This window comes from Spea bombifrons, chromosome 5 (assembly GCF_027358695.1).
Source record: "Spea bombifrons isolate aSpeBom1 chromosome 5, aSpeBom1.2.pri, whole genome shotgun sequence".
Taxonomy (NCBI): domain Eukaryota; kingdom Metazoa; phylum Chordata; class Amphibia; order Anura; family Pelobatidae; genus Spea; species Spea bombifrons.
Genome location: NC_071091.1, coordinates 57,529,968 through 57,649,649, shown reverse-complemented (window position 1 = coordinate 57,649,649; position 119,682 = coordinate 57,529,968). Strand labels below are relative to the sequence as shown.

General features: G+C 39.9%; 2 protein-coding genes across 2 annotated transcripts; one reads left to right on the top strand and one right to left on the bottom strand.

Moving 5' to 3' along the window:
- Window positions 1-46,146: 46,146 nt before the first annotated feature.
- Window positions 46,147-59,089, top strand: OTULIN (OTU deubiquitinase with linear linkage specificity). Its single transcript, XM_053466991.1, has 10 exons — window positions 46,147-46,359; window positions 48,352-48,531; window positions 50,580-50,777; window positions 52,154-52,429; window positions 52,948-53,033; window positions 53,863-53,957; window positions 54,062-54,205; window positions 56,416-56,535; window positions 57,643-57,912; window positions 58,754-59,089. The coding sequence occupies exons 1-10, from the start codon at window positions 46,169-46,171 to the stop codon at window positions 58,943-58,945; spliced, it is 1,752 nt and encodes a 583-aa protein (XP_053322966.1). The 5' UTR covers window positions 46,147-46,168; the 3' UTR covers window positions 58,946-59,089.
- A 5,412-nt stretch (window positions 59,090-64,501) lies between these two features.
- ANKH (ANKH inorganic pyrophosphate transport regulator) lies at window positions 64,502-119,464 on the bottom strand. The gene is made up of 12 exons (XM_053466251.1): window positions 118,909-119,464; window positions 83,665-83,881; window positions 82,570-82,688; window positions 81,824-81,907; window positions 78,457-78,627; window positions 76,722-76,856; window positions 75,440-75,532; window positions 74,472-74,567; window positions 69,986-70,115; window positions 66,371-66,494; window positions 65,799-65,898; window positions 64,502-65,161 (listed from the first exon to the last, which is right to left on the bottom strand). The coding sequence occupies exons 1-12, from the start codon at window positions 119,002-119,004 to the stop codon at window positions 65,045-65,047; spliced, it is 1,482 nt and encodes a 493-aa protein (XP_053322226.1). The 5' UTR covers window positions 119,005-119,464; the 3' UTR covers window positions 64,502-65,044.
- Window positions 119,465-119,682: the final 218 nt, after the last annotated feature.

Here is a 119,682-nt window from a genome sequence, read left to right as displayed (position 1 = left end):
AGAATTTGTTTTGTCATTTATTTTATCGAAATGGTATGTAGATTTGTTCATTTGAAGATAGGGTTCGCAGAATTATACTGAATAAATAAATGTAAGGGGAGCAGCCAGTTGAGCAGCTGTCAGACCACAGCAGCGGATTAATTAATTTGGGATTATAATTTGAGATTTGTAAAACATGTAACTATAACAAAAAATAAAACTTTAGCACAGTTCTAAAATTGCTGAAATAATCAATGTATCAGAAGCGGGGCGCAAGAACATGTGGGAAAATAATAAAAACAATAATAGTGTAATAAGATATGACAAAAAGTGATAAGTAAGTGTGTAAGGTGCACTCACAAAAGTGACTTCAAAAGAGGCTCATCAAAAGAATTCTGATTCTTTTTAGGATCTGAAATATAGGTGAAAAAAACTCAAATGGTGCAGTATCGTCTTATAAATCTTTAATATGGAAAGTCCAAAAAACTTACAGACAAGTTGGCATAACTGATGTGTTATGCATACAAACAATAGGAGTAAAAGTCCCTGCCGAATCCGGCAGTCCGTTGTGTGAATCCGCTTTAAAGTCTCAACACGTTTTGATGAAAAAAATCGGCTTCTTCAGGAGAAAATGAATTTATAAAAGTGAAAAAAGATAAAAGTGCTGCAGTCTGAAGGTCTCCGTGTCGTTGCTCCGTTTAAATGAGTTCCTGGTGGCGTCCTCACGTAGTTCCTTCATCACGTTAATGCCGTCCCTCCATGCTTGTGTGCCGCATCTGTGTCTCTGTTTGTATTTTCTATATGTCTTTTATTAATATATATTTTTTATATATCATATAGTATATATTTTTATATGTTACATACTTTTTTAATATTTATCATATATTTTTATAGTATATTATTATATATATATATATATATATATATATATATATATCATGATTAAATATTACCTACTAGATTATATTTTGGAATCAATTATTAATTATTAAAATAAATTATTAATTATTAATAGAAATTTATTCTGATATATATTCTCTATAAATTATATATTTATTACATACATATATTTTAATATATTTATTATATTTTTATAATGGATTGTTATATTAGTATTATGTACCCCCAGTGGCTGAAAAATATCCCTAAAGGCCAGATGGCGAGAATACGTAGGAGCTGTACTTGATAAAGATTTTTACTCTCAAAGTCAACATTTGATACAGAAATTTGAATAGAGAAATTATCCCAAAGATTTATTAGAAGATAGCTTTACAGCAATTAAAAATAAAAAAGAGAAGATCTCATATAGAATGATAAAAAACAGATAAAGAATGAGGATTTTAATTTTGCCTTCCTGACACATTTTAATGATAGAGCATTTCAAATTAAAAGAGCCATCAATAAATGTTGTCCAATACTACAGGGTGATATTATATTACAAAACCGCCTTCCTCAAAAACCAAAAGTAATATATAAAAAAATAAGGAACTTAAAAACTATTGTAGCTCCAAGCGCTCTTCTGAGGGTAAAAAACGGAGAGGACCATTTTTTATCATACAGGCCTCCTGGTTTCTATCGCTGCAGAAATTGTAAATTCTGTAAACCATGTTATTCACAAAACAAGAAAATTACTACTTTCAAGTGTACTATCACGAAAAAAGAATATGAAAATCGTCACTTTATACACTGTAAATCTAAGAACGTTGTTTGCCTCTTAGAGTGTAAATGTGGGATACAGTACATCGGACGAACATCAAGAGAGCTGAAAGTACGAGGTTTAGAACACTTAGGAGAAATACGGAATAATAATTTAAAGCACAGTGTCCCGAGACACTGTATTAAAATGTTCTTTCTCCCAGAGTTTAAAATGACAGGAATTGATCTAGTATCCCCACATTGGCATGGAGGAGACATAAAAGAGGTTTTATCAAAAAAAGAAACGGAATGGACTTATAAGTTTCAAACTTTTAAAAGAGAAGTTTGAATGTAGAATTGAACAATACTAACATTTATTAATTAATAAATTTTCTATATAATGTCTTTTATTAATATATACTTTTTAGATATCATATAAAATTTAATTTTATATATTATATACTTTTTTAATATTTATCATATATTTTTATAGTATATTATTATTATATATATCATATATATATCATATATATCATGATTAAATATTACCTACTAGATTATATTTTGGAATCAATTATTAATTATTAAAATACATTATTAATTATTAATAGAAATTGATTCTGATATATATTCTCTATAAATTATATATTTATTACATACATATATTTTAATATATTTATTATATTTTTAAAATGGATTGTTATATTAGTATTACGTACATTATTATTAGATATTACTCATTATTGTTACGTACCTGACTGCGAGTTCCTCCGGGTCGGTAGTCTCAGCCGCCGCGGAGAAGGGGGAGACCCCCCGCCTCGGCACAGCAGCCTCAGCCCCGTGGAGAAGGGGGAGACACCCCGCCTCGGCACAGCAGCCTCAGCCGCCTCGGAGAAGGGGGAGACCCCCACCTCGGCAAGCAGCCTCAGCCGCCTTGAGGAAGAGGAAGACCCCGCACCTCTATGCAGCAGCCAGTGGCGGAACTACCGGGGTCGCAGGGGTCGCGACTGCGACCGGGCCCCGGTGGCAGGGGGGCCCAAGCCAAGGGGCCGCCCGAAATCGGGCCCCGGCGGCAAGGGGCCCCAAGGTCTATGAGTTATAGACGGCCGTAGAGGCCGCATAGGCCCAGTCAGGACCGGACTGACTGGGCCTATGCGGCCTCTACGGCCGTCTATAACTCAGGGCAAAAGGGGCACTTGCCCCTTAACCCTGCAGCAGCTGCTACCGGGCCCGCCACTCTAGGGGGCCCGGGCAACCCCCACGATTAATTCCGCGGGGGGCCGCTACTTACTGGCAGACGAGGATGCCGGGGGACGCAGGAATCCAACAGTCACGTGACGTACGTGGCGTACGTCACATGACCCTGCTGCGCATCTGCTTCCCCCTATGCACTGAACAAGTTGGTCTGCGAACGCCGAGCGGCACATACTTTTTACATCTTCGGTTGTTCAGGTAAGGGGAGGCTGCATGAAGGAGTATTTGAGATTGAGTGAGAGAATTAATGAATATCTGTGAAGGAGTGAGTGAATGAATGTTTGTGAATGAGTATATGTAAATGAGTATCTGAATGAGGGAATTAATGAGTATCAATGTATGAATATCTGAATGATTGAATGGATTATCTGTGAATTAGTGAGTAAATATTTGTGAATTAATATATGAGTGTGTGTGTGTGAGAGATAGCATGGATGTGTAAGGGGGGGGCAAAGATACCACAGTCAGGCTGTTTTGGTGGAAAGATGCCACAGGAGGGCTGTTTTGGGGCCAAAAATGCCACAGGAGGGCTGTTATGGTGGCAAAGATGCCACAGGCGGGCTGTTATGGGGCCAAAGATGCCACAGGAGGGCTGTTATGGTGGCAAAGATGCCACAGGAGGGCTGTTATGGTGGCAAAGATGCCACAGGCGGGCTGTTATGGGGCCAAAGATGCCACAGGCGGGCTGTTATGGGGCCAAAAATGCCACAGGCGGGCTGTTATGGGGCCAAAGATGCCACAGGCGGGCTGTTATGGGGCCGAAGATGCCACAGGCGGGCTGTTTTGGTGGCAAAGATGCCACAGACGGGCTGTTTTGGTGGCAAAGATGCCACAGGAGGGCTGTTATGGGGCCAAAGATGCCAAAGGCGGGCTGTTATGGGGCCAAAGATGCCACAGGAGGGCTGTTACGGTGGCAAAGATGCCACAGGAGGGCTGTTATGGTGACAAAGATGCCACAGGTGGGCTGTTATGGGGCCAAAGATGCCACAGGCGGGCTGTTATGGGGCCAAAGATGCCACAGGCGGGCTGTTTTGGTGGCAAAGATGCCACAGGCGGGCTGTTTTGGTGGCAAAGATGCCACAGGCGGGCTGTTTTGGTGGCAAAGATGCCACAGGCGGGCTGTTTTGGTGGCAAAGATGCCACAGTCAGGCTGTTTTGGTGGAAAGATGCCACAGGAGGGCTGTTTTGGGGCCAAAAATGCCACAGGAGGGCTGTTATGGTGGCAAAGATGCCACAGGCGGGCTGTTATGGGGCCAAAGATCACACAGGCGGGCTGTTATGGGGCCAAAGATGCCACAGGCGGGCTGTTTTGGTGGCAAAGATGCCACATGCGGGCTGTTTTGGTGGCAAAGATGCCACAGGCGGGCTGTTTTGGGGCCAAAGATGCCACAGGAGTGCTGTTTTGGGGCCAAAGATGCCACAGGAGGGCTGTTTTGGGGCCAAAGATGCCACAGGAGGGCTGTTATGGTGGCAAAGATGCCACAGGCGGGCTGTTATGGGGCCAAAGATGCCACAGGCGGGCTGTTATGGTGGCAAAGATGCCACAGGAGGGCTGTTATGGTGGCAAAGATGCCACAGGAGGGCTGTTATGGTGGCAAAGATGCCACAGGCGGGCTGTTATGGGGCCAAAGATGCCACAGGAGGGCTGTTATGGTGGCAAAGATGCCACAGGAGGGCTGTTATGGGGCCAAAGATGCCACAGGCGGGCTGTTATGGGGCCAAAGATGCCACAGGCGGGGTGTTTTGGTGGCAAAGATGCCACAGGTGGGCTGTTTTGGTGGCAAAAATGCCACAGTCAGGCTGTTTTGGTGGAAAGATTATTTATGTATTCAAAGAAAAAGGGGCGCATGTACAAAAAGGGCCCTATGTACATGCGCCCCTTTTTCTTTGATTATGCCCTTTGAACATGCGCCCCTTTTTCTTTGATTTATTTACAGAAATGATTCAATATGTAAATTGAATTTGTTGAAAAAAAATTGTTGGGTAAAAATCATGTTTTTTTGGGGGGGTGGGGGGCCCTTAACAGATTCTCGCACCCGGGCCCTGAGGGGTCTAGTTACGCCCCTGGCAGCAGCCTCAACCCCCGCAGACTGACAACAGGTCCGGTTCCTCCGTCTGTACGTGATCCTCTTCACGCCACCAAGTGGCACCAGCGGAAACAACCTCTCCTTTTACTGGGAGGTTACGATCACGCCAATCACAAGATGGCCGCGGACCGGAAGTGACGTAACAGACTTCTAACAGAAACTCTATTTTGGCGCCAAATCTCATTCCCTATTTAAAGGACTCATTGCCTTCTGATGGTCGCGCCTATCCTGTTCTACCTGACAAAGGTGTCTACCTATACGCTGAGCATGACAGAATCAGAAGGCCAACATGAGATCCGCATCGGTAGGACAACAATGGTCCTGTGAGGCTTGTCTGGAAAGGATTGGGCCACCGCTTGGATCAGTTCGCTCAGGCTCTCCAAACGCACCGATCCTGCGCTACAGAATCCTCTATGGCGGTTCATACACCTCCACCAGTGCCTGTAACTTCTGTGCGAGCACATCTTTCACCTCCTTAACGATACGGCAGTGACCCTGCAGCATGCTGAGGTTTTCTTAACCAATGTGAAATCCACTTTGAACTTTCTCCATACGCTTTTCCCACTGAACGGGCTAAAGTGGGATATGTGATTTCTCTTCTCACAGACAAGGCATTGGCTTGGGCCTCTCCACTCTGGGAGAGAAACACTCCACGGTCCGGTCTTGTTCTGAGTTTATTTCAAGTCTGCGGTCCGTTTTTGACGTTCCTGGGAGGAGGACTGGACACAAAAGCGCTCCATGACCCGGGTAAACTTCACACGAACATATGAGCCAGCTAGCCTGGTCCTGTCACACTGGTCCAATACAGGAATACACTATTGAATGCCGTACCCTGATGGCAGAGGTCAATTGGACCAACGAGGCACTAGTCGCCACCTTCCTTAATGGACTCTCTGCAACTCTCAAGGTTGAGATCGCGGCCAGAGATTTGCCTACAGAACTGGACTCTGTGATTAAGTACGTATCTCATGATGACCTACGCCTTTGCGAGAGGCAAGTGCAGCGAGAGAACCAGAGAAGGCGAGAGAGAGGAGTGAGGGACACTTTTCTTCATATTCCACAAGTCTCTTTTTCATCTACATTGCTTGACTCAATTGAATAACCTATGCAGTTGGGAGTAAAAGCAGGAGGAGAAGAGAGGGATTGTGCTTGTACTGTGGTCTTCCTGGGCATCTCCTCAGAACCTGTTCCAAGAGGACGGGAAACGCTTGCACCTAGGTAGGCTGGGGGGGAACTACCATAGGTGTAATTAGACCTTCATAGAAGGTATATAAAGTGTTGTGCAAAGAACCAATATTAAAATTATATAACAACCATGTGAATAATTTTCACCAAAAGATATATATATGATCCACCAAAAAATGTCAATAGGTATATACCTATATTTCCAATTGTATATATCTGACGTCCATCCATTTTACCGTGACACTACTGAGGAAGACTGATTGGACGAAACGCGTCTACGTGTCAACGTCAATACGTTATACCCAGAAGTCGCTTCTCTTCGGCTGGAGAAACAAGAGAGACTCTGATACTCCTACGAACTTTTTTGTAACGTGAGCACATTGCACTTTGCCATACAATAAATCTTCTGCATCATACACCCTGCCTCTCCACCAGTATTTTGTTTCTCAACATACCGACATACGGATCGGAAACCAGTTGAAATCTGCAAACGGAGGAGAGATATTCCAGAGGAGAGATCCATCTATGCCTGATTTAGTCTGAGCAAGCTGATTTGCTCAACTCCACGAGAGTGATATTATCCTGGGGGGGGACTTTAAACACATATTCATTACAAAACAGAAAACACTATGATGTTTGTTTTTGAATTTTATTTTCACATGTCAATACGCTCACATTGTAAAACGGATGGACGTCAGATATAAACAGTTGGAAATATAAGTATATACCTTAATTTTTTGTGGATTATACACTGTTTCTTTGGTATAGGGGGTTATACCTTTAGTGTTTGCAGCATTTTTTCTGGAACACTTTTTATGATATAATTTTTTGTTTGCACTAGCCAAAATATATTTTAACGCCTGACCACTACCTAGACAATTACTAGTAATTAGACCATCCCCTGAGACCACAATTACTCGGATGACGGTTCCGGTTTGACTAGTCTGGTCTAGAGGTTCCATCGACACTGAAGCCTTTTTGGATTCCGGCAGCGCCGGTAACTTAATTGACTCTGAATTTTGTACTCGGCACCTGATTCCCACCCTTCCCTTACCCAATCCGTTGTCTGTGGAGGCTATTAACAGGAGGCCCCTTCTTCCGGAGCAGATAACCCTCTTCATGTCTCCACTCACCCTCTCCGTGGGAATAGTTCACAGCGAATCGCTACAGTTGTTCGTCATCTGCTCACCCTCAGTTCCTCTTATATTGGATTCCCATGGTTCATAGTCACAATCCTACTATTGACTGGCGAACCGATCAGATTACTGCGTAGAGCGGCTCCTGTACGGCTCATTGTTTCACACCCTTGAGTACTGCTTCCGTAATGCTGAACCCTACTGTGACTTCGCTTCTGCCGGAGCCGTACCAATGTTTCTCGTATGTGTTCGACAAGAAGGAGGCGGAGAAACTACCTCCTCACAGACTGTATGACTGTCCCACAGGTCGGGTTTACCCGCTCTCTGTCCCAGAGACTAAGGCCATGGAATCTTACATCGAAGTGAATTTTTCTTTGTCAAGAAGACGGATGGTGAACTTTGCCCGTGCATTGATTACAGGGGTCTTAACAAGATCACCAGACACAACACTTATCCCATTCCGCTGATTTCCAAACTCTTCGACGGATTGCGCGGAGCCACCATTTACACTAAGTTGGATCTTTGGGGGGCTTATAACCTTGTCAGAATCCGCGCTAATGATGAATAGAAGACTGCTTTTAATACACGATCTGGACATTATGAATATACAGTAATGCCGTTCGGTTTATGTAATGCTCCAGCCGTCTTCCAGGAATTCATCAACGATTGCCTCAGAGACTTCTTCCAACAATTTGTCATGGTGTACCTGGACGACATCTTGATCTACTCCTCAGACCACCCGACTCATTGCACACAGATAGCTCAGGTGCTACACCGATTACGGCAACATGGAATCAATGCCAAGCTGGAGAAATGTGCTTTTGAAGTCCGCAAGGTCATGTTCCTGGGTTACGTCATCACCCCGGAGGGGTTTGAGATGGACCCTTCCAAAGTGCGGGCTATCAAGGACTGGCCGCAGCCCGGGGGTCTAAAACCTTTGCAGCGTTTTCTGGGGTTTGCCAACTATTACAGACGTTTTATCAGGGACTATTCCAAGATTGCTGCCCCATTTGACGGCCCTAACTAGGAAAGGGGCCAATACCACTGAATGGCCACCTGAAGCCGTCTCCGCTTTCACCCGGCTGAAAGATAAGTTTATCACGGCTCCTGTGCTGAGGCATCTTGACCCCCTACTGTCATTTGTCTTGGAGGTGGAGGCATTCAAAACCGGGGTTGGGGCCGTTCTCTCCCAAAGGGCCTCCTACAGTGGACCGCTACATCCTTGTGGGTATTTTTCCAGGAGATTCTCACCTGCATAAAAGAATTATGACATCGGAAACAAGGAACTCTTGGCTGTTATACTTGCCCTGGAGGAGTGGCGACATCTCCTGGAGGGCGTACAGGTTCCAACCTTGATCATGACAGACCATAAGAACTTGCAATATATTGAAACCACCAAATGTCTCAATCCTCGACAAGCCAGGTGGTCCCTGTTCCTATCCCAGTTTCCTTTTGTTTTGACCTACCGTCCGGGTCCAAGAACGTCAAAGCCGACGCTCTCTCACGTATGCATACCTTTCCAGACGAAGAGAGTCGCGAACCTGAGACTATTGTACCGGCTACCAAGGTCCTAGCTGCAATTCACCTTACTTGTCATACTCCTCTTCTTGATCGTATTGCCAGTCTGCAGTCTCAAGCTCCATTGTCCCTACCTGCTGGCAAGTTGTTTTATCCCGGCACGTTTCAGATCTCGAGTTCTATGCATGTCTCATGGATCCAGGACGGCAGGACACCCAGGGGTTACGCGTACTAAGAATCTCATATCCAGAACTTTTTGGTGGCAGATTGGGCCAAGGACGTTGTCTTATTCGTCCGTTCCTGTACGAAGTGTGCCAACAAGTCTTCCAGGAGACCTCCTGCTGGGTTGCTCCGTTCTCTGCCTCTTCCCTCTACTCTGTGGATGCGCATAGCGATGGACTTTATTGTGGACTTACCTAACTCCAGAGGCCATACTGTCATACTCATGATCGTTGATCGTCTTCTGCCTCCACGTTAGCCGACATTTTCATACGCGAGGTTGTTCATCTCCACGGATTGCCGACTGAGGCTCACAATTCATAGCATGCTTCTGGTGTGAATTCAGCCGCCGTGGAAAAGGGGGGAGACCCCCTGCCTCGGCACAGCAGCCTCAGCCGCCGCGAGGAAGAGGGAGACCACCTGCCTCGGCACAGCAGCCTCAGCCGCCGCAAGGAAGAGGGAGAACACCCGCCTCGGCAAAGCAGCCTCCGCTGCTGCGACGACGTGGAAGACCTTGCACCTATACGCAGCAGCCTCAACCGCCGCAGACTGACAACAGGTCCGGTTCCTCCGTCTGTACGCAATCCTCTTCACGCCACCTAGTGGCGCCAGCGGAAACTACCTCTCCTTTTATTGGGAGGTTATGATCACGCCAATCACAAGATGGCCGCGGACCGGAAGTGATGTAACAGATTTTCAAAAATCGGCGCGAAACTCTATTTTGGTGACATGGAGACCTTCAGACTGCAGCACTTTTATCCTTTCGCGTTTATAAATTTATTTTCTTCTGACGAAGACGATTTTTTTCAGCGAAACGCGTTGAGACTTTAAAGCGGATTCACACAACAGAATTTTATCACCATCCGGATTCGGCTGGGACTTTTACTCCTATTGTTTGTATGCATAACACATCGGTTATGCCAACTTGTCTGTAAGTTTTTTGGACTTTCCATATTAAAGATTTATAAGAAGATACTGCACCATTTGTGTTTTTTTCACCTCAGATCCTATGAAGAATCAGAGTTCTTTTGATGAGTCACTTTTGTGAGTGCACCTTACACACTTATCACTTTTTGTCATAACTTATTACACTATTATTGTTTTTATTATTTTTCCACATGTTCTTGCGCCCCACTTCTGATATATTGATTCGTTGAACATTTGTGAGGAGTGTTTTCTGGGAGCTGCAGAACGTGTAGAGTATATTTTTATTTATATTTTTCACGTGATTGGTGGTTCCTTTTGCTTTTTTGCTTTTGCTGAAAACCAGATTATAGAGGGCTCTATCATAAAACCAAAACCTACCACAATGCAGATGTTACCCCAATAAAAAAATGGAGGACATTTTCTAGAGCTCCTTTTATCACATTTTATCAGATCCTTTATTGTTTTTATAGTGTATTTGGGCTTGTAGCCCTAAATAAATAGAATCTATCTTTTATCACCATCTCTTGGAATCTGTTTAATTCTACCTACTGGATACATTTCCACACCGGCTGAGAGCTGGGTAATACCCTGGACATCCGGAGGCAAGCAGAGGAGAAAGATCTGATCTGCATGGGCAATACATTCCTACACTAAGTGTAAGTGTACATCTACTCTGGCGTGTTCCAGAATTCCTTGATACTACACCATTGTGTTCCTATGTGTGTTTCTGCTTCCTTTATATATAACCCATACCGTCATCCGGAGGATTTGATGTGCATGAGGCTTGAATATATACACACACATTGTGAGTGCATACAATAGCTATATAATTTGATCGTCCATATATACTATTACCAGGGCCGGCCCAAGACTTAATGCCGCCTGGGGCGAAGTTTAAAATGACGCCCACCCCCCCCGACGCCGGGAGGGCGGCATTTTAAACTTCGCCGACGCCATTATCTACCCTAAACCCGCCCCCCCCCCTTCAAACAGTCCTGCGGCGAGCCTCCTTGCTCTGCCACGGTGCCGGCTTGTAATGCTGAGCGCCGTAAATTGACGTCACTTCCGGCGCTCCTCATTACAAGCCGGCACCGTGGCAGAGCACGGAGAGTCGCCGCAGAGGAGAGAGAGAGGGGCGCCGAGCGGGTAAGCGAAAACCACTCGGTGCCCCTCTCTCTCCTCCGCTTAAAAAAAAAGCGCTTCAAAATTGCCCCAGTCGGCTCCATTGTAGGGCCGGCCCTGACTATTACACTATTAGTGTTTTCTTGTTTTATTTTTATTTTTCTACCAGTACACTCGAGCGCCCCCTAGTGGTCTTTCTTGCAATTTTCAAACACCTGGAGAGTGTTTTTTACGGGTATCCGGTCAACGTAAGAAGGGAAGTATTTCCATTAATTCCTTTTTTTCCTGAATATCCCTTTCTCCTACTGGTTTTCATCACTTTACTGTATCTGTGCCAGCAACAGCATTGCATCTCTATATAAAAAATTGTCCTTAAGGGGTTAATCTAGAATGTGAATACATCCAGTGCATCTCACACACACACACACACACACACATTAAATGTTCTCTATGGTTTAGAAGCATACAGGATTTCTTTCTCCTGAACATTTCTGATTAATGGTCAGAGCATCATATAAAACAGCTATGTATGATCCTCTTACAATAAATAAGGGGTAACCTTGCTTGAGTTGTTATCTGAAGATGTTTTTTTGTTGGATCTGACAGAACAAATAGAACATCTTTGGATTCAATTCTAAATGATTATCCGATTTAATAAAAGGTTGTGTGCCTGTGCAAACAATGTTATGATAACACAAGCAATCTTTTGTGTCTGGGAGCATGAGGCCTGGGTGTATGTATGATTCACAATTCTATAATCAATTGAAGTAACTACAGAGCTGTGGGAATACTCTAATTCACAATTAGAAAGTATTGGCCAGCTCATATACTTGTATGAAACTCAAAGTAATTGCAAAGTGAAACATCTGATAACTTGCCATTTGTAATATCTTTTTGAGAATTCAACATTGCTCAGTTTAGAATAAACATAGCAAATTGTCTAAGTTCTAAAACTTAGATCTTAAAAAAAGTATCAACACAGACCAATTCAAATGGAGCACTTGTGGTAATGCAGCCCATAGGTGCCGTCTGAGGTATATTGGGGCACTCTTGCTTAATGCAGGTAACACTACTTAATTCATTTTCTATTTCTTGCTGCATGTAAGGCCAATATTGATCACATTTTGCCTCTATATCCACTTTATACATGGAACCCTTGAAAGTAATTGCCCGCTGTACAAGACAGCCTTTAGACAAAACTCAGGTAAGAGGCGCAGTAGCCAGACCACCACTCATGGACAGCTGTTTCATCCTTAATGGGACTCATCAGCATGAGGTTGTGATACCGGCTTAATACTTGAGGCTTGGGGAAGCACGAGAAATATCAATAACAAAAGTTATGGTGGGTAAAGGTGATGTTAGACGGAAAGATGGCACTGACAAGCAGTTTAGACGGAAAGATGGCACTGACAAGCTGCTTGGGGATACAGATGGCACTGATCAACTGTTTAGGGCAGAGCTGGCACTGTGGGAAGTGAGTGAAATGTTACATGGTGAAGTCGGGGGTGTCATGAAGAGCCTGTGTTGGGCTATGCAGGGGTTTGGGATTGGAAGGGTTAACCTAGCCAGATGTATTTTACAGCCTACAGCTTGCCCTCTGAAGCCACACAGACTGATCGACACCTTGTATGTAGCAGAGTATAATCTCGTCAAATTAAACTACATATCAATCCTGGTGTGGTTTTTGTGGTGTGCTTAAAGTTTAAGTGAGTGACCAAAGGGCTGATATCATTTACCGTTGCACACCCTTGTGTCTGGTTATCCGATATCTAGTCATGACGGGGGGCCCAAAGAGGTGGAGTGGTTGTGGTTAGAAAATGGGTGTGGTTAGAAGGGTTATATTTGTTGAGGGGAGGGTGCCAAAAATGTTTTTGCACCCAGGCGTCAGTGACCCTAGGCTCAGTCCTGATTCCTAGTAGCACTGTCTCTGTGTATTCACCTATTTGGTCCTGTAACTTTAATGGATATTTTAGTAGTGTGGCTGCATTCAGATGGGGTCAACCTTATTGGCCCTTATCCAATAAAACGCAATGTGTTACCTTTATGTTGATAAAGCACGGCCCCTAAGCCTTCATTTAATGCATCAGTATGTAACACAAATGAGAGTTCAAAGTAAGGGTAGTCAAGTATTGGTGAATTTGTTAGCACAAACCTGAAGGCAACCTCTTGATGCTCTGCAGTCCTGGAATGAAGCAGTGCTGTCTTTTTTAAAATGGTTTCCTACCTTTCTTGTACTGTGATGCGGTTTCTTTTAAAGTTAATTTTGGTGGCTTTTGGAGCAGTTAAAACATGGGCTAAGCAAGTCCTGAAAGTCTTAAATTACCTATAATAACTCAGGAATCCAAAGAGAGTTCTGACTTCTTCCCAGATACCATACGCACTTCTGACTTGTCTTTTAAAGAGTCCAAATTTACGTGGACTGAGCTTAATTCCATGCTCCCTTATCCAAGACAGGACCTGAGGTAAATCACATGTTTGCCAAATGTTTTGAAATACCCGAACATATCTTCTAAATAAGGAGCACAGCATTCATCCCTAATTCCTTTTAAAGCACACTCCATGCACCTTTGAAAATCTACCAGAGCGTTTGGGAGCCCAACAGGAATGCAAATCGATTCATAGAATCCCCAAGGGGTGCTACAACCAGTCAGATGTTGAGACTCTTTAGTCACAAAACCTTGATGATATGCACTGCCTTGGTCCAAGACGAAAAAACCATCGAGTGACCACCAAGACTTTCTAATAGATCTTGCATTCTAGGCAGTCGATGTCTCTGGTTAAACTCTCTAAAATCCACACACAGTCTTAAGGGACAGGTTAACAGATGAGAGGATCGTTGTCTTTTTCCTGCTGGAAAGAAAAATAAAACCCACAAAAATGTAAATATTACCAACAAAAATAGTTAGGGGTGGACTCATATTCAAGGGGGGTATTGCCTTGGGACAAAAATTAAATAATACAAAATGGGGGTGGCTGGGTTGTGGCATTAAAAAATTAACATAAACAGGGGGTGGTGGCTGGGGTTAATACACATGGCAGTGGGGGCATCAATAGACAAGAGGGTGATTGGGTATCACATTAGCCAATATAAAAAGGGTGGGGGCATCACATAAATCAATATACAAGGGTGTGGGGGCATAAATGTACAAAAGGGGGCCATACACAAGGTTGTGGGGGGACATTAATCAATACTAAAGGGGGCCTGACTGGGGCATCAATACACAAGGGGGAACAAATACAAAAGGGGCAGTCTAGAAAATATTTTTTTATGCTTCAGTGTGGCAGAGCCTGCCCTGGTGTGTGTCTGGGTGTCGATGTAACAGAGCCTCTCCTGGTGTGTGTGTTTGGATGTCGGTGTGGCAGAGCCTGTCCTGATGTGTGTGTGTGTGTTCGGGTGTAGGTGTGGCAGAGCCTGTCCTGGTGTGTGTGTGTTTGGGTGTCGGTGTGGCAGAGGCCACATCGAAAACGGTGAGTACCACTTTCTTTTCCTTGTACTTCCCTTTAGTGTTTTCTTTTAAAGCTGCTTTGGACTTGGGGTGGCGACACTTTGTTCTGGGACTATCGGCATACATTCTAGAGGTGTGGTCACCTTTTCCATGTGTTAGTTAAAGGAGAGACCTGGCATGTTAGCTTCTGAGTGGCTATATGATTGGCTTGAACTTCATCTTGAGTTTGAAGGCTACTCTGTCCTTCAATATTTCCCTATTGCTTTACACAGACAGTAGCTACTTTGGGTTTGTGAATTTGGCCTAAATGTCTCTGCCTCTCAACTTCCTCTCTGACTGATCTGGTTATTAATTCCAGAATAAAATCAGTAATACCTTTATTTGAGATGTGTGGCCAGATGTCCCTTCTTCCATGTGAACCTTTTTCATTTATACCTTGATAGAGTGAATGAGTTTTTATACTGGAACTCTGCCCTACTAGATGCACAGCTTTACCCCCCATCTATATAAATACTGTTGAGGAGTCTCTATCATTTTGTTTAGCGTTACTGAGTTCCTGAAAGAGTCCATGACCTCTTTTATCTTTTAGGTGTGCACTAAGAAAACATTTGAATTCTACTACTGTGACCAGTTCTAATTGCCTCTGCCTCGGTAGATTTTTCTGCTAATACTTAATCAATTTGCTTAGAAACATTAATGTAGTTCAAATCGAATTAGAATCTAAAATGTGCCCACCGTGTATCATAAGATCTCTATGTGGTAACAATGCAGCAATATCTTAGTTTTAAGAACCAATCTATTTGACTAGCTACAGCTGTTGTTGAGTCAACAATTGTAAGTAGGGTTTTACCAGCTTCCCTGGGAGTCGTCACAACAGGCACCTCCGGTGGCTCCCAATTGTCAACTCTACAAGGTATTGAGTCTGTTAATGATTGAAGCTCATTGATGATGTTGCGTAAGACAAGCATGAAATCCCTTGGACCTCCAGCTCTCTTAGCTTGTGGCTCTAGATGAAAGAGTTCCATTTCTGTTGCTTCCATACTTGACAAGTCCTCTTCCACCCCCTCCTGACATGACTCTGTAAGCTTGTACAGCACTCTGGTATTAGAAGATCTGACCAACTGAAAACGATCTTTGTAAATGTCTTTACAAAATGCTTGTGGTATAAACATGACTTGATGTTATACAGGTAGCAAAATCAGGAAGTTTAACTTCAGGACCCTACTGTTTCTATGATTATTGGTGTCCTTTCACAAATGTAGATCATTAACAAGCCCACAAATTGTTACCACCCCAAGCCTAGGGGAAACTAGGATCAGGTACAAGAAATCTCTAACTAAAATAACAAGAGACAGTACACAGTTAGAGGTCCATTTTATATTTGCAGTTTCCTGTACCCTACTGAAAGTACCTGTGCCATCCACTGTCCTTAGGTTAAAATTGTGTTTTTATGCACATATATTGTGTAAAATATATATATATATATATATATATGGGTCCCTAGGTGGAGCATTTAGAGAGCAGAATTAGTCAATGCTCCAACTCCAGTATTGCAGCAGACTGGCTAGACAAAATGGGTTTGTACTATAAAGTCCAGGGCTGGACCTTAAAACCCCTGGAGCCTGACAATCAGAGATACTGTGGGGGGGAGAGGTTGGGAAGTTACCAGGACAAGGAGAGACCCTGAAGGCAACCCTTGAGCGAGGTGTGGCATTACCTGTGTGGATTTATGTGTGCTCTCTAGGGGGGTTTCCAGGGCCTGGCTAAGCTGGGTCTGGCAGAGGTATATAGTTTGTGGGTGTTTAGGTTGATCAGTCTAGACCAGCAAAGTATAGCAAGAGAGGGCTATACTTGGGAGCTAGGACTTTCTTTTATGATTTTGTTTTGGAATTTGGAGTTGTGCACTTGCAAATGAACAACACAGTTTGCTGAAAATTGGTGTTCCTTAACCCTATTGCTCTAGAGAAGTGTGCTTAGGATCCCGTAAAGTGACATTTATGGGTTTGTCACAATAAGCATAATCTTCTAATTTTACATTCCACATATACAGGGTAAGGAAGGAAGTCCTTGGTAAACCAAGTTTGCTTGACTTTGGTTCTGGATTATGGGGCAGGAAGTAACATCAAATCCACTTCCTGCACGCTAGATCAGTCTTTGCACAGCATGGCTGAAGACACTCCACTCCAGCTGGTAAGCTTTTTGGGGGCGCTGACAAGCTGTTTGAGGATAAATATGGCACAGACCAGCTATTTGGGGGAACTGGCAAGCTCGTTGGTGGCAAAGATGGCACAGTCAGGCAGTTTGGGGGCACTGACAAGCTGAATGTGCACAAATATGGCACAATCAAGCTGTTTGGGGGCACTGACAAGTTGTTCGGGGAACAAAGATAGCATACAAAAAAGTGGTTGAGGAGTACAGATGACACAGGCAAGCTGGGGGCATAAACAAGCTGGTGATGTAAAAATGGCACAGACAAGCAGTTTGGGACTTGTTGCTTGGTAAAGTCAAAGACTGGGGCCCCAGGGCAATTTTTCAGACCAGGGCCCTGTTATGCCCTGCTTCATGATTCCAGGCTTCACCACCATTTCAGGGACTTCCCTGTTCAATCTGGGGCTTTACATTGGTGTTCATTCATAATATTCAAGCATATTAAATAATAGAAATATAAATCAATGATACATAACAACACTGTTTACTAGGCTACAAGAGTAATATCTACACAACAATGTTAGTGTTTATCCTTCAGAGTTACAAAAGGTTCCACTAGGTTTTAATATTATTATTTATTGTTTTATATATAGCGCCATCAAATTCCAGAGCGCTGTACAATGGGTATAAATGTATTAGAGAAAAACCTTCTATTTGATTCCACTATAGCACTAAAAGAGTTCAACTAGTGAACATAGACTTGTAATTATAGCCCTTGCAATCTGATAATACCTTTTCATTAAATATCCTTACATATACACTTGTAGTAGGATGATAATATTTAATAAACCATTCTAACAGGAAATTTATTTCTTTAACCAGTTGGCATATGTTGTGGTTTATTGGAATATATGTTTTATTATTGAAGCACACTGGCATTTGCTATGTTATAGAAAGTACTTATGAAATATATAAAGCAAGCATGAGGCAGGTGGCCACATAACTGTTAGTTGATAATTTTAAATGTTTCATTATTGTGTCTATTAAACACTCCCTAGGAGATTAGAATTTATTGTTTGGAGCGACATTTCAAATGTTAAGTTATTATTTATCCTACAGAATGAAATCCATACTGTCTGTCTATTTGCTGATGTTGCTTTCAGGGACATCTTGGAATTCTTTAGCGAGTGAAGTTAGAGAGGATACGCAATCCATGCTTAAGCTCTTGGTAGCCCCACTCTGTGAGTGTGCATGGTTTACTGTTTCTTGGCTAAAATGTTACTCCTAGATGCTTCAACTTTACAAAGTTACCACTTAGAGTGGACAAGAGCAGATCTAGCTGGGCACAAATTTCACAAACTAAGGCGGCATCCATGTTACTGACTTCTTCAGTACAACCTTTTCTACTGCCATTGTTTGTCTTTTGAGATGCCATGTTTAGGTGCTTGGGTTTATTCAACTGCATACAAGCCGAAGAAAATTATGCCCAATGCCAATTCTGCCAAATCTAGAGCAGTGTAAACATGATCTCTAGAGTGATGAGTCACACTTCACTAGATGTAAGGACTTACCTGCCTCTCCGGTCCCGCTCTGTGGCTGCTCCCGCGACGCGTCTCAGGCGGCTTCCCGGGCAGGCCCATCCGGAATCTTCACTGGTATCACAGCGCCACGTGTGGTCAAGACCGGATATTGCGCGTTCCACCTGTAACACACTCTCATAACCTGGGACTTCCACTTGGTTGGTGTATTCTCCTAGTTTGCCTGTGCGTGTTTACTGTGACTGATTTCTTCTTTTTGACCCGGCTTCTTGACTTTGCTCCTATTTTGCTGATTTGGCTCCTGTTATCTGAACGTCTGGTATTGACTCGGTTAGTTGACTACGCTCCTGGATTCTGATTCGGCTTGTCCTGCTGTTCTGGTTTGACCCAGCTTGTTGCCTGACCTGCTTCTCGGGACCCTGTTGTCCTGGCACGCTCCGCTCTCCAGGGTCCAACCTCACTAAATCCTTTACAGTACCAAGGGTCACCATGGACCCTGCGAAGACTGGCCAGATGTCTGCTTGTGAAGCCCGAATTGAAAGCCTGGATCATCGCATGAATCAGTCTGCTCAGGCCTTGCAAACACTCCTGGCAAGGACCGATCCAATATGGCCTACATAGGCCATATTGACCTGCACCCCCGGGAACGCCAGGTACAGAAAGATTGTCAAATGAGGCCTCCAGTACACTTTGCGCCACATCTAGCTCCTTCTGAACCTGCTTCCTCTCCCGGTGCTTCCTGGCACCGTATCCCACGAGGTACAGTATATTCGTTATCCCCAACTGAAACCGAAGCAATGGAAACCTATGTCCGTGAAAACCTGCAAAGAGGCTTTATCCGCCAATCCGCGTCTCCTGCTGGCGCAGGATTCTTCTTTGTCTTGGGGTCTCAATCGCATCACCATTATAAACACCTACCCTATGCTCCTTATTTCCGAACTGTTTGACCACCTTAAAGGCTCAAAGATTTTTACAAAAATTGGATCTATGGGGTGCTCACAATCTCACAAAACGACGAATGAAAAACTGCTTTTAATAAATGTGCAGAAAGCAAGGTGCCTAAAGAAATGGTTTGACAAGTTTGGTGCAGAGGAACTTGAACAGCCTCCCAGAGCCCTGACTTTAACCATATTGAACATCTTTGGGATGAATAGGAACCTGATTTGCGAGCAGAGTTTTGTCCGCCATCAGTGCCTGACCTCAAATATGCTCTTTTGGCTGAATGGGCGCAAATTTCCACAGACACACTCCAAAATCTCTTTGAAAGACTTCATAGAAGAGTGAAGGCTGTTATAGCCTGGGTGTGCCTATCTGCTAGTGTCTTCCTAGTGACCTACTACTGCTGCTGCTTGCTTATCACATTCTTTACTATGAGGGATCAATTTAATCAAAATGGTCAAAACTGAGTCCCATAGCATTCTCTTGGATGTGAGTATCCATTGGTGTAGTGCTGGTGTTGGTCCTGCAATGCAAAACCAAATCAAGTCAGAATCTCTTCCTAAACTCTGAGCTTTAAGTAAAAGGTGAGTACAGAAGGTGTCAGACACATCCCCTTTTCCGAGCACTCCCGAATCAGAATCCAAAAAGGTCTCAGAATTTCATTAAAAATGGTTGGAAACGAAATTTGGTGTCTAAAAACGAACACGGCAAAAATGAAACAAAAAATTTGTCTGAAACAATTTTGCGCAAGGCTAATAATTCAATTAGCCTATAGTTCAATTGGCTATAGTTTCACCATAATCTTTCATAAAACTTGGTTTGAAGATTATCCCAGTGAGTAAAATCATAAAGACCAAATAAAGCAGTCTTTTAAAATACCTTGAAGAATAGATGGAACTTTGTCCAGTTTAGCCATTAGAAAATATACCCCTTGATCTTCATATTCTTTAAACGGTTATTTTTTCACAACCAAATGTCCTGTTGGCTTTAACTATTGCTTCACAATCTTGTGTGTTTGGAGAAGAGAACTGGACAAGAATGACAGACAATTTAAATTATGTGTTATTGTGCAGATAAATGGGTATAACACATAATAAAAACTATTTTTTTATTTAAAATCATTTTATGCTTTTTGAAATTTGTAATTAAATTTCATTAAGATATTTAAAACCAGAGCAACCCTGATAAAATAGCAATATCACAAAACAATTTTAATTATAAAAAGTATATGAGACATTTGACAAACATGAATGACATAAACAACAAGATTATTTTCTAGGATGTTTTGACATGAAGTCATAAAATTCAGCAAGTTATATCAAAATAGCTGTTTACTTGGAGAAGAAAAAAATCAATTTAGTTTGCCCTGTATTATCATGCTTTGCTATTGCTGTCGATTCTTTTAGTTGTTTTTTTGTTTTGGGGCTGAAATTGCCTATAATTGCCTCGGTTTACACAGTGCAGTAATAACTGCTCTTGGCTCCTCAAATTATTTGGTGTTAAGTGCTGGATAATTTGACCTTCCTGTCAGCTCAGCTGTGAACCAAACACACATGGACACAAAGATGTAAACGGTCCCCTTTCACCCAAGAGGTTATATATGTGTGTGTATATATATGTACATATATATATATATATATATATATATATATATATATGTATATATATATAAATATATATGTACATGCAAATGTGAAATGAAAAAATAAAATATAAATATGTTATTGTTATCAGTTTACATTGTGTGCATATAGAAGATTTTACATTCGATTCAGTGTGTTACATAAAAAATACCGATACATTTTTCACTGCATGACACCTTGTTTTTCTTCTTCCCCCGGCCACTAAACGTCTGGAACATTTCACCCATAATTGCCTAACTCACCATTTTCTTCTCCCTGCATGACCCTTTACAATCCAGATTCCATAACAGTCTATTAAGACAGCCTTCATCGAAATCACTAATGATCTCCTTGCTGCTAAAACATAAAACACATTTCTCTCTGCTTATATGCTTGATGGCCATGGGGGCTAGCATGGGCAAGAGGGGGCCCTGACTCGGATCCCGAGTAGGGCTAGGCCTGGTGCCAATTTTGTTAGGCTAGTAGTGGGGTTAAGTTGGGTGGTTATTTAAGCGGTTGTGTCACGAGGCTGGGGGTCATTTTATTGCCACCTTACCCTATGTCGTTTGTCCCTCCCTGTTCATTGTGTTAGGGTGGTAAGCTGTCACAGGTAGGGTGGTAGCTTACCAGGCATCTAGGGGGTGTAAATGCTCTGGGGGAGAGCATTTAGTGGGAGGTTCCTCTTAGGTGGAGCTTGGGAGCCTCAGGTTTGGGCATATTGGAATGTCCTTCCCTGTGTGATGGTACCTAGATGGCCCGGTGGGTTTAATTGTTTTTTGTTAATTTATGTTCATTGATGTTAATTATGATATTTATGGTGTTCAGTGTTGGTAGTCTTTGCCCTGTTAACGCAACAAGATGTTGGGTCTATTTTGGGTCCCATTTTCTGGTGTGTGTCATTATTGAGTAGTGGTAAACTGGGTAGGGGTCTGGCCCGGATATCAAGGGTACTTCAGTCATGGACCTCTCTGGAGCCTTTGACGTTGTTGACTACCCACTTCATTCACAAGCTCAAATCATACATATATTATCTCCCTCTACGGAACTTGCTCCTTGCTGTTTCCTAGGGCTCAAATCTGGGGACTCCATCTATACTTCCTTCCGGCAGCTAGTATCTTCCTTGGTTTTCCAAGGTAGTTCTGGTACGGATTTACAGCTCCTGGTATATGTAATTGCAAAATACCCAATTATGTGTTCAGCAATATATCCTGAGTACAGTGATAACACCCATGCATAGGTTTGTCAGGTTGTTTGGATGCTAAAAGGCCACATTTGGGAGGTGTGCATATTTTGGGAATTTGTGACTTTTGGTAAGCCTGTGTCCATGTGTTATTCGGGACAGCTTTGAACCCAGCCAATTCAATTTACCCAATTTACTGGCGCAAAAACACTGAAGCCGCACCCACCGCCTTCCGCGCCCACCGCACCAGAAGGAGACTTAATGAGAAGAGCCTGGATGGAGAACGGAGAGAAGCTTCAGCAGGAAAAGTGAGAGTGACAGAGGAAAAGTAGAGATACATTTAGGGAGAAAGAGTGATGAGAGTTGTGCTGTACCATTGTCAATGTCTTGTTCAATCTATTTTGATGGGAGTCATGCTGTACCACCATCAGTGCCTGACTCAGTATACTGTATAGTGATTGGTGTTATGCTAAAGTAGGTCATAACTCCCATTACTATATATTGAGCGAGACATTACATTATATGAATGTATATAGTGCCAGCAGATCCAGAAGCGCTGTTACAATAATGATAGCAGTTATGCTGTACCATCATCAATATCTGGCTTGGTGTATAGTGGTAGTAGTTATTCTGCTCAATGTCTGGCATGTTACGTAAGGGAGTCATGCTGTACCACAGTCAGTGTCTGGCTCACTGTATATATATAAAATCATGAATAGCAATGCCACTATATATATATATATATATGTAAATGCTGAAATGAAAAGTAGTTAAGTAGTCTATAGCTGCTTAGCCAGTACTTAATTTGTAATTTTTGTCACTAACTTGGACCACAACGCAGCTCATCACCAGAGTACCCGCGTCTAGTACTTACCTGTGCCGCTGCTCCATCACGGTCCTACGTCACTGGCTCGAGGCGGGGGCTTGGGAGCGTGGCAGATTCAGTGCTTGGTTATTGCACTGGCTGAGCTGCTACTCTTGCAGTAGATATCCCACATTACTGGTTGCAGATTTGTGCTTTGTTCCCGACTACATTGATTTCTCCATTCCTGACCTGGCTTGCCTGACCATTCTATATTCTCGGTTGCTGATATTTGCCTGTTCCTTACAACACTGATTTCTCCATTCCTAACCCTGCTTGTTTGACCACTCTATTTTTGGGACTGTGTTAATTACCGGTGCCTATAGTTGCATTCCCTGAATACTGGGTTCCTCACTTGAAAAAAACATAGGACATGGAAGAAACATAGGAGATATGCCCTTGCATGATCCTACAACAGTAATATATTTTTCAGAAAACACTGGTATGAAGCAAGTGGGTTTCAGCAAAAAAAAAATGAAGGCAAGAAAGACATGAGCTGAGGCAATGTCTGCATCAATTTTAAAATATGCGGTACCCTCAAGATCTACCGAAGTAGGAGAAAGTACTGAAGACATTTAATCTGGTGAATCCAAGGGAGAAATACCAGAATTATCTTCTCAAGGTTCATATGTAAAAGCACAAGAACTGGAGGACATCGATTTATTTACAAGCATTGAAAGTGGTGTAGCGGAAGGAGATGCCAGCACAGTCCAGCACCAGCAAGACTTTGTTGAAGAAGAAGAGACTGGTAGACTATCAGTTTATTCTGATGTTGCTGCTTGGCCAGTCCCAGATTACTTAAAAGGACCTCATTAAGAGGCGAAGTGAACCTTTCCAAAATAGGAAAGGGCCTTTCAGTGTAATTCAAAGGCAAGGAGAGAAATCAAAAGGGAAGAGTTGACAGCTGACCACAGCATGGTTCTATAAGGTTCTGCCAAATGGTGAGAAAGTTTGTTTTTGCTGCAGACCTTTTGCTCTCAATGAAGACGTAACCGAAACTTTGGAATTTTCAGATGAAGATATCTATGTGGAAATTGAACGCCGAGATCAAGTTTGAAGAGGCAAAGAAATGGACAGCACTGCAACCAAATGTGTTACTGTGTTTAATAATCTTTTTGACTCTCTGTGTCCATTGCTTCAAGAAGTTTTTCAAAATTAAAACTGCTAAAAAATTGATTTCGCTCCACCATGAGCTAGACAACGTTGACAAATTTTGCTATGCTTTCAATTGAACACGAATATACAATGAAGATTAGCTTTGATGACATAATTGATCAGTTTGCAGAAACGAAAGCTCGAAGGAACAGGATTTAAATCCATTTCCCTTTGCAAAATAGACTGGTCACTTTGGAGCTGTGTTTTATTTTTTGGGGCTACAATACATGCAGTCAGTTATCAATGTTTTTAACAGAAAGTCATAACTTAGTTTATAAAATTGAGAGAAATTCACTGGAAAGTTGATCCATATGTATTAAATAAGACAAGGTTGAATTTTCAAGTCAACATGAAGCTTAATTAATGTAATATTGCATCGGGAGAGGTGGACTGCCACAGCCTTAAACTTTGTGAGCTTCACTTTAAACCCAGACACTCCTGGTTCTAGAAGCGTTTAAGGGGAAAGCCAGTACTGTGTGGCAAGGTATGGATTGTATGGAGCAGCAGTTCAAGGGATATAACAAACACAAGGGTATTGAGAGGGACTACCAGGATGAGGATCACAGGTTTTGGTGTACAGTAAATAGCAGCAATGTTATAATATATATATAAATATATATACGTATATATAATTTTATTTAAGAATGCATTATTCACATTATATTTATACTAATTAATGAGTTAGAAAAGAGGCCCTGTTTGCGCTTTAAATGAGACATGGATTGAGATGATTACTTTAGTTCTATTTTTTAGAATTGGTCATATAAACATAAGTACAGGCACTGATGTTTTTTGTTTACTTTAGTTACATTGATTCTTGTTTATATCCCCCCCGAAAAAATTCATTAATCCAGATTCACTAACATGGGCTGTGTCTCAAGTTGCATTGATTCTTGCTGTCGTTTTCCTTATTACTCATTTGTCAATCCTTAGCACGTAACATAAATTAAATTAATATATTCAGGATCATGACTTCAATTTAGCCTGAGTTGGGGCTCTTTTCACTTATATTTATCCAGTTTTACAAGAACGACATTGAACACGCTTCAATGATTTACTTTTAAGTGATTAATAAGCTTTTATATTATAATAATAGCATATTCTATAATCATTGCAATATTTTATTCATCAAGGAAATTTAGAGAAATATACAAAAATATAATATACTTGCAAGTGTGTATAGTGGTAGCTTTCTGAAAACTATCATTGTGAACTCATATTGTATGAGGTGAGATGATAAATGAAAACAGAAGGTATAAGAGGACCTAATTGTGGTGGTAGTTTATTTTACATAAATGCTGGATGCAAAATTTTCAGCCTATAGGACAGGAAAGCTGAGTGCCCCTCCAGCTCCTTGAACCCCAGTATCATATACACCATACAGGCTAGCCATACACATTTACTCACTCACTCTCAAAACATATATACACAAACTCTTGACAATGATGCTAACACAAACACACACCTATACACACTAACACACACTTAAACATACTAAAACACTTACACATTCACAACATTCATAAACATCTGCTTACAACACTTACATACTTATGTTAACAACACACTCACAGATACACATTCAGGCTAACACAAACACACCGATGCTAACATGCTCACTCTAATACATACATGGTAATACACACGCTCTGTAGACCTCTGGCAGAGACAGAAGTAGATCCTCTGTGCAAGAATGGAGAAGGACGCCCTCCAGGTGCCAAACAAAAACAAGAACAGGTGCCAGTGGGCATGGCAAGGATAAATGGGTACACAGGCACAAATCAGAGTTGACAGCGATAAATGGTATTCAGAAGGCAGGTGGAACTTATCAAAATATCAACAAATAACAAGAGGTTTAGGCAAAAGAATAATCAAGGTCACAAGCAAAATTCAGGGCTCACAGCAGTCTATAGTGGTCAGGATGCAATCAATGATTAGCAATAACATGTAATGTTAAACCACCGACTGAAGCCCTAAATATCCCTCCTTTGCCAGGCACTCCTACTGATTGGGGGGGGGCAAGGTAAAATCTACCATATTTGCTTGATTGTAAGATGAGGTTGTTTTCAGGGCAAATGCTCTGAAAAATATCCCTCATCTTATATTCAAGGTCTGACTACAAGACTAAGATCCAGGGAACCTGGATACTCCTCTCTGGCAGCCAGTGGACGTCTGTGCGATGCACGCAGACAACCTCTGCTGCTGCCGGCAATTTCTTTGGGGCTTCTATGACAGAGTGGTTAAGGGGGTTAAATGGCATATCAGGGAGGCAGGGTGGCATATAGGGGGTGTATAAGGCACATCTGGGGGGGCAGAATGGCAAATAGTGAGTTAAAAGGCATACCTGGGGCAGAGTGGCTTATTAAGGAGGCAGAGTGGCATATAGGGGGTATAAGGCATTTCTGGGGAGCAGAGTGGCATATAATTGGGTATAAGGCATAACTGGGGCAGAGTGGCAAATAAAAGGAAATAAAAACAAAATGTTTTTCTCAATCATAGTTTATTAAATATGAAAAAATAGTTTACTAGTAAACTTTTTTTCCTATAGGGTAGTCTTATATTCAGGCTTTTTCTTTTGTTCCTAAATTAATATTCAAATTTAAGGGGGTCGTCTTATAAACCTTTTAAAGCTTACAGAGTAACTAGCTATCCAAACTAGTAGTCAAAAGAGAAGCATTTATTGTGGGCAGAAAGCAGGAGGTAGATAAACACTCATACTACATCACAACTACAAAACATGCATATGCATGAATGCAGTACATACAGATGAACATCTGCAAATGTTGTAGAATATAAGGATGAACCTACAAAGACAATCCATCAACAGACATAACAAAAATAACATAACTGCACCCTGGTTGTCCACCACTTCACCCAGGCGAACCACTTCGTTGAGAAGCTCAAAGTAAAAGTACTAAAGGGAGACTTCAAAAACACCAGCCAGAAAAGAGAGGGGTAAGTGGGGGGGGTATGAATCCATATATATGTATGTGTGTGTGTGAGCATGGATGCGTATGGGTTATTATGTTAGCATGGATGTGGATGTGTATGTATGTGTGTGTGAGCATGGATCTGTATGTGTAAGGGTGTATGAGCATGTATATGTCAATATTGGTTTGTAAGTATGGATGTTTATGGGAAAATGTGCCAGCATGGATGTGTAAGTATGCATGAACATGTATGTGCAAATGTTGGTGTGTGAGCATGGATGTATATGGGTGTGGCCATGAATGTGTGTGAGCATGGATGTTTATTTCTGTGTGTCAGCATGGATATGTGTGTTTAAGCATCAATGTGTTAGTGATTGTATGTGAGCATAAATGTGTGTGTGTGCATGAATGTGTACTTCTACATGTGTGTGTGGGGTGTAAGTATGTGTAGAGAGTAATGGAGTATGTGTGCCAGTGTGTTTGCAAGTTACTGGGGGGGGGGGGACAAGGTGGGGCCAAAATATAGGATCCGGAAGGCCAGATTAAGAAGACATGGGAAAAAAAATAAGAGAAAAGAAGACACAACAAGAAGAGGCAAGAGAAGAAGCAGATCTGCTGGAGAGTAGACAGGCACACAGAAGCAGTCGGCAGAAAAGGTAGGAAGACATTGAGAGCATGAGTGAAAGTGTGCAAAGATCACTAGAGTGAATGTATTAATTATTATATAATGGATCTGGAGTGGTTTTGGTGATCATGGTCATAGGTGGGGGCAACAATTCTTCCTGGGGCCCAGGCAGCACAATGTCTTGGGTTGACCCTCGCTCTACAGTATGTGGAAGTATATCATTTGAAACCTAAATTAATGGGATAAATAGAATGGAGCCTCATACTTTGGGGTGTATTTGCACCTTCCATAGTTAAACCTTGAAAGTACAAAAATGTCAAATATTTATTTTTATACTTTCCAGCTGACTAAACGGAGATTTATCTAAGATTAACCATGGTATTTTTAATATTTTTATTGTGATATGGCGAGTGTATGTAGTAAAGTGTTAACTGAAATTGGACTTACAAATAACCATACCCCTTCTGCACTTTAGGAGGCGAAACATTGCTCTAAAAATGTAAATAGCAGATAAGATCCCAAGGGAAGAAGAGTACATATATTGTCTCATAAGTTTGAAGGTCAACATGATGTTCTGCCTTATGGTTTTGAAATGCAAACTGCTATGTGAGCACAAGGTTCCATTCTGACTTACATATGTGTAAACATTGTTCCCTTTCACGATAAAATGGGAATTGCATTTGAGATACATACAATAATATTACAGATGACAGAAACTAATATGGTTCAGAATGAACTGGATATTGAACATTGTCCTCAAATGGTCATATATATATATTCCATCTACAGAAGTAGGATTCCACTAACTGTTTGAGTGCCAGAATCAATTTCATTAAGATTCCAATTTATTATAAGGGAATAGCAAGAGAATGCTTCATTTGTGGAGTCGCCAGAACTGAATTGACAGCATTGCATTCTGGTGGTTGTGATGGCAATTCAATTTTTAATGGGTTTCCCAATCGTTTTTTTTTTGTTTTCCTTGTAACATTCAACAGTAAGCGAAGCAAATCCCAGGCTCTATTATAGCTTCATAAAAGGATCTATTCTTTCCTTACCATCTCCAACTGGCACCTATAGCATTTCAGTGACCTAAAGAATCCACATAGCACTATATATGACATTATTTGATACTGGTATTTCCATCCTGTGCTGCAAATAGAGTAGACGACATAGGAAGTACGGTAAATGCAGTAAAGGCTGGACTAGCAACCACTTCCCCAAAGAGCTTACAGTCTAATTTACTGACAAAATCAACATAAAGCAAGTGCAGATCTGCCTTGTGCGTGTGGTTTTTCCTATTAATTCCACTGTGTTTTACATTTTAATTAAGTCAGAAACACAATGTAAAAGCACCTAATTTAGCTTATCTCATGAGGCACAGGAAAACTGAAGAAAACCTAAATGAGCGCCTGCAACTGAAAATTATATAACAGCATGATTTTGTTAAACCAGATGAAACAGGTATAATGTGATTAATGGAAACTAGGGTTTTATTTGTTCCAGCATCCCATTAGGCACAGGAGGCTAAGTATGTACATTTAACAGAAACAAGAGCAAGATGCAAATTTTTGGCTGTTAAATACTACCTGGATTATTTATCTTTCATTTGGTCCCCTCAATGCACTCTTCATCCACACTAATCTATCTAGAATTTTTCCACTTCTGTCTCCAGATTATACAGATCTTTGAAACATTTAGTTGAAAGCAACAGCTCTAATGGTCTATAATCTAGAAGGATTTATATTTGTATTTTTTTTAACATTTTTTGGATGAAATATTTCTTCAGCAATTTAGGCCATTAAAATTAGCATCTTTATTATGGCACACATAATTAATGTTTGTTTTAAAGTACCATCAAGGTTGTATTTGAGTTTATTCTTACCTTTTCTCCAAGTTTATAAAATTGAATACATTGTTTTGCAATGCTTTAAGTAAGTTTGCATTGTTCTTAATAAAAACAACTTTTTCGGGAGCACCGTCATTTTACATGCTGTGATTTTGCTAGGTGAGCCTAGGGTTAGTGGTGCCTGGGTACAGTGTTGCCTCTGAACCCGCCGTCTAAATAACACACAAAGATTAACATACAAACTTGCTATAACAGTGTACACTAGCACTCCCTCACTATCGTACCATGTATTTATACATACACACACTCTGTTTCTCTTACCACCTGTCAAAGGGCCCAAAAATGTCTAGGTTCATTCCTGACATCATATGTTGACACACACTCATGCATACACTATATACTAACAAACACACTAATACCATACACTGACACACACCCTGACATCATACACTCACATACGCATTTACACCTAACTTCATAGACTCACACACTAACACCATAAACTCAGAAACACTTATACTAACACACATTCTAATATTATACACTTACACATACATATATATATATATATATATATATATATATATATATATATATATATATACATATTCTTTGACTCTCACCCTCTTCTACTCCTTATATCCCTCTCTCTCATTCTCTCCTTCAATCTGACCTCTCCTTTTCTTCCCCCTCTCTCACTTCACATTGTCTAGAACCCTATACTCTAGGTGAGGTTTGACCAGAGTCCTGTAGAGTGTCATAACTACTTTCCTCTTTTTACTACTAATGCCTCTAACTACATACTAAAACACACATACATATACACACCCACACTAAACCATCTTCACTATATAACTATATAACTTACACCTCCACTCCCACGCACCTGCACATCATCACCATCACACCTCTCCAGCCTTTACTTGTTTGGGGCCTTTTATTATAGCACACAGTGCAAGCAACTGCTCTAGTACTGCGGGGTCAAACAACATCATGTTAGATGACCCTACCAGTTTCCCACCTACATATGTCGACCAGTCCAACTTGGACCAGTCAAGTTTAAAGAATGTTGGACTGGTTCAGAGAGCCCCCCCCCCCTTTCTTCTTAACCAGCCCTCCCCTGAAACTAGATAAACTGGACCAGCTCTACAAGGGTAAAATTTTCCCCTGACCTTCAGCACTCAAAGGGTCAGGGCATAGCACCATCCCAAAAATGTGTTCTAAACCCAAGTAAACATAACCAGTCTGTAGAGCAGCATGATTAAGCCTGCCTAGTCAGAACATTTACCTAAACTCTCTCCGGTACATTAGGCAGAAAAGCTGGCAATAAAATGCAGTATGGTTGAGAGTTGCATACAGAAACACATTCTCAGGATATACACAAACATCCTTCTAGTTGATTCAAGTAAGCTAACAAACATACTCTTTTGATACAAAGGTGAGATACCCATGTTCACTGTTTTAAATTAATTAACTAGGTTAATAACTATTTTTACATAAATGGAGATGGTTAACTAAGGCAGTTTACATAAAATGTTGAACTCTGGCCATTTAAAGTGTGGGAAGACATTTAATTCAGTGTCGCGCTAAGCATTAGAGCCATACCTAAACCATTTTCAATCATTTTTCTCCTAAAGACATATGTGACTTTAGGATTTTACTGTTGTTCTTAGTTGATATACATGCATGAGGATTTTTCCAGGTAGCATATTTAGTAAGATGGCAAAGGAGGTAGAGTACCAAGAGTAATCAGAATCCTCTTTATGCATCCCCTAGAACATATCCATCTGTCCAGCACTCAGCAGTTAGAATTTTAGAAAAAGTAAACTAAAAGTGCACTTACAAAGCAAAAAAGCATCTGTCTTCCAGAATATGTGCACATGTGGTGAATAATGAGGGTTATACTGGGTAGATTTTGTGCTAGGGCAATGGGATGTAAGGTTTTTTTAAATTTTTTTTATTAATATTATCTTTTTTATATATTTATTTAATTTTTTCTATTTTGTACATATTTAAAAAAAATGGTTAGAGGTCTTCTTAGGGACCTCTTGAACATGTTATTAATGCCAGTGATGTCACAATGACAAATTAAATTAAATTATTTATTGTATTGTTTTAATGATTTTTTTTTAAATGACTAACCATTTTTTTTTTCTCCGTTTCTTTTTTCAGCATGGAAAAAGGGTGAGAAACACGACCGCGACCCCCCTGCACCGGTACGTCCATAGGGGATTCTTGGGATGCGTTTTTTGGATGTACCGGTACATCCATAGGGGACTGAAGGAGTTAAGCAAAACCGTGCTTAACATCCAGAAAACCGTGAAATTTATTTCCGTGTGAGAAAAACACTAAACAATTGGCTCCCAATTGGAGTCCTCACAGGCTACTCTTTGCTGGTCCAGGCCAAACAGCCAAAATACCAACAAACTTATACCTTACTACCAGACCAAGTTGAGCTAGACACTGGAAAACCTTCCCCAGAAAACACATATAGACATGCACTCTTTTATCTTCTGTTTCCTCTTTTTACATTGATCATTCTTTTGTTTTTTAACAAGATATTTGACCAAAACATTGATGTAATTTTGTATCAATAAAGTAGATTGTTGACTGCTGAAAAAGTCCTGTGAGTGTGTGTGAATATTTATTATAGCAAAAAGAAAGAAGAGAAGGACAAAGACCACAAGAGGCAAAAAACAGAGGGGGAAAAAACTTACTAAAAGCAGGAAAATCCAGAGAAGGGGTTCTATTACTCAAGGACCCAAAAATGTTTAATCTAGTCTTGTCAGTCAGGCGTGCCTGGCTCAAGACCTCCTCACACATGGTAGGACGAGCGATAAAAGCTCCCATGCTGAGCATCTGCCTTCCAGAATATGTGCACATGGTGAATAATAATGAAAAAGCTGGGACTAGGTTAGCGCACCAACATTTCCTTTTCTCTGCTTGCACATATGTGAGGTTATTGGCTCCTCGTTTGTCTGGTTGCAGATTGCTGTCCAGAGGTTAATTGGGAGGATGTTTAATTGCACCCCCCCCCAACACATCAATAAGGTTTTGGTAGCAGTATAAACTGCTTTGTGTGTGCACTATGTAGGAGCTGAGAGTAGGTTCTCACCCTATTGAGAGTGTGCCTTGAAGCGGCGGGTGAGTTTAATTATACTTTGGCCAATTCATATAACCAAAACCTCTCATTTATATTATGTTTATATATTTGTTGCCAACTTTATTAGCGTGAGAAGCGCAGAAAGTTTTTGTTTTTTGTATACAATGTACAGCCAATACACTGTATTTGCAGCATGCTCACACTGTTGGGTAGGCCTCAATTTACACATTTGTATTTAAGCCTGGGACTAGCTTAGCGCACCGACAATTTTCTTTTCTCTGCTTGCACAGGGTGTAAATATTGCCCAGCACCCAGGTTTAGGCACTTCATGCAGCTCCATGGGGCGTCTTGTACTAAAACCAGCCCCGTTAATGAAATTATATTTTATTACATTTATTGGGCTAGATTCTATGACCTGACATAAATTGTCAGTTTTTATATTAGTTTGCAGATAATGTTTAAGACTTATTAATTAATGCACTTGGATATTATTTCTGGAGAAACATTGTGTGTGTTTGTATTGCTTGTATGTTAAGTTTCCAACATATTAAGCTAATAGCAACTGAAATTGTGGCTTTTTAGTACACTCTAGTGGACAAATGTATAAATTGTTCCTCAAATCAGGGCACACTTTGTTAGGGCAAATGATTTCTGATTAACATACAGAAGCCCTCCTTCACATTTGCTCATAATGTAATAACGTTCAGGCCAACAGAAAAAAAATAATTAGTATGATACACACACAAACAATAGACTTTTGCAGGGTAGGTAGCAGATACATTAATGTAAACAAAATTTGGTTAATAACAGAGTTACTGCTCTGACAAAAATGTTTTTCGGCTTCTTAAATTCTACATAGATATAACCATCTGTGAATAAAGAGACAAAATGTTGATTCAGAAAGCAGTGACACATATAGTTAATTCTTACATCTCTGGTGGTAGCTGGTATTCAGCATTTCTGGTTGTACTGTGCATGCACAGACATTATCATGTGCCTAATGTCATTAAGATTAAAGGCAGGCCTGCTCTCAGAGTTTGGGAAGCCCAGAGCTAGGATGGTTGCAGGACTCCTTTGTTCTTAGGAAGGGACAAGCATGGTCATGATCTCTGCATTGTTGAGAGAAGTGGAGTGCTGAGATATGATGTTATAGCTTAGTGCTCTTCTTTACTTCCAGGCAACATAAGTGTGAGGACAAGAATGGTAAACACTTTCACTGTGGGTCCCTCCAAACTGTTCTTAAAGGCATTCAAACATTCACCAGCAGCTTTTAGTTGAAGTAAGCAGGACAGCAGGCAGTAAGGAGGAGAGAGTACCAGCTCAGACAGGCATGGAAGAGGAAGGCCAAGTAAGAGAGGGAGAACAGCTGTAAGACTAGAGCCACGCACAAAAGACCCCGCACACAGCAACACGTAGGTCCTCCAGTCCTGTATGCAGCACCACTACCAGTACCCCAGGAAGAGGAGGATGAAGATGATGATCATCACGATGATGACACATGGTGAAGGGACCATAGCTCTTTTTCAGAGGGGAAAAAGGCAAGTGTGTCACTGGACAGAAGAAACTGGGATGGAAGCAGATATTGGAGGCAGTTAATAGTGTCTCAAGAGTGAGGACGACACAGGAGACCATCAAGAAGATGTGGCTGACTGCAAGCTTGTGGTGAAGAAAATGGCTGCAGCGACGAAGCACATGAGGGTTTAAGGAGGAGGATCTCCAAGAAGGATCACGTTCAACAGGTTATCTACACAAGGATAACATCACCTCCACAGAAGGCCTATACTACTCATAGTACTTTCAAATGCTGCGCTCACATGCATTCATGCATCTACTCAAAAGGTTTCTAAATGAAAACCTGATTACTATTGCTCAATTCTAATACATACCTGCCTACCTTACCATCACCACTGCAGCAGATTACCATATGGATTGCTGCCAGTCACAACTCGCCACTCCCCTTCTAAGTATATCCAGGATATACACCACCCTGCACCCCATGGCTAGATAGGGACCAGAGATGCCGACACAGAGGTCTTGAGAGTTATTGGGCAATAGGTACAAGTAGCGTTTTGCTATTTCAAAACCATTTTTTTTTCAAATCTGGTCATTCTGCCCCATGTGCTATTTCGGGTATCTTTGAAGCCGGCCAATGCAATTTGCCCCATCAAACCATATATTTTTGAAAACTAGGCACCACAAGGTTTTTTTTTTAATCACAAAAAATTGCGCTTCAGGTATGGATTTACAGCTCCTGGTATACATCACTTTTTCTGATCATGCAAATAATTCACATCCAGATATTTAACAATCCTGGTCATCATGGTTTCTTATTAATTTCCCTACTGACATAAGACTTATTACTCTGTAGTTGGCTGAGTATTCTCTGTTATTTTTTTATGTAGTGGCACTACAATTGCCAACTTCCAGACTTCTAGAAATACTCCTGCCACTGGTAGCTTGTTAGTCTTCTGACAAGTTTGACAGGACATTCCAGAGCTCTTTTAATGACTTTCAGTGTATCCATGTCACCTAACCTCTTCCCTGGGGTGTCCGCTGCGCGCCACACCCCGTCGTGGGGTGGGTTGTGTCCCCATTGTAAGAAATGAAGGGTGCCTTTAAAATGGGATATTACATTTATTGCATAATGTTTTGGGGACGATTTGGGTTTCTATAAGGTGAGATATCTGGTTTTACAATGTAAGGTAATTTGCATAGTAATGCATTACAAAGGGTTTGGAACAAAGGCTCCAACAGAGGTGGGATACCCCACAGGGGGTCAGACAACTGAAGCCGATGTATATTAACATAACCGTGTGCATGTTTGCATAGACTACCTGTCTCCTCCATAATTGGGTCATACAGGAAATCTCTGGAAAGAGGGGTTGGGTGAACCACTTTCTGGGAGGTACAAGGAATTCTGGGATGACTAGTTAGGGGTTGTAATAGTCAGGAGAGAGGGAGAAAGAAGAGTCTGAGTAAGAGAGAAAGGAGAGTCGGAGAAAGAAGAGTAGGAAAAGGAGAGCGCAGCGAACAGAAGTGTCCTGGGTCAGGAGACTCAGAACGAAGCTGCGCAAGATGGCATTCGGGAGAAGCCTGTGAGCTGAGAGAGGTTTCCCAAGAATGTGCTTAAGTATCCCTTTTGTTTTGTATTATTATCAAATGTTTTCTGCATGTTATATGTTTTATAACCTGTAACAGTGGCCTAGTTCAATATCAATATACATTTTTCTATACGCTTGTATTTGTGCTTTATTTGTCACACATTCCCTAAAAGAATATCCCTGTAAGAGGGTCATAATTTCTTACACCATCTTCCCGCGGTCCTTCCCGCACAGTCGTTGACCGCACGATGCACCACCACTCCAGTCCGGCCGCCCATGGCAACCACCGCGCGATGGGCCGTCGCGCCACCCGCAACGACGGCCACACGCCGCGCCGCAGTGCAGGGCAGGCTGCGTCATCAGTCCCTAGTGGGTCACGTACCGCGACCCACACACCTCCATGGTAGGGATAGCAGGAGGGAGTGGCCTCTGTGGACCCCATCCCATTGGTGGAGGTGGAGAGAGAGGTTGGTAATCCCTTAGGGGGATTGCACAACCTCTCAGGTGAGGGCAGAAACACCAGGGAGTCAGTAGGAGGGGTTTTACCTGTGGATTATAAAAACCCTGCACAACCTTCAGTCTGTGTTTAGTTACTGAGCTCTCTGGTTCCCTGCTCTGACCCGTCCCTTAGCTTATCCTGCCCTTCCTATTTGATCGACCTCCTGGCACCTGACCTCGGCATTGTCTTCTGGATTTCGTGCATCTCTCCTGTCTTGACTTGGCTCGTCTCCCGTTGTTGCACCTTCGCTGCCTGCCCTGATTTGGATTTGCCTCTTGGACTTTGTCTTCTGTTCCTAACCTCCTGCTGGGCCACCCTGCTCTACGCTCCCAAACAGTCCGCTAGAGCCTGACAGAATAACTAAGCCATACCATGGAGCCTGCATGGGTGGCTGAAGCCATACATGCATTAACCCAACTCGTTACATTGACGCAGACCGTCCAGGGAGTACAGGACCAGCAACACCAGTTACAGACCCAAGTTCAAGTGCTGCAAGTAGGTCCTCCTATGGGGGTTCCTCCTCTTCCTCCAATACCTCAACCGGGTCTTCCGGATGAGGGGTCGGTCACCGCACCAGAGCCCCACGTCAAACTACCGGAGAGATTCAATGGAGACCGCACACGGTACCAGTCCTTCATAACTGCCTGTTAACGTTTCTTCAGTCTCAAACCCAGAACGTTATGCCACCGACTTCGTACAGGTCCGTACATCTATCTCCTTGTTGACCGGAGGTCCTATGACATGGGCACATCACCTCCTACAAGTGAACCACCTGGCTCTAGCCACCTGGCAAGCTTTTCAACGGGCCATGGATGCACTGTATGATGATCCTCATGGCCACAGCAGAAGCCGCTTTGCGAGCCCTGAGACAAGGACGTCGTCCCATAGAGGACTACACTGGAATTCAGGCGGGTTGCAGTGGAGACAGCGTAGAACGAACCCGCTCTATTGCACCAATTTCGTCTGGGCCTGTCTGACACGAAGGTGCCGAGCCAACTTGTGTCTCTATTGTGGTGGTGCGGGCCATATCACATGCACATGTCCTGAACTGGCCTCCCAAGGCAAGCCTACCTACATGGCATCAACGCTTATGGGTAGTAATGCTCCTCACCTATCTCTTCCTGTTTCCCTGCAGTGGCGAAGTAAGAGGATTGCCTTAACTGCTTTCATTGACTCGGGTGCCAGCAAATGTTTCATTGACCTGACCTTGGCAAGCTCCCTCCGAATACCCACACAAACCCAGAACCAACCATTGACGGGAGCAACATTTACCTCTCACTATTGCCGCCAACAGTGCCTCTCCAACTCCATTCTGGCACTTACTGACGGAGATGGCCCTGAGGAGGGCTGAACTCCCCACTGCCTACAGGGCTTTCCACAGCGTGTTCGATAAAAATGAGGCTGAACACTTACCACCACACCGACCCTACGACTGCCCTATAGACTTGCAACCCGGAGCACCCATACCCTTCGGTCATATTTTTCCTTTATCGGACCCCCAACTGACTGTGCTCAAGGGCTATCTGGAGGACAGCTTAAAGAAGGGCTTCATCAGTCCTTAAACTTCTACGGCCGTCGCAGGGATATTCTTCATTGGAATAAAAGACGGAGGTCTAAGACCCTGCGTGGACTATCGGGAGATTAATAAAATCACGATAAAGAATAAATACCCTCTTCCCCTAATCACCGAGTGGATGGACCGGCTACGTGAGGCTCGCCTCTTCTCTAAACTCGACCTACTGGGACCCTACAACCTCGTACGAATTTGCGAAGGTGATGAGTGGAAGACGGCGTTCAGGACTCAATATGGCCACTTTCAGTATAGAGTGATGCCGTTCAGATTATGCAACTCCCCAGCCACCTTTCAACATTTCCTGAATGACGTGTTCAGGGACATGCTGAAAAGATTCATAGTCATCTATCTAGACGACATCCTGGTCTAATCATCCTCCTTGACAGAACACAGACAACACCCTCCAGCCTGGTCATTTTCTAGCCACACAGGACTCTCTCCTCGACCAAATTCGTGAACACGTTCGGGCCCCCGAACTCTGAACATGGACTCTTATACAAGGTTAATCTCCTTTTTGTACTCCCCAACGCTAGGGCTGCTGTTCTCCACTCTACATGACCATCCCTTAGCTGGGGATGGGGGTATCAAACAAACCACAGAATTTGCTCAACACACCCATTGGTGGCCAAGCATGAGACCTGTGCCCATTTGATTTTAAGTAGAATGTTTTCCTCTGAAAACATACCTGTTTTCCACATCTCATTATTTCTGTTTGCTAACAGGGGTCCCTCAACTTTATCTTCCTCTGTAAAAATGGAACAGAAGTATTTATTTGTCAGCTGGATCTGTGTCATTTATATTACGCCCTTTATTTGTCTTTAGCTTAATTATTCCTGGTTTTTGTTTCCTTCTGTCACTTATATACATATATAAAAATGGTTTTCTCACCTATTTTTGTTAACCAGACAATTTTCTTCTCCGTTTGTTTTTTCACATCTAATAATGGGTTTTGCCCATAAGCTTAGCTTTATATTGGCTTCCATCCTCCTAATTTTGTGTTTGTTTAAAAGTTCCTTCAATATATATATTTGCCACATTTGCGAACAGCCACAGTGGTTTCCTTTAGTCTTACTAAAGCGTTTTAGGGAATGTTCTGCAATGTTTCCTTAGCAGGACACCTGTTAAATAATTCAATTTCTCCTAAACTCCATCTAAAGGTGTCTCGACAATCAAAGAATCACCTACATATCTTTTCTTCTCAGGAAAATCAGCCTAAAGTCTAAAGCCTTAGTTTTAGCGTGGTGGAATACAACCTCTGTCCTTAAACCGCACTGATTGAGTAGAGCTCATATACTCTCCTACAGTGGCATCTGAAATCGAACCTCCTTTTGCAAATTTCAAATCTAGAACTTCCTCCTTTCTTGTTGCTTCCTCTACCAATTGCCTAAGACGCAATCCCTGTATAGAATTTAAGATGCAATATCCAAGCTGCAACACCACCACATTCCGCATGTAGATCAGAAGCAACCGCCTGGCATACCAGCAAGGCATCAACAAACTTAGGAGGCAGGTTGACCTTCTAACAGAAGGTCAATATCTAAAACAAAATATGATAACAAAATACTGAAGAAAATTCTAGTGGTCAAACAAAAAAAAAGAAAGAAATGCAGGTATTACAAATCTCTCATGACTAGTATTCAACATAGACCTAAATACACCACGATGAGGTTGTCCAGCCGTTTTTATCAATATATTATTGATGACAGCTAAAAACATTAAGATCAGGTTTGAGCTAATATTGTTAGGTTGAACAGTATTAAGATCACAAAATCCAATATGCTTGCCTCTTATTAAGAAGGATTTGCCACCTCTTTCACTACCTCTTGGTGAAACTCTCAGCTTTTGAATAGCTTGAAACTGAAAAACTGGCCTTTCTGTAATAACTTTGGTGTATTCTAACCGCAACATAACTGCAATTTCTCATTTAGCGAATAAACCTCATTGTCTTCAAAATCTATAATCAGCCTTTCGAAGAAATGAAGCAATATTTGTTCATATGTATAACTATACCGCCACCTAGTGCTTTTTTTTGTCCAGTTACCATTAAATTAATTGTGCTGCAGTCCAAGCATGTTGAATATTTACACCTGTCAACCATTTACTGTGCATTTAACCAGCAGGCAAGTAAAATAAATCGTTCAAACGTGTAATAACACTATGAAAAGATTTTTTTTTTATTTATACAGTTTTGCAGTGATAAGCCAACTCACAGAGTACTTTAATATGCATTCCTCTATGGCAGGGATTTCAGAGACATTAAATGTCTTTAAATGCAGTACTGGCTCATCACCAATAGGCATGTTTGCCATGCTGCAGCGGTACTAACAATCTGAAAATTAGGTATTGTAACTTGTAATCCTCAAAGGATTAAAAAAATGTTCCAAAAGTTAAGGTAAAAAAAATATGTATTTACTGGTATCTAATAAGGGGACAATGACATATGAACTGATGCTTTTGTGGATTCAAAATGTGTTTGGACAAGCGACCATCTCAATTATTCAATATAGAAAAATCTGCTTTGTTCATTGATGAATGTTCAGCACATAAGAAGACAGAGTTTTTGGAGACGTTTCAGCATAGGAAAACCGTTGTCAAACTTTCCCGTCCTAAAACAACATCCTATATGCAGCCATTAGATGTAGCAACCAATGCTTCATTCAAAAAAGCTCAATGGGAAAATTGGTTTGCCAATGGCGAGAAGAAGTACACAAACAAAGGGTATTGCAAAAAACCTTCCTACCAACACATAGTGAACTTTGTCGCTCATGCTGTAGTCACTCTCAAAAAAGAAAGCATAAGTCGTGCTTTTGAATTCTGTGGAATAGTACCCTGTGGGCAGACGAACTGTTGAATACAAGCTTAGTTGAGGTTTGGTCTGGCTCTAAAACAAATGAAAGTACAGACAAAGATGATGATAACGATGTAGAAAGTGAAATTTCTACCGGTGCCTGTACAGATGAAGCTATACTGCACATACTATATATTGTTCAAAAGTAATGACGAGACCCGCATCTGGGTATATTAAACATTATGAAATGTCAGATTAAACTACCACTACTTTTTTGACATTTAAAAAAAATAAAAATCTACATGAGCTAATAAATCATTTACTTACCGCAAGAAAATAAAGCATCCTCGTTTTACTTGTTATGGCTTAGCATTTTAAAATCATTGGTAAGTCACTACCTTACAGCCCTGGGCTGTTATTCGGTCCAAGAATAAAGACCAAAAAAACAGGTTATTCTGTTAAACGGCCCTGGGCAGCTTTATGGAAAATCCCGGTAATTTGATGCCTTCATTTCTTTTAGTTTAATGCAAATGTACAAGCATGTGTTTATCTCGGGTACTTCTCAACCAGGTGATTTGAGAGAGTGTGTGTATGCCTTTAAAGGATACTGATAAAAGTCTAATTCAACATTTACTCTACTTTGGTACTTCCAATTAACCAGGGCAGCTACCTCAGAAACATAGAATTTAGATGAATGGAATAGTTATTTCCCCATTTATTATGAGCTGCTCTAAAGACTGAAACCTTAAATAGCCCTTGGTCCTTGATTACGGTTAGCCATATGCCTATTCCATGCATGTTTAAATTCCCTTACATTGTTAACCTCTACCACATTTGTTTAGGGACTGTTCCACTTGTCTACCACCCTTACAGAAAAGTGTACCACTTCCGCGTTGAACAGATAGAGAGCGCTCTTTCTATGCAGGACAGAAACAACACCTTCAGTACCCTAGATTAATTGTACAGAAACAAACCTGCCCCGGAAGTAAAAGCAGAGCATTAACAGGAGTCACATTATACCTCAGGAGATATGAGACATTAGGAAGAGACAAGGAGAGAACTGCAGTTCAAGCAGGTTAGACACTGCTGGCAAGTTAATGGAGCCCTGCCGGTTAGAGGTATCTGCTTTGGGTTGTGCTCCACTGACATAGGTTAGGGATTTAATGGGATTTTAGTGGGTGATAATTGTGTTTAGCTTTGAAACACTTTCCAGCTTTGTGCAAATCAACAATTCTTGACTGTAGGTCTTCTGCAATTTGCGTCTTGAGAATACTAAACTCAAAATGTTTGGGTTTATTTTATCTCAAAACACGGCCAAAACACACCTATTTGATTGACTGGGACTTGAGGTTTTCTGAATCATGTCTTCAATTAGCTTTCATTGAACAACAAAATTCCAAAGGGTTCTCTTACTTTTTCTTAACACTGTATATGCAAAGGTTTGGTACCTTGCCTTGATTTTGTGTCATATCTGTCCCTCTTTAATCTCAGACCCTGTACTTTTTTGCAGGCCTACAAAAAGGGTCCTCCTTCTGCTATACCTTTATTTCAGAACTCTCCAGTGTACATTTGCTGTAAGTACAATACTTTATAAAGCGGTGAGCTTCCAGCAACAAAAGGTAGTTTCCTTAAGCTTACTGGTTGTACCATAGCTCCAGGTTTTCCTAAATTTTAGTGAGACATGAACAGGTTCCATAAAAAGCAACACATCATTTATAACGGTAGTAGAGTGATGGTAGTATCAATAATGCACACCGTAACACAGATATGGCAACCTTTCCTACTACAGCAACTCTTGCCCAATGGTTAAAAATCCAATATTTTTGCAGCTTTTATAATGAAGACCATAAATCCTACTTTTCAGTACACTTGCCAATGTACCACTAATCCCAAAGGACCACTAATCAAGTGCCAAGGTTGTATGGCATTCAATCGTCTGGTGTACATGAGAATCATATTTCAGATTTAACACTGATGTAGAATATTATTGGTTTCATTATGAAAACACAGCTAATTTTAAGGTTTTTAACTGGACAACTTAATCGTCAAAGTACATGTACATCTCTGCTTCACAAACAAATAGAAGCCAATAATTTTGTTGTGGAAAAAACGGTGAATGCCACTGTTCCTTTTTTCAGCTCATACAAAATAGATGAAGGAAAAAATGAATGTGCAAAATAAACAGACACTGTTCTCCTTTGGGGTTAATATTTTTCCATGTGTCATATTCAGCTTCCAACATCTTGCTGATCTACACGTGTCTTCAGCATTTAAACTCCGTGTCCCTTTAAACATTCTATATAAAGCAGATGACAGCTGTCGCAGGTCCAGCACATTGTGTTAATCTGTGGGGATTTTCAAATTAATAGTTGAAAGTAAGGTCCGAGAAGCTATATACTTCCCAAAATAATATGGTAAGTATGTGATGTGAGGTTTTTTTCTTTTTTCCCACCAATTAAACGTATGCTTGTGTGGTCTGTATAAAGCCCTGTTAAAACATGACATTTAATATGAAACAACTAAAATCGTAATTGATACATGTTAATCACTTACAAAGACAATTTGTCTCCATCTGGACAAGACATTTTAAAGGCACTGATTACGGAGGGGCGGCTGGGGCCACTGCCCTTGGTTGGAGCTAGGGTTGCTGCCTTAGGTCGGAGCTGGAGCCGCTGCCCTAGGTCAGAGCTGGGACAGCTTAAAAGTGATGAGATGTGCTGACATCATGATATCAGCAAGCATCTTTAGTCCATCAGCTGTCAGTCAGACAGCTTCAGAAAACTAGTTGTATCACAGTAGACATAAATTATTTTATGAAAATTCTAACAGGGTTAGAAAAATAACTGGCTCCTATCAGAGAAGGTTTACAAGCTCTTTATGTTTATTAATAGATGGATATTTTAGTCAGTATGCTTAGGTCTGTCTTTTGTTTCTTTAATGAATCTTGTAATTTATCCAGATAGATTATTGTAACGTCTGATGAGGCGTGTCAGCTTCTATTAAAACATGGGTAAAATCAAAGTTTTAATTTTGGTGAAATCATATAATTATCTCTTGGGGGTTAATTCTATAAATTGCTATGGTCTGTTCTAAGCTGGATATTTTGTGTTATGTGCCTGATGCAAATCAGTGAACCAGACAACTGCCCTCGAAGTAGTATCAGGATATTTAACATTGTAAATTGCTTAGTACAACCCTAAAATAAAGAGGTTATAACGTAAAAGATGCACCAAGAGTAATCACCATATTTTTTTTCCAATGACCAGCACACCACATGTAAATTTGATGTTGGTTTGTATTGTATCATACAGTATATTTCATAGGAAATGTCAGCCATCCTAATAGAATACTGGTCAATACTGCCCTTTAGAAAAGCACTGTTGCTAAACTGAAGCAAATGCCAACATACATATTGTCCCTTCGGTTTCCATGTGTAAAAATAGGAGAGGGATTTTCCCTTCCTGCTTACCACTTAAAAGGGATTTGCCAATTGTCCAAGGGAAACAAATATTTCTTGGCAAATGAGATGCATATTGTTCCGGATAAGGGTTAGTACAGTGGAATCACACTGGACATGTATGCTCAACTGCTTATCATCGACAAGTGTTACACTAAGCAAAATCTGCTTACAGAATGAGCAGGAAGAGATAGACCTCACGGAAAATAAAGGTAAAGTGCTATGTTTGTCATGTTTTGGCTTGAATGAGTTATACATTCTGAATCATTCAACATGTCACTAAAGGTTGCCCACACTAGGCAATATACATGCACAAACAAGCATGTTAGGTATATTATATAGGATCAGTCCTATTGAGATGAACAACTGAATGCTGGAAAAATAAGAAAATCTTTGACCCAGGATCTGGGGTTCCCATAGATATTGATTTCAAGCAGCCCAAGAGCATGATTTGGTGTTCAACTTAACAAGTGTGATTAAAAGACTTTTAAACTCATAAGTGGTAGAGTGAAGAAGGGCAAACCTCATACTTACTTACAGCACATGAATGGCACCTTCTGCGCACGTTTTACCGACTTCTTAAGGAAATGGGAGGTTACTTAAATTGTGACAATCATTTAGGTTGAAAACAGACAATCAAGTAAATACCTGCTCTTGACCAAAACTATTTTTCTATAAATACAGATATTATTGATATTTATTTCAGTTAACAAGTGCAATCATATCTAAAAGGCATAATAAAGCAAACTTAAATATCACCATGCCAATTCAAATAACGTGGGATCTGTTTAAGAAGCTGTTTGCATTAGAAGTGGTCTTCAATTAATTTGACATAATTAAACTAGCACACAACAGTAATGCTGGATCAACAGGGAAGATTGCAGTGAAATCAGTACACGGTATATTAGCATAAACAGAAATCTGTCAGTTTCTATTGATGAAGAATATACCATTGCAGTCTCACATTTTCTAATTTATAAATGTCTAGTGTGGCAAACAAAAAGAAGTAAGACTATTATTAAACAATAATACATTATCAGAAATAAGAAATGAATTTGACTGTGAAGAAAAATGTTACCATAGCACACTGGTACAAACAGAGCTACTAGGATTGTTTATATGGCTGTTATACCTATGCAGCAACATTTAGCTACTTTTTGTGTTATGTACTGTATTTTATAACATCTGCAACATATTTTCCTTTTTCCGCTGAATGTATTGCTTTAATCAGTTATAATAAATAATGAAAAAAGTGATGGCTTATTCTTCAATAACTGAAGCTCCCAACCTTCTCTAGATTGTGACCAGGGCCCTCCTTACCTTATATATCGGTTCATCTGTCATTTCTAGCTGTTGTCATACCCTTTGAATGTATGTACTGTAAGAAATCACGCGTAAATTGTTGGCTCTACATAATAATCTAAATAAACATAATCTCCGCGACCTCCAATACCCAAATGATTAAGAGCTGTACAACTATTAAAATGAACCCTCGTTATATTCCCTAGCTAAATTTTTGCTACGTCTACCATGTGTTTCTTGATAATGTTAAAAAGATAACATTTGTTTGTTATAAGATGTGATGTGCACAAGCATTTTATTATGTTGCATTGTAATATACTCCGATATAGAATCTTTGTAATGCAGAAGTTATGCTAAGCTGGCATGTCCATATATGCATGTGCACCTGTTACACTTTATCTTTTACTGTTGAGCCTAGGGGATAATTAAAACTATTTCTGTAGTTGTATTAAAGTTTTGCACAAATATATTCCTTCTCTTTTACATTTTAATGAACATTACTATTGTGACCCTCCTTTATTTAACATGTAGGCTGTATTGGGGACTCTAAATAGGCTTTGTACATCCCACCTTGTTCAGCTTGTACTACAGTGTATGGTTAAATAACAAATTTGCAGTATTTCATTCTAAAATACCCAGACGCTTTCTCATATTAACTGTTTGAGATACCAAAAAATATTGCTATCTACCTCAGTGATTATATGGAATCTGTTGGTTTAACATTTTTTTCTTTTATGGTATTTGTTTATGGTCTCCTTTGATGCAAATATCCACAATGTATGTTTATGTTTAGTAAAACAGCTGGACATCTAGCCCTATCTGTGATGGATTAAGAACTGTACATATTTAGTTTCTGACTATGGTGCTATATTTCCTTTTGTAGATCTGTACTAAATAATTTTAAAGGACAGAAGATATTGAGTAACTGACATGGGAATTAAGATTTTGTTTAAACACCAGTGTAAAGCTCAATGGACATGTGAGAAGTTATAATGGCCTGCTTGTGGTCTATCTGCTGCTGTCATTGCTTTTGGTGCTGGAAGAAGACATCTAGGAAAGGTTCAAGATTCACTCCTATATTTTCCTGCTGCTCTAAAAAAAAGTGTACAGCAGATGAATGGACAACGCATGATTCCTTCTTGAGAAGGCAAGGATGTCATTCTGAGGACACCGAATTTTCAAGGTACTGTTTCTGATATCAGTGGTGTGTTTCTATTACAAAATGTGTTACTGTGCCACCATGTTTTAGTTAAATACTCATATCGGTTACACAGACCACTCTTTTACTGAACTTGGTATCTACAGGCAGCAATATGTATTGATGGAGAAATATAAAACAAAACAGCAATAATCACAAATATGTCTGTCAAGCGGAAAAAAGAGCACTCAGGGAATGTGAAAATAATAAAAATGAGTAATTTATTATCATAAAATAGACATTTCTGCCACTCACGTGGGACTTTTATCAAGATGATAAAAATCCACTGTGAGGGACTGAAATGTAGATTTTTTTAATAATAATTACTTTTCATATTTTCAAGTCCTCTCAGTGCTCATTCCTTGTTTGTTGAATTAACTTGCTGTGACTGCAATTGAGATTTTTTTCCTCTATCGCCTGGAGTGCATGGATCAAGTTTGCTATGTATAGTTACCTTATATCAAAAGCAACGTTCTAGTGTCTTTGTTAATATTTGCTGTTTCTTATTTAGTGTACCTACAAGATATATGATTAAATTGTAATGTAAAAAACTAAAACACATTGAAGATTTCAGGTACAGCCATTGCAGATAAAGAAAACTACCCTAATATACATACTCAGCAGCCACGTGCTGCCCACTCCGACCCGCTGTGCTATCTAGTGTTCTTCAGGATATGATGAGATATCACGGCGATCCACTTTTAAAGAAAGCATGCACTAAAAGTGACTATGGAGGACTGTGCCCCCTCTGCACTAGAGCCCTGCGCGGGACGGCTTTTTTAATCCCGCTCCCGCTGATTTTTAGCCCGCTCCCGCAATGTGGGTGTTCCGCTCCCGCCACATTCGTGGCCAATCCTGCCCGCTCCCGCCACATTTCTGGCCAATCACGCTCACCTGCTTACCTGAACTACAGAGTTCCCGCCCAGTCCCGCAAGGCTGCCCTCTCGCTGCTCCCTCACATCACGTGACTCCGTTTTGTTCCTGGGCAGAGCAAGAGAGGAGACACTGTAAGGGAGCAGCGAGAAGGCAGCCTTGCGGGACTGCGCGGAATTACCGGGAGCCGCAGGTACAGAGCCTGACCGCCCGCAGCACCAGCAAGACCACCCGCAAGTTTTTTTTTCTGCACAACCCTCACTAGTGTTAATTGGGTGGTTGGGGAGATCAGTGATCTCTCTTTTCTAACCAGCCCATTGACTAGTGTTACAGAGAGCTCAATTGTCCAATTGGGTGAGATGGCTCCCTATTATGCAGCATAATAAGAGGCTACTGCCCACCTTGACCTGCCATCTTAAACATGGTAAGGTAAGAATATGCCACTGTACATATTCATTTACTTTGCATTGCTTTGGTTTATAGGTAGGCCATACAAGTTTTTTTTGCTTTTTTAAACTCAGACATTTTGGTGTGGTTTGAATGGGGAAATTACAGACTAAAATGTATGTAAACAAGCCGATATACACGGCCTCAGACATTCACATTCCCTCTTACGTATACAATATATATGAATACTGTGTGATATATATATATATATATATATATATATATATACACACACACACACACACACACACACAGTATCTCACAAGAGTACACCCCTCACATTTTTGTAAATATATCTTTTCATGTGACAACACTGAAGAAATGGCACTCTGCTACAATGTAAAGTAGTGAATGTATAGCCTGTATAACAGTGTAAATTTGCTGTCCCCTCAATATAACTCAACACACAGCCATTAATGTCGAAACCTTAGCAACAAAAGTGAGTACACCCCTAAATTACAGGGGTGGACCTAAAAGCTTATCCTGCTGGAAGGCTGCTCCACACCCTCTGCAGTAAAGTAAATCTTTATATTTATTCCTGAGAAACATAAATGGTTAATAATGTATATGTGAGAATTGCAGAAGTGTAGCTTTCAGTCTAAAAGTTAACTGAAAATGATTTGCTGTACTAACATTTTGTTTTTGTTTCAATTGCAGCTTCAACAAGCAAGATATAGAAACACCAGTGAAAGAAGAAGTGGAGATTCTTCATGAAAGCTCACAACAACTGGAACCTGAAATTCTCAATTGTGCTACAGAGCGTTCGTTGTATAATAGAAGCCAGTCCTTTTACTCTAGAGATGATGAACAGGAGGATGACAATGTTATAGACAAACAGTAAGTGTTACCGATAATGTCAAACTTTGTAATTCTATTACATTATGCTCATTATCAACTTCAATCTCAAAAAGTGATTTTTTGTTTGTTTCATTCTGTTAAGACATACTAGTTTTTAGATACTTATCCATCTATATAACATTTTCATTCTAAATAGTTTTAGCAAATAGTGTAAGCATTTCAGCTGTAGAAACAGGTAATACTTATTTTGCACTACTACAAAGGGAGCAAAAGTGAAACAAAAAATAGTTATGACACGAAGGAATTAAATTGTATGATATTAATCTTCTCCAAATTTTCCCTCATACCAGTAAATGCACCAGTTTATAGATTATTTGTCACACATGACTGTAAGGGTTATAGACACAGAGCAATGTAAAGTGGTAGACTTAAAACAGTAAACGGCAGGGACCTTTCATTGTTCGCTCAAATTCTTTCACTATTCACCTGAACTCTTTCCCCAGACATCAGGGGGAAATTCCATAACTTCCCTTATATTATAGAAAAACATAGCCTTTTGATATATTATTATTATTATACTTTATTTATAAAGTGCCGACAGATTCCGCAGCGCTGTACAAGATGAACATTTTCCAGATAGCGACAAGTACAATACAGCAATTGACATACAGATACAAGAGGAATGAAGGGCCCTGTTCCCGCAGGAACTTACAATCTAGGTGGATAAGGGTGATAAACAGGAGGTGAGGACTGTGTGGTAGTGAATGATGTTAATGTAAGGGTTGTAAGTGGGTTAGAGGGAAGTTTTGATGTTTTATGTCAGTGGTAGGCTTCCCTGAAGAGAAAAGTTTTTAGGGAGCGTTTGAAGGAGGGTAGAGTTGGTGAGAGTCGGACAGTACGGGGAAGAGAGTTCCAGAGGGCTGGTGCTGCGCAAGTAAAGTCCTGTAGGCGGGCGTGGGAGGATATGTTCTTTGATCCTATATTTTAATAGTAATATATTAGTAATAGAAGCTGAACAAGTAGTGAATTTTCAAAAGCAAACTGAGTAGATTTACCAAAAGTGTAACACAGCATATATAAATGTAATACTAAATAAAGAAAGCTCTTGTATCAGACCCTCAGTATTGCAGAGACAGCAACTATGTTAAGGGAAGAAAGGATTAGTAGTGGTGTGTATGTGTAGGGGGGTGCTGCTTGCCTTTACTACGCACCTCAGATGTAACTGAAAGCTACAGGTTATATGCAGGTGCATAGAGGGATTTGTGAGAAACATATCTATTCAGTTGCTCTCTTTTTCCATGTTCTAGCTATTAGAAACATAGAATTTGACAGCAGATAAGAATTATTCGGCCCATCTAGTCTGCTCATTTTGCTTTAAGTAAGACTCAGGTCTTAATCAGTCCTTGAGCTTGGCTTAGATTCAGGATCACTTTTTGCCTATAACGTGTCTTTAAATATCTCCGCAGTATAAGCCTCTATAACTGATCTGATCTGATCTGGAGACGGTTCCATTTACCTACCACCCTCTCAAAACTTCCATATAATGCATCTATACCTTTGACCCTCTAGTTTTAGACTAGAGTTTTTGACCACCTGGTTTTAACATTTCTCATCCATTGAGATTCACTCCCCTCTTGCACTTTGTTAAAGATGTCACTCCTGCCATACCACATTGCTTTTGCTTTTTTTTTTTTTTTTTTTTTTTACTGCTTTCTTGACTTTATAATATGCTACAGATTAATGTGTAAATGGATGTTGGTACTATGTTGCAACACAGTGGAGTACCTACAAATACATGAGTGTTTTGAAAGATGTTGATAGTACAAATTATATGCCTGCATACACATAGTGGCGCATGCCTTGCATATGATATACATATCTAGTCTATGAATAAACTCAATCAAGCCTTGTAGGAGATGAGTCCCATTAAATGCATCTGCTGCCCAGCATTGCTGGCTTGTGGGAGGCCCGAGAAACCCCAGAATGAATGCCAAAATTGGCAGAAAATGCAGACCAATTTGACATTCATAACATACAATTACACCCATCTAACGGCCTTTTTTAATTATAATTTTCACTTATTATAGACATCTGACTAAAGACTTTCCAGCACAATCTTCCATGAACACTAATCCCTTATGTGCCACAAACCCCACCCATGCAATTCACCATCTTCAAAAAAGGACTGGAGAAAAATCAACAGCGAGTGATGGAAATGCACTCCGAAAAAGCCTCTCCGAACACAGCATTAACCCTGAGTTACTCGAAGACTCCAGAACTCTAGAGTAAGGACTTTTCTTTTTCTTGAATGCCTTATTCGATTATACGTGTGATTAAAACATCTGTAGGATACAGTGCAAGACCCTCCAGTGACACTATGGACATCGGGACCTTAATGGTTTGTAACGGATGCCTCAAAGTGGATATTATCATACAGTGTATACTATATTTTATATTATTTGTTATTAAAAAAATGTCACGATAGGGGTGGAAGAGCCGGTGCCCAGCTGGGGAAAAGCGGTCCCAGGATTGGCACAAAACAAATGCACACATAAAACAGAGGGTCCCTAATAAAGGAGTGCTTGTTTAGCTACACTCACTACCGGTGGCTGTCTACTTTATCAGGAAATAAATTATTTTTTTATGCCTCGTTAATTTAGTCTCCACTTTCCATAGGCATGATGAAAACAGTTTGTCTAAAAATCCAATAACAATCAAAACCCCTAACAACAAATCGGTTTTATATGATTGCATTATACATTTTATGACTCCTTTGGACTGTGCAATTTTTTTCAGTTTTGTTTGGATTTCAGCTGGTCTTAGAATTGCAAATTCCTGCACTATTTGTCTTTTATAGTTGCAGTTTTTTTTAAATAACGTATTCTATTTTTTTAGCACGATATCTAGTAGTAGATAATAAAAGCTAAGCAAGCCATCTGCGTTAAACAGTCAGTATAATATTCCTGTCTGTGTCTACACTTCATTAACGTAACCAAATATATATGGGAACGAAGAGCAAGGTGGTAAGGACGAGACGCTAATACGCGCCCACTGTAACAGCGACAGAGAACACTACTTCCGGTAGCTTAAAGCGCAGACTCGCAGCTATCTTCATCTACCGGACGTCGAGTCGCCGGATACCGGAAGGAACCACGTCGGATGGCCGGAAGAAGGTCGCAGCTGGCCGCTGAAACACTAAGGAGAGAAGAGTTTAGCTTTATGAATGGTATGCAGGCGCGTTATTGACAGCGCCTCTGGGGCTTCCGAAACGCTGCAGGCGCAGAAAATAAAATAAACGGGAGGCGGCTGTGTGATCTGATAATATTAAGGACTAGTATATTATCCACTGTGTACAACGGGCCCAAAGTGGGTTCGTAATTATAAACAAGCGTATGTGGTCATCAAAATGCGACCAAGAGGTCTGTTTATTTTATTCCCAACACTACCTCCCACCACTCACTTGTAAGCAACTCTAAGAAAATAGTACAACACATGTATTGTGATGTAGTTTAGCTGAACACACACTGCTGAACAAGATATTAATAATTATGTGATTTATATGTATTATTAAGCGTTATACTAACCGGATAATTAACCCCATCTCTATGTACAATAAAATGTCTGTAGCCTAACTTGTAATAAGTATTTTTGTTCTCTTTAGAGGTTCCACTGTAGCTAATTCAAAACAGGATATCAAAGCTTCAGGCAAGCTGTCCCTGCAGCCTCCAAGAAAGGGTACAGATCTGACAGATGACAGAGCAAGGGAACATGAAATGGCCCACGTACCAGATGATTATGAGAGAGAGCAAAAAGAAAATCAATCTGATTCTTTTTTAAGTGTAACCTGCAGTTCCAATACTCCGAAGCTAACATCTGTTGTAATAGAAGATGAGGAAAACGTGGGGACAGGGGAAATAAAGTACCTGCGTCCGGACATGTGAGTAGAAGTAATAATGATCTGGTTTTAGAGGAAATAATCACCTAACTTACCACTTGACTATGTCCGCCACTGTTGAGTAAGAAAGGGAATGGGATGTCGGGGTTCCTTTTTATTACTTGACAGTCCCGACCACCTTATTGGAATGTTTAAAAAAAAATAAATCCTTATTGTTTAATAGTTGCAGAAGTCACTTTCATTTTTTTTTCCAAAATGTTGAAAGATGCTTAATAATCACATACAGGTCCTTTTTTACGTTACGATTCTTTTGAGTCCCATAATCGAGTTGCATAATTGAAAATGATCTTTTGCTATAAGAGACTGTTTTATTTATTTGAGTTTGAGGGGACTTATTACATCTTTTACATTTGAAGGAGAAACATATTAGCCTTCTGTATACCTGAGCTATGGGTGTGTTTCTTTTAAATGGCTTTTGGTAATTCTCAGATGAAGGACTATAAATGTTCATGTTGAATGGAATGCTGATCATTTAATTGTATTCTTATTTTGACATACAGCGAAGAAGATATTTATCGAGATGGAGAAGAAATTCAAAAAGAAAAAAAGAAAAATGAGTGCCGCATTAGTGAAGAGGATTCAAATGGTAAAAAATGCTGTATGCAATAACTAATGTGCTAAGATTTGTAACATACAGTCAAAGGCATCATTACTTGGTTTAAAACCATGATGTAATCAGCACAGCAACCTATGTGGTGATGTAGTTAATGATAACATTTCAATGGTCTCTATGGGATAAGATCTCTAAATGCTGTACCCGAAGAACATTTTATACATAACCACCATTCTCGAATAGTTTGCAATAGTAATTAAGTGCTCAGACAAATCCTCTAAACTGAGGTTGCCACTGTAGGTTTTGAATAGTTTGCACCTTTTTTTTTATTGAGATCTGACTCAACACAGGATTAGTTGTGATAGTGGTGAACTAAAATATTCATCCATTCATTTAAAGAAAAAAATCCACAGAAAACTTAGGAAGCTGTGTAAAACTTTTAATCTGTTATCTTTATGAGCCTCATGTACATAATGCCTTAGTTGATGCCCTTGAAGTTCTGCGCATCTCATGTTAGACCGCAATCCCTTGCTGATTTTGAGTTTGAAAGGGACAACCTAATTTTATGGACACCCCTACATTAGAAGTTCATTCTTCCAAAGCAAAAACTAAAATATTAAGCGTTCAGCCAAATCATCTCCTGTAGGGCATATTTAGCTGTTTGCTGCGAAAGGCACAAATGCTTTTGTGGAGATTTTGGAGAATCCTGCATGCACAATGCACCCATCACATACATTAAAGTGCATATGGCTGGAGTCTCTTTAAAAAAAAATAAAAAAAAAAAAAAATTGGCTGCACCTTCTTGGGTTTGCACCTGAAATCATTAACATTTGAAATTGACTTTAACTTTTTTATGTTACAGATCATAAGTTAGGAGTGGGACCAGAAATGGATATTGTGGAATACTGTCAAAGGGAATGGAGAGGCAAAACAGCTGTAGCAAAAATCATGAAGGAGGTACTGTATGAAAATAGCAATGCATGCAAATAAAGGCACAGTTATTGGTCAGAAATCATATTGTTAATGCTTTAGGATATTTGACATATTCTTTTTGTTGCTAGGGCTATGAAGAAGTTTCTCACCACTTTACATCGGTCAGACGAGTTCGTGGTGACAATTACTGTGCCTTAAGAGCCACGCTATTCCAAGCACTAAGCCAGACGTCGAAGCTGCCACTGTTCCTTGATGACGAAGAGCTATCCAATGTATGTACTTAGTCACCTCACATGTGATCTGTATTGTATGCCTAAAAACAAACCTAAAACTTTTGCATTCAATGGTTAACACAGCCCTCTCACACATAGTGTCTGTTCATTTTCAAATTCATCATGATACGGAATATGTGAGCAGAAATGGTTAGCTTGATGTATGCAAAGTTTTTTAGTCACAAGTGTCTAAGATTTTTCAGCAACATGGAGTTGTGTGAAAATGAATTATTTTGGTTTTCTGGTCAATAACCCCGATTAAAGTAGGGGCTTCCATAGGTTTTTTTTTTTTTTTTTATTGGTATAGTTCTGAAGTCAGTAGCAGTACCTAGCTGTGCGTGCTTTGTAGGTAGGTGTGAAGTTGCCAATGTCTTTGCTTCCTGTTTCCTGGCCAAGCCAGTCAGACCAAAGAGGGGGCTGCTATCCTCCACTGATGTCAGATGCCCCATGCGTGAATTCACATATTGCTGAAAATAAGACCGTGTTTTGCCACCTTTCTACCAATACGTGGCTTCTGTTTGGGATGTTTGATGCCATCTGCATCTTTCATATTTATGCAATTATATTACATTCTATGTTGCGTACAACATAATCACTTAATTCCGAGCTGTAGGAGGTCTTCAAGTTGCGAAAATTGAGGAGCACCAGGGGGTAGGCAAGTGGGCACGTGAAATATAAAGTTAAGTAAAAAAAAAAATAATTAAAAAAAAAAAAATTGTAAGTATAATAGCAGAGCAGTCAAGTCCTATACATTTCACATAACCTCTGAACATCTGTCACATGTCTTTATTAAATGAGGTTATATTAAAGCATTACTGACCTTTTAAATTTATCGTTCGGCATTCAGCATTGTCCGTTTTATCTGTGGTTGCTCAGCAAAGTTTTTTTTATATTTTAGGGATGTGTACATTTGGCACAAGAATTCCAATGCGATATTTACAGAAAAGCCTATTGTCGCCTAGCTAGTTGCCTTTCTGCCATCCTTAGTGCTACATACTGCCCGTCTGTTCTCATTGTCTTACAGCCACCAAGAAGTAGTTGACAGTTTTAAGAGTTCTAAGGCTCCATGAAGGTGTTAAAACACTGAGGTTTTGAGAATCACTCGCTGAGATGTATTCATTTTAGTTAATCGAAATATTTACAATTGCAGATAGTATGTTTTCTTTCCACTTGTTCTTTAATTCTCTTTGCCCTTTTACAGTTGGCATCTTTCTGCCTGACTAGAATAGAATGTACTGGAACCAATTGTTTCCTTTGTTCTTTTAGTCCAATAATTCTAAGAATTTAGCCCACATTCATTTTAATTTTTTTGTGTATATTTGCAGTTTTCTTTTCTGTAGAGCAAAGTTTGTGCTTTAATTTGTATAAATGATGCGGTGACTTAATTTGCATTACACGTAGCGACCACACACAGAGGCATATCATTAACTATATAAGTGAGCTCCATGTTCATAACTGCTCTAGTGTGTGTTGTCTTCTCAAACAAGGCACTTTATAGTTAGATAAATGTCTATTGATCTATCTACCATTCAAGTGTTTTGGAAACATTTTATAACCCCTAACCACCATCCCAATCCCCCAAAAATATAAAATATAACCTTTCCTCCCCACCTTAGAGAAATGAAGGGAAAGATGGAGATTAACAGCTATGATAGCTACAGTTAGCAAATGACACCTTCACTCTTGTTCCGCCCAGGAACACAGCGGAGTCACGAGAAGTGACGTAAAATCACGTGAATCCGCTGTGTTCCTGGGTGGGGCAAGAGAAGAGACGATGTGAGGGACTGCGCAGGATTACCGGGACCCGCAACACTAGCAAGACCACCCGCGCACGCAAGCTTTTTGGCGGGACCCGCATCCCAATGCAGTCCTCTACAAGGCCAGTACTCTGCTTTTATCTGCACTTGTCCAAGTGCCCTTCTTAATCAAAATCATGATATTCAAGGCTGAATGTCATGATGTCATGAATTATGGTTTATGTCATGGATGGACAGAGAGTAGATTTTACCACTAACTTAGCCTGTTGTGAAAAAATTTAGTTAAATCTGTGTGTGTGTGTGTAATATATATATATATATATATATATATATATATATATATATATATATATATATATATATAAGATACTATACACACACACACATTTATCTTAAGAGGTTCCTCAGTAAGCAGAAAATATTATTTCAAATTGCATTTTGTTTCCATTGCAGTTGCCTGAAAAACTTATTAAGAACTATGACTGGATAAAACAGTGGAGGTTCTGGCACAAACATGAGAGCAAGAAGGTCTTCGTTCGAATAAAACAGTACTTAGAGTTACTCAAGAAGAAGGTTAGTTACACACATCTTCTGTGTCTTGGTTTTACTGAGCAATAAGTCACGATAAATCAGATTTCTGTATGAATTGACAGAGAAATTGCCTTATTTATTAAAGTGAAAGTCTGTTAGAAGCTGTAGTATTGAATGTTCAGACTTTACTGTGGATTATGACGAATAAGACTTTTAAGGTTATTCCACAGGAAGGGCTCAGGAAGCCCTGAGTAGTAAATAACTTAATCAGTGAAGGAATATTCTAGAGATCAATCCTATAGTTTTGTAGAGCCTGCTGGAGAGCCACCACATCTCACCCAGCATAAATGTATTTAAATCTTTCTTTTTGTATTTTGAAATTAAAACTAAATGAGGTGGTGAGCTTTTTTTTTTTTTAACCGCAGCTCCCATCAAGCTCAGCCAGCATACAGATGAGAGATGGGAGTTCTCTGTTTGCACAGGTGTATTTGCTACCTAGTTTGTTTATATTTTTAAATCGAGCAAATGGGCTGATAAGCTTTTTTTGGACCACAGTATCCCAATAAATGGTGCTCTACTTGTTGGCGTGTGTATTTACTACATAGTTTGTTAAGCTTAATTGTGGGATTTAACCCTTTCGTATGTATGCTTTATATTGTTTTGTTTAAAAAATGTTTGCACTAAACTAGGTATATGCGCCTATCTTATTTTGCCCTGAGAAAAAAAGTATACTTTTCTTTGTTAAAGCTCAAGCTGTCTCTGAGATTGTCACCTAAATGTAATCTTAGCAAAAATTAACTTGGCTCCCGCTGCAAAGAACGTCTCCACTCTAAGTACTCAAAGATTTAACGCCATATATATATGTTGGCTTGTAATCCTATCATGTACTCTAAATGTGTAAAGCCTTTGTTTTTCACTCATCTAGATTAAAATAATTGTGAGGGCAGTGTGCGTGTTATACAAGCATTTTTCTCCTGGGGCAGTGACCTTTTTTTGGACACTCTCAGTTGGGCCATGTGTTCCTTTGCAAATATATATTTCTTTATAATGTAAAGGTGCGATCTATAACGGCTAGCATCTAATAAGCAGCAGAAAAGACGCCTCGTTTGCTGTACTATGTAGATTTACCCTGTGATTTTGTTAATTCAGTGGGCTGAACTGAGCACGATGAAGATTCCAAAGGAGAAGCAAGCTGCCTGCGATGAGATCTTTCGGAATGAGGAGGAGGAGTACTGCCTGTATGAAGCGGTCAAGTTCTTAATGTTGAAAACGGCGATTGATTTATACAACGCCAATGAGGAGGGCAAAGAGGTGCCGGTGTTTTCCTGGCTGCTGTTTGCTCGAAATACATCCAACAACCCTTGTGAATTTATGAAGAATCACTTGAATCAAGTGGGACATACTGGAGGGCTTGAGCAGGTAAAATCGCATAAATATAATGTCTGTTTGAGAAAGCATCCTGAACATTCAAAATGTGTTAGGGTGCCATGGCTTTAAAACAGTAGTGATGTGTGTCAGGCAAGGCAACATGTCTTATGTGGTTTCATTTTAATGCTTTAGTTTTAGATGCAATGTTATATACAATGCTTTACACTAGGTTTCTGGTGTATACATTAAATTATACAAGCAATATATACACAATATGCTACATTATAACAAAACATCATTAGAAAGTGTTTTTTGTTGTGCATCAAAGCTTGTGTCAGGCATGCCTCAGTCATTCCAGCTCTTGCCTGTAGATCACAAACTGTCATAGTGACTAGTGCACAAAGGAGCCTGTGAAATGTATGCTTCCAAGCCCTGTGCATGCGGGGGTTACATCGAGGCCAAGTGCTTGCAACAGACTTTCAGAAGCAGTTTGAAGTATGTCCCGCTGAAATGTTGCACAGAATAACTCTGCATATGAGATACAAGATTGTTAAAGTGGGTGTAGACTGCCAAACCACATCCCGTGTGTTCTTGGCATTCTCTCTAGTAGATAATTGGGCTGCTGATTGGCTTTGATAGCACTTTGCCTTACTTCCATGTTAGGTTTTTATGCGTTTGAAATAGCTTAACTTTGGCTGTAAACGGAAAAATATGTATTTCCCTAGGTGAAGTGTGAGATATTTCTAAAGATGTCACCTTAATATAAGTATAGCAAAACTAAAATAGTTGTAGCCTTCTAGGGTTAAAAAAGGAAGGACTACTGCATAAGTATATATTTTTTAAAACATTTTATTATTTTTTTAACCATATTTTATTATCGTTATTTTAATAGGTGGAAATGTTTCTACTTGGATATACTTTGCAGCTCACCATCAAAGTGTATAGACTTTACAAATTTGCAACTGATGAATTTATCACGCAGTATCCCAATGACAAGCCTGACTGGCCTAGTGTGACTCTTATAACAGAAGATGATCGACACTATAATGTCCCTGTTGGGGAGTATGAAGAAACAAGTTTATAAGGAACTTTACTTTCTTTTTTTCTTTTTTTATAATCCTACTGTTACTGCTTGGTTTAGGTTTTGTTGCTTTTGGGCCAATTTTAAAAAGTTTTATTTTTCAAATATGGCATGCAAGAAACATATAATAAAAAGTGGATCCAAAAACATTAACATTTTTTACTGTTTTATAAGGTGTTTTCTGGTATTTTGTATTTAAAATAAGAGCAACCATGTGACCTCCACATGATTGATAAGTTTTCCTTATTCAACATAGCAAGGACAATTCTAGGAGATAACAACAATATACATATCATGTAGTAACATTTATTTTATTTATCCTTAGATGGTAATTTTACATGCTCAATACAAGTCTTTGCGGTAAATTGTGTATGTGTAAGAAATAATTGTTCATTAAGGAAGTAGATACACGGAGTCATCCCTAAGGACCAGAGCAATTTTCATGCTTTTGCTTTATCTTCCTTCAACGCTAATTTCTGTCTCTCATTTGGTGTACACATTCACATTAATTATTTTGTTTGTTAAGGAAACAAGGTTTTTCTGAAACAGTATTTATACATAAGTTTATTTGTATTTAAAAGAAAACGTGTAGAAATTGGTGGAAATACCTTATTGTATATTTTGTAATTCTGCTTTGATTTTACTTAAAAAAAAAAAAAGTAGGTTCAGTTTTGTTATTTTTAATTTGAGGGCAAAAACACAATACAAGTGACAATGATCACTGGTGTCCCTTTAAACATATTCATTTTTACCCTCTTAATTTGAATTTTTTTAAGAGGTTAACGTTTTGTTTCCTCTTCATCTCACTCTGATCACTTTCTCTATAGCCCTACTTTCCTGATCACAACTTACATAATCAGAAACGGGGTCATCCAAAATCTGCTACTCTGCCCAGTGCTTCCTCGGTACAAGGAATGGCCAAATGGAAGCCATCACACTGGATCTACCAATGCTGGCTGTTGCTGCTGATAGGAGGTACCACGCTGTCATCAGACAGCTCTCTCCCTGCCATTTGCTATGCAAGTATGTCACTGATCTAGGGAGATTTTTTGTTATGCCAGTGGCCTTCCAGCGGTCCTGGGAGAATGGAGACAAAATTCTAAAACGATACAAAAACTGTTAGCTGGTAGAAGTCACAGTCCCTAAATGCTTCTTGTAGTCAAAGGAAGTACTTACCAGTTATTTATTCATGGGTGTTTCATGAATAAATAACGGTCCTTTTCCATTACACATCTTGTGCAGAGCAATAGGGTTTGGCATTTTTTAATCTGTGAATTTCGCAACTGGTGGAGCAATGGAGAACCTTTACATTGTAGGCTGATCTGCCCCTAACGAAGCAACACAGAGGCTGTAGATTTGCCTACCTAGGCTAGAATATGTCTGTGTCCAAAATTTAACGCATAACATTTTCTGTTTTATATTTCTTCAATCAAACTTATCATATAGTTCAGTATTGTTCGCTTTTAGATGTGGTGTTCTCTTCCTTTTTAGCCTCAAACGTATTGTCTTTGGTATGGTTTGGACATTACGTATTTGTTTCTACCATCTAGTAATTGATCTGCTTATGCCTTTTCTTCTTATTCAGCTGGAACTTATTTTATTTCAAACCTTTACCTTGAGTGGTGAATGTTGTAAAAGCATTTGGTTAGTGTGTGTTACTGTATAGCATGTGTGAGTGTATGATTTTAGAGTTTATGTATTAGTAAGCGTGTGAGTGTTACTTATGGAGGGAGCCGTAGAAATACTGCACTAGGTTGAGGGTATGTGACACCAGGTGATATGAGTGCAAATGAAGTGATGAAATTAGTGAAGGTGAGGAGAGGTAAGGGAAGAAGTGATGACATGGTAGGCTAGGAGAAGAGAAGATTGAGGGTAGAAGAAGTGAAGTGAGGAGTGAAAGTTTGAGGTGAGGGGTAGGTAAAGAGATGTGAGTTGGGGAGAGCAAAAGGGGAATCAGAGAAAAGAGGTGTAGAGCGCTCTGGGGGAGAGAAAGTGAGAAGAAAAAAGAGGAAAGAAAGCTTTTTGACCACATCATTTCAACGAAGGGCACATAAGCCAGTAATTAAATATAATATATATATTATATAAATATATATTATATTTGTGTGAGAGGAAGGGCTGTCAACGCCTAGAATTTTCATTGAAGGTGATTTGAAACTGCTCCAGAATTGGAAACCCTGAGAGAATCATGCATTTATTTATTTTTTTGCATCACTACTTGTGTACATCACTCAATAAGCACTAAAAACTGGCAAGTTATCGCTAAAGTTATTTTAATAAATGAAAGGAACTGTTGGAACAGGCAAAGCTTCAATGCGCAAATATTGAACAAAATGCGTAGAGGGATTTTCACCAAGCAGCAAAAAAATGATTCTACACAGTAAGAACAAGACAGATGTGGAATTAACCATCCAAAGAGGCTGTGCTACCAAATTCACTTGCATTTAAATATTTGTATATTTTTATATATATATATATATATATATATATATATATATATAATATGTATATATATTGTGATATAACCGCACAATTCTCTAGGGTATTAAATTTGCAGGAGATGGAATTTTGTGTAAAAGTCTGCAGCTTTTATTTTTAATGCTGCACAGATACACAGAGATTAGTAAATTAAACAAAACTAGAAACCAAAACCTAGCTCGATCTGAGCCCTAAATATACACAAATCCATCTGACTAATCAGTAGGAAAATAACCTACCAAAAAATACTTGTTTTGGTACGGGCCCTGGGAGGAAAAATTGGAGACAGCGAAGTGGGCCTTTAGATTTACAATTTTATGTGGAATAAAATGCAGTCCGGTAATGAAGCACAGCTTACAATTAAATTCTCTAATTTTCCATTTTAGGAATGCTTGCCATAAGTAGTGAATGGTTTGCTATGTATCTATTGTTTTTCCTGAACATTACTTTTCTTTACCAAATGCCAATGACTATCCTAGCATGTGAGTGATCATAAACAAGTTTAAGCTTAGAGGCACACCCATTCAGATTCCAGGGTTACTGCAAGAATAATTATAACCAATAAGTACACAAAGCAAGAATTCAGTAAATACCATACAAAAAAAACACCTAAGGAAAAATTACTGGGGAGTCTGTCACACTATATGGTCATGTATTGCTTAGCCTGCCATGTCAAAGAACCCCAAGTTTAGCGAGTCCTATGTAATTTTTAATGGTTGTCACAAACAAATAAGCTGATCCAAAAACATTGGTCAGTTTTATGTAAATATTAAGAACTTAAACTCCTACTCCTAAAATAATATTCAGAGGTGCCCCAAATCTTAGACAAAAGTTTATTCAAAGATATACAAAGGATGATAATCACATGATTTCTTAAATAAAATGCTTTATTTATAGTGAAAAGTGTCAGGCGTGTAAAATAAGTAATAAAGCATGGGTGTAACCTACCGGTTCAAAATTGTATAGAAAGATCCCCTCTGACTTGGGCCCATCTGTCTGAAAGAGCCCTTTCTAAACTATTTTGAACCGGCTAGTCCACACAGTGTGTGAGCAGCTGGGGAGGAAGCTGTAGGAGCGTGAGAGGTAAGCGTGGGTGGTGGGAAGTGTGTGTGTATATACCGTAATATATATATATATATATATATATATATATATATATATATATATATATATATATATATATATGTTTGTGTGTGTGTGTGTTTGTATTTATGGATGGATGGATGTGAGCATGTATGTGTGCGCGTGTGTGAGCATAGAAGTGTACTTGTGTGTGTGTGTAAGTGGGGTGAGATGGAGTGTGTTTTTCTTCAACCCAGAACTCCAAACGACCACCTTACTGAGAAGCCATCCTGAAGCGGGATGACAGGAGACATTGGAAGCTTTATCCCAGGACTCTGTCCAGCTGTCCACTGATGAGGGATACTGATTGAATGCACATTTGTGAGTAACTGGGAACCAACTCACTTCCTGTAAGCTTGAGTTCTTATTTTATTTATATTTTTATTTATATATTTTATTTTTTTTTTAAATTACGTATCACATATGGAGTGTTGTATAGGATTTCTAAGTGGAAGGCTTATTCTGCACTGTTAATTTTTAGTAAGTAGGACTGCATTAAATTTTTAACCACACTTTCCATACCCATGGCATGTCTCTTTACCAGTAAATATGAGATTGTATGACGGCCTGATATGATACATATTATATAACCAAAGCTGTAATCGGGGTATATTTACTTTTTAGCATTATATGCAATAAACAGAGACTTGATTCTACTTTAGTATATTTTATTATATTTTTATTCCCTTTAATTTCCAAACAAGCTAAAAAAAAACTCACTCTTGCAGTCATTTACCCTCCAACCATTCAGTAAATATGTTAAACATGTCCAAATACATTTTTTTTAAATATTTTTTTTTTAAGTCTACAATCGGAATCCCGTACACATTTTAAATATATTCACAAATATTCAAAAAAATACTGCTGATTATATTTCTAGTCAAGTACCGAAAGAAAAACATAGTTAAAAAAAATATTCCATTTGTCATCTGTCATTTCTTTACAACCAGAATAATTGCAGTATGATTGTAAATGGTAGAAATGTACATCACACAACTTCACATGGAAAATGTGGCTGATACATTGTCATATACTATCCCAAAGTATAGGTATTTAGAGTATAGTACGCCATCATAGACATGTTCACTACAAGGGCTTATCTACAACACTGTTACTTATTTTCTCAGTTATTCAGGGTTTCCAAGCTGTTTTTCTCATTTCATCTTTATGTGCAACGCTTTGTCAAAATAAAAAAAAAAAACCTTTTCAGGACATGGGGGAAGCATTTTTTTCTGCGCACTCGTTATTTAGATTACTTCCTGTAGAGTGAGCTACCATAGACCACTGCTGGAATCATGCAGTCATAAGGAATGCTGTCTGATATAAAGACATATCTATATAATTGCTATGTTACAAAACATTTTTTTATGGACAGCTTGTCTTTCAATCACATTAATATCGTCCCTTTTAATAAAATTAAAATAGTCACAATAATAAAAACATGACAAGCATGAAATGAAGGTTTATTGTTGCTACGGGGATCATGAATAATTTATGGCACTAGATAAATATACTATATAACATAAGTACAGTTCTTTGAAGGAAAAAGGGCATACATTTGTGATATGAAAATGTTAGGAAATTTACCATCCATAGGGTTTGATTATTATCTCCAAATAAGCATGATATTTTGGTTGTGGTAGAAAGATTGTTTGGTAACAATAAGCATCAATTAACCTTATTGGAACTTGATGCTGAATTATTTCCATGGGCACCAGATTATATTTTATACCCCAATATAGTATCTCATTCTGAGATTTATGTAACAACATAAAAAGTATAAATCAATAAAATTGTTAAGAAAATATAATGACAAGTGAAACGCATGCTAAACATTTATAAGCTGAGTAGCTATTGAAATGGAAAATATATAGGGAAAGATGCTCATAGCTTACACGTGGTATAAAGACACATTTTCCCCGCATAGTGTAAGTAATTGCCGTGCAGCCGGCCTGTGCCCCCAGGTTGTATGACATCACATACTCACTAACATGATTCATGAGAAATACCCAGGCTGCTTTCTGATTATTACACAGCCTTGTTGGTCACTACAGCATTTTCTAAAAGTAAATCCCTTTTGCACTTTTGAATTGTTCACAATACATGACAAGGTAATCAGTTTGGTTGAAAACACACAAAATAAAACAGGGCCATCTTCTGAGCCTGAAAATGGAGGTGTTGGGCTTACAGTGAACTATTAGGACGGCAGCTTCGTTATTAGCGGTGACAGGAGCGATTTTGGTTGACAAATGGAGATTGTCTAACAGATGCTGAAGTATGTCAAGTGGCAAATGTCTCTCCTCTGTCATGTTGCCACTTGAGTCCAGTGGCTGGGATGACAATAAAGTATTGTTAAAATCATGGTCACTCTGTGAGAAGCATACTCGGTATGCTAAAAATTGGAGTCTTTAAACCTAAGTTTCCATAAAATACAATGGATCCGTAAATAAAAACGCATAGAGGGCCATACTGACTGCTCTTGCGAAGCTCTTGCACTCTAACTCATTCTCCATCTTCTCTCATCTCAACTATGTCCGTAATATCCTCAGTTGGAGGCAGGTCAGTCATTGCAGAGTCTTCTCCTTCCACTGTGTTTCCAGACTCTTTTGCCTTCTTTTTCTAGGAGATATGGAAGTTGTGATGTTTTTTAAAGATGTGTTATTCTACAATCTACTACTGTTAATCTACTACTATAAAAATTACATATACACACACAGCACACTAAAAATGAAATAATTTTGCAGCAGTACAATATTTGTCTTGGGCAGATGACATTGTCTGATAATCTCCAGTAGGTCTGGTGGATGTGCCCTCCTAGAGTGTGCGCCTCTATGGCACAGGTCTATTCCCTGCTTTGTTAATTGATAGTACCAGAAAGTGACATAATACTCCCCAAAGTGAGACACATTTCTTGCCTTTCATTCACAGCTACCTCTCCAACTTCAAAATGAATTAAAAAAATAATATATTACAATGTATGAACAGGAAATTAAAGCAACACTCTATTCCCACGGGCGATTTTAATATTTGGTGGCGCACAAGAAAAGGCATTTATGTAGCTTGTTAGCATGCGCCACTGCAACCTGCATCAATACCCATTTGATGTTTGCTTTATACATTTACATTCGTAAATGGTTTAACGTCACACCAATTTCTTTTGAAAATATACACAAAATGACATGTATGTGAACATGAGATTATACATTATGTACCCTAATAGGGAGCCTAGAAGGAGATCATTTAAATGTAGTTTTACCTGCTTCCTGTATACATAACAAGATGCAATAGCAACCATAGTTGATTCGCCTACAAAGCCAGCCAGAAGTGATCCTACTCCTAATGTGGCTCCATGTACACTGCAAAAAAAACCCCAAAAAACAACATGTAAAAATTGCATAAACGGCCACATACTACAGTAATAAGGCCCATCACACTGTGAACAATAATACAATGCTGCTCTGTTTAATCTTTTGAACGTACACGAATGTTCATGTACGTTTAATGGCCAAATAACTACCGTAACTGTGATACTTTCAATGTATATCAATGTATATCAAGGCTTTGCCTCTTGTGTCCTTTCCTCCCCGTTTCTGAACCACCAGCGTTATAGTGAGATCTAACTATACAGAGATATATAGTTTGTGTATGTATTATCTATAATAATCAATCCATACTGCACAGACCATAACATGTTAAATCTGTTATTGGACATGCTATTTACTCCTAAAATTTAATTCCCAGACCCCATTCACATAGCATTGTCCCTGATAACCTAGGAATACTAAATTCTTCTGATGCATGAAAGGTATGGTTCTTCTAAGCACTCACCCCAGGTAAGGTAAGATGATAAGACTGGAAATGAGGACAATAATCCTTAAAACAGAACTGGGCGCCAGCACAAATGTCTTCTTCAGTGTCATCAACCAACCAGTTAAGTGGGCCCGCACAGTAACTGAAATAGGAACATGAAAAATGTGGTCATTTTAACAAATTGAAAAAGAAAGTTCATTCAGAGAAGTGGAAGCCAATTAATAAGGTATATTTGCCAACATTAAGCTCCTATGTTTTTGCATGCAATGGTTTTGTTTCCAGATCGCTAAGTAGGAGCTTTTGATTGTAGGCGTATATCAAACATTTTTAAATATAATAACATCTCCAAGAGGTACTTACATTTTTATTTATGTTCATCAATAAATCTGAATAATGTGGTAAACTGCACAGTGTTTACGGATTCTTTTATTTTTTGGTGTGTGGGGGATGAGTAAAAACCACAACAAGGTTGGACATACACATATGCCCTAATGGCTATCTCGGTTTTTTGAGGATATATATATATATATATATATATATATATATATATATATATATATACCGTATTTGCTCGATTATAAGACAAGGTTTTTTCCAGAGCAAATGCTCTGAAAAATACCCCTCGTCTTATAATCGGGGTCGTCTTATAATCAGACCTCAACAAGGTCTGACTATGAGACTAAGATCCAGATCCCCGCAGCGATGCAGGGGACCTGGATACTCCTGTCCCCCCCCCCCCAACTTACCGGTACTTCTGAGTCCCCGGTGCTTAGTCCGGGCAGCGCGTAGAGCTCTACGTGATTCGCGTACACAACTTCCGCTGCAGCCGGGAGGAGGTGCGGTTAGCAGCGGGGGTTGTCTGCGTCCATCGCGCAGACCTTCCCCGGCTGTCAGAGATCAGAGTTTCCCGTGATCTCTGACAGCCGGGGAAGGTCTGCGCGAAGGACCCAGACAACTCCCGCGGCTAACCGCACCTCCTCCGGGCTGCGGCGGAAATTGTCTACGCGAATAGCGTAGAGCTCTACACGCTGCCCGGACTACGCACCGGGACTCAGAAGCTCCGGTAAGTTTGGAGGAGGGAGGGGGAGGGAGTGTTAAATGGGGGGGCATAAGGCATTTCTGGAGCCAGAGTGCTCTGTGAAATGCCTTTTAACCCCCTAAATGCCTCCAGAAATGCATTTTGACCCTCTATACGCCACTCTGTCTCCTGAAATGCCTTATACCTCCCTATATGCCACTCTGCCCCATAATATGCCTTTTAACCCCCTAAATGCCAGAGTGGCATATAGGGGTATAAGGCAATTCTGGAGGCAGAGTGGCACATAGGGGGTCAAAAGGCATATCATGGGGCACAGTGGCATTTAGAGGGTTAAAAGGCATATCATGGGGCACAGTGGCATATAGGGGGTATAAGGCATTTCTGGGGCAGAGTGGCAAGCCTGGGGGCAGATGTGCATAACTGGGGGGGCAGGTTGAAGAAAAAAGGAAATAAAAACAAAATATTTTTCTCAATCATAGCTTTTATTAACAAAAAATTGTTCACATAGTTTACATGAATTAACATTTACTGGTAAAACCTTTTTCCTGTAGGGTTGTCTTATATTCAGGCTTTTTCTTTTTAAAATGAAAGAAAATGGGAAATCTGATACAAGAAGTTGCTCTGGAAATCAGGACATGTAATATATTGCAAAGGATTGTTTTATTCAGCTATAAATGTAAAAGAGCCCTCGTCTGGAAGAGTGTGACTGTAATTCATGCAGAAAACTGGGGTAAATTACAGTCGTCACCATTTTAATTTTAACCCCTTAACGACAACGACAACGGGTTAACGACAATGCCCGTACATGTACGGGCTGTCGTTAAATAGCTGCATCGCCGCGATCGCGGCGTTTTCGCAGCGATCGGCGGCTTTGCAGCATCCACGGAAGCCTCACAAGTGAGGCTGACCGTGGATCCGGGGAGGGCAGCCCTCGGCAGCCCTCCCCGGAAGAAAAATGGCCGCCGCCGCACCGATCATCAAAGATCGCGGCGGCGCCCGGCTAAAACTGCTTAGGAAGCGATCGGAATCGCTTCCTAAGCATAAACTGTGTTGCTGACATGCCTCGGTATCGAGGCATGTAGCAACACAACCCCCCGACCCCCGATCGCCTTGTGATTGCTCCGAGGAGCAACCACAAGTGCCATCCTGTGAATGACGTTGCCGTCATTCACAGGATGGCATTAACAATAGATCTGAGTTCACAGAGGGTCTATCCAGACCCTCTTGAGAACTCTCGAGCTCCTCCTGCAGGTTGAATGCAGGTACTGCATCCAACCATGCAAGGTCAATGGAGCCCAGCTCACTAATGAGAGTGACTAGTAAGTAAAAAAAAATAAAAAAAAAAAATAAAAAAAAAAATTAAAAAAATGTTTCAAAAAAAATGTCAAAAATATGGTAACATGTAAAAATCCCCACTGTCACCAAAAAAAAAAAAAAGTTTTTAATAAGCAAGTCCTAAAATTTTTTATCTTTACAAAAATTCCATTATGGAAAGAGTTAAAATATTGGCATTACAAATGCCCATAGGGTGTCTAGTATTAAAAAATATATGATTTGATGGGGTAAATTGAATTGGCCGGGTTCAAAGATGTCCCAAATATGGGACATGGGGCAGATGTCTAAATGGCAAAAAAATACACACCTCACAAAGGTAGCCTTTTACCTCCCAAATAACCCAACAAACCCATGCATGTGGGGTATCACTGCGCTCAGGAGATGTTACTGAACACATATTGGGGTGTTGTGTGACACGGACATATACCAGGAGCGATAAATTTATACCTGAAGTACAACATGTGTGAAAAAAATACAAAAATAATTACTACCATAAAGTTTCACAAAGGGTAGTGGTAAAATTAGTGCATTGAAAGGGTTAAAATACCAGCATTTCAAATACCTTGGGGTGTCTAGTTTTTAAAAATATATGATTTGATGGGGTAAATTGCATTGGCCGGCTTCAAAGATACCCGAAATGGCACATGGGGGGAAGAATTACCAGATTTGGAAAAAAAGGTTTTGAAATGGCAAAACGCTACCTGTATTTATTGCCCCATAACGTGCAGAAAAAAGCAAAAAAACATAAAAACATTGGGTATTTCTAAACTCAGGACAAATAGTAGAATCTATTTAGTAGGTTTTTTCATTAGTTTTTGCAGATGAGTAAAAGTTTTCTGTTTAAAAAGTGAGAAAAAGTAATTTTTTAACAAAAAATCCCCATATTTTATCATTTTTTTTATAGTAAATTAGATGATATGATAAAATGAATGGTATCTAAAGAAAGCCCTGTTTGTCCTGAAAAAAACAATATATAATATGTGTGGGAGCATGAAATGAGAGAGAAGAAAATCACAGCTAAACAGTAACACTGAAAAACGTTAAAAGAGCCATTGTCCCACAATATACTACGAGTAAAAACCCCTATTGTCCTTAAGGGGTTAAAACATTGAAACCTAATCTTCTCTGCAGTTTTCAGAAATAGTGAAAAACATTTGCTCCCTGCTAATATTGATTAGTAAAAAAGAAAATGTGTTTATATATATTTTTTTACACGAGCTATAGAGAATGTATCGCAGAAAAACTTTAATTAGTCTTACCTGGTACTGGGAAGAAGGAGAAGAGTCTCAAAGGAATGACGCAAAGCTCTGCAAATGCGAAATCCACCCCGATGATGTCTACAAGGATCTTCTCTGATACATTTGGAGTCCAGAACATCAAAAAACATAGCTGCAGATAGATAAAAATTGTTATATAGCACCATCATACTCTGTAGCGCTGTACAATGGGTAAACAGGACATGCCAAGTAGTAAATTAGGTAAAAATATGTGAGGAGGGCCCTGCTCAAAATAGCTTACAATCTTTTTACATTCTTCTGGCGGTGGGGGGAGGGGGTTGTAGCTAAGGTTCAGGATCCTTCCATATTTTCTATTTTCAAAAGTAGGCTTGCCTTTAATATTTTAGAAACAACATTATTTACAGTATAATAGTAATAAATATTAATTATCATTAACATTATTTTAATCACACGGAAAAATTACAAATGTTATTCTACAGAGACACCACTAGGGGTATCAGTGTCTTAATATTCTAAAATATTAGTGAACGTGAATAGATCAATGCTTCCCTTACTATTCTGAAAGGATAGTTACAAGCTAATGTATCATTATTCTTATCAGAACAAAAAATATGAAATATCAATAATAGCAAACATTGCGTACTGTAGCATGTTAGGCTAAGAAAACTTCTGCATTTGTTCATTTCATTTTCTCCTAACAAAACATATATGAATACAAGAAATTTATCAGAAGCTTTTTAGTGTTTAAACATTTTTTACTTTTTAAGAACTTATACGGTAATTTTGCATAAATGAGTAATAGTTGTATGCCATAGGTTTAACATAACGTCCTCCACCCAAACCTTATACCTTTTGGTAGATAGAGTATAGACTACTATGGACAATGAACATGGAAGTGCACAGTGGCAAAAAACTCTCCATGATGCCCTCATGAGTATTCTAACAGGCTGCTAGGGAATTGACCTATTTGTGCAGTTAGACTTTACTCGACTCATTGTGAAAATTCTTGTGTATTGCCGTTTTTTTTATATTTTGGTAGAACAAGAAAAGGTCAGGAAAGCCAACATTCTACTGCTCAAACCAAAGGGCCAAAACGACAGGTACCATTTATGACCTTTCTTTGGTAATATTGTACATGTATACTGGATCATTTATATAGAACATTTCTAAGCATCACAGTATATAATTCGCTAATAACAAAAGATCACCATTCCAGTTGGGCATTATTTTTGTTCCTTGTAATTTATCTGTTTTCTTAAAAAATAAAAAAAAAGAATGAACAAAGAGAAGGTTTACAGAAGGCATCTCGGTAGACAAGCAATGCCTTCCAGGCTGCACATGAGCAATCACTAGTCTGAATGAGGATCAGATTTAGCAGTTTTCTGTTCAGTCTATGAAAGCCTTAGTTACCAGCAGCTTTGTTGGTATTCATTCTGCGTCTACAGTAAGAGATACCATTTATAAGTACTCGACTGCTGGGTCGTGGCTCCTTCTTGCAAGTGCTATTTAATTGTGCGTTCGATTCACACTGGATCTTTGGTTTAGGGGAACTTTATGTAAAAAGGAAATCAATCTTACCTCTGGTTACACAAAATAGTCTTTTAGAGTCCACAAGTATCACACGGCAATGCTTTACTCTTGTCATTAAACTAGGTTTTCTTCACAAGTGTCATTATTATCACTAAGAAGTCCTTTCAGAAAGCAATACCAAATGATCCAAACTACTCAAAGCAGCACATACTCATTATGGGTTCTTATTGTCCTATAATAATACAGTTGGGCTAAAGGAAATTTGCTCCAATAATGAAAAAATGGAAAGTTGAAGCCACTAAATATCTAATGGATTTTTTACAATTTTCTTTCTGATGTTTTGTGCCACATATTAGCTGCCTAAAGGACACAACCCGCTTCTGCACATGGTAGGAAAATGCCGAAATACTCGCAGAGGCAGCGCTGGTGCTGATTGGTTGTAAGTATATCATTTGTTTTGCCAAACATATCTCCTGTAAATAGCTGATGGGTGGGGAAAGGGGCTATTGCCATATGGGCTATTAAAGCACTACTCAGCTTTGAAATTTCATCACTTCACTGTGATGAATCAAGTGCATTTGATGGCTGGAGTGTCCCTTTAAGGTAACATAATGCCAAATAAAGAATATCTGGGGCTCCTTCCTCATATGTTGTGATCTCACACTGCAACATTACTCACACATTTAAAAAAAGTACTGTGTTTTGTATGGACCTGCCAGCCTTTTAGACGGCGCCACATACTCTGCACATTACTTGCCCACATCTCCTCCAGCACCTGTTCCTTGTTGTCCATGTCCTCCTGTCCTCCTGTAACCTGTCCAGTCCTGCTCTGCCACTACAAATACTGTGCTGGAGCTCAAGATGGCAACCACTGTTCAATTTTTCAGCTTCCCAGGAAGAATACACCAGCAAGTCATCTGCCTCTGTCTTATGATGATTGCAGTTAGGCATTATTGTGCATTATGTATTACCCTTAGAGTGCCAAATTTGTGTACATTGTACTAGTGTATGTGTATTCAGAGATCACCCTGGCATACAAAAACTTCAGCGAGTCTGAGTAGGCTGCTTCTGGGTGATACCTCCAAACACCATTGTAGCGAATGTTACCCTCCACAATGATTATGAAGATATGTCTTTCTGTACACTCTGAACATACTATACAGGCACTGATGTCCTGATGTCCATCTTCAACCCAAAAGGAGCAATCTGTGTTTATCTATCTATCTACGCACAAATGTAATGGATGCTGAACCCCATTTTGTGAACATTTTTGGGACTGCAATTTTTCTTTGATTTCCAGGGGTTAAATTAATATTTTGTACGTTCACCCTGTTCACCCTGTGTATTAAGAATGACTCAGGGTCTAATACTTTCCTGTCTCCGGTATTTGTCAATTCCTTCCCCTGGGACAGTGGCTATATAAACTATGCCCAGTCCCAATAAAGTATTCTCTTGCAAACTGGCTGGTGTATCGCCGTGACTGGTGGTACCATACTTTGGGAGACCCTTTTTCTCCAGGAGAGCATCGTTACTCTGAGATCCAGAGCAGCTACTTAAGCCCAGGGACGCCCCCCTAGACTCCATGGTTCCCGTTACAATACATAACAAAGATGTTGAGCTTCAGAATATTGCATAAATTTACAATAACATCTCCCCCAACACACTCAGGCATATGTAGAGAGCTCACGTAGTGCATTGTTTGCGCCACAACGTGTTATGCGCACATGATTTCCTGGTCACATTAAGCTCACCTGATTCTCTTTCTCCTTTCATCCCACTGGGATTACACTGGGTAATGTAACAAACAGGGGTTGTCCCGGTCATTAGGTGCTGACATTAACAGACCTTATCAGCAGTTCTGCCACAGTGATTCAGCAGCCGCTACCCAGATACACAGCAGTGCATTTATATTTTTTGCCAGGAAAACTGGGAGCGTGACACCGAGGCTGACCTGACTATGTTTACAATATGAGTGTGACTGATGGGAAATACTGAACCTGGATGCAGCTGTTTATGCCTCTCTGTTTTGCCCCCATTTAAATAGTAAAAGCCACACGCATACGCTTTAGAAAAAGCAGGGAGCAATGTGATGAAACTGAGCAATTAAAAAAAATAAACACCAAACTGTAGTTAAATTAAAATGTTTCTCTGCTGCTAGCATAACTGTGTATTCATTATTAATATGTTACATTATTAATATGTTAGATTTTCAACATTTTAAAGGGACCATCCTGTGTCCCAGAAGCCCCCTGAACCATCACTGACTATGAACGTACTTTGTAAGTGCATTCATATGCATTCGTTCAACCTAAAGAAAGAAAAATAAGACTCAACTCAAGCTTTGTAGTTCAGCCGATTAGTGATTAACGCTGATGGGAGCACTGTGAGAACCCTGCAAGGAGCATTCACCAAGCCTGCTCTGGAGCTGACTGGTGGTAACATCTCATCTCCCACAAAGCACCTAACTACAGGGAGGGAGTAGGGGCTTCTGCAAAAAAATTTTTAAAGCGGCCTTTCAGCTATCATAGGCAGTGCATACGATCACGCTATGGATACTGATACAACGTATGTCTTCTGTTTCATGTATACGTACAAAGTGACTGCATGGGTCACTGTTGCTACAAATTGTCAAATTCTGGTTTTAGCATTTTCAAAAGCTGCATTCCAGGGCAAAAAAATGCTGACAACTAATTGACAAAGACTATGCTCTGGTTAATCTTCATTGCATTAAACTGATTAAGAATAATGGCTTTGATCAATGGCGAACACGAGAAGCAGGAGGCAACAGCTTTGACTAAGCTTTGACTATTCAGATTTGCAGATTTATTGGTCTTTTTAGATGTATTATGGTGTCAATATGGTGAAAATATAGTATAAAGCACTTTCTTTGTTGTCTGTTCTTTATCCTTTCTAAATTCAGCGTAAGATAGACATACAATGCGATATGATAACAGGTTATTAGTGTTACCAGTCTTACCGTTAGGGAAAGAGCCATGCAAAAGAAAGTAAAATTCTTAATGTGGGTTTTGGTCACTGTGCTGTTGCTTGACGCCGTTTTGTTGGTAGGATTACTCTGTGGAGATAAAAACACAGCAACAACCTTTTATAGTTTGGTTTATTTATATTACAAATCAAATATTTGTATAACCCAATAAAACTATCTCATTGATAAATTGTAATACCGCTGTCTAAAATAAAATTAAAAACAAGAGGCAAAAATCTACTCCACTACTCGTCAACTATTTTTTTTAAAATAGATTTATCGTTGGCCTTGTCCAAGTATGGGTGTTACAGCATATTTTTTATGCACGTGCGCAAGGAATTTTTTTATAAGACACAACCGAAAACAATAAATAGAAAGTAGTAGATATTCTTAAAAACTCAAGAAAACAAAAAAACACTGGTAGCTAAGGAGCATATGATTAAATGTTCATTACAAAGGTCGTTGCCGTCTTGGCAGAAAAAAATGGAAACTGAGTTTTCCCAATGTCTATATATTTGTGTATCGTCTATTCATCTGAGGAGTACAGCACGAGAGAATGTTTCCGTAGTAAAAATAGTAAGAGTGTGGAGGCATAAATGACACAGACATGTGAAGCACCATTTGCATTTTGTACAGAGAAGATTAGTATGTCTTTTGGTATGACCATGCAAACAATGAAGAACATGTTGTATGAAAGAGAGTTGGCTATCCATTGTATTTTGTAATTAAAAGCCAAAAAATAATTGTGGATGATGTATGTATGAGATGTTTAAATGTCAAGCTGTAGATCCATTTTTATTACATAACCAAACTTAACTTAAAGGGTCTGTTGTGAAATATCAATTGGATGTTATTATTTTGCGGTTTACTGCCTGGTAGCACTCAAAGGTCTGTTATGAGGAAGCAATTAAAGGAGTGCCTAGGTATGGCAATATTGACCATTTAATTGCAATGTTTCTCACCTTGTCAAAAGCAGGGTAGACAGCTCGGAGTTCAGTGAGCCAACCGTATGGCATGTGTCCAACAGGATATGTAGCAGTAAGGATCGCCACAGCCTACCAAAATGGAGAAAAACATCTGTTTAAGAGACAGGGGAGCCAGAGAGTACTGATTAATTGCGCCAATGATCACAGTCACTCATGGGCAAGAAATGGCTTCCAAGAAGCAAATCCAAGTAAAGGAATAATATGGGGCTTTCTTATATGCTTATGTTAAACACCGTCAAAAGATTAAAACCTTTTCTGTCTCCCTCATAATTAGTTTAACCAAAGGTCAACTGCCCATATAGCCAATAATATGGTTCAACTTCCACCTTTTTGAGGAGTAAACTTTCTAAAGGACGCAAGAAGAAAATCTTTCAGTATATTAACTTTTCATAAGAGAGACCAGACTCGCGTTGTCTCTTGCTTGTCATACTTGAGCAGGGTTGCTTGTAAAACAGGGGTTGTCAACAGAAAGATCTCGATAAACTCCCAAGATGCTCAGTTAGCAACCTAAAACAAGAAGTGTGTTAACTGCCTGCTGAGCATCATGGGATTTGTAGCTCCAGAAAATCAGTTATCAATTGGTTGTCCATGTTGTAAAATACACTACACACTATTGTTTTATTTTTTTCACATTTCTCCATGCTAAAATAGTCCCTTATTATTCATCTAACTATCCCCAAAACAATTATGCTGATAAAATCCTATATTTACCTTCATGACTGTTAGAATTGCATTTTAACTGGGCTACATTATTTCTTACTACATTTGAAACATATTCATATAAAATACTTGGTTTTATAACATACTAACACACCAAAACAACTCACATATTAATTTTATTGCAAACAAGCCCATTTTTCTTAAGAGTTTTGAGAATTCATTAAAAATCAATTTAAACTTGTACCTAGTAGGTTCTGGACACTGTATATTAGGGGGATTAATACATAGCCATCCCTACTGTCTATGAGATTTCTAATAGATTGCAAGCTTGCAAGAGAAGGACCCTCTCCTCATCTATACCCCCCTAAGCCTTGTTAAGGTTAAAGTTAAGGCAATTTTATATTACTGTTAATTATTTTTACAGCCCCGTATTGTAACTGAATCTGCCAGCGCTATGTATTGGTGTTTTGTGTGTATGGTTGTGGCTATTAGGCTTAATTATACTCTAAGTGTAAGGATTTTTTTTTTCCACCTGCTGTCTCTGTTTGTCCTCTTAAATATACTAATGTAAATACCCTGTGCCTTTGCACTAACTCACCTCTGTGGCTGCTGCGCTACCTCCTAAATCACGTGAGACAAAGAGATTGACGATTGGTCTGCTGATCCGCTGAGTAGCCAATATTAGTGCTAAAGGCCACCAAAAACTCAGCATCTTTCTTATTGTAGCATCTCCCTGTAGAATGAAAGAGAAAAAAGCACACCATATGAAAAACAGGTCAGGAAAACAACAGAAGCTAAAGGATTTTTCTCGCTTCCTGTTCAGATGGCTCATCACATTTTCAGTTTAAAAATTTAAAACCCTCGCATCCAGACAGCTCATAAAACGCAGGAAAAAAGGCCCAGTGTAAATCAGTTAACGTATAAGTGCAGCTGTTGGGCCACATTTATGGTACCATGAAAAATGGTAGAATCTCTTTTTAGTTAAGCTTTATGTTGGAAATTCCATAAGCCGAATTGTTTCTAGGCAAAGTCAAAATAAGTTTAATGATTAAAAAAACCGGAGTACTGGGTACTCTATGCATGTAGACTCTTTGGATAGATGGCACTGGAGACCATAGCCCTCTCATATGGTGGGATGGGCATATGTAGGGCATATGTAGAAGAGATGAAAACTAATGTTCCTATTCAAAAGCATTCAAGGGAAGTGTCCTTCTAGCTTTCTCCTGTAGCCATGTGGCACTGCCTGGTTATTTAGGGAAAACACAGCAGGGTACAAAGGACAGTGGTAGGGGATACATATGGAGGGGGGAAAGCCTAAGGCAGGTATGTGTGCAAAATGCTATATTTCATAGAACTCTCCATAGAATGGACAGCTATCAGTCTTCAGCACCATGTGACCATTTCCATGCAGCAGCTGTAATTAACAAAAATGCTTATCTACATCATTAAGTTTCAGTGAAATAGATGGGGGCCCCGTTATCCCAGAGAGTCTCTGGGGGATTGTCAGACCCTGTTGGAAAACAACCCTGAAACCTTGTCTGAAACCTAGTTTGAAACCATTTGATAGGTGCTATAGAACATAATCAACTTAGACATGTTGCAATATAAACATTTATGTTATATGTAGTTTACAGGTGAAGGTTCTGTTACTGCTCTTACACTACACATGTGTTGCAGTAGCGGTTGTTTTATATAGTCATGACTGTGTATTATTCCTTGGCAGTCTACATTGTGTTTAGTTACATTGTTATTGGTGTTTTATGATCTTTACATAATGAGTTAATGAAGAAAGTTATTGATGTTAACTATGCTTAGTCCTCTTGCAATTAAGCCATAAACTTTACTATAACAGGTAAGTCATTCAACTGGGAAATGTACACTAAACAAAATGTGATAGTCGTATAAATTATCAAGTCTCTAATTATGTTGATTATGATTATTCAACATATTTTGAATATATTACATTAGTGAAAATAAAATAAAATGGATTTACTTTTTTATCTTTTTAAATTTTCAAATGATACATTTTAGAGGGACTTGATCTTTGGAATGATGTATCCATGTGTTTAAAAAAATATTAAGGCACAGTATGGATTATCAGTCTTGAATATACATCACATGATTCACATTAGAGGAAAGAGGAGTACATTTTAAATGATATCGTGGTCTGGCTGCATATGAATGATAAACAAAATAAACAATGTTCGAAAAAAGAGCTATTTTGTTGCAATTATGTAAACTATTTCGAATAACTGATTGAATAATACATAGAACATTCAACTACAGAACAATAAAGAATGAAACTTGCATATATGTTCTCATTTTATACTCACTCCTAACTCTGGACCACTGCTATCGGGAATCTTGTCATGTACGTTCTTATAGTAACCCAAGCATAATGTTGTGCAGCGGACAAGGGCTCCAATGTACAATGAAAGGATCGGAATAAGCAGAGGCTCCCTGCACTCCAGGTGACTGTGGAGGAGAATGGCAACAAACACGACCTTGAACAAGAAAAACAAATGAGGTAAGTGCCAGAAGAGTGAGCACATTATACACAGAAACGTTTTAAAAACAAGTTAACTGATTTTATTTGATATGGTCATTTGATGATACCGTGTTGTTTTTAATTGACGAGAACCACAATAGGATGGGATTGTTCTCCAAGGTCAACTCTGGATTTTCAGAAATCCTTCTTTTCATTTATCCATCTACCGTATCTGCTCGATTATAAGACGACCCTGATTATAAGACGACCCCCCAAAATCTGAATATTAACTTAGGAAAAAAAGAAAAAGCCTGAATATAGGACGACCCTAAAGGAAAAAAGTTTTACCAGTAAATGTTAATTCATGTAAACTATTTTTTTTAATAAAAGCTATGATTGAGAAAAATATTTTTTTTGTTTTTATTTCCTTGTATTTTCCAACCTGTCCCCCAGTTACGCACATCTGCCCCCAGGCTTGCCACACCAATATGCCACTGTGCCCCATGGTATGCCTTTTGACCCCCTATGTGCCACTCTGCCTCCAGAAATGCCTTATACCCCTATATCCCATTCTGGCATTTAGGGGGTTAAAATGCATATTATGGGGCAGAGTGGAATATAGGGAGGTATAAGGCATTCCAGGAGGCAGAGTGGCATTAAGGGAGTTAAAAGGCATTGTATAGAGCACTCTGCCTCCAGAAATGCCTTATACCCCTATATGCCACTCTGGCATTTAGGGGGTTAAAAGGCATATTATGGGGCAGAGTGGCATATAGGGAGGTATAAGGCATTTCAGGAGGCAGAGTGCTCTATTAAATGTGGAGTTGGCAGCGGGGGTTTGTCTGCGTCCGTCGTGCATACCTTCCCCGGCTGTCAGAGATCAGAGTTCCCCGCACCGGTGCGGGGAACTCTGATCTCTGACAGTCGGGGAAGGTATGCGAGACGGACGCAGACAACCCCCGCTGCTAGCCACACCTCCTTCCGGCTGCAGCGGACGTTGTCTACGCGGATCGCGTAGACGTCAACCCGCTGCCCCGGCAATACAGCAGGAAGCACCGGTAAGTGTGTGTGTGTGTGTGGGGGGGTGTTAAATGGGGGGGGGGGCAGGAGGATCCAGGTCCCCTGCAGCGGTGCGGGGGATCTGGATCTTAGTCTCATAATCAGACCTCTATTTGAGGTCTGATTAGAAGATGACCCCGATTAGAAGACAAGGGGTATTTTTCAGAGCATTTGCTCTGAAAAAAACCTCGTTTTATAATCGATCAAATACGGTATTTAGATTTTATTTTCTTACAACTGGGAACTCTCCACATTTCTCCATGTGTAGATAATTGCATGGCCTGGAGGAGTTTTTTCATCACTAAGAATCCTAGTCTCTGCTCCTTTTCTACATTGACCTTTGGCTGGATCTGGCAACACTGATGACTTCACTTTATTGAACAACCTTAGTAAGAAATATTATAGAAATACTATAGAATTCCAATGCACTATAAAACATTTGACCTTTAAAGGAAAAAAAAACGAAGCCCATTCTTTAATAAATGATTACTTGTATTACCAAGGCCGCCCTTTCAGATAGGAGACATAATTGTGTTGGCCATGAGATATGATAAACATCATCAAGATATCTCTGTGAATCTACTCATAATACTGTATAAATGGATCTGCTTAAGCATCATTCAGCCATATGACAAAGCTGGAAAGATACATTTTAGCTATTATTCCAGTCTTTTGTCACTAAGTAATTAAGCCCTGTATTTTTTTGTAAATGAATGCAAATGAGAATGCTTTTTGACACCATTCTACAAAGGGAATGTGAAACTACACTATAGGAAATGCTTGAAATATGTTTGGAGGATAAAAAATTGAATTACACATTGAAAACTATGTAGTAAAAGATCAATTCGGTATCTTTCTCCAATAAAAGCAACCAGTACGAAACAATGGGGAAAATCATAAAGTATTTAACTGTATCACAGCAACCAAGATAGTGAAAAAAAGTGAAAAGATAATTAAAGTGCAAAAGGCTATGGTATTGATTTATTTAGAAAAGCATACACAATCCCATTTTTATGACATATATTAATTGCAATATGTTCACCCTGTTTAGTGTACCCTTTTTTATAATGCCACAATACTTTCCCTAATTATACTCTATCACTGGCTGTACAGTTGTCTTGATTTACTGAATACTAGCATTTGCATCCCACCTAATTACAATTTTGCAAATTATATAATTCCAAAATCTGCATCTCAAAAGCTAACTTTCACTTTTAGCCACCAATTAATATTTTTCTTTAAATCTATCAACTGGATAACACGATATGGAAATTACCACAAGGCCTTAAAATATAACATTACTGACAGGCTAAATCAGTATGCAGATAGACCATGCAGACACTTTATAATATGCCAATATGGTGGATCATACCAAAACAGATGTGCGTTCTAAAGTAAAATGCAATATGTGCAAGTATATTATACAAATGTGTGCGATAAAAAGAGGAACTGTTAATAGCTATCATAGCTTTTTGCAAAAGAAATTAATGTGTTAAAATTATCTAGAACTTGTGATTTTTGTATGTTAAATACTTTTTTGAGATATTTAGTTTGTCTTATGGAAATTGAAAATGGCAGCAGCCTGTGGCAGAGCGCGCATTATACCATCAATTTCCTGTTCTGAAGTTCTACCCTTCTTCTCGTTAAGCCTACAATGTCTTTTTGAGCCAATCCACAACAACCAGCAACATAACTGCAACTTAATCGCAGGAGATCCTGAGAACAGGAACTTAAAATGCCACTCCCCAAGGTAGGTTTTTAATTTGTAAATGTCATTCATTAAGTTTAGTGTACAAAACTGTTAAACACAAGAATTAGGAAAATGGACAGATCCACTTTAATTATATAATGACTCTGGTCTGATAAAGCTTCTATGAAATAGGCTCTGATAAAGAGAAGCAAAACTTTGTATTTTTCATAAGTATAAACTTTCTTTTTACACTTACAACATAATACAAAAATGTATTTTTTATGACTCAATCAGACCCTGGAAGGCATTATTTTGATATTTATACATAATTAATTTTCTAATGCTAGAACCTATTAAAGTGACTTTGCCAAAACAACTGACAAGGCCCTGTAAAATATACTGAGCACAATGTTTGTGTATGTATTTTTAATCTGAATTACAAGAATAGAGGTGATTATTTTACCTGTGCTATAACATCAGAGATGGAGGCGCATCCAACGAGGAAGCTGCATTTGTGCTTAAGTAAAATACCAGCATGTGTCCAAGCCTAAAAAAAAGCAAATTAACAGAAATGACCAGGGTCAATGGCGTCACTATGCAGGAATGCTACTAAGCCTGCAAGTCTAGGCATCACCAAGGACTCAGGCAACAAGCTTTAACATCAGACATTGTACCTTCTAGTTCATAATAGAAGATCCGGGAGGAGAGAGACCTGTGCTACTGATCATGCAACAAAGAGTTTCTGCTATATGTAATTTAGAAGAATTAAAAAATGTCAATTTTCTAATAAAAAAAACTTTCTCTATAGTGTTTTGCAAAATTGGCCCCCAATTCTCCTTCACATGCCCTCTCAACATTGCAGCTTTTCAAATTAGCTGCTCAGAGTGATGTTCAGATTCTCTAACATTTTAGAATCTCAGTCAGTTAAGACAAATCTACTGGTATTAAATATGGAAACATGAGAATGGTATCTGCTGCAGAATGGGGAATTCTGGATAAGAATGAGAGATTTTGACTTTTGTTCTCAAATTATATATTTTACTTTCTCGGTTTATCTTGTGATCGTGTCTCTTCATGTGGACATGATTGTCTTCAAATGCTTACCTAAAATATTTTGGATAACTGTGGTGCCTTGCGGACCAGACTTAATAAACTACTAGTTTGGAACGCAGTTGCTTTTATAGAAAATAAGGATTATCTATAACTTACCATGGCATCCATGAACGGGAAAGCTGCAAGGTAAAGGAAGGCCTTCCGTGTTTTATTTCCAACAGACTCATCCACATGATGAAGCTTGTTTATTATGTAGTATCCCAGGTCGCTATATGCTGAAAAGATAAATGAATATACCTTATGATGCTGATTTGTAATTTTTAAATGGTGTATAAAAGATTTTGCCATTCTGTTGATCTTTTATAAGTTATTCAATTGTTTGTGTGCATCCTAAAGTGTTGCATTTTTTAAAATTAGTAGCCATCTTTATGTTCATCTTTATGTTCTCCAAAACAAGGTTTCATATTATATAAAACAAATACCTTTTTTTCTTTTAATGAAACTTTCTGTTAAGTTGTTACCACTAACGCACACTGATGGAAAGCAAGAATAAAGACAGACTCCGAATAAATGAGAAAACTGAACTTTACAGAAATGACAATGGATCAGCAGGTTAGTCTGCTGGAGTTGACATTAGCCGAATATGAAGCGAAAAAAATAACTGGCATTTAAGTGTGTCTCTGGATAAAAAGGTTGACAAAATCTACATTGGAACAATCCTCATAATTCTATTAATTGTTACTTATAATTAGTTATTATTATAGTAATAGATGCAGAAAAACGGTCTTTAATGTAAGATGATCTGCCCCATCATAATAGTTAAAGCTGCCTTTCCACCAGCTGTCCTGAATGTAACACTTTTATGCCAAAATATGTCACTATACAAAGCTTTCCTAGTTCTGAAATAAAAAGAGCTTTTTATATTTGTTTTTTTTCTATGATTTAAGTTTGTGTTATCCCTTTTTTTCACGGAAGACTATATTAGATATGCTTAGGTTTAATTTCATAATTTATCAAATGCCCCCTTTCATAAAATAAATTATGCATTTTATTTTATCTACTTTGCAGGTCACTCTAAGTCAACATACTCTGTAAGCTCATAATGTTTCAATGATCCCGCTAGTTGTTATGAATAAGCAGGTCTGCTATGGTACATGCCATCTCATGCATCATCCAATTCAACAAAATGGGAAGCCGATAGGACAAAATTGGAAAGCCAGTACAAATAAAGCAAAACATCCTTTTACATACCTATTAGGGTGTGAAAGATGGCTGCCACAATGCCTGCTACGACCATACAGAGTACAGCCTTCGTTCGGTCTCTTCTGCTGTTTACAAACACAAGGCCTACGTTCTTGAAGTCGCTCATGGGACCGGTGAAAAATTTCATTAGGGAGTATGCCAGACCGTAGCTGGCAAGCATCTCGATGGCATCTTCTTTTACAGCAGCAATGCCACGATTTAAAGCCTGTCAAGAAAGACAATTCCAGTTAAATGGAGGCGCCGTTTATTTCATATTTTAAGAAAACTAGAACAGTGCATAAATAGATTCCTTTATAGAATGCAAATAGTTAATATAAATAGTTAACGTGACACTCTCCTTCAAATTACAAGCTTTTTCAGAAAATTATAGTTTATTTTCCATGTTTTCGCATTTGCTCGACTGCTAATTTTAAGGGTTTAGTGGTTATTGGTTAAGATTAATGGTTGTTCATTCTTGTCAGCGCTTTCTCTGTTTGTCTACATATGTTTTTATCTAATTTGTCATATTTGTTTACTGTATGTAGGCAGTTAATAGTGAAATTTAAAGAACGAGTAAAGAACGAGTAACTAAATGCAACATGCAAACCATCCAGTTAGATATTGTTTAACACATGGAAATACTAATTCAGAAATTCATTAAAAAAAAAAAAAAACAGCCTTAGCGGTTAGCCCCGACCGGATTATCACAGAGATCCTTCCATAGAAAAGAAATGTAAAGTGCACCCAAGGAAGCAATCTTGAAAACCTTTTCATTGTATCCCAAGATAAGGGATACAAAAAAAATGTTTTTCAGTTGTTCTGTTTTCAAACGCACTTGTCCTTTTTCAACTCTGATAAAGTTAATTTTATGAAGTTAAATCATTTGTTTTCATGTCAGAGCCTTTTTATAGTGTACTAATGCTTTCCACGATTCCAAAGAAAACAACATCGTCCTGCTTTACAAATCATAAGGAGACTTCACGCCTACAGGCCAGTCAGTGGTTTTCACTAATGCCAAAGAAATGACGCCATAATGGTCAGTCAGAGTCTCCTCATGCCTCTTCAGACTATTTGCTCTTCTGACTACACAATAAAGACCACAAGTTGTAAACCAGGTAGTTAATGTTTTGGCTAATATGTGGTTAACCCAGTGGTAACCATAATATAAAATGCAGCCTTCTTGGGTTCTTCTATAAAGAGCATATGCAGGACACACCTGCTTCTGGTGAGCTTTGGTGTCTAACATTTTGTTGCAAGGTAGGCCAGAGTGGATTTAACTTGTTAAAGGAACAGTCTAGTCCTCACAATTGTATTTTTAATTAAAGTCGGTCTCACTTTTGCATGTAGCCAAAGCTATTTTACTGTATGGATACTGGGACATGCATTGTTTAGTTATTGGAGATATAAAGCACACCACAGCTGCTATCACTTCCACAATGTGGATACCAATGAGAATAGGTAGTGAAGAACAGGGCTAATGACATGAACAACAAGCTGTTAAGATTGTGGCTAGGTTGGGAATTAGGCGGCAACAGCCACTATTCTTTCTAATGGCATTCATTTGTTGAGTGTAAATAGCACTGACAGGTTAATCAGTCCTAACTAAGATGTGCTGTAACTGAGTGAGGCATAATCCAATGTTATGTCATTTAAAATGCATTCCTTTAATATATCTAGCGTTAGATAATGTAATGTAGAGAAGTCATGTTGAATTAGGAGGGTACAAACTGGTAGGTAGCATTTGATACATCACATTTTAGTCTGTGGATAATGAGTTTATTTTCCAAACTTAATCATAAACTAAGAGCACAAGAGATAATTTAGAAGGCATAGCATATTTTATAAATTATGTGGGCATCTAAAAAAAAAAAAAAACACTGCATAAGTAGTTAGCCATAAGTCTCACGGAGAATGTAAATTTAAAAGGTTTACTGTAATATTATTATTATTTATTGTTTTATATAGCGCCATCAAATTCCGTAGAGCTGTACAATGGGTAGACAGGACATAACAAGTAGTATATCACATAACATTTTCACTTACAGAACAACAGGTGAGGAGGGCCCTGCTCAAAATATGTAAAGGATATGAAAACATTTGTTAACGAAAAACTGTATTCTTTCTGTTATGTCCTGTCCCCCCCCCACACACACACACAAGAAATTGCTAATCTATATCTGAGTTGGATTAAAGTACAGGTTGACAGCATGGGTGCAGTTATTACGCATTGCCAGTACCAACAGCATGGTGTGGTAGACTTAGTGAATGCTCAGCAAATGTACACGACTTTATATACCCTGTTTATTGCTATAAAACCAATAAATTATGATATGCTGACTCCTGATATTATACACAGAAATCACGTATTTTAACAGGGAGAGAAATTGTGGTGGGCCCTGCTCACTAGCTTTGAATGGACTTGGGAACATAGTGGTGATAAGACCCTTGCTTTGTAATATATGTGAAGATTAATTATTCTAGAAAAGTGACCATTACAAGGAGAAAGACATCGGAATTACTGAGTTAATATTTCAGGTAATTTTGCTGTAGAGCGTGCATTACTATAAATGGTTGGAGTTACACTTCTTTCAATACCATGCTAGCGACTGGAGCTGAACATTCCAGTCAATCACTATGTGTCTGTGTGCCAAATATGACTTAAAACCTAACCGTACTGTAAACTGGAGATTTAATCATTTTCCGGATTAATGTGAATTCCTAGGGCTAGATTCCCCATCAGGTAAATTAAATCAACTGCTGAGAACCACATGTATGTATAGTTGCAATCAAAATTCAACCCCCATTGCAAATCAGATTTATTGTCAATATTACAGACATTCAGCTGTTTGCAATTAAAAAATCAAACAAAAGCAATTGAAATAGCTCAACACAACAAATGCTTCAAATGGTTGCCTTAAATTCAACTGAGAATGCAAATTATGATGACATCACCAGTCTCAAAAATTATTCAACCCTCTCATAGCAAGCCTCTTTAGTACTTAGTAGAGCACCCTTTTGCTTTTATGACCTACTGCTAACGAGATGCATAGACAGACTTTAGCGTCTGTCAGCGTTCCTGAGGAATCTTAGCCCATTCTTCATGAGCAATGGCCTCCAGTTCAGTAATATTCTTGGGTTTCCATGCTTACAGATGGCATGATGTTTTCCCCTAGGGTTTCCTGATATTTCAATTAATCAATCTAGGGTTTTCTGATATTTCAATTAATCAATCTTGCTTTCCAGACGCTGCAGGCTTCCACTGCCAGAGGATGCAAAGCACTCCCAGAGCATCACCGAGCCACCACCATGCTTAACTGTAGGCGTTCTTTTCAGCGTATGCTTCATTCTTCTTCCTCCAGACATACCGCTGGCCCATCAGGCCGAAAAGTTCCAGTTTTGTTCCATTGCTCCACGCTCCACTTCTGTGGCTTATTTATATGATTTTGAACATATTGAAGCCAACTTTTCGTGTGCTGTTGGGCCAGTAGTGGTGTATGTCTTGGAGTTCTTGCATGGAAACCTACTGCGTTTAATATGAGCCTTAATATGAGCCTGAGTTTTCTTGTGCTCATTGAAAACTCAGCCTGTTGCAGGTCTTTTGCAGTTTTTCTTAACCTGCCTTCTGAGATATGTGGTTGCAGCCATCGATAGCTTCCTTTTTCTGTCCCATCCAGGTAGTGTAAAGTTTAATTTTAAAGTTGCGAACTATGCAAACTGTGTCTCTAGGAACATTCAGTGCCTTCACTATCTTTTTGTATCCTGTTCCTTGATTGTGAAAGGCGATGATCTCTCCTCTTCACTTTTTGGACCATTCTTTTAAATTATAAATACAAAGTATTGGAAATCAAACATGTGCGTATATCAGGGAAACAACCATCTTAAGGATACATTTCAACTCACAGGAGCACCAAAAATAAGTTTTCCTTTTATGAACTAAAATATTTTGGTCTCAAAGGGGACATCAAGGGGCCAGTCTTTTGCATTACTCAGCGCAGGTCCACGCATATCAAGGTCTATGTTAACCCCGTGTCTCATTATCTGCCTACAAAAAAGTGTGTTTTTTCATCTATACATTGAATGGTTTGTGGATGACATCTAGCACTCAACACAAAATATACTTTGGGTGTCATTAACGGTGACAAAAAAGCATATTCTAGTCCATCTGTTAAGGATCATGACACCTAGATTATCTTCTAGATTGTAACCATGGGTCAACCAATAGGGTCACTGTACCTTTCTGTAAATCCAAATTATTATGCAATACACTACTTTGCTATGTCCTGTTTACCTATTTACAGCAATGTGGAACGTGATGGTGCCGTATAAATAAATAATGTTTAGGTTTCCTCTTAAAAGGCAGATAATCTTGCTTGTGGGGGTAATTAAAAGCACTGCTGATATTAACCTTCATTGATGTAAAATCCATGCTCATACAAACAGATTTTTGAGAAAATCCACGTATAAAATGATTATGGTTAATTTGCAGGTGATTATGTCAGGACAGAAGATTTAATGTAATGATATAGGGAAATGTCCCCATAAGGCTAATTACTGTGCCACATTTCATTTATCTGCATTTTGCAGCCTTGCAGACTCATGCCAGTTAGCACCAGTGAAGGATGGAATTTGTGGAATGCACTGATGAGAATTTATAGGGCACTTAAAGCTTACCCCAATAAAGAATTTATTAGTAATCATAACTAAGCTTTAAGTGTCAGAGGGGGTTGAGCATTTAAATGGTTAAACTTTAGAAAGCAGAGACAAGAAGTCCATATCTAATAGAAGGTCCGGAAGAATTAAGTGGTGGAAAATGTCTCAGGTCCATCCGGAGTTATTTATGGAATATCGGAGTGTTTTACTCATTTTGCTTGCTGATTCTACTAACCTCAGTCTAGTGGAAAGATCCACCTCTGAATATGATTCCAACAAAGTGTGATTCTGTTATTACACACCCATGGTACAGCTTGGTAAACAACCTGTGACTTAATTTCATCCGTGTCTGAGCACATTAGAAACTGGTTAATAAGCCATCGTACAAAACATGAAGATTTCATGTGGTGAAGTGGTTCAGAAATAAAATTATGCCTATCTCAGTAACTCTGTTGGAGTTTAATCAAAACCTGATATAAAAAGGGACACAATTTCAACATTTTTTGATCCACAAAATATTGGGTGGCAACTTTCTTGTTACAGTTACTCTATTGGAAGGCTTGTTTGAGTAGGGCCTCCCTCACCTTTTGTTTGTGCCAAAATTTTAGATTGTATAGGTGGACAGAATGTCTGACAATTCTTCAAAAGCGCAAGCCACTTAAAGGAAAATATATGGCTGTCACCAAACAAGGCTCCAGGGAAATGGGGAATCAAGATGCCTTGAGGTAAGCCTTCCAACGTAAACCTTGCAGGGTTGCAACAGTCGAGAAGAGCGGGTCAGGCTTTGTGTGGCAGACCTACATGTAGAGCCGCTTTAGGATTGCCTTAAGATGCAGGGAGATAGCTCGTAGTTTATCAGTCCCCAAGAAACCAGACAGCATATGTCTTCCAAAGGGAGAGCTTCTTTATTGGGGTTTTTAAGGGTTTATATAAACTTACAACAGGAAGGGCATAGGCAAAATAATCAAATCGGTGATTGATTGGATTACAATACTGGTATTCAAATGCCAGAGTGTCTGGTTCAAGATAACATAACAGTGACAAATGAAATCATGCAGTTTTAACATCCGTATTCCACCGATTAAACAGATTAAAACTTCTTACTTAAGACACCTGTCTTAATCCTTACCTAAAGCTCATTTCATCAGGAACTCAATAACATAAACAACCTAGATAAACTAGACCCAACTTGTGACAATGGCAATATACATTTTATTTACTAAAAATAAAAACACTTAATACGTTGCACTTTGGCAATTACTGTGTTCTGTGAAAATCTATTGAATTTCAGCTACTCACAGTTAAAATGTTCAGTGTGTATTAGAAACCCCTGTATGTGCATCAGCTTACGTTGCAAGGAAAATTTATTTGTGGCATGGTCCCAACACAACATTACATTTCTATTATGGCACAACTTCAAGAAAACAGGAATTGTTAATCCCCTTATGTGTAGCAGGTAAGGCAAGGTTTCACGTTTTGGCTAAATAATGGCTCTATAATTTAAAAAAAAAAATAAAAAAAATAAACTCAACTTTGACATTCAAATCTGTTTTATACAGAGAATGCATTGTGTATCATAAGCTTTATCTACTCTGGAGAGCTCATGTCAGATGCTGAATATCAACCCTATCATTATAATATTACAGTTAAACACTCTCTAGTCTATATTCGGCATGTGAGCAGCCTCTTGTCTCTCTGTCAAAGATCCATTATTGTTAATTCTCCTATTCACTGTTTAACCCCTTCGCGACCTTTGCCGGTTCAGGACCGTCATGACAAGAAGGTCACTAAATGACCTTTGACGGTCCTGAACCGTCAAAAAGTTAAATAAGCTTAGAAAGTGATCAAGGATCACTTTCTTCGCTTAAACGGCCTTGCTGCAATGCCTCGACGTCGAGGCATTCAGCAAGGCCGAGATCGGCATCGGGGGCCATGTCTGGCCCCTCCCCGGGGCGTCAACAGCCGCCATACATTGTATGGCGGCGGACGCCCGTTTTGAAAGCGTTTAGGAGGCGATCAACGATCGCCTCCTAAACTTAAATGGTGTCGCTGGAATGCCTCGATCAGGAGGCATCCAGCGACACCAAACACTTACCTTTAGGTGGGCTGTGACCGCTCCGGAGAGCGGTCACAGCCGCCGCTGCCGGTGATCTTCGCCATCAAGTAAGATGGCGGCGGCCGGGAAATAAAACAAGAGAGACGAAAAAGTTCGCTAGAGGGTCTCCAGACCCTCTAGAGAACTGGCTTCACTTGCTGGTTGAATACAGGTACTGCATTCAACCATGCAAGTCAATGGAGCCCAGCTTTCTAATCACTATGTGATTAGTAAAATATTAAAAAAAAAAAAATAAAAATGGAAAAAAAAAAAAAAAAATGTGCTAACATTTAAAAATAATTATGCAGTGATGTCACTAGATGAATCATCCAGTACCAGCAAAATGTGTAAAAAAAAATATAAAAAAAGTATTAAAAAAATAAAAAAAATAAAAAAATAAAGTTTATTATTTTGAGCAAGTGCTAAAATTTCTCAAAAATCTCAAAGAGTTAAAATAAAAGCACTTCAAATACCCAAGGGGTGTCTAATATATAAAAAAATGGCTGATGGGGTAAATTGGAGTGGCCTAGCTCACAGATAGGGCATAGGTACAGACTGACCAAAATGGAGAAAAAAAGCGCACTTCCCAAATGTGGCATTTTAAATCTGAAACAACCCGACAAACCCATGCATGTTGGGTATCACTGCACTCAGGAGATGTTCCTGAACACATATTGGGGGGTTGTTTGACAGTGACATATACCAGAACCTGTATATCTATAACTAAAGTACAATTTGTGTGAAAAAAATTACTATTACAAAGTTTGACAAAGTGTAGTTCTATAATTGGTGCATGGAAAGGGTTAAAATAACAGCATTCGGAATACCCTGGGGTGTCTAGTTTTCCATAATATATGGTTTGAATGGGTTAAATTTAGTTAACCGGCTTCAAAGATATTCCAAAGAGGAGATGGAGGCAGAATGACCAAATGACCACCTGAATTACGCATGCCCCAAAAGTAGCCTTTTACCAGCCAAACAATCTGACAAACCCATGCATGTGGGGTATCGCTGTACTCAGGAGATGTTCCTGAACACACATTGGGGTGTTGTTAGACAGTGGCATATACCAGAACCTGTATATCTATAACTAAAGTACAATTTGTGTGGAAAAAAAAATAAAAAAAATTACTATTACAAAGTTTGACAAAGTGTAGTTGTATAATTGGTGCATGGAAAGGGTTAAAATTACAGCATTTGGAATACCCTGGGGTGTCTAGTTTTCAAAAATATATGGTTTGAATGGGTTAAATTGAGTTAACCAGCTTCAAAGATGTTCCAAAGAGGAGATGGAGGCAGACTGACCAGATTTGTTAAAAAAGATTTGGAAATCATAAAACGCTGCTTGTACTTATTGCCCTATAACGTACAAAAAACAGCAAAAAAACATAAAAACATTGGGTATCTCTAAACTCAGGACAAGTAGTAGAATCTATTTAGCTAGTTTTTTTACTTGCTTTTTTAGGTGAGTAAAATATTTTTCAAATAAAAGTCATAAAATGTCTTTTTTTTCAATTTTTCACCATGTTTTTTTTATTTTTTTATAGTAAATAAGATGATACGATCAAAATAATGGTATCTGAAGAAACCCCATCTTGTCCTGAAAAAAACAATATATAACTTATGTGGGTACACTAAATGGGTGAGGAGAAAATTACACCTGAACACAACCACCACAAAAGTGTCAAAACAGCCTCGGTCCCACAGGGTAGAAAACGAAAAATGAGCCCGGTCCTTAAGGGGTTAAGAATCTCCCTAAACTGGGAGAACGCCAGCTCAGAGAGATACTGTTCACAGTGCATCTCCTGGGCAGATATTCCTCTCGCCCGGTGCTTGATCAATAGAATACTCAAGGCCTCAGCTCTCTAGAAAACGTTTTCTTTTAGGGTTAACTGTTGTTTGTCTGTCAATTAAGAAGTGCTGTTAATTCGTTAGTGCTACATAAATAAAAGATAATAATAATACATTAGTTATCTAAATTTCCTCAGACAATATACATATTTTATAGGCAGAGTTTGAGAAATAATGCGAAGTTTAGCTCTTTATTTCTTAGGTGCCAGGGAGTTTGTATGTGATGAGGACATAGAGGCAGATGTTTAAATATCCTGATTATTCCCCCTCATTCAGTCAGTGCTCCCCATTTGTTAAGTTTCTGACTGTTGTTGATTTAGTCAGGCAGCCTTTATATGGACGGGTCGAAGGAGAGATGACTTCGGGGAAAGAAAATTATTTTTTATGCTAGTTTTTGTCACCTACTGCCACAGACAACAGCTTACTCGAGATAAAAATTATTTTTTTATATCTAATTTAAATATTTCCGAAAGAATTCTGCCGACAGCAAAATGTATGAACTTAAAACATGAATTGGGTTATAATAATGGATGTGAAGGCACGCTTACATTTAAAATAATTTAAACATAAAACAATTGGTGTTGCGTAAACTATACTCGAAAATTAAGTGTTAATACTAAATAGAAATTAGTATTGTGGAAGACATACTCAAGTTAGATAATAAAGTATAGAAAAGTGTTGTGCAGACTAGGGTCACTGACACCTGGGTGCAAATATTTTTTTGCCAGGTGGGTGTGCCAATATTGCTAACGTCCCCCTTAAAAAAACATAACCCCTCTAACTACAGCCATTTTCTATGGCAACCACTCCACCTCGTTTGCCCCCCGACACCATATAACAGGTCACTCACTTCCTACAGTGCCATAATTTTACAGCAAGACAGGAGGCTTCATATTTTGCATAACCTTCTTTACTGATTAACCTCCAGCAGCAAAGGAGTTAACAACCATCATAAAAGAACCAATCAAAACAGACATGACTCTATATCAGTCCCAACATCTAGCAACTCCTCTCTTTCTTTGCTGCTTGACCTCCAGGTGAGCAATTTCCAATTACAGTCCTTATCTTATTTTAAGATATTCATTGATTTATTATTGTTTTCACATTTATAGGTTATTTTCTTTGGGTTAGGCCTTTTCATTTGGTTTCTTTCTATTCTGACCGCTTGTTTTTCAGTTTAGCCTTTTGTTTCATTTCTAATGGTACTGTTTTTTTCGGCTAGGCCTTTTTTCCCGTATTTAATTTCCTTATTTATTTTGTTTCCGCTATTTTTCTTACCTTTGTGGGTTTTTTCCGTTCACCGCGCGGTTGTATTCTCTGCCGCGTAGCTCTCTGCAGTGGCTGCAGAGAGCAGCGGCGGTTTCGCGCGCTTTTTTATTTTAGCTGCGTACCTCGCGGCTCTCCGCTCCTGCTGCGTCACGCGGCGGTTTTCCCTTCTTGGGAGACCCGCCGCGTGTCTTTTCTATTGCGGTGCGGTGCAGTGCACCGCCCGTGAATAGATCTCGGCTGGGTGACGGCTCGCGGAGAGATCAATTAGATTTCTCCGCGGGCGCGTCTCCTGCTCACGGTGTGGTGCCGTTTTCACCGCCTTCGTGTAGCGGCCATCTTTTCTGTCCTGCATTTGGATGCTTACGGCATCCATTTTGTAGGCTTCTGGGCCCTGCTGCACTTGTTATTCTTTATTGCAGGGCCTGTAGGTCGCATTTCACGGCGGTTTTGTGCCGTTTATGTTGATTTTTATTTGCTTTATTCATTATTTATGTTTTAATTAAAATTGTTAAAAAAAAAAAAAAAAAAAAAAAAAAAAATTTCTTTTCTATGCAGCCCTGACCTTTGAGTCCTGCCTGAGCACAGTGTGTATCCCTGCTTTATTTGAGGGTAACCCCCTCTATATATATATTGAGGGTAGCCCCCTCTACATTGATTGGCCCTACCCGGGCCCCATGGTTGGTGGTTCCTGAGGGATTCCCTCTCCACCTTTATATTGCCTCTGCTTTCGTCTCAGGGTGAACCCCTGAGCCATTACACGGTGTGGCTGCCTTGTGGGCGAACCCCACTTTTCCCTATTTGTTCATCACTGCCACTCTATCTCACCAAATCCCTTACTTTGTGTTTTCCAGACTACAACTAATATACCTGGAAACATGGCAGATGATTTTGAGACGCCACTACCGGCGGCCCTTCAAGCTTGGCTTCGCTCAGCCCTGACTGCGGCTCTACCAAATGCCTTAGCAGAGACACAATCAGCCCGTCAGACACAGACTGTGTCATCTCTACCGAGGGGCGAGGATTCGGATGCTGAAGACTCTCCAGAACAGGAAGTCTCTCGCAAACGCTCCAGGGGTGATGTCCCCTTATCATCAGGCAAGGGGAAAGCCCCGCTTCAGAAATCCACTGTTGCTCCTTTGTCCATGGCTCCTGATCCTGCCGATTCTCCTACCAGGGACCCGGCGAATGATTTTGAGGTTCTGGACGAATACCAGGCTGGTTCCTCCAGCTTTGAGTCTCCATTTTTTGATTTTGGCCGGGATCCGTCTCCTGACCGCCCTAAAGCTTCCACCTCAGGACCGGACGCACCTTTTGACGTATCAGACGCGCTGGGTTGCCCGCTTTTTGACCCACGGGCTCTTCGTCATCCACGTTCGGCCGAGTGGACTCCGTCCGCCCATATAGCGGAATTTATGCGTTTCTGGCTTAGACGCCCCTTGGATAAGGAGGTTCGCCAGCGTTTACGGTCTGAATGCCCAAGACCCACTTTGCCTGAGAAGGTGTCGAACACCCCAGAGTTCGATCAGTCGTTTATAACATTCCTCTCTGGCACTGGACGTGACCCCAGAAAGGGCATCGAGCAAGGCTTACGGGCGGCACAGGATAAATTGCTGGACACTACCGGCCCAATGGCTCAGGTCTTTCAGATGGCCGACGAGGCCTTGACAGCGGGCACCCCTCTAGATGCCCACCTGGTCCGTGAATGGATCCAAAGAGCTTTCTGCCTTATCGGGAATGCTAATTGTGCCATCTCGGCGGAACGGCGGAAAGCCGCTCTCTTCAAGTTGGATGCGAAACTCGCTGACTTGGCTCCCAAGGAACTGGGCCCTGAAGCAAATGGCCTTCTCTTCGGGGAGAAGTTCATGAAGAATCTCAGCCAGCATGTGAATGTCTTCACTTCGCTGAACAAGGCTCGTTCCTCCATGAAAAGAGTTTTCCGTCAAGGAGACCGTTTTTCCTACAGAGCTGGTCGGCAGAGGGGTCGTGCCACCAGCAGAGTTGCCTTCGGCTCCAGGCCCCAGTTTCCTCACGCCTCCACGACCTACCGGTCCCAAGACCGCACCCCATTTTCCCGCGGTTCCTTCAGAGGCAGAGGTTCCTCCACCTACCGAGGGAAGACTTCGGCAGGTAAGAGTTTGTACGCCTTTTCCCCTTATTCCGGTAGCGGGCAGGCTAGCACATTTTTCCCACGCATGGGCGGCGCTCACATCAGACCCTTGGGTTCTAGAGACAGTAGCGGGGTTTCGCTTAGAGTTTGTTTCTCCTCCTTGTCAGGTCGCCCCTCCCTTTTCCCCGCGCTTGCCGTGCAGCTCCAGAGACCTTATCCATGCGGAGCTGGCCTCCCTGCGCGTGAAGGGTGCTATAGAGCGGGCCCGCGGCCCTCCTTGTTTCATCAGCAATATTTTTCTGGTGACAAAGAAGTCCGGGGAGTTCCGCCCCGTTATAAATCTCCGTTCCCTGAACACACTAGTAGTTTACCGTCATTTCAAGATGGAGGGTATCCATCTTTTGCGGGATCTGCTCCGCGAGAACGATTGGTTCACGCGGTTGGATTTAAAAGACGCTTATCTGACGGTTCCGGTCCACTCAGAACACAGGAGGTATCTCCAGTTTCATTGGAAGGACCTTCTCTGGCAATTTACCTGTCTCCCGTTCGGCCTCAGCTCGGCTCCGTGGTGTTTCACGAAGCTTCTGAAGCCGGTCATGGAGTTCCTTCGCGCTCGCGGCGTTCGGTGCATCGTCTATCTGGACGATTTGCTCCTCATGGCTCCCGACAGAGAATCTCTCATTCGGGACACGACCCTGGCAGTCCGACTATTCCAGGACCTCGGATTTATAATCAACGAGACCAAGTCGGTCCTCGTCCCTACACAGTCCATCCAGTTCCTTGGATTCACCGTGGATTCTGTTGCGGCAATGCTTCGCTTGCCACGGGACAAGGTTCTGGCTATCAAAAAGGAGATTCGAAAAATTCTTCGATCTCCTTCTGTCTCCCTCAGGTCACTGGCGCGCGTCATAGGTCTTTTATCGGCCTCCATTCAGGCCATATTTCCCGGTCCCTTGCACTATCGGGCTCTTCAGAGGTTGAAGACTCGGCACCTTCGGACGTCGGGTTCCTACGACCTTTTCGTTCCCCTTTCCGACGAAGCGCGGCTGGAGCTTCGCTGGTGGCTCTCCCACATGGACGCCTGGAATGGCCGGGCCATTTTTGGCTCGGCTCCAGATCTCGTCCTAGAATCGGACGCCAGCCTGCTTGGCTGGGGTGCGGTTTGCGACGACACGGCGACAGGGGGTCTCTGGTCAGACGACGAACGCGGTCTTCACATAAATTGTTTAGAACTCATAGCGGGTTCTTTTGCCGTCCGCAGCTTCACCAAGGCGGTCACTCATTGTTCACTTGTCCTCCGTATGGACAATGTGTCCGCGGTCCGGTACATCAACCGGCTTGGGGGCACAAGGTCTCGACTCCTGACGGAGCTCACCAAAGAGCTCTATCAGTATTGTCTGGACAATCACCTGTCCATTCGGGCGGAGTACCTCCCCGGCAAGGACAATTTGGTGGCGGATTGGTTTTCGCGCCATTGGAGGGATGCCAGCGACTGGCGTCTTCTTCGGGGGGTATTTCTGTCCCTGGATCACTCCCGGGGTCCTTTTCACCTGGACCTCTTTGCCTCCAGGATGAACCGCCAGACGGAAGATTTCTTCAGCTGGCTTCCGGACCCTCTTTCCCTGGCGGCGGACGCCTTCCTCCAGACCTGGCCCCCTCTGGGCGCCTATGCATTTCCCCCATTCTCCATGATTCTGCGCACGCTCCACTACCTCTCCAGGCAGGGTGTTACGGTTCTTGTGATCACTCCGTTTTGGAGGACTCAGCCGTGGTTCCCGTTGCTTCTGGAGTTGTCCTGCGAGGACCCTCTTCTCCTCCCCTCCTCTCCGGACCTGATCCTGGACCCGGAGGGGAACCCTCATCCCCTGATTCTTCAGGACCACCTGGCACTTGTGGCTTGGCTGGTTTCAGGGGATCCTGGAATGTGCCGGGCCTATCGGCAGCGGCTAGGGAATTGCTTTGGGGCTCTTGGGCCCCTGGAACTCGGAAGTCCTATCTCCTGGCCTGGGGTGTGTGGTGTCGCTGGTGTTTGGAACACAATTTCGATCCCGTTACGGCTCCTGTAGTAGCTGTACTTAACTTTTTTGCGCACCTTTATTCTCAGGGAAAGTCTTACCGGTCCATTAATTTGTTCCGGTCGGCTATCTCTGCAGCCCACGTTCCCGTTGCTGGTCTCGGCGTCGGTAAGGATCCCTCTGTGTGTCGCCTCCTCCGAGGGATCCGTATTTCTCGCCCCCCTTCGGCGCGCTATTCCGCCTTTTGGGATGTCTCGAGTGTCCTGGACTTCCTTGAGACATGGCCGGATAATTCCTGTTTGTCTTTACGTCAGCTTTCCGCTAAGTCGGCTCTGTTGTTATGTCTGGTTTCCTTTCGTCGGGTTTCCGATATCCGGGCTTTTGACGTTGACTCTTTTTCCTTTTCGCCAGTCGGTGTTTCCGTCTCTGTTTCGCGTCGAACTAAGTCTAATTCGGTCTCTGTTTCGTACCCTTACTTCCCCGATAGACCTAGACTTTGCGTTGCTCAGTCTGTTAAGGCTTACCTTTGCGCGTCTCGACCCTTTCGTAGCTCTTCCTCGGGTCCGCTTTTTATCTCCTATGTCCGTCCGTTTCGTCCTGTATCTGCTCCGACTTTGGCCAGGTGGATTAGATGGATCCTTGGCCTGGCTGGAGTTGAGCCTTCGTTTGGGGCTCATTCGGTTCGGGGCGCAGCCGCCTCGGCGGCTTTGTCTCTCGGGAGTTCTCTGGCCGATGTCCTTTCGGCTGCAGATTGGTCCCGGGAGTCCACTTTTCGTACCTTTTATTTTCGCCCTCAACCGCATGCTTCCTGCGCTCTGTTGCGGCGTTAAAATTGCAAAATATGAAGCCTCCTGTCTTGCTGTAAAATTGGGGATTAATCTAGCCTTGGTGCAGTATTAATCTAAATTTTATTAAAGACAGGAGGCGAGTATTTTCCCTCCCTTTCTATGCCCTCCCTATTTGTTTTGGGGGGATATGTCTAGAGTTGTCCCTGCTCCGCTATGTTTTACAGTTCTGTTGGGGATGTCTCTTTTGTGCCTGGTATTGTCACTTTGCTTCTATTTTTCAGGCCGTTCTGCTACTCTTTGAGTATCCCGGATCCAAGGTCCTGTTTACCGGCGGATTTCCTGTTGGTTCTGCGGTTTCTGTTCCTATCTCCGGCTGTTCGGTGGTTTGCCCTTCCTGTTCGGCATCACCGCAAAGAAAGAGGAGGAGTTGCTAGATGTTGGGACTGATATAGAGTCATGTCTGTTTTGATTGGTTCTTTTATGATGGTTGTTAACTCCTTTGCTGCTGGAGGTTAATCAGTAAAGAAGGTTATGCAAAATACTCGCCTCCTGTCTTTAATAAAATTTAGATTAATACTGCACCAAGGCTAGATTAATCCCCAATTATCCCCAAACACCCTGTCAGCGTCATGTTTGCCTCCAAATTGCTTGTCAGAGCCATTTTGGTCCCAAACAGTGATATCTTTGCCCCCCAAACAGCACCACAGTCAGAGCCGTATCTAGGGTATGGCACCTATGGCTCGTGCCATAGGCGCCATTTTAAGGGGCGCCAGTGAGCGGCTTTCAAACGCCGTCTTTTTTTTTGATGCGGAGGAGAGAGAGTGGCGCCTAGCAATCGCTCAGCGCCCCTCATTCTCCTCCACGAGGCCTCTACCTTCGTCCCGGTGCCGGCATTTCATGCTGAGCGCTGTAATATGACGTATTACGGCGCTCAGCAGTGAAGCAGCGGGCACCAGCGAGCAGCTTTTAAACGCTGTCTTTTTTTTTTTTGATGCGGAGGAGAGAGAGGCGCCTAGCAACCGCTCGGCGCCCCTCGTTCTCCCCCGCATCAAAAAAAAAGACAGCGTTTAAAAGCCGCTTATTGTCTTATTAAACTTATTTATTAAACTATTACAGTAGTTCAAATATTTTGGTTCGAAACATTTAATGATAAATGGATGTGATCATTGAAAGTTAGAATAATTTCTAACAAAACAACACAGGATAGCAACCAAGAACCAACCCTGAAGGCAAATATTTCCGCTCACATTTCAGACTGCTGTAGAAATACCTATTTCCCGCACAAGCAAAATCCTGCTGACAATGACAAATCTTAAAAAAAATGCATATTATCTCTTTCTGGTAAGGTTTACAGCTGTGGAAGTATCATCAAAGGCACCGTTTGTTCTCTTTAAATAAATAGTCTGCAAATATTTATATTTAAAGAAATATGCAAACTAATGTTTATGAATTATTAGGACATTCTTACTCTTTACAAAAGACCTGAACTAAAAAAAAAAAAAGATGGTACATATATGATGCAATTCCTCGTGGGAAATGGTAAAACTGGAAATTATTGCAACATACGTGTTTCAATATCAATTTTTTAAGGTACGTAAAACCAGTGAATGTATATGTGGGTCCAAGCCATCACAGGTATTTTACCATTTTGTTTTCTTTTTGGTCTCTATTGTTTTTTTTTTTGTACCTTTTTTTCTGATTTTGGTGGAGAAACGGATTAGAAAATAAAGTATTTTGCAGAACCCAGGAATGGATGCAATGATTTGTAGCAGTGTATGAATCTCTAGAACACTAATGCAAACATGAAATGACATGTCTTCTCACATACTTTAGGTATTTCCACTCCCTGGAAGAACAGTAATGTTAGATCTTAACAGGTTAGCAAGTTATTGCTAATGAAAGTGACAAGTACAAAAATAATCACATTACATTAAAAGAGTACTTCATCTCTATTTCCATGGACTCTTTTTACAAAGACTACAGTACATTTTGCTACATAAACATAAGTATAGGAATTCTTTAGTTACTTGAATTGAAAATGGGACTTATCTCCTTTAATCCCTCCCAATTTGCCTCTACTAAAAGCAGTAGAGCATATCTTGATATGCTCCTTGCACATGCTCAATAGTCAAAGGGGGGAGCAGCATCCAAACATATGTATGCTATGTGAACGCTGATGGTTTGCTAGCACACATTTGATTGGCTGCTGCATCAGTTAGGTCAATGAGAGTGCTATGGAGCATATGCAAGAATTTTACATACTAATCCTCCCCGATTACAGTGGAGGCAGACGGAGTGGATGAGGCAGAAATTTCATTTTCTCATTTCATGCTCCAATTTAGCTGCAGTAAACTCCTCTGAGGTCCATCCAGAATGCACAAAAAATGCAGTTTTGGGGACTATGTTCTTTAAAATAAACACATTATACTATTTTACTGGTTGAAGTAAACTAGAGTAGCCATATGACTCCTTTAATAATGAATACTTATTAAAAAATGGAATCCAGCAGGGCAGCACTGATTTTAACCCTTAGAGTGTCTCAGAGTGGAAATCTTCCTACAGCCAATGGTCAGCCTCCACTGCATTATTCTGGAACTTAACCCATTCTTATGGGTCTAAACAGCAATATATTGTGCCTTGCATAGCATATGTACCGTGCACATCCCATGTATATTGGATACGTGTATCAAAGTTGTTTTTTACTTTTTGGATTTGCATTTATGGCTAAAAAAAATGTTTCACTTTTGTGTGGTTTTACCAATATAGCGTGTGATGGGATGCATGTTTTGCCTCAAACTAAGTATCTATGAATAGTTTCACTTGCTCTGGAAAAAACAGGTTTCCCAAGATAAAGCTGGTCTCACACATATAAATAAAGTGAAAGTATGAAAATTGACCCGACCTTCCAAAGTGAAAAAGGTGTCCTACGCGCCACACTCAAAGGGTTAATGCACTTCTGCAGTAAATATTTTCTATAAGTGCCCACGGTTAACAGATCCATCTGTTCACCTTACAGTAAACATAAAGTCATTTTACTTCTCACATGGAAACAGCTGTCTGTACTGCGAAAACAAGACAAGGCAAGGAAGACCTAATGTTTTGCTCTCTTTACTGCACTCTAGAGTGTAATGAGCTACAGGCTAAAATAGCAAAAAATATATATATATTACTTTGATCACCAACTGCTTGCAAATCTCACATGGAATTAACACAATGGCTTTGATAAACCTAAACTGTTAAAAAGGTAACTGATCTCTGCATCCTGCTAGATAAAATTGGAAATATATGTTGATAAAAATATAATCTAGGATTCCGTACGCCTCATTAATGTGATTGCATCAGCCATGTTTGAGGTCATATACATTTTACATGTTGATGAGTAACACGTGTAAAGTGGAGACTGAAACCTATAAATTCACAGAAGGAAATCATTTACTCAGCCATACATCACAAATATGTGTTAGTCAGCAACATGTAAAACGCATATGGCCTGGAAAAAAAAATGCTGATGTGCTCAAATGGCACCAACATGCATGAATAAAGCACAACTCTCATCAATAGCAAGACCATCAACAGGTTTAATTAACTTTGTGGATTATTAACCCAAATATTCCCCTGGTTTGTACGCTGTTCAATTGTGACAACTGCAGTCCTTCTGTACCCCCATCTGTCCTCTCTAACACTATGGCTTAGAAAAACAGACAGGGCCAATGCTAGACAAAATGGCACACTATGTAAGAATAGTCTTTGCTTTCTACCCTTCCCATCTCAATTGTCTTCAGCTTTCTGCTTTCCTTTTCTGTATTATCTCAGCATTGTAACTTTGATGTGTTCTACAGCCCTAACGTCCTAGGCTCTTAGCCTATCAGGGGAGGAAAGAGGGACATAGGGATTTGGGTCCCAATAAGGTTATTGGCTCTGGTATGCTGGCCCAAGGGTTGCCACCTTTTAAGACCTGTCTCATTACAAAAAATATGCTACTGCATTGCCCTCTGGGACCCCTGCTGCTAAAACTGTCTCTAAAAACAGATGCCAATCGCTCACATCTGCTCATTTGACAATTTTCTCATAAAAATAGTACTCCATGACTATAGAAAGTATAAAGCTCCAACATGTAATATAATATATAATAACGATTACAGTTGCGTACATGACAGAAATGCTTATCCAGTACTATGACAGCTTAGACATTCCTCACTGACTTGAAGGAGATAGACAGTCAAGAACCAGTTCTGTTTTACTATCACTGTAGTGAACTGGTTTCGTGTTACTTATTAGACAAAATATTTTAATTACTGACATTGCGTTTCTCACTAAGATTTGTACATTTTGGAAAGGCTAATCATTTGACTTCTTCCATAAGATAAAACATTAAAATATTTGAGGTAGATTTTAAAAAAATAATCACCAATTGCCTTATGCAGTGATTTTATTTATTTTTTTAACTAAATTTAGCAAAAACCTTCTCCGACCCATTAAGGCAAAGAGCTATAAATTTTAACACACAGACCAATGATGCTTTTGGTCTTGAGCAAAGCAGATGGTGTACACCATTAAAAAACATTAAATAAAAAATAGTAAGCAGTGGTGCATGGGCAAAAAAAAATACAATGCCCAGAACCCTCCAAAATAAAGAAATTGTATTTATTAATGTTAAAATAGACATGCTCAAAATATATACCAATGTCAACCCAGAGAAAAATGAGCTTGTCACCAGTGCAGCATTCAGCGCAAGCAAAGACAACACAGAAAGAACTCTGTGACCTGCTCTGTTACTCAGCTAAAAATACAGACGTATACTGGAGCCACTCAAGGACATCACCACGCTTTAAAAATTCAGCACTCCCAAAATATTACATTTTGGTGTCTCAATTAGACAGAAAATACATTTTCCTGCAGAGTTGCCATATCATACAGGTACTAGTATCAAGGGTCTTGTAGCTCCTTTAATTCTATATAGTCACTGTATGCCACTCATAACCAACACACTAAACACAACAGCTATGGAAACACGATTTATTTTTGCAAGCCAGGTAACTCTCAGGTTGATTCTTTTCATACTAGTATACCTGAACTTAAATTTCAGCTGAAATATGTTATTTTACTAAATATATCATTATAATGTTAAAAAATAGGACTGTTATAATCACATTTTATGTTTTTAGATTATATATAATGCAAGCACACGGACAGATTGCTGTAAGGCTTTATGTTGTTTCTTTCACAGGCTCTGAGGTAATATTTGAGATGTCACATTCCTGAGGCAAATTCTGAAGCAACTAGAAAACCTGGTTTTAAAAAAAAATCACTGTGGCAGAAGGTTATTGCAGTGATTGTTTTTACAGAATAAACCATATATAATTTGGATTTTAACAGACTGCTACTTATCGCATAAAATGAGTTTTTCATTCTATAGAATGGCAGAAACACACACTCTTTCCTTTTCCGTTATGTGCCGCCATTTGACCAGATGGCAACTATGAAAAAAGAGTGTTAATATGTGATAGGTAAGATTTTTGTTTTGTTAATGCCACTTTTTCTGAATGCAAAAAGCAGCTGGCTATAACTTAGGTCACTTATTAAAACAGCACCATACAGTTAAAAGCTTAGGAAAGGAAAGATGGTTTCACGGCATCTGTACGTTCCACCTAACTGCTGTTCAATGTGTGTGACAACTTCTACCAACGTCTGCTGAATCGTAGATAATAAATCTAACCACCTAGGGAATCTGGTTTGGATCTAACCACCTTGGGATCTGATCTCATTCTGGGACCGGAAGAAGTCCTAGAAAAAAAACCCAATTGTAACATGCAGGTGCTGCAAAGGGACCTCAACAACTGAGGCTGATGCCTTCATGAGTACGAGTAAAAATTACTTATTAAATAGTGCATGATACGTCGGTATGTGAGCTTAAAATTTTCACAACTGTGTGAGTGTATGTTTAAGATACAGGTATATGGATGATGTCTAACAAAAGCATTTATACATATTACATGGGAACCTCTTATGCATATATACAGTAGGACAACTGGAGTGTGGACAACTGGTAGATGCTATAGTTATACTCTATATAATGCAGTTGGGTTTTTATTCTTTTACATTTTGATGTTCCTTCTGTCAGTGCAACAATTTTTAACCAAACACCTTGATAAAATACATAGGCACTTATCGGCAAATTCAGGTTACTGGAAGTTGCACTCAGCAGCTGAAATGACCTTCCCAGAGCTTTTGTAAAAAAAATGGAGGGAAAAAAAATCACATTTTGAAAACTATACCCACAAACCTTTGCTTTGCTATATGTCATTTTAAATATTTTTTTTTTTATAAAATACTAAAATGTTCTAGTAACAATTATGTTTTTTGGACAGAGCTAAAAACTGAATATTTTTATTATACATTTCAAAATCTTGTGGTATGATGCTAAATTACCAAATCTATACTGCATTAACCCAAATTATATATACAAACACTGCTGGGTGCATTCAAAAGTAAAGCGTAGATACCAACAAAATTAAACTTTAGACTCCAACCTGATGTTTGTTTTTTGACGTTTCATGTCTATGCCAAGACAAGCCACCATCACAGAACCAGAGGAAAGATATGCCGTAGGCTGTTCCATCCTTGCTTTCTGAAACAACCACCCAGAACTTTTCCAGCTAACATATGACCACATTACGAATCCAATTAATCAAACATTTAATTGACTTAAACAGATGATAAAACCCAGCATAAAAGAAAGATCTGTTTGAGACAGAGCAAGGGGAAAAGCTAGACTGTGGCAGACACCTCCATCTATTCCCTTTCATGATGCCATGATTAATACCCGAGAAGCAGGTGGTACAATTTGTTTTGGCACTGTTGTGGCGTCTCCATTACAAACTGTTCATCACCCGAACTGGAACAATTTATTCAGGGCAAAAATGTGTGTTTGACAAATATTCCTCAAAACTGTACCTATAATGATACTTCATCATCAATTTCCAAGTCTAGCAGTCTAGATAATCAACAGGTTCATATTAGAAACAAAGAAACACTGAATTTGATGGCAACAAAGAGCAGTTAGGTCCATCTAGTCTGTGGGTTTTTGTCTGCTATAAAAATCTCAAACCTGATTTGGTTCTTATTTTTAAGATCTCATATGTATTGAACACTCTAGCCCTCATATGTACTTTACTGTTTCAGGAGAAGGAAGGGCGTCTTCTGAAGTAGGGCAGCCTCTTCTGTGTCAGGTAAATGCTTTATTATTATTTTCTTTTTGGAAACATGTATATTAAAACACTCTCACAAAATTATCAAGGGGGGAAAGAGTTAAATCACACTGATTGATGATCACTGGAGTGGAAACACTTACTTACAGTGACAGCTCAAGTCAAGTCCCATTTGCAAGTACCGTATTTATCGGCGTATAACACGCACTTTTTTAACTAAAATTTGAAGCTGAAATCCTACCTGCGTGTTATACGCCGATAAATATTAGAGCCAGTGGCGGAACAACTGGGGTCGCAACTGCGACCGGGCCCTGGAGTTCTGCCAGTCAGGGGGGGCCCAAGGGGTGCCGAGCGGTTGCTGAAGATGCCCGCTCGGCAACTCTCGGGCCCCCCTGACTGACAGAAATCCAGGACTCCTCTGCTGGCGGCCGCCGCCGCCTGCCTCAGCCTCTGCCGCCAGCCTCTGCCGCCAGCCTCTGCCGCCTGCCGCCAGCCTCTGCCGCCAGCCTCTGCCGCCTGCCGCCAGCCTCTGCCGCCTGCCCCCAGCCTCTGCCGCCAGCCGCCAGCCTCCGCCGCCTGCCGCCAGCCGCCAGCCTCCAGCCGCCGCCGCCGCCTGCCGCAGCGCTTCAACTCTTGTGTTGGAAGCGTGAGGCGTTTGTCTCGGGTGCCGGCGCTCAGCAGTGAGCGCCGGCACCCGAGACAAACGCCTCACGCTTCCAACACAGGAGTTGAAGGTAAGTGACCGGGATGGGGTTAGGGAGAGAGTGGGGAGATCCTGAGAAGGGGGGTTAGGGTGTGTGTGTCTGAGTGTGTGTGTGTCTTACTGTGTGTGTCTTACTGTGTGTGTCTTACTGTGTGTGTGTGGTTTCCCAGATAGCAGTGATTCTGATGGAGTTTTTTTTGTTCAGTTTTTTTGTTCAAAAATGGGGGTGCGTGTTATACACCAGTGCGTGTTATACGCCGATAAATACGGTAATAAACTTAGCATGACCTTCTTCCTTGTTGGCTCCTCTACCAATTGCTTAAGAGATAATCCCTGAAAGAATTGAAGGTGTCTGCTCCTGGCTGATCCAGCTACTTGGTTTTCTTACTCTATATAAGTTTGATTAATGTTCCTCATAATGATGATCTCACATTTCATTGGCTTCATATTTATTTACTCAACTAAAATATTAGATACATTATTTACTTATCCATAGGGTCTACAGATCAAGTTCTAAAGATACCCACATTGATTCCCTTATACTGTATGCTAGAAACTACGTCTTGATGCGTATTTATGGGCATTGCAAAGAAAGAAGGCCAAAATATAGAAATGAAGGATAAAAAATAAGGAATTATTAAATCATTTTGGTTCTACGTAAGTACTATAATTAAAACTGTTCTATTAAGCCAGTCATATCCAAATCTTCTGGACATATTTCATTCAAAATAATGTAACCATTTTTGCTAGAATTATATACTACCTTTTCTGAAAGGAAAATCGGTTTCTTCAGATACTTTATACTTGAGCCATCATCAAGTACTTACAATGAGAAAAAATATGTATATTTTTCTTTTCATATCACTTAGCATGTCTGAAGAAAATGCCCCTAAAATACATTCATGGAGGACCATCTGGTTTAAGGTAAGGGTTACTCATTAGCAAGTCCTGAATAGCTATAATACTGTATGGCTGGTACTATGACAAAGAGTGCAACCAGAGAAGAACTGATAATAATCTTCTATTGGCCATAAATCTCCCTCTACTTTGAAGATGGCGAAACAGGTTGGTGTTATAAAATTACCACCCTGGTTTTTCCATAAGTTCTGTGTTTATGACCATTCTTTGGTGAGCACTTTCCAGAGAATTGTTTATTCAGATGGGACCAACTCTTCAGTCAATATACTGTTGAATTGAGATACATTGTATCCAGCAGACACGTGGTCCTCCTCTACACTTTGCTCTGATATTGGTGAGGGCTATTGTGTGGCTATAGATCTCCACCTACATCATCATTTTAAATTTACTTTTCTAGTATCAACTAAATAGAGACGCATTTAAAATGGAACTATTAATGGGCAAAGGGTGTCATGCACAATTGTATGACACAATAGATTTATTATCAACCTGAGAAGAATTTAGGAAGATACCTATAAAGTAGATGGATGTCCTTTAGGATTGCCCTTTTTAACTTCTTGCTGTGCCCTCTCAATGACATGGTATAGTGTGGAAAAACAAAAGAATGTACTTTCTCCATTTTCCCCATTTATGCTAAACCAAGCCATAACAATAAAAAAGAAACTAGATATTTTTTTATCATGTCCCCCCCCCTTAGTAAACGTACTGTATGTATGTCAATACACAGAACCCGTATGGGTCTTGATGACAGAGACAGCACAAGTAACACTTTTGGCAGGCAATTTAGGACACGTTGGCATGAGAGGCATTGAGTAGGATATCAGTGGGAGCACAAAGTTATGTCGGACTTGTAAGCACACAGCCAGCTGGCTACTTTTGCTGGACAAAGCAAAATGATCACAGCTTTGTGCCAGTACAGATCTTGCTATTTACACGGGTAGGATCTGATAGGAGCAAACAGAAAAACGAAACGAGTTATATATGCATTATGCTAGCCAAATTGCTAAGAAATGCCTAGTCCTCAGGATTGTAAACTTGCGAGCAGGGCTCTCCCCACCTAATTTATCGGCCTGTCTTAGTCTGTCAATTCTAGTCTTGTCATACCCCGTTGAATACATGCATTGTAAGATGCGCTGTGTAAACTGTTGGCGCTAAAAGATAATAAGAAAGATAATAATAATAATAGTCCAAATTATATTTTTTGGTATGCATCAACCATTCTCCATTCTTCTCGCCTAAAACATGGATTCTATGGATTTCTCTAAAGTAATGGTCACTAAAGTATTCTAAAGTTATAAGTTGCATTAACCATTTGTAGCTTTTGGAGTTCTTCGGGTGACCTTTTAATATTTAGGGGGTTTCTGTAATACAAAACATAAACTTGGCACATCTAAAAACGAAAAATTTCCAGGAGCTGGTATGGATTCTTCTGCCATCCCGGGAATCTGATACAGATACAGACCTAAAAGAATTCAAAGATTTCCTTCTGCTGTAGAAAGGGAAATATCTTACCCCACATGGATATCATTAGCTTATTATCCGAAGGTTTAAAAGGAAGGGTATTTTGTCTTTCAACATATTTTCCATGAAAATAACAAAACTAATAAAACTTCAAATGTAAATTGATGGTCTGGGCCTTTGTTTTTTCCTTTGATCTTTTATAGAAACTTTTAGAAATGTTTCCACAAGTTTTACTGAAAAGCACAGAGTCCTTTTACTGTAGCAGGGAATGTAGTGTACCTTGGGGCAGCCACCCGTGAAGCATCAATTATCGGGGACAGACTGACCTGACACAGATCTACTTTATTGAGAGAGTGGTATGTAAGTGGAACAGCCTCCCAGCAGGAGGAGTAGAAGCTATAAATCTATGACCAAAGTGCCCCCGAGTATTACTGTTTATATGCCAACAGAGGCTTTGATTTCTAAGGCATGTTTGCAGGGTTGTGTTCATCAGAGGTTATTAAAACGAACAATTAAAACTGTTTTTTGAAGTTTAAAGTTACTATGTCAAACAAGTACATACATTACAAAGTATTATATATATATATATATATATATATATATATATATATATATATATATGTATATATATTATACACACAGACAAAATGCATGCAAAGCGTGTGACACCAAACAAAACAAAAGTGAACTGGAAGGTGAAAGTTAAATTTTAACCTTGTGGCACCCTTCAGTGTATAAACTGCAAATTGTCACCTTTTTGGTCAAATACTTGAGAAGTATATGTTTTCCAGGCACTTAAACAGTATTAAGCATGTTAAATAACATAAACAATGCTAATATTCGGATCTTGGGACCTTCTAAATGAACTTAACCTATGAGGTAAAAAAACAAAAACTCTTCAATAGATCGCTTCTATTCAAGCAGGCATTTCAATTGTGCTGAGGAGCATACATTTATTACGCTCATAAATCATCAATAATTTATATTATTAAGAATTCAGCTACATACTGTGCGACTACTGAATCTCAAGACTGGAGTAAAAATCATCAGACTTTGGGTCAAACATTCCCTGGTCTGCTGCCGCACCATGGATACTTATCCTTACACACGTGGCACCCTTTCATGCATCATATGGAGGTTGAGCCACCTTGGCACAGCCCTCTATAATATAAAGGGGTAGGTTGTGCAGACCTTCCTTATAAGCATACCTGGCAACTCTCCGGGTTTGACCTGGAGATTGCCGGGTGAGCACCGCTTCTCCCGTTCTCCTGGTCAAGACCCGCCGGCCGACATCAGTGGGCAGTCCTGGCTGCGTCCCGCAAGGGAAGGCTCCGGCTACCGAAGCCCAGAAGTTCCCAGGTATGCTTATAAGCAGCCCATTTGGCAGCGGCGCACCGGGAGGCCTGATCGCCTAGCCAAGAATAGTGTGTATAATTTGATGTATACCTTGTTTATCTTTTATACATATTACAAATGATATCGTCAACCTAGCATAAGCCTTGTTTACCTTTCAGTTGTTTTACTAAAACAAAACATATTCCACATATAAATTTTCATATTCTCAAAAACAGACACCAAGGGGAAAAAATCAATCAATCCCTAGCTACCCTGGTTCTGTATCCTGGCTTAACGTTTTTTTTCCCCACAGCAGAACTTGGTCTCTGTGCATGCACAGGTATTGGGAGGAAGCAATTAGACTCTTGATCTATTCACCCCTAGTAACTGGGTTCAAACTCTCAAACCAGCCCATGCCATTGTCTCCTTGGCTTGCAAAAAATATATAACAATTAAATGTAACTGAAAGTAGGGCTCTCTGGCTCTTTGAAGTGTGTTTTTTACAAAACCAAAAAAAATTATATTTTAAATGCTGACGCTCTTCATGCATTCTGTCTTTATTTGCATGTCATTGTTATATGCGTGAATTCATTATACTGCTCTGCAGATGCCATTAATGAGAAAAAACATAAAATATTAAATCCTGTGTTTCTGACTGCAAAACAATATATTTTGTATTTATTTTACTTATAAATACTTCTGTAACACAGCCCGCCTTTTATAGCACACAAAAGAAATAAGCTCATTAAATTTATTTTTGTATTATTATTTTTTTTTTAAATACTCCAAGTGGTATAAAAATAAATGAGGAAAGTTAAATGATCATTTGTACTGTAGTAAATAATCAAGTTTTTTTCAATCACTGCAGGTCTATTAACCATTGCAAAGTACTGTGTAGGCTTCTTTTACAGCCTGCAGGGCCAAAGTCTAATCGGGCTTCCGGCTACATGAGCGTGTAAAGTAGTTGCATGTTTCTGCTTTGTTATAATTTAAGGTCATCATGTAAATGCCTCGTTCATAAAACTGAAGCTGAGAAAACATTAATCTCACTAATATATTTTGATATAAAAGCTGTCATGGTGGCAGTTACCCTTTAGCTTAATCAATCCACTTATAGTTTTTTTCTTATCGCTTTACAATCGGTGAAATTATTTTGGGAACATTTAGTTTAAAAGGTCACTCCAGCCATCTTGTAAACTTTATTGCTTCCAACGGCAGCACTTTTCTGCCACTGATTTATTATTCTGTGAATATCTTAATACCGTATTGGCTCGATTATAGGCCGCAGCCTAAAAGTTAGGTGCTTTTTTAATTTTATATTTTTAGAAAAAATACACATTAGTGGAATAGTAAAACAGTATTCTACCAAACATACTGTATTTTAACATCTTTGGTATCTATTATGCAGTTAGCCAACATATTTTACATACAAACAGAAAACCAATAGCCATTTTAATGCACCTTACTTCTAGATATGCCAGTCTGCTCCCAAGATATGCCACACTGCCCCCCCAGATATGCTGCCACTCTGCCCCCACAGATATGCTGCCACTCTGCCCCCCTGACTTACCAATGAAGACTCCTGGTGTCTAGCGGGGCCGGCGTTGGGCGTCTGCGCGATTCCGGTGCCAACAAGGGAGGTTGTTTAATCGCATCACGCAGACAACCTCCCCTGCCAGCACTTCCCACTAGCTGCTGGAGAGTAGGATCCAGTTCTTCTGCAGTGCTGCGGAGGATCTGGATCCTAAACCTGCTGCCTTCCCGGCACCCGGAACTGCATGTCCCGGGCGTCGGGCGATACGAATTGCGCGTTCCAGAGCTTAACCCCGAATATAGGCCGCACCCTCACTTTAAAGACTTATAGTGTGGGGGGGTGCAGCCTATATTTGGGCAAATACGGTATGTGTTTTTCCGAAAAGTAAAAAAATTAAAAATAAATAATATGTAACGGGTTCACCAAGAGAGCTGTAGTAACTCCCAGAGATAACCTATATGTATCCTCCTGTTGTCGCCAAAATCACTTCCAGCACCAGTCAGCATGCACACCTATGAACCCTGCTATGTGTACGCAATAAGTAGACACAACTACCTTCAACTGAATACAGCAGTCATATATCCACAGAACTGCATTAACATGGATAAACAGATAAAGAACCCAGCCTCCTGGCAGCAATCCTATTCATGGGATTAGTTAAACAATGGAGTTTCTACCTGTGCTATCTTTATTTTACAGCCAGGCTGAAGCCATCTCTGAGTACCTTGGGGGGCCTGTATGACAGGTTATTCTGTCACATAGTATATTCAGACCATGGAGGATGAGGTTAACTGCTACAGCAGGGCAGAATCTTCTGTGTCAGGTTAGTGGTATGTATATATATATATATATATATATATATATATATATATATATATATATACATATAATTTAGATTCATTTTGGAAGAATGCACATACAAATATTCACTGAGACAGAAAACACAACGGGGAGAAATAATCATACGGACCCAGAAGGGAAGGTAATTTTGTCTCGAAGGCGATGCCTTTTATTAGTCCAACATAGAAGCTTAAAGGTCATTTAATCTTAAGAAGAGACCTTTGAGGTCCTGAATGATTGATGTAACACTATATTTTTTCTGTGTTGTCCCAATAAAAGTATAACCAAGACGCTTCTCTTGTATTCTTTTCCGGACATGTCAACGTGATACACTTAATGCTTAAGACATATTTTGGAATTGAAATGTGTAAAGTTCTGTTGCCTATCTAAATAATTGTCTTTTTTGGCAACGTCCAAAGGATGAAACCATTTAATTGTTATCATACTTGAACAGACTTGTTTAAAAGTGTTTTCAGCGAATCATGCATGAATGGAAAGCAGTCACAGAGCAAACACCCTATTCTGCCAACATGCTTTTGATTATGGAAACCATGGTTTCAGGGTATATGCGACAGGCCAGCTAACTAGATCGGTAATTAACAACAGCAATAGAGCATTCAACCGACTTTGGTGGAGAAAAGCCTGGGGATTAATTAGGAATGTATGTTATCTGTGCCTTACCTCTACCACAACATAATTCAACCATATATGTCAACGGTTTTCTCTCCCTCAGAACTTTACAACATCTAAAACAGATGATATCCATATGCTTGAGGCTTGTTATTTATATATACACTTTAAGGCTGAAAGTATTGGGACATCTGACCATTACACCAACAGGGACTTTTACGACATTGCATTCTAAATACATAGACATGGGCAAAAATCCCCCCAGAAACGCTCCAAAATCATATATATTAAAATGCAATGTCATAAAGGTCCCTGTTGGTGTAATGGTCAGGTGTCCCAATACTTTTGCAATATAGTACACATATACAAAACACTTAATTCCATTCTAGGAAACATATCTTAGCTTCATTTTCTCAAGATCTGCCTGAATATTCCTCAGCAGTATGTTATTTCTCCCCTCTATGCTGACCCCGTCACTCCGAGACACAGATCTCAGCTTGCAGTATTTAAAAAATATATATTTTTTGATTCAGCTCCTTGGTAAGCAATATAGCCATGAACAGGCCCGGACTGGGACAAAAAATAGGCCCGGGCATTTAAGACTGAGCAGCCCATTTTTATTTATTTATTGTTAAAGCCCACCCTTCATGTACCATCTTTGCATTTCCCCAAATCACTTAAACATTCATGATAGACACAAACATTTACTCACTCATTCACACAAATCATTAGCACATATTCATTAATGCAGTCTCACAAATCATTCAAGCAATTCATCCACACAATTAATTCATTAATTCTCATAGACATTCACACAATTCATCCACACATTTATTCATTCATTCTCGTACGCATTCACACTACCCCCTCTCCCCATCTACCCCTCCCCTTCTTATCTGCCCCTTCTAACTATGTACCCCCTTCCCCACGTCTCAATATGTACCCCCTCTCGCTATCTATCCCCTCTCCCCCTTTCTATCTAACCCCTCTCCCCCCTCTCACTGCACCCCCCTCCCTCACCCTACTTACCTTGTTGCCAGAGTAAGCAGCAACTGCGACCGGGCCCGCCACTCTAGGGGGCCGGGCAGCCCCCAACATGGAGGATGTTAAATAAAGTTTAAAAAAAAACAACAAAAAAACCCCGATGTTTTAATTTAAACCCTGTGCGGCCGCACACCCCTAAGGCCGGCCCTGGTGGGGGCTGCCCGGCCCCCTAGAGTGGCGGGCCCGGTCGCAGTTGCTGCCCCTTATGCCCGTAGAGACCACATAGGCCCAGTCAGTCCGGTCCTGACTGGACCTATTTTAAGGTAGGGGCCTGGAGCTGCAGCTCCATCAGCCCCTACGCCAATCCGGCCCTGAGCCTCCGGGCCTGGCCATGAATAATTATATAGGACTCGCCAAACTTGGAGTACGTTGGCACGGTGGTGGGCTGAGTGATATACGGCTATATAGTGTGACTGATATAGCTGAATTCTTGCACAAACAATCTGCAGCTTAAATTAATGACTCTAGATTTGTAATTAAAGCCATCTGCAATAAATCTATGAAAATAATTTAATTGAGACAAGTTTAGTGTTGAATTAGAATTCAGTGAAAGAATAAAGTAAGGTAATTTTTTTTCAAAGGTTGCCTTTATTATTAAGTCATTTTAAATGGTAATGTGTGGGGGGTCTTAAAAAAAGTTTTTTCACATAGGTGACAATTTCTATTTTTTTATTATGTTAATTGCCCATTTTCACAACACATTGTTTTAAAGATATGGAAAAAAACATGGATAATAGCAGAAAATCCCAGTTATGGCCAGTAAAATGGATTTGAGTGCAGCTGAAGCAATGCTCTAATATAAAAGAAGGTGATTTCTCTAAATCCTAGGGGGACGTTAACAAAACCTTTTCGTAATTGTAACAGTTTAGTGGGACAGGGGTCAGCAATTTCTTAGGAATGCTGGGCAGCAATGAGGTCTTCTCACATACCAATGGCCATCAAGACCAGACTACAAGTCACTTTATACAGAGTGAACATAGCTCGTCGGTGTAGACAACACAAATGCTGATTATTTAAATCTGATACTACTCCATTTTTTAGAGAAACTCTCCAAGGATGCTATTATATGAACTGCAACAAATACAAAAGTGAAGGGAGCACTCGTGGAAGTGGCATCTCTTTTTTCAATGCAATTGAAATAATTGTTGTGAAAAATATTACATTTAAACTATAAAAAAAATGTATTCTAAAGGAATACTAGGGGAAATAGGTTAAAATTAACGGGAACAAATAACGGTGTCTGGCTTTAAAGTAACTTTTCTGGAGATACTACAGAGCTGCATGGGAATGCCCCTCTACATTTCACAATCTGCCCCAGTTGACGGGAGTGCGTTCTGCACATGCCTGCAGGGGGTCTAGTTAGACCCCTTAGGACTCTTGCTTCAGCCCCAGCACTGGAGCCGAGTGGCAGTGGACATCTCATGCATGGGCACCGCCAAACACATCTCCTGCAAGTCAAGTAGCTGGGGGTACAAACACATGATGAACACTGATGAATACCCCTTTATGTGAATGGGAAAAGCATTATTATAAGGTTACATATTTAGCCATCATATACAGTATATGCATTAATGTGCATTTAGGGCTACACGGCAGATTTTAAAATATGATTGATGACATAACAACAATACATGGTTAAACCCTGCTGCCATGTGGAATTGCACAATTTCTTTTTTTCCCGCAAATAAAATGTATTATTTATTTATTTAGTCTTTATTGAAATAGTGTAACAGTGTAACTATGCTTCGTGAGGGACCAGCCTGAAGTAATGGTCAACTCGGTCCTAAATAACAAATAGTTTATATGGGGACATTTCTTAAAAAGCCATTACACTAATGAAAATGTGTCTCCTTCGCAGGGAAAAGTCACTGTGGTTGGCCCCTCGTAATGCATTCTGAAGATAGGGATTTAAAACATTCTAGCTTACCTCAACTCATAAATAAAATCATTTTAATTTAAAAAATGTATCCCCCTACACCAATGATTCTCACAGGTTAGGAAACTTTATACATCATACATGTACTGTAGAAGAAAGTCATCCATGGCTTGGTCACTGTGGACATGTATTTTTAGCTGCAGTCAAGTGATGCCATCAACGGGAAGCTGTACACTTGTGAAATGTTTATTCCATGAGGGAGGCAATGCAGAAATGTTTGATATGTCCCTAGATTATAAACCCTAATGACTGCTACAAGACAGGGACTGCTCCCTCTTTTCACCCCTCCATTTGTTTCAATGAAACCTACTACTCCTTTAGATTGTAAGCTCACATGCGAGGCCATCAAAAACCCACCGTTCCTGAATAGAACTTTGTATGAAAGTACCATACGGCTAGCTGGTAAGCTCATGGGCACGGTTCTCAACATCCAATGTGTCGGTGTGTGTTAATGTATATTTGTTATAGGTGTTAACTACCCCACTTCAATTGTACAGGGCTGCATAATTAATTGGCGCTTAATAAATAAAATGTAATAATAATAATAAGTTAATTTGAGCAGGGCCCTTCTCACCTGTTGTTTCTGTAAGTCACATTGTTATGTAAAATACTATTTGTCATGTCCTGTTTACCCATTGTACAGCGCTGCAGAATATGATGGCGCTATTTAAAACAATAAATAATAATAATGTTCCATATGAGAACATATCATATTTACCCTGTCCAAGAAGGTTGTGAGCTCCTATTATTTAATTTAGCTTTGAATCAAACAATTTTTTTAATACAAGACAGTCTCTAGAATTGCACCGAGCATGGAACAGGAATGGGATTAGCTTGATGTGTGGCGTATGAAAAGCAGTTTAGTAACCATCAGGAACGGACGACTTTCTACTACAGTAGGTTCTGTATTTGGTGATCTCTTTCCCACAAGGCATTCTTGCAATAAATATTAAGGTTTAAAATGGAAACAGTGTAAGATCACTTTCAATCTTAGAAAGGAAACTTAACAGCAGGTGTATTCAATTACCTACAGACTAGAGTGTCCTCAGGAGTAAATAGGGATCTAAAAGCTCCAACATTACTGACTGATTTGAGAAGGTCTCAGGACCAGAATGAATTCTGTATCTTCTTAACGTCCTCTATCCCATATGTTCTGTTGATTTAAATAAAATTTACTTTGCAACTTTTTGCAATTTAATCTCCCTTTAAGATTTTTTATGCTTGTATAGGGGTCCCCAACATTTAGCTCCCAAGCTACAGGTAGCTCTCTGGCTAGCTCTGAAGCGGCCAGCTTGCTCCAGGTCAGGAGGAAAGGCAGCGGTGTATGTATCTATTAGAGCAAAAGTAACCCTCAGGATGAAATACAACGAAAAGTAAATTCAAATCACAAAACGATAAACAACTTATAGCCTTAACTACAAGAGTGTTCATAGACCCCTGCCCAAGAGTGTAAAGCCTATACCAAGTTAATACATGAGTTGAAAGGGGAAGGAATAAATAAAAGCTGGTCAAGATAACATATGGGTGTACTGGGCACGAGTAGCCAGCCTGGATTAAGATGGCAAATTTTTGTCAGTATAAACAATACATTTTTTTTTTTACCAAATAATAGCCTATTTTCATTTAGTTAATGACCTGTATGCCCTTGAAAATTACCCCTATTTACTAAAAGTAAAATGTGATATTTGTTTAAACAATGTGTTGCTTTACATGTGTATTCTCTCCAGTATAACCAGATACTATTAAGTAATCTGCGTTCACTGTCCTTGGGGCATTAAAACGGTCTAAGAGCCAGCATGTATCATGTGATGAATATACCAAATGAATTTTTATTACAATAAAAAGCCACATAATAGCTCCAGGTGTAAACGCTTCTAGCATGCATCATTATGTATTAGTATTATATTGAAAATGCTGACTGCACCATTCAATATTCCCCCCTTGTGAGATATCAGCAATATACCCTAGCTTTCCGTCCACCATTACGGAAAGCATTCGGGCATTTTTAAGCTAAAAAAAAAGAAAACCTAATCACGTTCTTTTCTGTTTCTATTCTGTATATGTTAATGGAAATGTTAGTGGTTTACACAATGTGAAATTACATAATCACTCAGGGCAAAGAGTGCATTTGTAATGGCTGCGCTGGGGAGATTATAGAGTTTGGTCGCTGTCAGAGGTTTGAAACATGAGAGTTTTAGAGATAAGGGAAAAAAAACAAGGTCAGGGAATTAGAACAAATGTCTAATAGCTTCGGTGTAATGTTTGGGTTTGAAAGAGTTAAAATAGCCTATCTTTATTCCGTGTGCGTTAATACTGAGGATGACAGCACTCCTGCCAAGCATTCCCTCACTCAAACCACTAGCATCTCTGATGTAAACAAAGGTGAGTGGGTATGGGGGGGTGATCAGCACATGAATGTAATCACTATACAAAAAGCATGTCAATATGAGCCCTGATACCACCAGCTACATCACAACAATAAACGAGAGCCTTTGCAATACTAGTCACGTGACCTTCCCACTAATAGCAGCTTCAGCACCAGTACCAGCAGGAGCTCAGAAGAACACGTCACTGAGTAAAATAATCATTAATGACATCATTACTGTATACTGTATAAATAAATGTATCATTAAAGCATCAATATATATATAATTTATGTATAAAATATTCACAAAACATGTATATATAAATAAAAATGTTAGTAAAATATTCATTATATATGTATGAGATATATAGTTGAACATTTCCATTTAGATTTGTGTATATGTTAGCTAGATGCATAGAATGATGATGATGATGGTGTGATGATGATGATGATGATGTGTCAATTAGCAGGAATCCCCCCAGACAGTGAGGGGCGCTAGCTTACCTGCTCCCCGAAGTCAATAGCTATATTGGTGATCCCCAAAGGAACCAAGAAGCGGATGAGCGGCCAGTAAGGTGTGAGTGCTGGGAATTTCACCATAATATCGCTCGGGTGAGGATGAGCCCAAATACATGTGAAGAAGCGGCAGCGGCAGTAGCGGCGGCGGTACCGAACTCAGGAGCACGACCATGCAAAGCAAACCCCGAGCGGCAAAGGATAACGTGCCGCATGTGGATGTCTAGCAAGAAATGTTAAAGAGCAGGACCATCCCTGCCCTCCCACACAGCAATGATCTGCAGCCAGGAGGAGGAGGGACAACAAAAATATCTGCTGACAGATATTCCATCACCAGAGAGTGAAGAACAGGAAGAATCAGGCAGCAGCGAGCCAATTAAAGAGGCAGGGGTAGAAATGGCTTGTGAACAGAGCCAGCTGAGCGCTGGGGTTACGAGCGGTAGCCGCAGGAGCCTTATACCGGCGGTGTGTGCGGGTTAGCGCTCTTCTCCTCCCCCCTTCGTCTGTGCACGGCGAGTAAAGGGGGAGGACTCTGCCTCATCCGAGCTCATGAGGGACCCCATGCGGTGTCATGTATTGCGAGCGCGCAAGCCCCTGCCGCCTTCTGCCAGCCGAAGCCCATGGGTGAGTGACAGACATGCGCCACCTGCTGCTCACCGTGTGCATAGCACCCTGCTCCAATGTGGAAATAACCCTGTTGTGTCATTCAGAAATATATTGCATTCTTAGTAAGTATTTCTTTAGGTTATTAGTTGTAGGTCG

Excerpts from the sequence above, each read along its gene's own strand:
- OTULIN (XM_053466991.1), top strand. The coding sequence starts at position 46,169 with ATGGCCTGCTTGTGGTCTATCTGCTGCTGTCATTGCTTTTGGTGCTGG. Across the intron at positions 53,958-54,061 it reads TAGCAAAAATCATGAAGGAG|GGCTATGAAGAAGTTTCTCA; the intron begins GTACTGTATGAA and ends TTTTGTTGCTAG. Across the intron at positions 54,206-56,415 it reads ATGACGAAGAGCTATCCAAT|TTGCCTGAAAAACTTATTAA; the intron begins GTATGTACTTAG and ends TTTCCATTGCAG.
- ANKH (XM_053466251.1), bottom strand. The coding sequence starts at position 119,004 with ATGGTGAAATTCCCAGCACTCACACCTTACTGGCCGCTCATCCGCTTC. Across the intron at positions 83,882-118,908 it reads CTATTGACTTCGGGGAGCAG|GCTTTAAATCGTGGCATTGC; the intron begins GTAAGCTAGCGC and ends CTTTCTTGACAG. Across the intron at positions 65,162-65,798 it reads GTTATGTATACAGGAAGCAG|AAAAAGAAGGCAAAAGAGTC; the intron begins GTAAAACTACAT and ends CATATCTCCTAG.